Source organism: Macaca mulatta, chromosome 1 (genome assembly GCF_049350105.2).
Source record: "Macaca mulatta isolate MMU2019108-1 chromosome 1, T2T-MMU8v2.0, whole genome shotgun sequence".
Lineage (NCBI taxonomy): Eukaryota > Metazoa > Chordata > Mammalia > Primates > Cercopithecidae > Macaca > Macaca mulatta.
In genome coordinates, this window is record NC_133406.1 from 215,814,892 (window position 1) to 215,957,659 (window position 142,768).

General features: G+C 50.3%; 1 protein-coding gene across 1 annotated transcript; it reads left to right on the forward strand.

The window, feature by feature from the left end:
• Positions 1–28,926: 28,926 nt before the first annotated feature.
• LOC719537 (interferon-induced transmembrane protein 3) lies at positions 28,927–29,328 on the forward strand. Its single transcript, XM_001113914.3, has one exon. The coding sequence runs from the start codon at positions 28,927–28,929 to the stop codon at positions 29,326–29,328; it is 402 nt and encodes a 133-aa protein (XP_001113914.1).
• The last annotated feature ends 113,440 nt before the right edge of the window (positions 29,329–142,768 follow it).

Here is a 142,768-nt window from a genome sequence, read left to right on the forward strand (position 1 = left end):
AATACGATGATCACACTTGGGAACTTTAACAATGGTAAAATACTATGATCTAATATATAATCCAAACTCAAATTTCTCCAGTGTCAGAATAATGAACTTTATAATTGTTTTATCTCTTTTTATCCAGGATTCAATCAAGTGTTGCATATTGCATTCAATTGTCATGTTTCTTTGCTCTCCTTTAATCTACAACAGTTTACCAACCTTTTTTTTTTTTTTTTTAAAGTCTTTTATAACACTGGCATTTTTGAAAGGTTCAGAACAGTTAACAGAATGTCCCTCTATAGGCAGAAAAATGGCCTTGCAAAGATATCCATGCCCTAATCTCAGGAACCTGTGGTTATATTACCTTATATGGCAAAGAGACTTTGGAGATGTGATTCAGGGCCCCTGAGATGGTAAGAGAATTCTAGATTATCAAGGTGGGCTCCATCTAATCACATGGGTCCTTAAAGTAGAGAACCTTTATAGGCTGGGTCAGAGAGATGAGGTGGAAGGAGAAGAGATTCAAAGTGTGAGAGGGACTCAACCTGCTGTTGCTGGCTTTGAAGATGGAAGAGGGGATGTGAGCCAAGAAATGGAGGTGGACTCTTGAGGCTGGAAATGGCCCTAAGCTGACAGCCAGTAAGGAAACGGGGATTTCAGTCTTGCAACCACAAGGAGTTGAATTCTGCCAATAACCAGAATGATGAAGAAAATGGATCTCCCCTGGGGCCTACAGAAAGGCATACAGCCCTGCTGACACCTTGACTTTAGCCTGGTGAGACCCATCTCAGACTATTGACCAACAGAACTTTAAAATAATACATTTGTGTTGTTTTCATCCACTAAATTTGTGGTAATTTGTTAAAGCAGCAATAGAAAATTAACGCATCCTTAAATTCAAATTTGTCTGATTGCTTCTTCATGATTTAGATTCAGGTTTATTGGTTTTTTCAACTGATTGGCTTTTAGATATATTAGTCCTCTAAAATGTATGTTCTCAATGTCATTAATTTCTACTCTATGGTTTCCTTCATTCCACTTTCTTTGGAGTTATTTAAGTAGATCTTTAACTCGGTTTTCATCCTTCATTCTTTGTGATATAACCATGTAAGGTTATACATTTTCTTCTAAGTGTTGCTATAGCTCATTCTACAAGTATTTTGTTTTTGTTTTTTTGTTTTTTTCCCTTTTTGTGGAAAACCAGGTCTCCCTTTATTGCCCAGGCAGGACTCGAACTTCTGGGCTCAAGCTATCTGCTACTTCCCTAAGAGCTGGGATTACTGGTGTGAGCCACTGTGCCTGGCCTGCATCTTACAAGTTTTGATATATTTTCATTCTAAATATCTTTTAATTTCAATTGTGATTTTGTGTTTGGTCCAGGAGTCAATTAGAAATTTTTAAAATTATAAATTAGGAGACATATGGAGCTTCTCCAGTTAGTTTTCTTTTTTTTTCGAGACAGAATCTCACTCTGTCACCTAGGCTGGAGTACAGTGGCATGACCTTGGCTCACTGCAACTTCAGCTTCCCGGGTTCAAGTGATTCTCCTGCCTCAGCCTCCCGAGAAGCTGGGACTACAGGCGCCCACCAGCATGCCCGGCTAATTTTTTGTAGTTTTAGTAGAGATGGGGTTTCATTGTGTTAGCCAGGATGGTCTCGATCTCCTGACCTCGTGATCCACCCACCTTGGCCTCCCAAAGTGCTGGGATTACAGGCGTGAGACACCACGCCCGACCTCCAGTTAGGTTTTTGTCATTGATTTTCTAATTCATTTGTACTGTGCTTAGAGAATCTGATCTGCATGACACCAAATCTTTGAAATATTTATGAAAATTGTTTCATGTATGCTTGAAAGTATGCTGAGTGCAATAGTCTATATACATATTCATCACATCAAGCTTCTTAATTACTTCAGTCAAATTTTTTACATGCTTAACTGATTACTTTTTGTTTGTGTTAATTTTTAGTTTTTAAATTACTGAGAAAAGTGTGTTAAAATCTCTACTATGATGGTGGATTTGTCAATTTCTGTCAAATTTCCCCTAAATGTTTTCAGGTTATACTATCACTTGCATATAGGTTTAGAATTATTATATCTTCCTGGCAAAATGAACCTTTTATTATTACTTGGTGACTTTCTCCATCCTTAAAGACATCTTTTGTGTTAAATTAACTGATCTTAATATAGCTACTGAATTTTTTCTCATCTTGTTAGTATTTGCCTATATTTTTCTATTCTTTCCCTTTTAGCCCCTCTGGGTACTTATGCTTTCATTGTGATTCTCATAAATGGTACTTACCTCGTTTTTTAAAAACCTACCCTGATAACTGAGATTTTAGGTAATCTACAATTTATTTGGATTTTTTTCTTTGTATTTTCCTACTTCTGTTTTTTTTTCTCACTGTCTTTTCTAGCCATTTTGGGGAGAGTGATTATTTTTCTAGTTCCATCCTAATTATCGCCTTGAAAGTTCTATACTTTATTGTAATTAGTTTAGTCATTATTCTATACTCACTTAATCAGATTCTAAAATTAATCACCATTATCCTCTCCCCACAAATACAAGCATCTTCTAAAACTACATCATCCCTCTTCCATTCTATTGTTGTCATGTATTTAAATTCTCCTTTTTAAAAATTTTATTTTAATAGACGGTCTCGCTCTGTCACTCAGGCTAGAGTGCAGGGGTGTGCTCATGGTTCACTGTGGCCTCTATCTCCTGGGCTCAAGCGATCCTCCTGCCTCAGCCTCCTGAGTAACTGGGATTACAGGCATGCCCCACTATGCCTGGCTAATTTTTTAAAAAGTTTTTTTGCAGAGGTGGGCATCTCTCTGTGTTGCTTCTGGTCATGAACTCCTGGGCTCAAGTGATTCTCCCGCCTTGGCCTCCTAAAGTGCTGGGATTATAGGTGTGATCCACTGTGCCTGACCACCACCTGGGGTTTTTAATCCTCATAATATTAATGGTTTGGTCAATCTATTGCTTGGATCTACTTACACAGTCACCATCTTCCTTGCTGTCTGTTCTTTTTGCCTCTTTGACTTCCATCTGGGATCACTTTTCTCCCGCTGAAGGAGTACTTTGGCGTTAAAAAAAATGGTGGGGGAGATCTGTTTATGGCAGACTTGCTCAGTTTTTATTTGTTTGAAAATGTCTTTGTTTCAGTCCCATTTAAAAAGATATTTTCTCTAGCTATAGAATACTAGTTAGGTTTTTTCCAACACATTGAAGACATTATTCCACTGTGTTTTGGCAACTCTTATTGCTGTTGAGAAGTCAGCTGTTAATCTAATTGTCATTGACTTAGAGGCCATCTGTCTCATCTCCTTGGCTGCTTTTATAAATTTCTCTTTTTTCTTCGGTGTTTTGCGGTTTCACTGTGCTACGTCTAGGTGTTACAGTTGCCAGAAAAAATACAGAATGCTCAGCTAAATTTGAATTTCAGACAAACAACAAATACATTTTTAGTACCGCTATGTTCTAATTATTGCATAAGGCATATTTAGACTGAAAAAATTCTTCATTGTTTGTCTGGAATTCAGATTTAATTGGGAGTCTTATATTTTTATTTGCTAAATATCATAACCCTATTAGGTATTGATTTCTGATTATTTATCTGCTTGGGCTTTTTATTAGATTCTTAAATGTGTGGTTATTTACTTTCATTATTTATGCAATATTTATGAAATTCATGAACATTTCTAGAGATGCTGGCTGATTTCATGGCCATTGTCTCTTCAAATTTGCCTCTGCCCCATTCTTTTTCTCCTTTCCTTTTGTAATCATGATTAGGTATCTGTAACAACTTTTCACACTATTCTCTATGTATCTTACTCTCTCTTCTTTATTTTCCACTTCTGTGATTTCTATGTTTCATTCTTCTTCAGCTGTGTCTAATTTACTGTTAAACTAATCTACCAAGTTACAAATTTCAGTCATTACGTTTTTTCATTTCTAGAAGTTCTTTTTGAAAAATCTATGAAGTCACTTTTCTAGATGCTCACTCTTTTTTTATTTTGTATTTTTGAGATGGAGTCACGCTCTCTTACCTAGGCTGGAGTGCAGTGGCACCATCTTGGCTCACTGCAGCCTCAACCTCTTGGGTTCAAGCAATTTTTCTACCTCAGCCTCCAAAGTAGCTGGGATTACAGGTGCCTACCACCATGCCCAGCTAATTTTTGTGTTTTTTAGTAGAGATTGGGTTTTACCACGTTGGCCAGGCTGGTCTCGAACTCCTGACCTCAAGTGATCTGCCTGCCTCAGCCTCCCGAAGTGCTGGGATTACAGGTGTGAGCCACTGTGCCCAGCCAATGCCCACTCTTTACTCATAATTTCGAATACCCTTTTACAACATCATTAAACATGTTGAAATCTTTTAAAATCCTATGTCTAATGATTCTAGTGTTTGAAGTCTTTGTGGGTCTAAATCTACTACCTGTTGTTTCTGCTGACTCCTGGTTACCTTGTGTGTTATGGAATTGTGACAGTGAGTTCATCTATCAGAATGTTACCTCTGGGCAATCTTTGAGACTGTGCTGAAGGTGGATTCCTACAGAGGATATGCATTGACTTCTGCCAGAAGCCTGTGGTCATTACCAATTTGAGACCACTTTAAACTACATTCTTGGCTTGGTATTTTTGGACCACCCAAGTAGAGTGAATTCAGGCTGTAAATCTTCTTATTGGGGTTGGCTTGTAGCTACAAATTCTAAGGGAGGGGTTTCCCCTCTACGTTCATTGCCAAGGCTCAGTATAAGCAATTTGCCTTGTAGTCCCTAGGGAGTAGAGAGTAGGGTGGTTTGGTTCTAGTTCACCTTGACACCAATGTGTAACTTCTTGGGGTCTTGGTTTTATGCAGAGGGGATTTTCTGTTGCAGTCCTCACCTTGGGTGGGCTCTGGGCTTTGTCTCCGATCTCCACTCCATGTAACTTAAGGGCACCATTAACATCTCTGAATTCCAGCCTTCACTTAGTTTTCGGTTCTGAATATGCCTTATGTTTTTGAGAATTAATTGATGCAATTAAAGTTTTTTTTTTTTTTTTTCTTCTAGCTGGCATATTTGGTTGTTTCTTGTGGGAGTGTCTAAAGAATATCTAGTACACCATCCTGCTGGAAATAAGACCTCCTCTTCTCCTGCTAGCAATTCTTTAGTGAAAACCTGTAAGATCAGCTTCTGGGTGTTCTTAATTTGTCTTTGGAATCCAAGCAGAGGGCACTGTAAGATATGTCAATCACAGCATTGAATCTTTAATTTTAGCTAGCAAATTCATTCATTCATCAAATCCTATCGAGCCTCTGTTAAAGGCCAGGCTTGTTGTTGGGTCCTGGGGATTCAGGATTGACAAGGCAGACTCAGCTACTACCTGCCCTCCTGAGGCTCACAGTCCAATGACTTGAATTTACCGTACAGTGCTAAGCACTTTACATCCTTGTTTAACTTAATCCTCATTACAACCCTATGGGTTAGGTACAGTCCATTTATAGGTCAGGAAGAGGAGGCACAGAAAGACTATGTAAATTACCCACCATCTGACAACTTGCAAGAGGCGGATCAGGAACTCAAACTCAGGTCGCTCTGCTCCACAGTCTTTGTCCTTAATGGTTATGCTCTTGGTTGTGCCAAGAGAGGGCAGTGTTGAGTATGCCAGGAGGAGAGGGTGCTTTCTTTTTTCATGTGTGGAGGAATTTCCCCGTAGAAGCCAGTGTTGATTTTCTTAGGATACATTTCGGTGACATGTCAGACCAACCCACCATCAGAATGTAGAGCTCCAAGGTACAGGACTGAGGCAGATGATGGCTCATTTTCCAGACATCAGTAGCTATTTGTGTGACACCATAATACCATTCCTAGATACTTGCCTGAAGACAACCAGGAAGAAGGACTCAGTAGCATCTAGAGCAGTATCGTGGGGTCGTGGTGCTGGTGTTGCTGCTTACTTCTAGAATATGCACCCTGCAGAGCAACAGTGTCAGAAACCAACCCTGTCCTTGAATGTGAGGCTAGCTGGTTTCCTGGATGAAGAATCAGGAGATCTTGGTGGCAAGATCCTTCCCCTCAGTGGAACTCAATTTCCTCATATATATAACAAGGACACTGGACTCTATGGTCTCTAAAGGACCCTTCCATCTCCGACACTCTGTGCTTCTGTGATTTTGTGTGATGCCCAGAGAGGGACCATTTTCTATTCTGTGTCCAGGGAACAGCAGGTGGTAGAAGGTTAGGGAGCAGAAGCCCTAGCTTTTCCTGCCCCCAACCACTGTCCCAGTTTGGTTACCGTGAAGTGAAATAGTGCCACATGTCCCAATCTTGCAATTCCTGGAATTCCTACAACTCCTTCCCAAACCAGCCTCAATGACATCTCTTCTAAGAGGCCCTCCTGGATCCTCCTGTTTTGGGATTCCCAGAATACTTTGGCCAGACTTCTTGTGTAACACCTGTCTTTCCTTTCTTGCTAGACTGTTGAGCTTTTTGAGGGTCAGGCCTGGGTCTCTTGCACCCCCACAACCCCCACAGCATCCAGAGCAATGCCAGGTAAGCGCATGAATGTAAGAAGATCCAGCTTTTTTTTTCCCAAACAAGTCTATAGGTAGGCCCAGATTTAAAAATAGGTAGCTCTTCTATATTCTACATATATATTGTAAACACATTTTATATAGCACATAAACATAAAATAATATTTCTATGGATTATAAATGTTCATGGTGAAAATTTCATAAATGTTAAAAAAAAATGTAATGATGAAAATAACCACCCCCGTGCACCCCCATTCCCATCCTCTGATCACCCAGGGAATGCCATTGCTAATGTTTTGTTGGATTTCATTCTAGTCTTTTTTTCTATATGTAACAGTCCTGGCCGCTTACTACATATAGAGTTTGCTTCTCTGTGCTTATTACTCAGGAGTTGTTGGGAGCCTTTCTTCATAGCATTAAATATTCTTCGAGAACATGATATTTAATGGCTGTCGGTGTTTCAAACCTATTAAGGTGGGAGCTGTGAAGAGCTCAGCTGCCCAGAGGACCTGAGCTCAGTAGTGAAAGGCCTGTGAGGTCCGTGGAGGTTGGAAGTAGACCATGTCCATCACCTCTGCTCTCAGAGCTCCCACTCTGTTCTCAGGCACTGTGCGGTATCTCCTCTAACCCTCCTAAATGATGACAAGGAAGGCTCTGCAGAGACAGCCTCTGGAAGGCTCAGAGAGGTGAAGTGACTCACTGCAAGTGGCCAGCACACACAGTAGAGGAAGATGCCTATTCCCAAGCCTCCTGCAGTTATTATTTATTTATTTATTTTTATTTTTGAGACAGAGTCTCCCTCTGTCACCAGGCTGGAGTGCAATGGCACCATCTCAGCTCACTGCAACCTCTGCCTCCAGGATTCAAGTGATTCTCCTGCCTCAGCCTCCTGAGTAGCTGGGATTACAGATGCCCGCCACCACGCCCAGCTAATTTTTGTATTTTTAGTGAGGACGGGGTTTCACCATGTTGGCCAGGCTGGTCTCGATCTCTTGACCTCGGGATCCGCCCACCTCGGCCTCCCAAAGTGCCGGGATTACAGGCGTGAGCCACCGCGCCCGGCCCTACAATTATTTTTCACGTTGTTGTTGGCAGTCGAGGTTGCTGCTGGACACACCGAAAAAGAGGAAATAGTCACGTCTGGAGCGGGACCCTGTGGTTGGGCTGCTGCTGGGACACAGCCGGCCCTCCTGGGAGGGAGAGTTGGAACCTCGCTCTGTTTGGTGGTGCTTCGGCTTCCCGGACCTCGAACTCCTGGGGCCCGTCCGCCTCCCTGCTCTGGCTCCAGAAGCTGGCTGGAATGCTGCTCGGCACATTAGCTGTGAAGTTAGCTGGCTCCGGATCACAAGTTCACCGCTCTCTGTTCAGAGTGGCAAAGGAAACCTCGTCTGGTGGCCAGAGCCAAGGGAGGGAGAGAGTGGGAGGCTGTGGACCCCTGAGGAGTAAAGCGTCTTCTCTGATGACTCCTCTCCCTTACATAGTCTTCAGTGATTCCTTAGCATGGAGAAGAGGCTAATGAGCTGGCTAATTATGAAGGGGGAAGGAAAAAACACAACAAAACCCCAAGCTACCCTGTAACCTAAAACGCTGCCCTCCTCAAGACCTTTGGCGTATTGTTCTCGCTCCAGAAACTTGGGGTTTCTCACCCGTGTGATATCTGTGCCGGTGCGTGCACCATTTGTCACTCTCAAACACTGGCCCAGGAACACTTGGTGAGGGGTTATTGTGTGGCAGGAACGGCTCTTACATGAATAGGCATTCCTTTCCACCCACATGCTTGAAAACTTCCTGGTTATAATTAGAACCATTTCTAGCTGTTCTGACACTTAACAGGGGGAGTGTCGGTAGGGGGCCTGCCCAGAGCCCTGACCAAGCTGCGGAGGGCAGAGCCAGAAAGTGGGTTCTAATCCCACCCTTGGCCACTGAAGCTATTAGCTATGCTTCACTGAGAGTCTTACGGTTGGAAGTCCTTGGACCGTGAAAGAGAGAGCTGCACCCCCGCCTCGAGCCACCCCCCCCGTCACATCCTGCTTCTCAGGCCTTTCTCTCTCCTTGTGCTGGGCAGCCTGGGAGGGAACAGTTCTAGCCTGAATCCACAAGACGTTCGGATTTTGATATATTTTCACATAAAAATGTCAACTTTTTAGTGGAAGGGACTTTAGAAATAATTTCATTGTGTGGTTTTCAACTCTTGGGGAGATGTCAAAAAAAAAAAAAAAACAAAAAAACAAACCACATATCTCAGCCTCACCCCAGTCTCCCAACTCAGGTGGTATTTTGAAAGGGCCCTCAGGTGGGCTTTCTTAATTAAACTTCTGATTTTGAGATAATTGTAAATTCACCTATAGTTGTAAGAAATAATACAGAGAAATCCTTTGTTCTCTTTGCTTAGTTTCTCCCAATGGTAACATCTTGCAAAACTATGGTAGGGTATTGGCTGGCCACTGTGGCTCACTCCGTAATCCCTGAACTTCGGGAGGCTGAGGTGGGCGGATCCCTTGAGCCTAGGCGTTCCAGACCAGCCTGGGCAACATGGTGAAACCTTGTCTCTATAAAAAATACAAAAATTAGCCAGGCGTGGAGGCACACACCTGTAGTCCCAGCTGCTTGGGAGACTGAGGTGGGAGGATTGCTTGAGCCTAGGAGGCAGAGGTTGCAGTGAGCTGAGATCGCAACACTGCATTCCAGCCTGGGTGACAGAGCCAGACCCTATCTCAAAAAAAATTATATATATCTATGTGTGTGTGTGTGTGTGTATATGTATATATGTATATGTGTATATATGTACATATGTATATGTGTGTATATAGGTTTATGTATGTATATGTATGTGTATACATATATAAATGTGTATATACATGTATATATATGTATATGCTGAATGAAACAACTCAATCCCAAATGGTTGGATACTGCACAATTCCATTTATATAAGATTCTTGAAATGGCAAAACTAGACATAGAAATGGAAAACAGATTAGGGGTTGCCAGGAGTAATATATATATACATATATACATATAATATATATATAGTAAGTATATATATATAGAGAGAGAGAGCGAGCGAGAGAGAGAGAGAGCTCACACCTGTAATCCCAGCACTTTGGGAGGCTGACGTGGGCAGATCACAAGTTCAGGAGATCGAGACCATCCTGGCTAACACGATGAAACCCCATCTCTACTAAAAAAAAATACAAAAAATTAACCGGGCATGGTGGCATGCACCTGAAATCCTAGCTACTTGGGAGGCTGAGGCAGGAGAATTGCTTGAACCTGGGAGGCGGAGGTTGCAGTGAGCCAATATCGTGCCACTGCACTCCAGCCTGGGTGACAGAGCGAGACTCTGTCTCAAAAAAAAAAAAAAAAAAAAAAAAAAATCAATCAGTCTATCTATCTGTCTGTCTGTCTATCTATCTATCTATCTATCTATCTATCTATCTATCTATCTATCTGTCTGTCTATGTTAGGCATCTGAACAAGAATGCTGACGTTGATAGAGTCAAGATACAGAACACTCGCATCTCCATAAAGATCCCTCATGCACTCCCTTCCCTGTGCCCCCACTCCTCCTTTACTCCTGGCAACCCCTAATCTGTTTTCCATTTCTATGTCTAGTTTTGCTATTTCAAGAATCTTATATAAATGGAATTGTGCAGTATCCAACCATTTGGGATTGAGTTGTTTCATTCAGCATAATTCTCCGAAGATTAATCCAGGTTGTTCGTAGCAATGGTTCATTGCTGTCTATGGCTGAGTTGTGCTCTGTGGTGTGGACATACCACAGTTCACCACTTACCTGTTGAAGGACATCTGGATCATTTCCAGTTTTTGGCTGTTATAAATAAAACTGCTATCAACATTCTTTACAGCTTTGTGTGTGGTGAACATGAGTTTTCATTTCTCTAGGATAAAGGCCCAGGATTGCAATTGCCATATGATAGTTGCATGTTTAGTTCTCAAAGAAACTGCCAAACTGTTTCTCTGAGTTTGGCTGTCCAGTTTTACCTTTCCACCAGCAACGTCTGAGCAATCCAGTTCCTCTGCATCTTCACTGGCATTTAATGTTGTCACTATTTTTTATTTCAGCCATTCTGATAGGTATGTAGTAACATTTCATTGCTTTTTTAATTTAAAAAAATGATACATACAATTATACCAATTGATGGTGTACATGTGATTTTTTTGGATACATGCAAAGAATGTGTAATGAAAAAAATCAGGGTCATCAGTATATCTATCACCACAAACATGGATTATTTCTTTGTGTTGGGACCGTGTGGTTTTATTGAAATTTCATTGGACACCTTTTCATGTGCCGATTTGCCATTTATATGTCCTCTTTGGTGAAATCCCAGGCAGTGTTAATGGGCAGTGTTAGTCACACACCAGGTCTGGTCTACCCTACTGGACTTAGTTTGCTGCCCAAGCCCTTTCTGTAGCAAGGAGCAGACTTTCTCCTTCTGGACAGTCCTGCTTGTCAATAGATGCTTCTTGGCCAGGCACGGTGTCTCACACCTGTAATCTCAGAACTTTGGGAGGCTGAGGCAGGCAGATCACCTGAAGTCAGGAGTTCAAGACCAGCCTGGCCAACATGGTGAAACCCTGTCTCTACTAAAAAATAAAAAAATTAGCCGGGCGTGGTGGCAGGCACTGGTAATCCCAGTTACTTGGGAGGCTGAGGCAGGGAGAATTGCTTGAACCCGGGAGGCAGAGATTTCAGTGAGCTGAGATTGTGCCACTGCACTCCAGCCTGAGTGACACAGCAAGAATCCACCTCAAAAAAAAAAAAAATAAATAAAATAAAATAAAAATGCTTCCTGCTGAGCCCTCTGCCCATTAACACAGGCCCTCTTGTTATTTGAAACATCTTTAGTGACTTAAACTGTGCCGTGTAATGTATTGGTCACATCCATCAGGTGCACTTGGCTGGTGCCCATGTCTCTGGGCCCACAGGCCCATGGGACCGGAACCCAGGCCTCTGAGGAGGAGGCACCAGCAGGCTAGTGTGGGGTCTGGGTGGGTGAGAGTAGAGGCAATAAAGCTGTTCTGCAATTGTTGGAAAAACTATAAAGTAGATTCAGCTGCTGCTCCCAGAAAGCCCTGTGGCTGCCAAGGTGAAGGAGACAATTTAATATAAAGAATTGTTAACTAGGTATGAAGTTTTTGTTTGTTTGTTTGTTTGTTTTGTTTTGTTTTGAGATGGAGTCTTACTCTGTCGCTCAGGCTGGAGTGCAGTAGCGCGATCTTGGCTCACTGTAACCTTCGCCTCCCTGGTTCAAGCGATTCTCCTGCCTCAGCCTCTCGAGTAGCTGGGATTACAGGCGCGCATCACCACGCCCAGCTAATTTTTGTATTTTTAGTAGAGACAAGGTTTCATCATGTTGGTCAGACTGGTCTTGAACTCCTGACTTCATGATCCACCCGCTTCGGCCTCCCAGAGTACTGGGATTACACGCGTGAGCCACCGTGCCCGGCCTCTGAGGTTGTTAATTAAGTAACCAAAAGGGTCAAAACAGAATATTGAGGTATCACGGAATTAACAGCCCCTACAGCTGGGAGAACAAAAGGAAGAAGTGGGAATTAGAGAAACTCGGCCTTCTGAGGAGCGGGTACTGCGCAGCTGGGGCTGGTATTCCTAATGTCAGAGGAAAGGCCACGTGGGCCCCGCACCCAAACTTTTAAGGAAGACAGGCAATGAAGCTGGTTCTGCAACTGCTGGAAAAACTGCAAGCAGATTCAGCTGCTGCTTAGGAAGGACTTGCTCCTGCCGGGGTGAAGTAGCATTGCGAGGGTGATCCTTTCAGGAACAGGAAGCGAACGGGGTGAGTCCCTTCCTCCTCCAGGCTTTCCAGCCTCCCATTAGTCCCCTGTAGGCCGAGGTAAACTAGCTGGTTAACAGAAACCTGGTTTATGGGGTCCCTGCCCCAGCATCACAGAGTAGACATGGAAGGGCAGGTTTTGAGGTGAGAAGCAAGAGCTCAAGGACCAGCATAACAGCCAGGAGTTTGGGCTCTGCAATCAGACAGACCTGGGTTGCAATCCTGGCTTTTTCCAGCTCTGTGGTTTGGAGCAGGTCACTTCACCTCCTGGAGGCTCGGTTGTCCCAGAGATGAAATGAAGATAATAATGTTTTCATTTATGAACTGTTTATGAAACTGAAATGAGAGAATGCAGGTAAAGCAGTTGGCACCACGCCTAGTACCTGGAGTATTCAATAAATAAAACTTTGTAATGCGTATACTCACGATTGATATATAAATGAGTGGTTCTGGGGTATTTTGAATAGGAGCCTGTGACAATGGAAAGGGCAGCAGCTAAGAAGCCAGAGACCTGAGCTGTCATCTCTGCTCTGGTTGCTTGCTGTGTGACCTTGTAAAAATCACTTATCCTCTCTGGACCTTAGCTTCTTCAGGTGTAAAGAGGGAAGTTGGAATACATGGTCTCCAAGGATCTTTCTAGTAGAGCAGACATGGCCCCTGCCATCTAGGGGCCGTGTAGAAGTCATGTTTGTAGCCAACGTTTATTTGTACAGGGGATGAAAAGTAAACTGGCCAATGACATTTAGTAGATGGAAAACAAGACTCCGTGTACTCAGGGTTCACATGGTCAGGACAGGGTCCGCTTGGAGTTCTTCTAGCAAAAGAACAGCCGCAGAGAGAAGTTCAAGATGCTGATGAAAAAAGGAAGCAAGGGAGGAAGAAAGGAGAGATGGATGGTAGGAAGGAAGGCACCCCTCTTGGCTCTGGAATGGCAGCAGAGTCCACACCCTCATTTGCTGGGGAAACACCTGGTCTAGCCCAGTGGGCCCCAAACCTGGCTGATTGTTCTAATCACCTGGACAGGTTGTAAGAATATTAATTCTTGGGCTCCATCTCAGACACTTCAAATCATTAGGTCTAGGAGTGGGACCTGGGAGTCTGCCTCTTTAACAAACAGCCCCCTGGAGGCTGCTTCACAGACCAGTTTTTGGGAACCTCAGCTTGATTTTGTAGCAGGTGTTATCCCCTGTCATTACAAGTGATGTCCTTCCCTGGCACATTGTCATAGCCACTTAACATGAATAAGAACAGGTAATGTTTGTTAAGCACTTACTATATGCCAGGAACTGTTCTAAGCATGTGTACATACACACAATCTATACTCATCTATATTGATGAGTGTGTGTGTGTATATGGACACACATCTTCCAATAACCCCGTGAAACAGGTGCTATTAACATCCTCATCTGTTTTTACAGATGAGGCAATCGAGCAATTGAAAGGTTAGGTAAAGGCAGAGCTGCTTATAGCTGGGCGTCGGGGTGCATACAGAGTCAAGATCATAGCATGTGTGCCAGCAGAGTGCTCTGGCAACACGAAGTCACAAGTGTGGAATCAGGAGAGGCTGCATGGAGAAGGCAATCTTGGCTAGTTCTGCTTGTCCCTGGATAGGAGGACACACCACCTGTGATGACAGTCTGCCTGCCGGGCTTCCTTCCCTGTCCCTGTGACTTCTGCTTTGTGGACACGAGGCATGTGGCAGCCAGGGCCAGACGGCACCTTCGGACCCAGGGGACCAAGCCCCCTTCGGGCCGACGGTCACTTCCTCCTGCCCTCTGTCCATGGGGAGTTCCACATTCCCAGGGCTCTGTGGGGCTCTAGCTCTATGACAGGGGATGAGATAAGCGTCACTCAGACCCCATCTGGGCTTAAGATGCGAGAAGAGGAAATGGGCTGAGTTTGCCGCAGGCACGGTTTAGAGTTACACACCAGGGGGTTTCTGAGGTGGTTTCAGGGGAGAGGCTGGTAATCTGGGCTCTGGGATCAGCCAGGCCTGCAGTCAAGTCCAGACTTGTGATCTTGAGCAAGTTACTCAACCTCTCTGATTTTCATTTCCACCCATGAGAAAGGGATAATGATGGCAGCCACCTGCCCATGGGGTGGTGTGCACTTAACTGAGATGGGGAGTGTAGGCACTTGGAACAGCACACAGCACATGAGATGAACTTAATAAATGTCTGTTTTATTACTATTTAAAGATCTTGGTCAGACCCGGGGCCTCATGCCTATAATCCCAACACTCTGGGAGGCTGAGGTGGGACGATCGCTTGAGCCCAGGAGTTCAAGACTAGCCTGGGCAACATAGTGAGACATCGTTTCTACAAAAAATTTAAAAATTAGCTTGGCATGGGTGCATGGCTCTGGTCCTAGCTTCTCAGGAGGCTGAGGTGGGAGGATCGCTTAAGTCCAGGCAGTTGAAGCTGAGGCTGCAGTGAGCTGTGATCACACCACTGGGCAGACAGAGATAGATCTGGGCTGAGTAATGGAGCTAGATCCTGTCTCAAAAAAAAAAAAAAAAAAAAAAGAGAGATCTTTAAGGGCACATTAGATACCCACTGGTCATTATTTTCTGCCTCAAAAATGGAAGCGGTGGACCACACTATGGGAAATTAGCATTCATCTCTTCTTTTTGACATGCTCTGGGCTGGAGTGGGACACAGGGAGCTCCCCAGGCACTGACAGCAGGAGCCTGTGCCTTTTTGCAGAAGAGGGTGGCACATGGTTTCCCAGGATTAAACCTAGGCATGCAGGAAGGGTAGGAGTTAGCAAGAGGACCGGGAATGAGAGGTGGCTGAGGGAATGATGTTCCAGGCAAAGGGAACTGCAGTTGCAAAGGAGGGAAAGTGTGGCACATTCTAAGAACTGAAAGCAGTACTATGTGTTGGCCTTAGAGGAGAGGGAAGCTGGAGAGGAGGAGACGAAGCTGGAGAGGTGGCCCCTGCAGGGCTTCAAGGCCTCTTCCTTCTCCTGTAGTTGGTGAACCTTCGGGGAAGGAAGACACCAGCAGCTTGGCTGAAAATCGGAGGGGCTCAGGCCAAAGCTCTCACCTGGCTGCCTGGGGACGAGTAGCTTCTGCTCCACCATCAGCTCCTGGGGTCTCAACAAGTCCCGACCTGCGTCGCGCTTCCTTTGTGAGCGCATGAGGAATTCTGGTCTTTACCACTATTTTCCCTGGACAGCATTTCTGTTTCAATGATCCTTGGCACCCTTCGCTCTGCCCATTCCCTATTATTTAATTTAAAACCATTCATCTAATTAGCATCTGTCGGGAATAGTTTTGGTGTGGTTTTGCCTGGAAGGACTGGGCTGCATTGGGCGACATGTTGGATTTTTTTTCCAGCTTCAAGACTTCACCATGGGGTTCCCACATTTATTTTGGCCCAAGAATGTTCCGAGGCAGAGATCAGAGGCTAGGAATTTGGGAGCCTCTGTTGTCTCTGGGGCTGGTGGCTTCTGGCAGCAGTGCTTAGTCCTTTGCGTTGATCATCAGCTATTTCTCCATCCACAAAGGGGCCGGTGCTGGGGGTCTACCTAACTTAGGGAGTGTTGAGGGGGACCCATGGATTTGGGATGGGTTTGGGGTTTAATGTTCCAGCTCCCTTCCTCAGTCTCTGAGGTTCCTGTTCTTCTACCCCCTCCCCCATCCAATCTTTTTTTTTTTCTGTTCTTCTACCCCCTCCCCCATCCAATCTTTTTTTTTTTTTTTTCCCTAATGTTTCTTTGTGTTTTTGTGTCAATGAGGAGCTATGGCAGGAATCATTGGAGACCTCCCTCTTCACCTGGCTTCTTTGTGGTGTCCTCTTGTGACTTTATCTTATTTGCCCTTGATCTTTCCTGAGCCTTTGTTTTGTTCAGGGTCTTCATTCCTAAATTCACCCTAAAGGCTGAACTCTGCAGCATCATTGAATAAAAAGGGCCCAGAAGGCAGAATCAGAGAGATATGTTTGCTTCTGGAACTCCTTATGTACTTGTGTGTCTCTTGGGAAACCACTTTCCCTCCGAACCTCAGTTTTCTCATCTGTAAAATGGAAGATAACGATGATGATGATAATGATGGATAATAGTAATGCTTAACATTCATTGTACTCAATCTCCACCGGGCACTGAGATAAGACATTTACATATTGATCTCAGTAAACCCTTAGAGTAAACCTGCTGGCATCATCATTCCCATTGTACAGATACAGAAACTGAGGCTTAGAGATTATATGACTTGTCCAAAGTCATAGAGTAGCAGAGCCAAGACTGGATGGAACCCAGGCCTATGTGATGCCAAGCTCATATGAAATCTGCCCAAGGGTGGTTGCAAGGATAAAGGGGTCACAAGTGATCAAATGTGCTTTGGCAACTCACAGTTAAAGGTAATGGAAGGGATTCAGAAGACTTTGGAAAATGCCTTCTGAGTCTTGAGTCTTTGGTTTTGCAGTATGTGTGTCTCACAGTAGGGTGCAGTGTGTATACATAGTAATTAAGGGTTTGAATGAGAGACCAGAAGAAGGAAGCAGAGTAGTCTGAAAGGCTGCACCCTGTGGTTGTTTTGTTGCAAGCTGCTGTTTGCCAGGCTTTGACATCATCTGGAATGTCACAGCAGGAGTATTCTTTGCAAACTGGTGCAAGGGTTGGATTTAGTCCATGTCAGGGTTAGCCTAGTGATCACTGGTGAAAACATCTTCAGGAATTGGATATTTGGATTTGTTCTTTTTAGGGTCTCGTATTCAAGGGGATGTGTAGGATCAAGAGTCACTGGAAAATCAGTGTTGTTGGTAGCTCATTACACCCCAAGCTGTGGAGTCCCTGCCTGTGTCAGGAAGGGAAGCGGGTGTGACTTGGAGAGAAGCTCTATTGAGCACAAAGGACCCTTGAAACTGAGTCATTTTTCTGACCACAATTCTTTTCAAGAACATGGTGTCCCCTTCTTATGACCCATCACTGCACAGAGCCTGTCCAGGCCACACTCTCTGGGACCAGCCCAGGGGGTTGGAGCTGCCTCTGACTCCACAGCTCCTTCCTCTGCAGGAAGAGGGTGGGGTGGGGGGCACGCGTGGAATCTTCTCAGAGAATCTGTTGGGTGGGAAATAGTTGCTCAGGAGGGAGGAACACCCCGGCATTAATCTGCTTACTCAGAGGGAACAAGAAGCCACCTGGGTGGATGAAGGATGAGGACAAGAGTAGGGACTCTGGTATGTGTGACCTTGGTGGGGGCTCAGGCTCCTCATCTATACAGAGGGAATGATGGGCCCTGGTCCTTGAGCTTCCAGTGCCCCACGGGGATCTCATAAGGGACAATAGATCAGAACTCCGATGAAGACCCTGGCCCAGTCTGGCTTTTATGAAGATCCATTTTGGGTCTCCATTTACTATAGACAGTGCACGCAATAAAATTAAACTATCCCCATAGCCCCAATAATGTGTAGAGATCAGGGAGAGTGAGAAGCCACAGAGAGCCAGGGACGTGGTCAGGTGGTGGCCTGGGGGTCAATACAGAGAATAGGGGTTGTAGGGGCCAGAAAAAGGATAGCAGGCCTGGGGCAGGTATGGGGCTGGGGTAATTTGGCAAAGGGTTTTTTAATTTTTAATTTTTTTTTGAGATGGAGTCTCCCTCTGTCATCCAGGCTAGAGTGCAGTGGTGCAATCTTGGCTCACTGCAATGTCTGCCTCCCGGGTTCAAGCGATTCTCCTGCCTCAGCCTCCCAAGTAGCTGGGACTATAGGCGCCCGCTACCACACCTGGCTAATTTTTGTATTTTTAGTATAGACAGGGTTTCACCATGTGGCTAGGCTGGTCTTGAACTCCTGACCTCCAGTGATCCACCCATCTCAGTCTCCCAAAGTGCTAGGATTACAGGTGTGAGCCACCATACCTGGCCTTTTTTTAAAAATAGGAGGTGAGACTTGAACTAGGTCAAAAAGGATGGGCAGATGTCAGAATCCCAAAAACCACATTTCTTTTAGGACTTTCAGGGCAAATATTACCTCCTGCTTATGTCCTCAATAAAGGGCACAAAAACATGATCACTGAACCAGAGGTGTCTGGAAGCAGGCCAGTATGAGACAGGAGTCCCCAGGGGCTCTCGGGGGACGGTTCTCCTAGACTCCAGGGCAACAAAGACAGCCGCCAAACAGACCCTGCAGCATTTTGCTGGCCCATGGGGTCCTTGAATCCCCTTCTGTAACACGGGGAGTCCTTGAATCCCCTTCTGTAACAGCAGAGAATGCTGTTTTGTCCAGTGGCCCCCTTTGGAGATTTGGGAGCAGTGGATGGGCATCAGAGCTAAGGCACCACAGCAGGGTCCCCAGTCACCCCCAGACCAGTGGGGCCCAAACCTGGCTGCATCTCAGAATTACCCTGGGGGGCTTAAAAAAGCACAGATTCTAGTACCCCTCTGCTGGCCTGAAGAATCAGACTCTCTGGGGGTGGGGCACTGGTACCTGCAGCTAGGAGAGGCTGATGCGGGCCAGGAGGTCTGTATTTGAGCATCTCTTTTTCTGGGTCATTCAGTCCATGTGAAGACTTTGGCCTGGACTTTGTAAAGTTCCCCACCAGCCTCCATGTCCTGGTATAGCTTTCTGATGTGGGCCATGGCTGGGATGTTGAAGGAAACCTAAGCAGCCCGTCCCCCTCATGTATGTGGGGCTCCCACCACTAGTACCTCAGCAGCTCCAGCCCGCAGGGGAGCAGATCCCCCGGACCCTCCCCAAGCTCTTCTCCAAAGCAGGAACCACTTGGCATCGACAGCTGTCCTTTGTCCCAGTGGAGAGAGAACAGGACATGCATAAATGCAATTGTGAAAGCAATTTTTCTCAGACAGGAACATATAAGACAATTCCTTGGCATTCAAATTATTATAATGAGCCGAGTTCCACTTCAAAGGGGGCTAATGTAATAAGAGGAAGAGCTGGGGCTCTAAGGAATTCTAATTAGATTTCTTTCCATACCCGCCTTGTGTATTTTTCTGAAGAGCAGCCAGGGCCGCTAGACTGTGTTGTGTTTGGGTCCAGTGTGAAGAAACTGGGAGGCCAAGCCTAGCCAGGGAAGGCCATCCATCTGCCTTGAGGCTGACAGCCCAGCGGGAGCGGGGCCTGGCCACTATGAAAGTCAGCAGGATTCAGGGCAGCGGGGATGGGGAGGGGTTGGGGAGGGGGCTTGGGGTTGCAGAGGGTTTCCTGTGCCAGTCTGGGGACATGGTGGGTGGGGTGGGCTAGGAGAGGGAGGTCTGCAGCCAAAATGCCTGCATTTGAATCCCAGCCCTTCCCTTTCCTAGCTGTGTACCTGGCATTACCTCTCCGCACCGCCTCAGTTTCTTAATCTGTGAAATGGGGCTAAGGATAGGACCCATTCCATCAGGGACTTGGGAACATTATGTGTGCTGGGCACACACAGTGGCTAGAATAACACCTGGCACAGAGAACTGTTGTTATTACTCTCTAAAATAAGGAAACCAAAAGATGGGAAGGGCTTCCCAAGGTCAGGACTGATTTAATTTTGCAGGGACCCCTTGGACTCAGAAGTCAGGTTGGAGGAAATACCTGGGAAAGGATCCATCTCTTCCATGGTGACAAGGCCAAAGAGACTTCAGCTCCAATCCTGGCTTTGTCACTTATTAGCTGTGTGACGTTGGACAAATTGCTTTACCTCTCTGAGCTTCTGTGTCTTCATCTATAAAGGAATGATAATGATAATAAACTCAAACAAACGAAATGTTGCATGGGGCCTGGCTCATAGTGGGGACTTAACAAATGTTATCAAAATCAGTCATTCTATAAAGCAAATATTTCCACGTATTTACACCTCTGGAGTTTGCATGTGTCTTGTGATTAGTGGTGTCTTACAGTTGTTGTTGCCTGGGCAAACATGAAAAGCTTTCATATGAACACTTGCAGAATAGGAGGGAGTGGCTTGGTAGAAAATCCGAGGGGAAATTAGTAACAAAATGGTTGGGGGAGGGATGTGGGAAAATGATGACTCTGACATGTTTAGCCGTGTTGCCCACACAGGAGTCAAAAGTGAGCCAATGGATCGCTTAAGCCCTGGAGTTCAAGACCAGCCTGGGCAACTTGGCAAGATCCCATCTCTATTATTAAAAAATAAACAAACAAACAAACAAAAATCCCCACAAACAAAAAACAAACCCCTCAAACCAAAAAAACACAAAAGTGAGCCAGTGCCACACGATGACAAAGCTGGAGTAAGAGCCCAGCATTCCTTGCTTTAACTTCTTTCATGGAATCATTTAGAAAATGCCACGTCACCAGGGCTCTTGAAGGTAAGAGGACACTATTGTGTGGGAAAACATGAACTCTAATGACTCTAAGTTGAAAGGAATTCAGAAGAGCCTGGCTTTGAATATGAAGCAATTTTAGGGAGATGGTAACAAATCTGGGTGCTTTATTTCATTTTGTGTATATGCAAGAGGGATAGATGAAAACCCACGTCTAAGTTGAAAAAGCTTTCTCTAAGCATGTAATCAAAATTCTAAGTGGTGAGAAAGCATTGAGTCATAGTTTATTTTGCAATGTTTTCCATTCTGAGTGGTGCATAAATTCATTGTGTGTTTTATGATCAATGTTGTCTTAGATCTGATGACTTTTGATCCTATTTTTCATCTTCTCACACAAACCTCTCTACATTGGGACCAGGAGGATGTTGGCCCCACCTATTCTGAGCATGTCCTGAGCCTGGCACTGCACTCTACATTTTACATGGTATTTCACTTATTCCTCCTGTCTTAGTCCATTTGGGTTGCTATAAAGAAATACCTGAGACTGGGTAATTTACAAAGAAAAGAGGTTTATTTGGCTCACAATTCTGCAGGCTGTACAAGAAGCATGGCTCCAGCGTTTGCTTCTGGTGAGGACCTCAGGAGCTTCTAATCATGGCAGAAGGGGAAGGGGAGATAGAGTGTCCCATAATGAGAGAGGAAGGGAGCAAAAGAGAAAGGGGAGAAAGGTGCCAGGCTCTTTCTAACAATCAGTTTTCCTGTGAACTAGTAGAGCAAAAATTCACTCATTCTGCAGGATAGCACGAAGCCATTCATGAGGGATCCATCCCCATGACCCAAACCCCTCCTACTAGGTCCCATCTCCAACATGGGGGGTCAAATTTCAACATGAGATGTGGAGGACAAACATCCAAACTATATCACCTCTCAGTGAGCCCATAAATAATTTTCCTCTTCATTTTGCAGATGAACTGGGGGCTCACACAGGAAATGACTAGCCTAAGAGGGCGGAGCTAGAACTGGATCCTGGATTGGAATACAGTGAGCATGTGGCTCCATCCTGAGCGTGGAGGTAAGAGGTATGGTCTTCCTCCAGAAGTTTCCCTTCTGCTTTGTGCAGTGCTACCACCCGAGAATCCCCTGTGTTCTGTGTAAGACCTCTCGGATTCAGAGTCAAGGCCAACATCACCAAGACGCAAAGTCTGGAGTCATCATTTATCATGTAATACATAATTACCATTTATTGGGTGCTCAGGAAGCAGGTCAGTGAGAGAAGCAGAATTGAATTAGGTGCCAAGAGATATGGGTTCTAATTCCAGTGACATCATTCACTAGCTGTGTGGCCTTGGCCAAGTCACTTAACTTCTCTGGGCCTTTGGTCATCTGTAAAGTGAATAGATCACAATGGGATGTTGGTAGGGTCCCTTCCAATTGTAACAAATCGGTCTTTTATGTAGGTCTTAGGGGCTGGGAAAACTTGATAATGGATTTAGTCCATTTGGAATCAGGCAGGAGCTCTGGAAGCCTCTGATGGACACGGGGAAGCAACTGGCCTTCAGATGTAGGGTCAATGCAGGATGGATGGAGAACACAAACACACACTTTTTGCACGCGGGGACACCAGGATCTAGAGCCTCCTAAAAATCTACTCCTGTCCTGGGAGGGATGTTGGGCCCCCTGGTGATGTTTGTACAGAAAAAGTTCTGTGGGCAGCCTGGGCCTAGGAACATTTTCGATAAAACAGCACTTGAACCACGTTCTTTATGTTTCACCTCATGCCAATCCTGTGCAGGATTGGAGGTGCATTAGGGCTGGAAGGGGTTCAGGCGGCTCCTATCGGCTCTCATTGGTTTGCGGAGGAGGAAGCAGTTATGTAACTGCAGCAGCTGTGTCTTTCTTCACTTCCCAAGTCAACTGTAGAATTTTTGGGAGAAGGGACCTGGAGCCCTCACTGGGCTGAACAAAAAGTCGAAGAAGTCTCGGCTGCTGCAGGTAGCCTTGCCATGCCTGAGACAACTAGAACCATTAATACACACAGTTATTGGGGGCTTCCAACGTGCCAGGCGCTGGGCCAGGTGCAAATGCATTTTCTCTGTCCACACTGTGGCCCTGCAATGACAGCTGTTTTACTTGACGTGAGTCCTTGGCAAGCATCATTTCATCTGATGCAGAGGTGGCACATATGGCAGATGGGCTGAGCCTAGGACTTGTGCCCTTAGAGAACATGGGTTCACATCTTGGCTTTGCTGCTTTCTCATAACCTTCTGAAGTACTTAACCTATTTAAGCCTCAGTTTTCTCATCTGTAAAGTGGAGATAATCATAGTGTCCTAGGGTATTAAAAAGGTTAAATAACACACGTGATGTGCTATGCACAGCTTCTGGCATATGTAGCAGGTGTTCAATCAATACTAGTAATTTTCCGTGTTGAAAGTAACCTGCCTGCAATCTGAAAAGTTAGGCATTACATGTCTGTTGCAGAGATGAGAAAACAGAGCCCCAGAGAGGTAAAATGAATTGTCTAAGGTCACACAGCGAGTAGGTGTCTAGGCTAGAATTCAAAGCCAGGACTGCCTGACACCAATTGCCTGTTACCCTTTACTCCGTGTTCTGCTGCCTCCTCGGGGACCAGAGCTGCTCTCCTCCTCATGTGTCCAGTCCTCGGGGGAGAGCCTTCTACGGCGCTGTCCCCAGAGATCTCAGACAGATAATGGGAGACAGTGTTGCCAAGTGGTTATGGTGTGGGATCTGGAGTCCACCTTCCAGCCTGATAATCCCTTTGGGCAAGTGACTTGACCTCTCTGGGTCTCTGTTTCCATATAGGTAAAAGGAGGATGATAATGATAATACTGAGGATCGAATGAATGAATGAAGAAATGTCAAGTGTTTGGTGTCAGGCCTCCCTGTGTGTCAAGAACTCAGAGCTGGATTTCCCCAAGTGTAACACTTGTTGGGGTTACCGTGATCACTGTGGGGTAGACATTCCTGTCTCCCCTCTGGGTACCCCAGAGCCAGAGAGCAGCCCAGCAGGGACTTCAGGGGCACCGGGATTTGCAGACAGTTGCATAGCCGTTGTCCTCCATTTCCCTGGCCGGGGCAGGGGTCCAGTGGGGCTGGCCGGCAGCCCCTGCTGCCAGGATCTGGTTGGAGTTTCATGAGTAGGAAAGGCTGGACCCTGGTACCTACACACCTCCAGGAGGGAGTGTGGCTCCCAATGCCCATCTGGGCACATTGCATTACAGGGTTCCTTTCCACAGGCTCAATCCTCAGATGCCTCAGCCCTCCCCGAGCCCTGACCACAAGCCAAACAGTGCTGGGCCACAGTATGAGGGTTGTCCAGTGACTCCATCCTCCAGGGACCAAGAGGCGGTGAATTTCCGAGCTGGGACAGAACCCAGAGTGACTGGAGCAGGCCAGCCCCTCACCTCATATACTTGGAGCCTGGAGACATCAGGCAGCAAATGAGAAGCATTTTGAGGCTCTCTATTTTCTTTTTAAATTAATTAATTAGTTAATCAATTTTTTTAATTAAAATTTTTTTCTTACCTCTGGTTCACGTTCTCCTGACTGATTCCTGCAACATATGAACATGCCTCTCCTCCAAGAAAATTCAGAGAATCCAGGTTAGCAAAAAGAATAAAGTAAAAGTCTTCCATAAACTTACAATCTGACGATAATGTCTTTTAATGTTTTTTCCTTCCCGTCTTTTTTCTATGAGCAGATATGCATATAGGCTTTAAAAACATACCTTGAAAATAGAAGCATTCTCTGTGTGAAGTGCTTAGAATATTACCTAGTACATAGTGAGTACTCAATAAGCCTTTACTGTTAGTACTATTATTTCTATTTTACAGCCTGATTTTTCTCTCTTAAATGGAATTTCAGCTCCATGAGAATTAGAACCTCGTATGCCTCATTAACCTCTGTTATTCTAGCGCTTAGCACATAATAGGTGCTCAATAAACATTTTTAAATAGATGAAAGAATAGACATTTTTCTCTCTCATTAGATTTGCATCTGTAATATTTAATGACAACATAATAATGCATTGCTGAATTTGTTTTTAAACTTGGCTGATAATTGTTTGAAAAAACCACGCCCAAGCTCCTAACTCTTGATGTCAGTCAATCCCCTCATCCCAGGCCTCATCCCCACCTTAACGAGATGAAGGCTGCTGGGTTCCCCAGAGCTTTGGGGACCCAGCATCGCTTCAGAGAAGCCAGAAACCAGCCTGTGGGCTGCCAGCGCCCTCTTTGGCTCACAGAAACCACTAATCATCGACTTAAACCGTCTAGGTAGCGCGCAGACGAGTAAAACCCCAACTCCTGCATTTTTGATGAAGTTGACATTAGACAAACGCTCACAGCTTGCTTGGTCAGACCCAGCAGCGAGGGTCTGAATCAATAATGAAACACTGGGAGGAATAAAGCATTAAACAGGGCATTCTGCAAGGCAAGCAGCTTGGGGGTCAAGTCAGGGAACCCAGGATGGTCCCCGGCCAGTAGTCCCTTCTGCCTGGCTGCCAGGCAGGGAGATGGCTGGGCATACAGCTTGTCCTCCATTCCTACAAGTCTGGTAGGTAGTGTGACTTCTTGGGAAAACCTCTAGGCCTAGGCTAGAAGCCCAGAAACATGGAAATAGTATTAACTTTGTGGCCTTAGGTTATTTTGTGTCTGTCTGTTTCAATTGGGAAAATATATCCTTGAACCAGGACACCACGGTTCTTCCCAGCTGAGAGATTCGGTGCATTCATCTTGAACTTGGGAATACATACGGTCCGGACATAAAGTCTGTTAAATGTCGCAAATGAAGAGGACCCAGGACAGCCGCCATAGTTCCTTTCTTTATGCTGGAGAGAACAACCTCCTTCTGCCTGTTCTGAGGTTCTTGGCCTTGGGGACATTGAGAAAAGACTTCATTAGGTCTCTATTCCATCCAGAGGATGTCTGAAGATAATTCTCTGTAGACAAAAGGACTCTGAGCTCCAGATTTCACCTTTCACCTTAGATCACATCTTTGGGTGCTCTAAGACCCTCAAGTTCGGAACAGAAATCTGTCCAGTCCCCAAAGACAAGAGGCTGGAAATAGGGAGGAAAGGGGACCCAATGGGAACGAGTAAACTGTGGATTCAGCTGCCAGGTAGGAGTCTCTGCATTTGCTCTTAGACATCTTACCTTTGCCTGCTCATTTGCGTTCTACAACTTCAGTACTCAAAGCCTGGTCTATGGACCAGTGACACTGGCCATGTCTGGGAGTTTGTTAGAAGTGCAGCATCTCAGTGCCCACCCCCACATCTACTGACGCAGGATCTGCAATTTCACATTCAAGCTGGGGGAGCTCTGCTCCAGAGAGTCCCACCCACTGGGGACGGGGTAGAGGTACGTTGCGGCGCACAGAGCTGTTGCAGAGAGTGGTGCTACAGTTTCGCATCTTTCAGCTCGTTCAGGAGTCCCTGGCCTCACGGTGATGGTTTCACTTCATGGGAGGGGACACTTTTGAAATGCCTTTTCTCTGAGATGGTTTATTTGTGCTTATTTTTGAAACCAGATTGCGTCAAGGGACATACAGAGTTTCTGTCTGTTAGTTTAATGGCATTTCAGAGGACTTCCCCACTCTTTTGGTTGTGAGAGTAAAAATAATACATTCAACAATGACTCAGAGCCTGCTAAGGGCCAGATCTGGGCTTGGGGAGGGGATCCCCGGCCGGGATATGATACAATCTCAGGAACACCATGAGGACACAAACCATAGCCAGGCAAATCCCCACACAAGGCCTCTAACTACAGAAAGGGACTCCTTAGACATTGGATTTACCTCTCTTACTCTAATAAACAGAAGCTCTTAATCATAGAGGAATTGCCTAGAGAATTTATTCAAAATGTATTTGCCGGCCAGGCGTGGTGGCTCACGCCTTGTAATTCTAGCACTTTGGGAGGCCGAGGTGGGTGGATCACTTGAGATCAGGAGTTCGAAACCAGCCTGGCCAACATGGTGAAACCCCGTCTCTACTAAAAGTACAAAAAAATTAGCCAGGTGTGGTGGCAGGTGACTGTAATCCCAGCTATTCAGGAGACTGAGGCAGAATTGCTTGAACCCAGGAGGCAGAGGTTGCAGCAAGCTGAGATCTCGCCACTGCACTCCAACCTGGGCAATATAGCAAGACTCTGTCTCAAAAAAAAAAAAAATGTATTTGCCTGGGTCATCTCCCAGAGCATCTGATTCAGTCAAACTAAATAAGAAGGAGCTTCCACGGTGATTTTGATTCTCAACTTTGACCCATTAAGAATTAGTGCTTTCCATTTATTTATGATTTTAAATTAAATTAAATTAGTAATTATTATTTTTTTGAGATGGAGTCTCACTCTGTCACCAGGCTGGAGTGCAATGGTGCAATCTTGGCTCACTGCAACCTCTGTCTCCTTCCTGGGTTCAAGAGATTCTCCTGCCTCAGCCTCCAAGTAGCTGGGATTACAGGCATGCACCACTATGCCTGGCTAATTTTCTATTTTTAGTAGAGACACGGTTTCACCATGTTGGTCAGGTTGGTCTTGAACTCCCGACCTCAGGTGACCCATCCACCTCAGCCTCCCAAAGTGCTGGGATTATAAGCATGAGCCACTGCGCCTGGGCTTATTTTTTATTTTTTTGAGACAGAGTCTTGCTCTGTCGCCCAGGCTGGAGTGCAGTGGCATGATCTCGGCTCACTGTAACCTCTGCTTCCTGATTTCAAGCAATTCTCTTGTCTCAGCCTCCCAAACAGATGGGATTACAGGCATGCACCACCACATCCATCTAATTTTTTTGGATTTTTAGTAGAGATGGGGTTTTACCATGTTGGCCGGGCTAGTCTTAAACTCCTGGCCTCAAGTGATCTGCCTGCATTGGCCTCCCAAAATGCTGGGACTACAGGCACGAGCTAGCGCACCCGGCCAGAGTTCCTGCTTTGTAATGTAGTCCAGTTATTTCTTGCCTTTAGGAGCTGAAATAGACTTGTCTGCCATGATCAAAGGATCATGTCATTCCCTGTGGCAGAGACTGCTTGCTGTGCACCAAAGTTCATTCTCCTCCCCTTCATGGGCATATAGCCTGACCACAAGTCCCAGCCTCCCTTGGGGCTGAGAGTGGTCATGTGACCTTGTTCTTACTAATAGAACGTGACTCATATCTCTTTGGGCTAAGCCTTGAGAAAGTGGCGGGGTCTTCTCTGTGAGCTCTGCCCATTCCCCCAAGCTGAGACCTCAACCATGAGGGTGATAACACGTTCCCAAGGGATGTCGGAGCCACCAGATGGAAGAAACCTGAATCTCTGAATCTCCACATGGAGTCGAGATGCCTGCCAACTGTAAACATTCACCTTGGATATGAACGAGAGCAGGAATATGCTTGCTTTTTTTGCTCTTAAAGGCACTGCATTTTAGGGTCTTCTCATATTATAGCAGCTTATTTTACCCCAACTAATATGGCACCAACAGTTCCACTCACTTTCTCCTAATACATTTTACCTCAAAGTTCAGAATTCAAGACTTAGCTTTATGCCACTGCACTAAGGCTCTTATATGAGAGTAGAGCTTTTGCTTAGTGTATCCTAATTCTCAGGATGGAATCAGGGTTCTAGTTTAGTTTTTTTATTAAGCAGTTCTGTTGTAAGGACTGACATTTCATGGCTTTTATTCTTCCTTAAAGATCTTTCAAAGAAAAAAGTGAAATCATAGGTTATTTTTAAATAGAAAAATATTACTTTATCTTGCAATTACCACATGGGCCCATTGGATACCTTCTTTAAGATATATTATGGGATTGTATGATCTCGTTTTTCCTATCTCTTGAAAATTTTTGCCATTTCCTCAGCCTAGAAATTATTTCATCATCACTTATTAACTATTCTAAGCTATGCTGAAAAGACTAAAATAATAATAAAATGGAATGATGATGGAATTGCCTAGGAGGATGATGGAAAAATAATATAAATCGCCACTGTAGTATCACCCTACAGTTTTCTTTCTTCTTCTTTTTTTTTTTTGTCTTTTTGAGACAAGGTCTCATTCTGTCACCCAGGCTGGAGTGTGGTGGCATGATCACAGCTTGCTGCCGCCTCGACCTCCTGGGCTCAGGCGATCCTCCTGCTTCAGCCTTTTGGGTAGCTTGGCCTACAGGCACATACCACCATGGCCAGCTAATTTTTTTATTATTTGTATAGATGGGGTCTCACTGTGTTGTCCAGGCTGGTCTTGAACTCCTGAGCTCAAGTAATCTGCCCACCTTGGCCTTTCAAAGTTCTGGAATTACAGATGTGAGCCACCATGCCCAACCCAGTCTACAGTTTTCTTATTGTGCTGTCTTCAACAAAATTATAAGCCATTAACAATTTCAAAAAGTTCTTCAAGTGACCATGAACCACACCACCCAAACCTGCTTCACTCCCGCCAACACCAGCTGCCCCCCAAACTATCAGATGCTCAAGGAGGAGCATGAGGTGGCTGTGCTGGGGGCACCCCACAACCCTGCTCCCCTGAGGTCCACCATGATCCACATCCACAGCGAGACCTCCGTGCCCGACCATGTCCTCTGGTCCCTGTTCAACACCCTCTTCATGAACTATTGCTGCCTGGGCTTCATAGCAGTTACCTACTCCATGAAGTCTAGGGACGGGAAGATGGTTGGCAACCCAACTGGGGACCAGGCCTATGCCTCGACTGCCAAGCGCCTGAACGTCTGGGCCCTGGTTCTGGGCATCCTCCTGAGCATTCTGCTCATCGTCAACCCAGTGTTGATCTTCCAAGTCTATAGATAGAACAGGAGGTGGCATCCAGGCCAGGAGCTCTGCCCACAACCTGTTGCCCACACATTCCACCTTCCATTCCTCGACCTGCCCCCCTGAGCCGAGTCCTGTATCAGCCCTTTATCCTCACACACTTTTCTACAATGGCATTCGATAAAGTGCACATGTTTCTGCTTAAAAAAATTCTTTAAGTATTGCACTTTGAGTTTGCAAGTGCAAGAAGGAAAATCAGAAATGATGAGAAGATAGAATCCAGTAGAGATGCACTTTGAATCTGAAATCTGTATTTCTGGTCCATGCATAGCATTTGATGAGAATTTAGGTATATTCAGAGACTGTTGTCCATTTAAAGTATGTACCTTCCAAACCAGGAAAATAGGAAATAAAAATTTAGGTTTGTTATGTTTAAGTTCCTTTAAAAATATATAATAAAGTTGTTCTTCACTCCCCCTTTATTTGTATTTTTGTAAGTTTTTTTTTAAAAAAAGATTTAAAATATTTAAGTGTGTTCCATATCATGAGGTCAGGATATCGAGACCATCCTGGCTAACACGGTGAAACCCCATCTCTACTAAAAATACAAAAATTAGCCAGGTATGGTGGCAGACACCTGTAGTCCCAGCTACTTGGGAGGCTAAGGCAGGAGAATGGCGTGAACCTGGGAGGCAGAGCTTGCATTGAGCCGAGATTGCACCACTGCACTCCAGCCTGGGCGACAGAGCGAGATTCTGTCTCAAAAAAAAAAAAAAAAAAAAAAAAAAAAAAAAAAAAAAAAAGAGTGTTCCATTAGTCCTAGATGGTAAATGATAGCGGGTCTTTTCCCTTATATACTGAAGATTAAAACAATCTGGCCAGGTGCAGTGGCTCATGCTTGTAATCCCAGCACTTTGGGAGGCCAAGGCAGGGGGATCACCTTAACTCAAGAGTTCGAGACCAGCCTGGCCAACATGGTGAAACCCTGTCTCTACTAAAAGTATGAAAATTAGCCAGGTGTGGTGGCATGCACCTGTAGTCCCAGCTACTTGGGAGGCTGAGGCAGGAGAAATTGCTTGAACCCAGGAGTCAGAGGCTGCAGTAAGTACCTTAAGTACCCTGGAAAGACATATAAGCCCTACAAAGATTTGCAAACCTGCCACATTGGTGAAGTTTGTGGGGATATAGTGGTCTGGGGAGTGCTAGTACATTTCCTCTAAAGTAAAGGACAAGTTCTTGTACCTTACACATCTTACTGCTAAGAAATAGACACAATGCCTGGTGGGTCCCTTTGGAGTGTGGAGGCAGCTTTTAGCACACTTGCTAATACTGCTCTGACTCATTCCTTAGATGATTTAGAAGGCTGCCAGTTCTGAGTGGGCAGAGAGCAAGAGAGGGTTCTGCAGTGTGTCCAGACTGCAGTGCGAGTGGGGCCTGCTTATCCACAGGGATGAGGGCTCCTGATATTTTAATGGGCCCTCAAAAAGATTTTAATGTATTTTAAAATCAAAAGATAAATGAATAATAATGAGTCCATCCTAGATTATGTTCATTTTTATACCACCAATGGAGTCACAAAATAGAATTTTAATTTTTTTTTTTTCTTTGAGATGGAGTCTCACTATGTCATCCAGGCTGGAGTGCAGTGGTGCCATCTCAGCTCACTGCAACCTCCGACTCCTGGGTTCAAGCCATTCTCCTGTTCAGCCTTCCGAGTAGCTGGGATTACAAGTGTGCACCACCACACCTGGCTAATTTTTGTATTTTTAGTAGAGATGGGGTTTCACCATGTTGGCCAGGCTGGTCTCGAACTCCTGACCTCAGGTGATCCACCTACCTTGGCCTCCCAAAGTGCTGGGATTACAGGCGTGAGCTACTGCACCTGGCCTTAAATTTTTTTTTTAGATGAAAGATGAGGCCTGCCAAGGCAGGAATGCCTAGTGTCCATGAAAGTCATAATGCAGCCCTAGGTACAAGCTGCTGTGCCCCTTCAACCATATGATCCAGCCGATCTGAAAGTGTCAGAAGTGTCACAGCTATATCAGCACACCATGTAGAGCATCTTGTGAGAGCCACAGGGAGGGTCAGAGTGCAGCTCCCTAGAGTTCTGTACCAAGGCCAGGCCCTCTCTGGCAGAGAGGACTCTCCATTGGAAAAGCAGCTCCTGGCATGACACTGAACCACAGTAGATACGGAGTACACCATGGGATGCAGGTGACCACGTGGCAGAGCTGCCTGTCCGTTGTGAGCTGTGTATTGTCAGAGCTTCCAGATAAAAATGCTAGTTATAATGCTTCGAGTTATATGATGGAAATGGTTTATTTGAGGTTGGGTCCAAGCAGGTTCAGGAGGCACAAATAAATTTCATGAACAGAGAGCAGGGCAGAACCCATGTAGCTACTTTTTCCAAACTGACACCTCTCTCTTTTTTTTTTTTTCAATAGAGATGGGTCTCACTATGTTGTTTGTTGTTGTTGTTGTTTGTTTGTTTTGTTTTTCCGAGACAGAGTCTCGCTCTGTCACCCAGGCTGGAGTGCAGTGGCATGATCTCGGGTCATTGCAACCTCCGTCTCCTGGGTTCAAGCGATTCTCCTGCCTCAGCCTCCAGAGTAGCTGGGATTACAGGTGTGCACCACCATGCTAATTTTTGTATTTTTAGTTGAGACAGGGTTTTGCCATGTTGGCCAGGCTGGTCTCAAACTCCTCACCTCAGGTGATCTGCCCACCTAAGCCTCCCAAAGTGCTGGGATTACAAGTGTGACCCGCCGTGCCCAGCCAGGGTCTCACTATGTTGCCCAGGCTGGTCTCAAACTCCTGGGCTCAAGAGATCCTCCCGCCTCAGCCTCTTGAGTAGCTGGGACCACAGGTGTGTGCCACCACGCCCAGCTAATTATTAGTATTATTAGTTTTTGTAGAGACGAGGTATTGTTATGTTGCCCAGGCTGGTCTCGAACTTCTGGCTGAAGCAATCCTCCTGCCTTGGCCTCCCAAAGTGCTGGGATTACAGGCATGAGCCACTGCACCTGGCCAAACTGATAGCTCTGACTCAGCTCACAAGTGTGGCCTCAGAGGGTTATTTAGGATCAACTGAAGAAAAGAACTTGGCTGGTTCACAGGTAGGCTGGAGCTGTATACACCTCTGGCAAAACATGGACTGTTACCACACCCCCTGGGGTGGCCCTGGAAGACAATGGTGAAGGAAAATCCTAGAGGAATGGAGCTGTGGTAACGATACTCCACGGTCCCCACTGCACAGAGAGAAAAGCGACTCCCTATGTGGGAACGCATGACTCCTGGGCGTGGCTAATGGCTTGGCTCTGCTTTCTGGGGAAATCAGAGCTAGGACCTCAGGCTTACTCTCTTCCAGGCACTCATTAAATCCTCACTCAGTCTTATCAGGTGGGTTTTTTTGTAATCCACACTTGATAGATAAGGAAACTGAGATACAGAAGGGTTTGATAAAAGTTGCTCAAAGTCTCACAGTTAATTAAGTGGCACTCTGGCCGGGCGCGGTGGCTTGTGCCTATAATCCCAGCACTTTGGGAGGCCGAGGTGGGTGGATCACGAGGTCAGGAGTTCGAGACCAGCCTGGCCAACATAGTAAAACCCCATCTCTATTAAAAATACAAAAAATTAGCCGGGCCTGGTGGCAGGCGCCTGTAATCCCAGCTAGTCGGGAGGCTGAGGCAGGAGAATCGCTTGAACCCAGGAGGCAGAGGTTGCAGTGAGCCGAGATCACACCACCGCACCACTCCAGCCTGGATGACAGTATGAGACTCTGTCTCAAAAAAAAAAAAAAAAAAAAAAAAAAATTGCTGGGTGTGGTGGCACGCCTGTAATCCCAGCTACTTGGGAGACTGAGGCAGGATAATTGCTTGAACCTGGGAGGCGGAGGTTGCAGTGAGCTGAGATCACACCACTGCACTCCAGCCTGGGAAACAGCAAGACTCCTTCTTAAAAAAAAAAAAAATGGCACTCTGAGGTTCAAACTCAGGCAGCCCAGCTTTCCACTAATTTTCATGGTAGAGTAGAATGACTAGCACCAAACTGGAAGTTGAGATATCTCTGGGTTCGAATCCCAGTAATGACAGCAACATCTTGTAGGGGCCTTGGGACAAGTTTTGTCTGTACTCTAGGGCTGTTTCCTCTTATAAAATGCTCGAACTCTATTATCATGAATGCTTCTAAGTTACTTGATTCTTCTGGGCATTCCAGGGGTTCAGGGTGAGTGAGGTACAGGGTGGTACATGTATGAATAAGCCACAGTTCCCCACTAACACTGCAGCCCTCTCTGCAAGCGACAGCCATAAAGGCTGCATTCTTCACCTACCTGAGCAATTATGGGTTTGGAGGTTTTTAAATAATGATTCCAGCATGTGCTTTGTATAAATAAAGGTTGGGGCAGGGGGAGATGAGGGGAATGTGGGCCTGTCTCGTTTGCGCAGCTAAAAATAGAAACGTGAAAGTCCTATAATGATGAGGCAGAAACTTAAAACAAATTTCTTGGAAAATTTCCTTCCCACCCCACATTGCCCAGGTATTTCCCCCTTTTTGCCGTGTGCAGAAGGAGCAGGGGAAATTGGGGTGAGGGGTGGGTATCACAGCACACACTTCCTTCCTGGCGCTGAGAAGGAGGGGCCGAGGAGACCAAACTGGGAACAGAACGTCTGTTCAGGAGCCTGATGCAGGCTGACACGGGCCTTTGAGCTCCCTGAGTGGCATTTACAGCCACAGATATGGAAAAGAAAATAAATCTCCCAGACTTAGCATCTTGCTTTAATTAATACCATAATCAAGTTTCTGGCCTTGTGGAATGGAAGGATTTCAACACTTAAGGCCCCTCTGGCAGCCGAGCAAGAAGTGGGCCCCCTGGCCAGGCAGCCCCCAGGGCAATAGACTGGCCAGGCAGGACCAGGAGATCAGGGAGGGTGTGCTCAGGGATCCTGCACAGGACAGCAAGAGATAGGCTCCAGGTGTGAGGCAGGGGGCTCAGGAGGGAAGAAGGAGGGAAGAGGGAAGCCTCTGTGGAAGCTCCTAATCCCTGGTGTTTATTGTGCATTTATTATGTACTGAGCTTTCACCTTTATTTTTCCATTCAATCCCTACAGAAGAATTGAGGAAGTTGTACTCCTCATTTTCCAGATCAGGAAACAGACCCAGAGAAATGGTGTGATTTGCCCAGAATCACACAGCTAGAAGGTGGAGGAGCTGCGATCTGAACCCAGGCTCTGTGATTTGAGAGAGGCAGAGGATGGGGAACCAGCTCACTGAAGGATGGAGGACTGGTGCCTTCCTTTTCTCCCCATGGCCTGGGTGGGAGGTAGGGATGGCGTCCCTGTCAATCAGGACTTTAGCTGATAGAAGTCTTCCAAGGAGGAGCTGGGTGCAGTGACTCACGCCTGTAATCCCAGCACTTTGGGAGGCTGAGGCGGGTGGATCACTTGAGGTCAGGAGTTCAAGACCAATATGGCCAACATGGTGAAACCCTGTATCTACTAAAAGTACAAAAATTAGCGAGGCTATGTATTTTGGTGGGCGCCTATAATCCCAGCTACTCAGGAGGCTAAGGCAGGAGAATCGCTTGAACCCAGGAGGTGGAGGTTGCATTGAGCTGAGATTGCACCACTGCACTCCAGCCAGAGCTACAGAGCAAGGCTCTGTATTAAAAAAAAAAAAAAACCGAAAGAGGTCTTCCAAGGAGGATTTAGGGGGTTGAGAGGCGATGGCTATAATTTTCAAAATGGCCTCAAAAGGAGAGACGTGGTAGGTGCTGAGGAAGGTGGAGGATGAGTGTGTGGAGCCCGGGTTGGTTCTCCAGCAAGTTCCCAGCCTTCCTAGGGGCTGGATGGAATGGATACCCAGGAGTGCCTCCACTACGCAGTCTCCACAGCACCATGAACCAGGAGCACAAAGAAGGAACCACGGTCCTGGCTGGCGGGCCTCTGATCCCCTGGGTGCTGAGCCAGGGTTGGGGCCAGGGCCTGATTTCTGCCATTCCCTCTCCCGCAGGAAGGCCCTTTTTGGACAGCCTCCCTGGTCTACATGCATGGCTCTGTTTGGAGACTCCACCGAGTAGATAAACACAGGAAGTCGTCAAATCATGATCTGGCCCCATACCTCTGTCTCTCCTCTCCCCTCCCACACTCAGTGCTCCAACTAAGCCAGTGCGCACGTGGGCTCCTGAGGGCCTGGGTTTGCATGCTCATGCTCTTCCACACCCACTGCCCAGAAGGGTGGTTTCCCTATCACAGATGCTAAAGTCCTCTCCACCCCTCACCGGCTGGCCCAAAAGCTACCTCCTCCAGGAGGCCTCCCACGAGCATCTCAGCCAGAGGTAATTCTCCTAGCTTTGAGCACCCACAACATCCTACCTTTCAGCACCCATCTCCCCCTTTCTCATGACCAGGGTACTTTTCATCTTGTACAGAGTCACTCATTCATTTGAAACACTCATGGGTGCTTGCTTCATTTCTGGCATATTATTTTGTCTGTGACCTGTCTTTAAGTTCCTCGAAAGCAGAAGCTGGTTGCAGTTAGGATAATATTTCCCTTTGTTGAGTGCTTACTCTGTGACCAGCACGTAAGCATTTTATGTGGATCTTTTAATCTTCACAAAACCCTATGAGGTTCATTATCATCCTCCATATTTTATAGATGAAGGAACTGAGGCAAAAGAGGTTAAGCAAATTGTCCAAAGTCTAATAAGTGGTAAAGCCAGAACTCAACCCAGTCAGTCTGATACCAGAGTCTAAATTTGTAACAACTAGTTTGTTGTAAAACTTGTGGAAGTGCCTTTCATAGTGCCTGGCCAGTAGAAACAGATTTATTTATTATTATTTTTTTGAGATGGAGTCTTGTTCTGTTGCCCAGGCTGGAGTGCAGTGGCACAATCTTGGCTTACTGCAACCTCCACTTCTTGGGTTCAAGTGATTCTCCTGTCTCAGCCTCCTGAGTAGCTGGGATTACAGACATGTACCACTACATACAGCTAAATTTTGTATTTTTAGTAGAGATGAGGTTTCGCCATGTTGGTCTCGAACTCCTGACCTCAAGTGATCTGCCCACCTTGGCCTCCCAGAGTGCTGGGATTACAGGCATGAGCCACCACGCCCAGACTAGAAACAGATTCTTAATGTTGCTTGAATGCAAACTCCCCACAGGGCCCCATATTGGACTTTGTATTTGCTTGTTTCAAAATTTGTTGGTTGAACCAATGAAAAAAATGGCTAAGGGAACGAACTCATGGCTAAGTTTTGGAAGTTTTTCCAGTTATGTACTGCTGCATAACAAACCACTCTAAAACCAAGTGGCTTCAAATAATGGTTTCATCTCATGACAATGAAATTGGTTCTGTAGATTGACATGGCTCAGCTGGGTGGTTCTGGCCTGAGGCCTCTCCTGGGGTTATAGTCAGGTGGCAACTAGAGCTGGAGCCACTTGATGGCTTACCTGGACATGATGTCCAAGACAGTTTCTTCACTCCTGTGTCTGGCACCTCAGCTGGGTGGCTAGAACAGCTGGAGACTGGTTGGCATCTCTCTTGCCACATAGACTCTCCATGTGGCTAGCTGAGATTCCTTATAGCATGGTGGACTCAAGCTAGTTGGAATTCTTCCATGGTGTCTGGCTTTACCCAAGGCAAGCATTCCAAGAGGCCCTGGCCAAAACCTTGGAAGTCATATGACCTAGTCTCAAAAGTCACATGCCATCCTTTTGTTGCATTGAGTACTGGAAGGTGTGGTTCATTGGTTTGGGGACAGGACATCTTTAGAGACTAGTTACTATGGGAGTAGCATTGAATCGTGAGGGTCCCAAGGTTTCTGTTACCCTGGTGTGACTGTGAATCAGGATCTCCCAAAGAACAGAAGTTTGCCTAAATTGGGGTGCTGGAAATTTTGCTTCCTCTTCCTTCCAGACTCAAATCCTCTAAATCCAAGTCAAATGGAAAAGCCTTTCTTGAGCACCTACTATGTGCCCTGCCCTGAGATTATTGTTTTTAAACAATCCCTAATGCTTTGGAGTATTTGTGCCTGACATTCTTCTAAGTGCTTACCCATATTGTATGTAATTCTCATAACCACACTATTTGTTAGGCACTTTCATTATTCCCATTTTACAGGTGAGAAAAACAAGTCACAGAGAGGTTAAGTAACTTGCCTAAGCTCCACCTAAGCCAGTCTGCATGTGGGTTCCTGGAGGGCCTGGGTTTGCATGCCAACCCCTTCCTCAGCACCTACCACTTCTTCCCTTCTAGGTCCACTTTTCAAATCTGGTCATCAACTCTCAATACCCCTAAATCCTCCTTGGACGACTTCTGTCGGCTAAAACAGAGAAGGTGGGTGATCCCGATTGGATCACCATTTCCTACCTTCCACTCAGGCCTTCGGGAGAGGTTAAGTAACTTGCCTAAGCTCCTCTATCTGATTACTTAAGTTTATTTAATTAACAAATAAAGTTCAAATACCTGAGGATTTGAACTCAGGTATTTCTGACTCCAGAGCCCATGTTCTTTACCCCTTGCCATCCTGAGTTCCTGCTCTGTGAGAGACCTGAGCCAAAAGACATTGTTTCTGCCTTCCAGGAAATTGAGTCTAGTAAAGAAAATAGAACTCTTGTCTAAGAGTCTTAGACATTTGTTTAGGAAGCAATTCTGTTATTTTTAAATGGTCAGTGGAACGGTATCTACCTCTCTGTAATAATGGTACGGTGTAAATTTCATTTCACCAGAAATTCATTTCATTTCATTTGAATTTCTCCTGAATTACTCATCAGAATCAAGAGGAAATGTTTGACATGAGATCATAATGGAAAAACCTCTATCTAATTGGACAAAAGAGGGTTCCTAGTTGTATCAGTTAGCATTTGCTGCACAATCAACCACACAAAAATATAGTGGCTTGAAACAGGAAGGTATTTACTCAGGATTCTATGGTGTGGCAATTTGGGATGGGATCAGCTGGGCTGTTCTCTTAGTCTCGGCTGAGCTTTCTCATGTGTCCACAGTTAGCGAACAGACAACGGTCTCACATTTAGTACGTGGTTGGCTGTTTCCTGGCGGTGACTGAGCTATGTCTCTTACCTTCAGTAGGTTACCAAGGGCTGTTCCACACGGGTATGGTCACAGGGCTCCCGGGAGTAGCAAAACGAGGCAATGCCCTAATGCCTTGGCTTGCGCCATATTTGCTTATGTCCCATTGGTCAAAGAAAGTCATGTGGCCAAGCCCAGTTTCTAAAAGTAAAGAAATAGACTCCACCTCTTGATGGAAGGGGTTGCAAAGTCATGCTGAGAAGGGGCATGACTACAGGGATGGGAGGAATCTGGCTTACTTCTGCACTCTATCACATTAATTTCCCTGAAGTCAAAAGACACCTGTGGCAAGCAGAATACTGGCACCCCAAAGATGTCAGCATTCTAGTCCTGTAACTTGTGAACACATTACCTTACACAGCAAAAGGGACTTTGCAGATATAATGAAGTCAAGGATCTTTTGATGGGGAGATTCTCCTGGACTATCTGGGTGAATTCGATGTAATCGCGGGGGTTATTAAAGGGAAAGAGGCAGCAGGAGGGTCCCAATCAACGGGGAGAGGTGGTGATGGAAGCAGAAGTCAAAGCGATGCCATTGCTGGCTTTGAAGAGAGAAAACAGCCATGAGCCACGGAATGCAGGCAGCCTCTGGAAGCTGGAAGAGGCGAGGAATAAGTTCTTCCCTGGAGCCTCCAGAAGGAGCACAGCCCTGTTCACACCTTGATTTTAGTTCAGTGACACTTCTGACCTCCAGAACGGTAAGGTAACAAATTGGTGTTGTTTATGCCGCTATGTTTGTGGTAATTTGTTACAGCATCAATAGGATGTAAATACAACATCTTCAGCCATGTGACCTTTTTCTCAAGACCAGTAATAACCTGCTTTGTGATTACTCAAAAGCAGGCAATCACAGGTCTTTTATTAGAAGGAACAAAGATAAGGGCTTTTAAATACCCACTCCTGAAAGTCCTCAAACCCTGGAACATCAACGTTCACTGGGAAGGCCCGCTGGGAATACTTTCTTCTTAAAATCAATCTGAGAGGAAATTAGAAGAAGTATTTTGACAACACTGCAGACAAAACCATGGTTAGAATGAGCAGAGTTGAATGAGCGTTGTAAGAAAGCTATCGTGTTATGTTCATGAGCTGCTTTCCTTAAAGATCTTGATCTTTTAAGGCTACTTAACTTTTAAATATTTATTTAACTATTTTAAGAGCAATCTTAATTTTTTTTCAAAAGAATATAATGGTGTATAAAAGGTTCAGACCATTACCAAGTTTCCATTGGTCCCCTGCTGCCAGCATATCTTGATTGCCGTCAAAATCCCTAAGAGGAAATAAGAAGCTTCTCTCTCAATAATGGTGAATCAATAGTGACAGCCATGTCACACTCAATAACAGGGAACAAAGTACGATGGCCCATGATCTTGGAGCAGAGTGCACGGAAGGGCTCCTGTCACCCGTGAGGAGGCACTGGTAAATTCAGAGTGAGACACTGAGGGGGTCTCTCTCCAGTGAGAATGAATACCAGCCTGTCCCCTCTGGTCTGACTTCTTACTGACGTACCCCAATTTCTCTGGTTAAGACTTCAGACAGCTGGCCAGGCGTGGTGGCTCACGCCTGTAATCCCAGCACTTTGGGAGGCCGAGGTGGGCGGATCACTTGAGGCCAGGAGTTCGAGACCACCTGGCCAGCATGGTGAAACCCTGTCTCTATTAAAAATACAAAAATTAGCTGGGCATGGTGGCGGGCACCTGTAATCCCAGCTACTTGGGAGGCTGAGGCAGGAGAATCCCTTGAACCCAGGAGGCAGAGGTTGCAGTGAGCTGAGATCACACCACTGTATTCCAGCCTGGGCGACAGAGCAAAACTCCATCTAAAAAAAAAAAAAAAAAAAGACTTCAGCCAGCAGATCAGAAAGCAGAAAATGCATTTGCCTTAGTAGTGAGTCAACAGAATTCCAAAGACTTGTAGCCGTATCAGGCTCTCCAAGCTGGAAGCAATTTCAAAGCAAAGGCGCAACCTCTCATTTACAGATGGGGAAACTGAAGCCCAGAGAGAAGTAATTTGTCTGAGGTCACCCAGCAAGGTGGTGACAACACAGTAACTGGAACTCATATTTCTTCACTCTCAAGACAGACTCTGGGCTGCTCCTTAAGGAAAAAAGTAGAGAAGGGAGGGGAGAAAAAGGTAGACATGAAGGAGAAAGAAAAGGATAAGGGAGAAAAAAGAAAGGACAGAGAGAAAAAAATGAACAATCAGAGTAAAGGAAGCAAGCGTTCTCTAACCCCTGACCTCGAGTGATCCACCTGCCTCAGCCTCCCAAAGGGCTGGGACTACAGGTGTGAGCCACTGCGCCAGGCCTCAACCAGCATTCTCTAGAGTGGTGGATCCCAAATGCCATCTGAGTACCAGCAACAGCAGCAGCATCCGGTAAGATCCAAGAAAAGAACGTATTTCCTAAAATAGAATGCCGAGGAAAACAAGAGGCAAGTTTAAAAATAATGGAAAGTAATTTTATAATAAAATACAATGATGGGGTACTAATACCCAGCTCATGTTTATTGTAAGGACTGGGCAAGAGTAAGTATGTAAATATGCCAATTTGTAAACTATAAATCCTGATGGAAGGCACCTAGCTGTGTGACCTCAGGCAAGTTACTTCTCCTCTCTGGGCCTCTGTTTCCTCAGCTGCAAATTGAGAGGATTGAATCAAAGGAGGAACAGCATTCTTTGAGTAGCTGGTGTTGGGCAAGAACTGAAATTCTTGGGCCCAAAGAGAAAGAAAACTGTGTTTCTGTTCAAGAAACTTGGCCGGGTGCGGCAGCTCACACCTATAATTCCAGCACTTTGGGAGCCTGAGGTGGGCGGATCACCTGAGATCAGGAGTTCGAGACCAGCCTGGCCAACATGGCAAAATCCCGTCTCTACTAAAAATACAAAAATTTGATGGGCATGGTGGTTCGTGCCTGTAATCCCAGCTACTCGGGAGGCTGAGGCAGGAGAATCACTTGAATCTGGGAGTTGGAGGTTGCAATGAGCCAATGAGCCAAGATCGTGCCACTACTCTCCAGCCTGGGCGACAGAACGAGGCTCCATCTCAAAAACAAAAAACTCCTTCAGTCCATTTTCCCCATCACATCTGCCGCCATCTACTCAAGCTAACTGCCGTGGAAGATTGATCCAGACAACTAGAGCAACAAACCGCTTTTGCCTTGATGGTATAGATGCCGTCGAGTGTGACACAGCCGGGTCATCCCAGTTCCGCCCTGCCTGTGGTGCCCTGCCTGCTGGGACAGGCCAAGGCCCCTGACTCATAAGACAGCACCTTCTGCCCAGCCGCTCACCAGCTTTGGGCTAGTAGGACCAGACTGGGAAGGCAAACTCGCAAATTCCATTTCTGGCTCATCAGCAACTCATTTTCAGAACTCACCCTCTGGGGAGCTTGTTAAAAGGCCCTTGGCATCCCCAGGAGGGGGGCTCAATTGGCCTTTATGAATGAACCGCTCCAGAGAAATCAATAAACATGTCATTCAGGTCAAGTAAACAAACGCGTTTTCTCCTTGGGGCCTACAGCAGGGCAGTGAGCCTCCCCGTGGGCAGGGGGCTTCCGGGAAGCTGCTTTGTCTGAACCCAGCCCTGGCTGCAGGTCAGCACCCCTGGTAGGGCCCTGGCTCCCTCTGAACTCCTGGCAGACCCACCCCTACCTCCTGGTCCCCAGCCCTTTTCTTGAGAGGCCAGTTCCCAAAGTAGAAGCAGCTTCTCTGATATTTTATGATTGGGAAAGATCCTACAGAAAATCCTTTCTTGACTTCTGCACTGCCACCTTTTCTCTTCCTCATTCATTGATTCAGGGGACATTGATTAAACACCTACTATGTGCCAGTCACATATGTCCTAGGGGCGGAGACTCAATGATGCATAAGACCTGGCTCTTGTCCTCAAGGGACTCACGCTGTACAGTGGGTCCTCCTGCCCCAGGATCACTAGAGAAGCTTTGAAAACACACAGATCCCCAAACCATCCACACATGTGTGACATTTTCGTCCACTCATGCCCATTCACCTGCTCTCTTATACTTCACCTTTGATTGTGCTATTACCAAATTTTTATATTCAAAATTTGATCTTTTTTTTTGAGACGGAGTCTTGCTCTGTCGCCCAGGCTGGAGTGCAATGGTGCGATCTTGGCTCACTGCAACCTCGGCATCCTGAGTTCAAGCTGTTCTCCTGCCTCAGCCTCCAGAGTAGCTGGGATTACGGGCGTGCACCAACACACCCGGCTAATTTTTGTATTTTTAGTAGAGATGGGGTTTGGCCATGTTGACCAGGCTGGTCTCGAACTCCTGACCTCAGGTCATCCTCCTGTCTCGGCCTCCCAAAGTGCTGGAATTAAGGGTGTGAGCCACTGCACCCGGCCTCAAAAGTTGATCTTAAAAAAAAAATGTTAAAGGTAGACTTAAAAAAAAACCTCACAAACTTTACTTCTTACAGACACAACATACTCAAAATGTTGCGTTTATAGGTTAATGGAGTTACAGTGACACTGAAAATTCTTCCTGTGTTGGCATCTGACAGAGGATTTGAAACCGAATGTTGAACTCATGTTAGGAAAGTGAAGCAGCAGGTTCTCTGGAGAGAGATGGTCTCCATGTAGCAGAAATGGAGTTCCCCCAAGGGAAGCGAGTCTGGCCGCTGGGGCGCTGGCTTCCTCACACAGACCCCGAGAGGGAGCTTTCTTCCACATTGTCATCTGAAGATTTCTCATCATTAGCCTCTCTCAGCGCACCCAGAATGGGACATGGTGGGGCTGCAGAAAGGGAAACAGTGTTTCCAGATCCTCAAGGCCTTCTAGACACACACTTGGTGCGTTAAAGGAAAATTACTCACAGTCTGAATGGGTTAAAAGTACTTCTGCAGTATAAATGCAGTTTTAAAGCTAAGAAATACGTTCATTTTTCTTCTCAAGGCATATTAAAATTAAATTTAAAAAGTCATTTCTGGACAACCAGACTTATTGTAATAAAAAAACTTTCGAGAATTTATTACCTCACACAGTGAGACACAACATAAGAGTCAGAGAGAAAATCTCGACAGTCTTTGGTCCCTGGTTCCAAATGTTCTGAGGCCCAGTCATATTTCCGCTGAGTTTCGTAAGACACCCATATATATTAATGTTTGAAATTGCCCTTTTTGGCTGAGCAAGTTTAAATTGGTTTGCTGTGGCTACTTGCAACTAAAAAGAGCCCTAACAACCGCAGACCTGAAAGAATTCTGAAACATTTTCTAAGAGTCAGTTGGGCTGCTTTTGGCTGCAAGTAAGTGAATTAAAATTTAATTCACTTAAGAGGTTTCCCACTCCTTCTCTCATTTAACAGGAGGTCTGCAGGTTGAATATACAAGGCACAATTATATCCTCAGAGAACCAGGGGCTTTCCAATGATGAGCTTTTGTTCTCAGGCTTGTTCTCTTGTGGTCACAAGATGGCTGCCACAGCAACAGTCCTTACACATCCTCTGTGAGCAGGAGGGATGTCTTCTCCTCACTTCACACATCCTCTATGAGCAGGAAGGGTGTCTCCTCCTCACCTACCTTTCCTTTTTTTAAAACCAGAGAGAAAAACTTTTCCCAGAAGTCATTTCAGCCAACTTCCTCCCAGCTCCCATTGGCCAGAATTGGGTCACGTGACCATCTCTAGTTGCAAGAGAGGCTGGGAAAGTGACCAGCTGCCATTTTCAGCCTCTGCAGTAGAGGCAGGTTGGCTGCACATAGGCAACAGATGGTGCCTGCCACACCGTTACTTCTCAATCACCTCTGCAGAGTAAGAGGAAGATAGATACTGCCCAAATGACAGTCTTCATGAATAACACGTTTATCCAAGGAAAACATTCCACCTAACATGGTTGCCTAGGCATACCTAGTGGTGGTGTAGTTGGGGCTACACATGGGCTGCCTCTACTGTGTAATGAGATACTGGTTTTGAACTGTTGACTGGGAGGTTTTGGTTTCTGGTATTTTCTTCCTCTCCTTGACCCTTCCCTTCAGTTGGCTGGGCTTTTCAGTTCATTGACTCAGGGAAGGGGAAATGCAGAGAGAAAAGGAACAAATTCTTGGCTTTGAGTTTCAAAAACTTAGACTAGAAATGACTCCCAGTGATGGGGGAAAAGGAGAGAGACAGAGGGAGAGTGGCTGGCGGGGAAGAGGACAAGGAGTTGGCCCTGGAGAGACCAAGTGGATGTGAGAGGAGTCAGGTCCACCTCATGGCAGTCTCCACTCCTGAAGGAACTGTCTGCAGCAGACCCCTGAATGCCGAGTGGAGCTGAGCTTGTGCCTGTCGATGGCCCAGTCTCCGTGAGCGCACACGTGGGTCTTCCCATTCATGGCAGCAGAAGCATTGCCCACTGACCAGCCACCTGGCATGGTGCTTTCTGTGTATTTGGGGACAGTTCCCTCCCTCCCTCCCTCCCTCCCTCCCTCCCTCCCTCCCTTCCTTCCTTCCTCTTTCTTCTCTTTCTTTGTCCCATTCCCTTCCCTTCCCTTCCCTTCCCTTCCCTTCCTTCTCTCTTTCTTTCTTCTTTCTTTTCATCTGGCTCTGTTGCCCAGGCTACAGTGCAGTGGTGCAATCTCTGCTCACTGCAACCTTCACCTCCCAGGCCCAAGCAATCCTCCCATCTCAGCCTCCCTAATAACTGGGACTACAGGCATGTGCCACCATGCCTGGCTAATTTTTTAATTTTTTGGAGAGATGGGTTTTCACCATATTGCCTAGGCTGGTCTTGAACCCCTGGGCTCAAGTAATCTGCCTGCCTCGACCTATCAAAGTCCTGGCATTACAGGCGTGGGCCACCTTGACTGGTAGAGACAGTCTCTTTTTACATCCCTGGACGCTCAAATCCCCAGGCATGGGGTAGAGCTGGGGCTTAGTGGAGGCAGGAGCAAGGTGAAAGGCAAGCTCCAGCCACCGTCCCTGTCCCCAAACTTGGTTGGAACTGAACAGAACCAGCTTCTGATGAGCCGCTAAGCTGGGAACATGGAAACTCCTGATCTGATGACAGGGCAGGAGGAGTGCTGGTGGCACCCACTGGCATGGCTCCAGAAAGGGGATCATACACTTCAGTTGGCTGAAGTGATGTCTGACGTGGTTCAGTTTAGCATAGACCCAGAGACGGGTGAACCAAAGACAAGTCCCATCACCTGAACCTGCTTCACACCTTATCAGTCCATGCCCCAATCATAGCCCTGCAGCTGGACCCTACACCAGGATGCCTGGGGCAACCCTCCCACACCGTGGGTGTGTCGGCACACTTCTCTCTGAGGACCACTGCTCCGATGGGCTAATCCATGCATGCCTGTAGGGTGGGCTTTTGTTAGGAGCTGAAAGCACTTATTCTTCTGTTGTAGCATAGGAGCCCTGTTCTAGTTTGACGAGAGGAAAACTGAGGTCCACTGTGGTTACTTACTGAGTTCTTGTGGTGTCTCAGCTCTGCACTAACGTCATTCTCGTAGTACTTTGTTTAACTCTTTCAGGAATCCAATGGGTCTCTGCCTGACTCCATTTTATACATGAAGCAACACAGGCTCAGAGAGTTTCACAAACTCTCCCAAGGCCACACAGCTGTGTGGCACAGCTGGTTTCAAACTCAGGCCCTCTGACTCCTGCCTGTTTTGCCAGTCTCCCAGTTAAATGACTTGTCCAAGGTCACACTGCCATTGAGGAGTGAGCTGAGACCTAATCCCGTGACTCCAAACCCATCCCTAGCACTCCACATGGCCTTTGCTATCACTTGCAAAGATGCCAAACGGGAGTGGAGCAGGGAGCAGAGAGGAGCGAAGACGGCTGCGTGGAGGGCTCCCTCTGTCCTCTCCCTCAGACTGCAGCCTTGGTGGCAGAGGCCGTACGTGGCCCTCTCCCCGCCCCCTCATTCCTGCTCAGCTGACCCGGGAGAAGGGCTCCCACCGCAAACACCCCACTGTTTACTTGCCCCTGTAGAGGGTGAAAGGCGTCAGGGTGGAGGGGAACAGCCGTACCAGCCATCACCTGGAATACATTACGGCAGCTGTGACTAATTAAACTTTGATTTCCTCAAATTTCGATCTTCTTGGAAATTCCTTCTGAGCCTGATGGTATTCCAGGCTGTGGCAGAAAGTAAATATCAGGCGAGCCATGCCACGGGGCCTCCAGGTGGCCCATTCCCCACCTCACTCTCCTGCTTTCCCTCTGCCTCCCTCTGTGTTGTTCCCTGAGGTCTCAGAAGAGCGTCCCCTTAGAGGATCTCCAAACCACAGCCCCCAGAAGCCGATTTGGTGTTTCCACCTGGGTGAATGGTGGGGATGTGGTAGTGGGGGAGTCATAGCCTCCACGCACCATGGGATGTTTGGAGGCATGGAAACAGCTGTCTGGGTGGCCTGTATCCTGGGGTTCCCACCATAGCTTGCCGTGGGGTCATCTCAGGCTGTCCAGTGTCCTAAGCCAGCCAGCCAAGCAGTGAAACTCAGAGAGAAGATAGCTGGAGCCAGAGGGCAGGAGTGTGGCTCACAAGAGGCCCAGCCAAGGGGCCAGATGGCATGTGGGAACCTGGGTTCTGTGAGGTGCCCATGCTGCCTCTTGTCTATTCACGAGGGCAGGCTGAAGCTGATGGCCACCATTAACTGAGCATCTATTATGTGCCATGTCCCATGCTGAGTTATTTATGTACTTTCCCTCTAGTCTTCATGGCAGTCCTGGAGGAGAGACAGTAGGACCTTACTTTACAGAGGAGGTCCCTGAGGTCAGAGGAGGGGTTAAGTCACTGGCTGAAAGCCACACAGTGAAGCTGAGAGTCAGATCCGGGTCTGTTTGAAGCCAGCGCCTATATTCTTACTGCCACCTCACCAGGACTTTACATCTGGAAAGTGCTTTGCATCATCTACCAAGGTGGGGCTTTGGGTGGAATGGAAGGAATGGCATACCATTTCTTTGGACATCTTGATTTTGTTCCATTCTTTTTTCTTTCTCAAAGTCAAAGAGATTCTAAGTTTTTCTTTCTCAATTTAAAGGCATCAACAAATACTTGTTTAGTATAGAAAAATTGGAACACACAGTAAGTGAAAGATGAAAACAAACATCCATAATCCTACCAACCAGAAACCACATCTGTTCTCATTCTGGTGCATGTTCTTCCAGACTGCACGCGTGTGTGTGTGTGTGTGTGTGTTTCTGTCCATTTGAAAATGTTCGTGCAGCGTGTGCCATGGAGAGACTGCAATGCTATGGGAGAAATGAGAGGTACAGTGCAGCCTGTGGACTCTCATCTGACACTGACCCTGCCTTGGTTGGGTCCCACCCTGCCACTTATTAAATGTGATCTTGGGCCAGACACGGTGGCTCATGCCTGTAATCCCAGCACTTTGAGAGGCCAAGGTGGGTGGATCACTTGAGATCAGGAGTTCGAGACCAGCTTGGCCAACATGGTGAAACCCCATCTCTACAAAATACAAAAAAAAAAAAAAGCCAGGTTTGGTGGTGCATGCCTATAATCCTAGCTATTTGGGAGGCTGAGGTGGGAGGATTGCTTGAACCTGGGAGGTGGAGATTGCAGTGAGCCGAGATCATGCCGCTGTACTCCAGCCTGGGTGACAGAGCAAGACTCCATCCCAAAAAAAAAAAAAAAAAAAAAAAAAAGTGACCTTGGTCAACGTCTTCATCCCATGTGGCTCAGTTTCTCCATCTGCCAAATGGAGATGATAGCAGTGTCTACCTCATAGGGTTGTCAAGAAGATTCAACAAAATAATGCTTGGAAAATATTTAGCACAATGCCTGACATGGTAAGCACTCAGCAAATGTCAGCTGTTAATATTTGCACCAGATGCAATGCAAAAATAGACTGGTCTCTGATTGCATGGAACCCTTAGGCAGAGGGAGAAAGCCATGAATCAAATAATCACACAAGCAAGTGTCGAGTCGTCTCCCAAGCGCCACAGTGGTGAGTGAGGGAAATGGAGCTATGAGAATCTGTACTGGGGAGAGAGATCACTCTAGGCAGAAAAATCCTGGGAGGCTTCCATGTGGAGGTAACACTGGAACCAAGACCTGCAGGTTGTGAAGGAGTGTGCTAGGCCAGGTGGACAGGGAAGAGCATTCCAGGCAGAGGGAACAGCATGTGTAAAGGTCTGTGGGTGGGCACCATGGACAGCACAGGAGCCCGAAGGAAGGCCCATGTGGCTGGAGTGGAGAGAGAGGGGAAGCAGGACTAGAACTAAGAATGGAGAGGTTGGCAGGGGCTGGACCCTGAGGGTTTCATAGGTGCTGCTTGAGAAACTTTGTAGTTATCCTAAGAGCAATGGAGAGCCATTGAGGGAATAAAGCAGGGGAGTGTAACACGATCCTCCTGGATTTTAAAAAGATCCCTTTGGTTGCCTCTAATAGGGAAGAAATTGGCAGGGGAGGTCCGAGCAGAGGTGAGGACATTCCCATCCTTGAACCCTTCCCTGGGCTTTGCACGTTAGAGGGCCCCGCTCTGGCTCTCCTTGGCTCATGCCTCTCCCAATGGAAAGAAGAGTCTATGGGCTAAGGGCATTTGCCTCTTGGGGCCTCTACCCACAACCCCTCTTCCTCCAGGAGCGTCTTCCTCATTCCAATTCCCCTAGGGGAGGACCCGGCGCTGGGGCGTACACCGCGGGGTCTGAGGGCGGTGAAGAAGTAGTCATTTGCAAGAATGCGGCTGGAGCTTGAAAGTGCAGGCTGTGGTGTCCACACCCTACCCTTAAGAGGGATGGAGCAGGAAGAGCAAGAGAAAGAGGAGGGCGGGGGCTGCCGTGGCAGGGCCCACGAATGTTGGGGGCAGGTCTGTACGGGGAAAGCCACAGTTGCCACGATTCAGGAGAGAGGTGGTCAACTCGAGAGGCGTTCAGGAGGGGCGCTGGGAACCAGCAAAGGATGGGAGGGGGAGATGGGGCTGAGGCGTGGGCTTCTGCCTGCCGACGTGGGGGTGCTGAGGGGCCCCGCAGAGGGGACTGGCTTGGGTGGAGGGTAGATTCTGAGTTGGTTTTGCACTTGTTGAGACTGAGGATCTCTTGGGATATTTAAAATATGTCAGACAATTCTGTCTCAATTTACACAGACACAGACACACACACACACACATGCACAGAACTTACACAAAATCAAAAGTCATTCCATTTTCTGCTGGGTTTTCCTAGGATAATGTATTGGAGGGTTCTCAACCCCAGAAGCTTCACACCTAGAGCTCTTCTGATCTACCCTTGGCCATTGATGTCCCAGCATGAATCAGTGACTCAGTCCTCCCAGGTTGGTTGCCTGCCTGAAAGCAGTTTCTATTGGGTTGAGCTGGGAACCTGGTATCTAACATGCCCCATCATTGAGAAGCCCCTCAGGCAGGGAGGCGCACCACCCTGGCTCATCTCGACCGTTCCCCGTGGGCAGAGAGCAGCTGGCTGTTGCTCTGGCTCCCAGGCCTAATGGCCAAGCCCCACCTGAACCCCCTAGAGTCCCCTCCAGGGTCTGGCCCTGGCTCCCGTCCTTGCCTTTCGGCCTCAGGGCATGTGGGCCCGCGTCTGTCAGCAGCTCGCTCCCAGCTTGCAGCACGGCTTTACGCTGTGCAGGGATCTGCCGACAACAGCCCACTGTGGCTCTGACCTGAGGCCTGTGGCCTTTTGCTCCCCTCAGCCTGGGAGGGAAGTCGCTGCGCCCCAGCACTTCAGCGTTCCTGGCCCTGCCTGTACACATGGGTTCTCAAGCAAGGCTGTCAGGCAGGGCTGGCCCCAGCTGGCACCATGGCCCAGCAGTAGATCTGCCAACTCCCTCTCCCACTCCCTGTTCAAACAACCACATGTGGGCAGCTGCTGAGCTTCTCCAACTTCCAGCGAGCAGGGAGCTGGGGTGGTGGTTAGAGGCAGCCCAGCTGGCTATAATTATCCTAGAGGCCTCGTGTGGGCTGCCTGGCCTTGGGGAGTGGGGCTGTCCATTTGTCTTGGCTTCCTCCATCCCTTCCCTGAGGGGTTTGGACCTGGGACTAGTGGAGGGGACCATAGAAAAGGGAGGAAGGAGGAGCCCACCATCCCCCATCACTAGGTCTGAGGGGCCTGCATTCTGGGGTAGGCTCTGAAGTCTCCCTGATCAGAGAGTCTCAGGCTATCCAGGCATGAAAGGACCATGGAATTAGAAAATTTGAGGCTCAGAGAGGTTGTGACTTGCCTGGGTTCACCCAGCAGTGGAGGTGGCCTTCAACCCACATCTTTCACCCCTGACTCCCTTTCTAGGACTCTCCTTATATCTCCCTTTCAAGCCCCTGATTTGCTCATTTAATCAACAACTATTCGTTGAGCACCTCCTGAGTGCCTATGCAAGTGCTGGGGGCTAGGACACAGACAAAACCTCCGTGGGGGTGGGAGGGAGGGCTGCCTTCGGGTGGGGGAGGAAGGCTTCTCAGCGGAGATGACATTTGAGGAAAAACAGGATGGACTCGGTCATGCGAAGATCTGGGGACAGGAGGTTCCACAAAAGGCCACAGCAAGTGTGAAGGCCCTGAGGTTGGAACGAGGCCGTTATGGCTGGAGCAGAGTGAATGGGGGGCAAGGGTGGGGAGATGAGATCAGAGAGATGGGTAGAGGCCAAATGAGGCAGATCTTGGTAAGGAGATGGTGAGAAGATTCCAGAGAGTTTGAACTGGGGCCCTCTAACTCCTCAGCTCCAGGCAGAACTTTCCCCTGGTCCCTTACCCCATGGCAAATGGATTAAGCCCTTGGAGAACCCAAGGCCTCCAAGCCCAGGGCAGCTTCTTTTCTATCTAATTTTTTTTGGGCGACAGAGTGCAACAGCATGATCTCAGGCCGCTGCAATCTCCACCTCCCAGGTTCAAGCAATTCTCCTGCCTCAGCCTCCTGAGCAGTTGAAATTACAGGTGCGTGCCACCTGTAATTTTAGTAGAGACGGGGTTTCACTATGTTGGTCAGGCTGGTCTTGAACTCCTGACCTCATGATCCACCCACCTCGGCCTCCCATAGTGTTGGGATTACAGGCGTGAGCCACCGCGCCTGTCCTGTCCCACCTTTTAGAGAAGAGGAAGGCAGCCTGGTGTGTCAATGAGCCCAGAACTGGGAGTATGGGAACCCGAGTTCTGGTTTGAGTGGTGTGTGACCTTGAACTGGTCCCCTCTCCTCACTTGGCCTCGATCTTATCAGCTGTGGAGTGAGAGAATTGGAACAGAGGGCCCTCAGTTCTGTGGATGACACAGGAAGGAGAGGGGAGGAGGATAAAACAAAGTCCAAAGAGACTAAATGATACCCACGTGCATGGTGTCTGGCTGGGCTTGCAGCCGACTGCATCCAAAGGTACCCCAGGAGGTCATGATGATGAGGAAGTTTGGGCCTGTTTACTACGAGGGCCATGGCTGGCATCGTTCGCTGCTCGATTTTCACAGTTCCTTAGGGCTGAGAATGGAAGGTCCTTTGCAGTACCAGCTAGTGGACAGCAGAGGGCGCCAACTCAATGGTCAGGGATCCTGGAAGGAGGAAGTAGTCGGTCTGGAGTTTGCACAGGATGGTCGGTGGCTACCAAAGATTTCCCTTTCATAATAACCGGTGACAGCTGATGTATATCCACGTGGATTCATTGAACAAAGACTGACTATGGCTACTCTGACGAGCATTGTTCTAGGTTTCAGGGAAACGGAATAATATAGGTCAGCAGTGGCAAATGGCTTTTATATTTTAAAAAAATCAATTAATTTTAATAACTTTTATCTTGAATGTTTGCTTGCATTGGAGCACTATGCTTGGAAAGTAGCGTTAAGAAAATTCTGAGGCTACTTCCTGGCTCAGGGAGATAGGATAATGTGATTGATTAATCATGTCTGTCAGGGTGAGCTTGAGGAGGGGGCAGTGTGAGTGTCAGGGATTTGCTGTCTCTTCTCTAATGCAACCTCGTTATGGGACAAGTGGGTAAATAAAGATGCAGAGATAGGAAGTTTATTTATATATGGTCATGCTACTGGTAAGTGTTGGAGTTAGGACAATTGTGCAGTTGTCTAGTCATGTCTTTGGGCCTGAAGAAATGCATCTCCAGGCCTGCAGGTACTCTCTGGACAATGGTGCCATCACCGGTGACCATTTTGGTACCAGAATACTTCGTGGTGGGGGAGGGCCTTTGATGCGGAGCCAGCTGGGGTGGTGCTATGGTTTTGGGTGCTATGAAGGCCAAGCTGGTGGCCAGTGGGGGCAGGCTAAGATCATTCCAGAACCCAGAACCCATAGTTGGGACCAAAGAGCTCAAAGCCAAGCAGTGGCAGAATTCAGGCTTGACCCAGGCCGCTGGACTGGGGAGCCCACGTTCGTTCTATGACCCCCACCCCACCTTCCGAGTTCCCACTGGCTTTGGATGGAGGAAGATGCGCTATGCCGGGCCCTGGGTGGGGACAGGGCAGTGCCTGAGCTAGAGTTTCTGCGTAAGGCATTTCCTGCCTATTGATGGGGACAGGCGTGGGGACAGCTTAACCCACACAAGGCAGAAGGGAGAGCTCCGCAGGGCACCAGAAGAAAGGGGAAGACAGGAGGGGCAGTTACTTCTCTCTGGGGATGCCTGGGGAGGTGTCACGAAGGAAGTGCCTAAGTATTTTTCTCTGATTACAAAAATAACTGTTTATTGCAGACAATTTTTTTTCAGAAGAAAACAGAATGATAAAAAGCCTCAGATCAATGTCATTAAACGGAGACAGTGACTGTCAGTATCTTTTTTTTTTTTTTTTTGAGACATTGTTTCACTCTGCCGCCCAGGCTGGAGTGCAGTGGTGTGACCTCAGCTCACTGCCACCTCCACCTCCCTGGTTCAAGCGATTCTCCTGCCTCAGCCTCCAGCGTAACTGGGACTACAGGTGTGTGCCACCACACCCAGCTAATTTTTGTATTTTTAGTAGAGAGAGAGGGTTTCACCATGTTGACCAGGCTGGTCTTGAACTCCTGATCTCAGGTGAACCACCTGCCTCAGCTTCCCAAAGTACTGGGATTACAGATGTGAGTCAGTGTGCCCCGCCAGTATCTTAATCATTTACACATAACCACAATGATATCAGGCTGTATATATTTTTGAATTTTCTTTATGACTTAATGTAGTGGCTCTCAAAGTGTGACCCTTGACAGCAACATCTGTATCACCTGGGAGCTTGTTAGAAGTGCAAATTCTTGCTTTCCCTCTCAACCCCAAACCTCAGAGACTCTGGGGGTGGGGTCCAGTGGTCTGTGTTTTAACAAACCCTCCAGATTGTTCTGCTGCTCTGCAAGTTCGTAACCACTGACTTAGTGTATTATGAACAACTTTCCACTCTCTGACTATCTTATGTTTAATGTGTGATCTTTTGTTGTATTGATCTGATGAATTCTGCTAAAGGAATGCCGTGGTGAACATCCTGGGTGCACGTATGTCCCTGTACACACCAGGGCTTGTTTTGTGAGGTGCCCTTTGAGCTGAGCCAGTGACAGGAGGCAGAGAGAGGAGGGGAAGAGGCTGTGACCTCAGCTGTCTCTGACTTGGGACTGCGTGCAGACAGGAGGGACCAGAGCTCTCCTTCCCCATCACGCCCTCCCTGGAGTGGCTCTGGCAGAGCAGGAAGCAGCTGGTGAATGTGTCAACAGCAACTGGAAGGGACTTGGGCTAAAGGAGTCCAGATCTCTTGAGGCCGATGGTCAGTGCTGTCTGGTCAGCAAAGCGGAAGCTGCACTCTGCCAGGAGAAGACAGAGAAGAAAGAAGCAGCCAAAAATGCGCTGCGGTGCCTGGTCCCTGCTGGCCTCACCTTTGGTTTGTGATAGTTGTGTTTCTCCCCCCTTACCCTCGCCGTGCGTATGGAGAAAAGATGGACTCGTTGGTCTGAGAATGCTCAACTCTGTGAGTCTTGATGCGAAATGCCGTCATTAATCCACCAGCTATTGTCCTGTTTCCAGACATAGGCACCAGATTTCAAATTTGGGTCTCCATAGGTCCTCCCTGGACCCATCAATTTCAATGGCTCTGCCCCCAAACACCCCAGCCCATCCCCTTCAGAGAATTCTCAAGACCTTGCTATCACTTTTTCTCTTGGCTCAGCTCCTGGGATTAGGCAGGTGCAGATAGATGATTGTGGCTATGAGGGGGCAGCTCCCACCAGCTCACTAATTGGGATGATGAGTGAATAGGCAAGGAGTGATCATGAGCTGATGCCAACCGCTCTGCCTACCCAACCCCAATGGAGAGGAAGGGGCCAATGTTCTTATAGTCAGGAGCCAGGCTTAGTTGAGCCCAGGGCACTGCAGAGGGGCTGCACTTTTGGGTGGCAGCTGCCCTGAAGCCCAAGGTGAAGGCAGCCCCTGCCTGTGACTGGGAAGGCCTTGCTGGGGCCCCGCTCAGGTGCAGCCCAGGCTTGGGCACTGCTCCTGCCAGTCCATGGCTCAGGAACTTGCTGGGGCTCCACAGGCCCATTAAAGCGCTTGCCTGGGGTGGAAGCCCCCCTTTCTATGGCCCCGGATCTGTCCAGCTGTATCGCTTAGAAGAGTGCCTGATAAATATTGGTACAATGAATGAATGAATGAATGAATGAATGAATGAAGACCTCCTCCTCCAGCCAGGCAGCTACATCTTGTATTACCCTTGAAATGCAGGTTATGTGTTTCTGCCACCCTCTTCTCTACTTACCCAAATTCTGCCAGTGCCTCAGCGCCTGGTCTACAGTAGGAGCTCAGTGTACGTGTGTTGATGTCCTCCTGTGGCTATGTGGCTTCGTGTCCACCTGTGCCCTAAGCTCTGTGTGTGTGTGTGTGTGTGTGCGCGCGTGTTAGAGTTGGGGTTTCTCTGTACTCCCCACAGAGCCCTGAGTTGTGCCTAACCAGGTCCAGACAAGGCAGCAGGAGAGTGGCAGTCCTGCCACAGCCCACTCCCGATAGGGCTGAAGCAGTGTGAAATCCCAGATTCCTCCCCATTTGAGTCCAGAAGAGAATGTTCTTTCTTGAGTTGTCCACATTTATCACCAAATTTTACTCACCCTGATTCCGGAAAGGATGATGATGTGCTGATGCTAGAAACAGTGATTCAAGGCTAAAAGAACAAGAGCAGGGAATGGAAGCAGGATGATGGTACCAGAAAATCTGGCTGTGCCCAAATAGGTTTCAACTGCTCCTTCACTAAGAGACGGGATCACTGACTTTTGGGTTTGGACAGGTACCTTCATGGTCCCCTGTGGAGCAACTGACAGAGGACATAGCCTATCCTTGAACCACAGGAACTAGATTCCAAGCCCAGCTCTTCTCTTTGTAGAACCTTGGACATATTTCCTCAAATTTGGGAAAAATCTCAAGCCATTATGTCTTAACATTTCTTTCCTGTCCCACTCTCACTCACCTCTCCTTCTGAGACTCCAGTCACACATACGTTAGACATTGTGATCTTGTCCCAAAGGTTCCTGAGGCTCTGTTTACCTTTCTTCAATCTTTTATTGTCTCTTGGTTCTTCACACTGGGTAATTTCCATTGATTTGCCTTCAGGTTCACTGACCCTTTCTTCTGCCATCTCCAATCTGCTTGTTAAGCCCATCTAGTGATTTATTTATTTATTTATTGAGACAGGGTTTCACTCCCATTGCCCAGGCTGGAGTGCAGTGGTGCGATCTCAGCTCACTGCAACCTCTGCTTCCTGGGCTCAAGCTATTCTCCTGCCTTGGCCTCCTGAGTAGCTGGGACTACAGGTGCACACCACTGTGCCCAGTTAATTTTTGTGTGTGTTTTTTGTAGAAATGAGGTTTCACCATGTTGCCTAGGCTGATCTTGAGCTCCTGAGCTCAAGTGATCCGCCTGCCTCAGCCTCCCAAAGTGCTGGGATTATAGGCGTGAGCCTCTGTGCCCGGCCTAGTGAATTGTTAAATTTTGCTTATTGCATTTTTCAGTTCCAGGATGCTCATGTGGTTCTTTTAAAAATAGTTTCCATTTCTCTGCTGAGATGGGGTTGCATTTTCCTATTTTTGCACATGTGTTAATTTTTGCCTGTAAATCACGCATGACTCATTGTGAAGATTCTGGATTCTCTTATCTTTCTTTGAAGGTTGTTGATTTGTGTTCAGTTAGATAATTAATCACTGGCCGATCACCTTAAGTGTGTGTGTGTGGGTTTGGTTTTACACTTTGTTAGGGCAGACCTGTGGGAAGCCCAAGATTTCTTCCAAGCCCTTTTAACTTGGCGGGACTCAGTCTCCACATTCTTTCTTCCCTGTGGTCATCACTAAGGCTTGGCTTTCAGCTTTGGAAGAGAGGGTCTAGAGTAGCCTCATTCAAGGCCAGGGTTTCTCAACCTTGGAATGATTGGCATTTGGGCCAGGGCCATTCTTTGTAGTGGGGGCTGTCCTGTTGCGTTGTAGAATGTTTAGCAGCATCCCTGGCCTCTACCCAATAGATGCCAATAGCAACCCTTACAGTCATGACAATCAAAAATGTCTCCAGACTTTGCCAAATGTCCTCAGAGGGGCAGAATCATTCCTTATTAAGAATCATTGTTCTAGTGTATGGTCCTTCCTTGGAGATATTTGGGAAGAGCCTCTCATTAACTTTTGATAATCTGAAATGAGGTTACACACCCATCACACAGGGTCTTCAATTCAGCTGAGAGAAGAATCTGTTCCATTACTTCCCCTCACTGTGGAGGACAGTACAAATTCACATGCATTAACATCAGTCCTGGAGCAGTCTTGAGAATATCACAACTAAATTGCACTGTGATCTTTAGGGTATTAAATCTTTAGGCTACATGTGAATATTTGAAATAGACCTTGATATTCGCACTTTGTGTCAGTATTTCCTCCCCCTTTTTAATATGATCAGCCTCCCAAGATGGAAGAGATGGGGGCTCCGCTTGCCCTCTGTGAGGCTCAGTGCACACGCTCTCCATGATCTCCCTGATCCATTTCCCCCCATGTTCCACGCAGCTGTTTCTTGCTGCCTTTCTGAGGAGGCCTCTTGATTCCTCCCTTCGTCCTTAAAGTCTCTATGGTCAGTGCTTGGCCAGTTTCCCACGGGAAGAACCCACGCCCCAGTGTCAGGGAGTGGTTCCAGGTTAGGGCTGGGGCTGGGCTCTCTGGAAAGCTTGGGGGAGCTGGTGCAGTAGAAGGTTGCAGAGAGAGCTTTCTTCAGGTCTGCTCTGGGCTGAGACGGCAGAAGAAGTCTTAGAGGAAGAAGGAAATAGTTTGGCTGCTGTCTGCACCCTGTTGGGGCTTAACCCAAACCACACTGGTTTTCTCTACATGGTTTCTTGGCAACTTACAGACCAAATATGGTTAAAAAGAAATGGCAGCCCAAGATAGGTGAGAACACCACAGGAGAATACTAGGGTCCTTTACATGACTTCAGATCTTCAAGCCCTGCAGGAACCTCCGAAGTGACCCCATAATGTCCATCCCTGAGGAATAATAACCAGTGTGGCATTAGAAGGCTGGCGAGGGTGGGGAGGTGGGGGAGGGGGCTGGGCTTTGTATCATTTTCAAAAAAGAGGAATAGTCAGATTGTGAGAAATTACTGACCAACCATGAGGCGTAGCCTTGCACTGCTGGAACATTCTAGAACAGTGAAAAACAACTGAAAGTCATGACTCCTGAGAATAAAGTCTTGCCGAACTAACTCCATCATCTTTTTGATACAATGCCCAGGCTAGGTGTTGGTAAGAACAGGTGGAGCGTTGCTGATTGAACAACCTTCCCAAAGATTATGCCCAGTGGGTAGGTCCTCTCCTCAAGCTCCTCTCTTCCTAGGTTCTGAAGCTCGGCCATACCCCCATTTGTTTTAGTTCCCTGAGTACCCTCTTCTTCCTTTCACTTCGGGTGACTCTGGGCCTTCCTTCCTGTTGTTCCTCTGCCTGGAATGCTCTTCCCCACACTCGTTTCCTAGTTGACTCCTCACGCCTCCAGACTCAGCTGAAGCATCACTCCTCCAAGGAGGCTCCCACTGCCTGCACGTCCTCCTTCTTCCCGTGTTCAGATTCAGCACCCTGCCAAGGGTTTGTTCCATGGCCATCCAACTGTGAGCTTGAGTGTCTGTTTTGTGTGTCTCTGTGTGTTGAGGACAGGTGGGGGCACACTGAGAGTATCAGTGAAATGATATAAGGAAAGCTTTACAGCTTATCTTAGCCTGTGTCCTAAAAAGTGGTTAAGGGCCTGAAATAGCCAGAAAAGATAATGTTCAGAGGAAGGCTGTCATTTAGAAGAGAGACTAGAAATTATAAATACTTTTCCAAAAGGCAGAACCAGGACCCACAGGTAGAAGTCAGAGGGCAACAGATTTTTCTTACTCTCGGTGAAACCCGTCTCTGCCAGAGACTGGTGGTGCCTACTCCTTCTTAGTACCAGAACCTCAGTTTTACTCAGGGCAGCCCTATGTCTGTTAAAAGAACACATTTTCCAGTCTATCTTGTAGCTAGATGTAACCATATGACTAGATTTGTGGCCCAGTGAAATTTGTTGGGGGTTTGGGGGAACTATTTGGAAAGCTCTGAAAGGGGATTCAGACAGCTGGCACATGACCTTTTTGCTCTTCCTGTGCCTCTTTCTTCATACCTGGAATGCATACCTGATGGCTGAGGCATCAGCAACCATTTTGGAACATGAGACAACCATGAGGATGGAAGCTGTGTGCAAAGGATGGTGAGGGAGAAAGATATAAGGGGCTGAGGATATTGAGGACATTGCAGAACGACCATACATGGACTCCTACTTCCTGACTTATGTGAAAAATAAACCTTTACCTTGTTTAAGTCACTGTTACTGTTTTTTTCAGTATGCAATCATTCTTAACTGATACACCAAGTATTTCCCTCCTCCCTTTTTGAGGGTCTCCATCCTCTGGTGCATTTAGGCAAAGGGCCATTTGCCCTTACTCATCCTGCAGAATGATTTCTGTGCCATGGACTTAGACATTCCTACTGCCACTTACTCTGGACACACCTTAGATTTCCTAGATGGCTTCCTCTCTTGCCACCCTCTTTGCTCCGTACTGGACAACCCCCCTCTGCCTCTATACTCCCAAAGCTTCCCCAACACAAGATACTGTATGCAGCAGGCATTTTCTGAAAATTGGAGAGTAGCAGCCGGTAATTTCAGCACAGGGCAGTGACCAATTTCAAAGTTGATGCCAGACATCGTGCTTCTGGAAATGTCTCAGCCACGACCCATAAGCAGAGATTCTTTCCTTTTCTTTGAGATAAGACAACCACACATTTGGGTAGTGTTTCTATATTCACCATCCTTTTTTTTTTTTTTTTTGAGACGGAGTCTCGCTCTGTTGCCCAGGCTGAAGTGCCACGGCGCGATCTCAGCCCACTGCATCCTTTGCCTCCTGGGCTCAAGAGATTCTCCCACCTCAGCCTCCGAGTAGCAGAGACTACAGGCATGTGCCAGCACACCCAGTTAATTTTTGTATTTTTAGTAAAGAGAGGGTCTTCCCATGTGGCCTGGGTTGGCAGCAGAGATTATTGTTGGCACTGTCCCTCCTTTGACTCTTTGTCAAAGACGCTGTTTCTCCCGTTTCTCTCGCTCTGCTGCAGCCAATGGTCCCCCAGTTCCAGTTCCTTTCCCGTGCAGAGCAGGTGGGCCCTGGGCCTCCTTTGTACAGAGCCACTCGCTCCCAGTCTTCATTCACGTGTAGCTTTACATGAAATTATACTTTTTCTTAATTTATCTTGGATCGAGTTCTTAGGTAGGGCCTATTCCCCCTGATCAAAGCAAACTCCGGGGCTGGTGGGTTGGGGGCTCTTTTCAGACCTACAGAATCAGAATCCCCCAGGTGAGGTCCAGCGATCTCTTTTGTTAATGGGTTTCCCAGGTGAGGCCCGGGGTGGCCTTGGGGAGCAGACCTTGGATCTGCTGATGCCTCTTCCAACACGCTTAAACGAATCAAGGCCACAGTCTGGACTCTGTGTCTTCCCTGTGACATCCCAGTCACCCAGATCCCAGGCTCCCTCATCTGCTTCTGCAAGAGTCAAGGCTTGCTGGCTTGTCCCCACAGAAGGGACACATCCCTTTGAATTTTAGACTGGGAACATCGAAGAGAAACCCAGGAGCCCCTCTGGATGTCCTCACCGTTCTGGAAGCCTCCCTGCCACAGGCCCTGTGGAGATGTAGGGTGTGTGGAAATCACCCTTGGCCCAGAGGGAAAACTGAGGCCCAAAGAGAGACAGACAAGCTTTTGCTATTAGCCAGTGTGCTTCATCTGGAAATGGCAGTGCTGCAGCTGCCAGAAGCTGTACAAACCAGAGGGAGGGTACGTTCTGTTACTGTTTCTGTTCACATGAGAAAAAAAAATAATAATAGGGAAGGTTTAGGCTAAGTGCACAGAAGAAAATAATGGAAGTGCACTTAAAATGGAACCTGGGGCCAGGCGCGGTGGCTCACGCCTGTAATCCTAGCACTTTGGGAGGCCAAGGTGGGGAGATCACAAGGTCAGGAGTTTGAGACCAGCCTGGCCAGCATGGTGAAACCCGGACTCTACTAAAGATACAAAAAAATTAGCCGGGCGTGCTGGCACAAGCCTGTAATCCCAGCTATTCAGGAAGCTGACGCAAGAGAATCGCTTGAACCCAGGAGGCGGAGGTTGCAGTGAGCCAAGATCACGCCATTGCACTTCAGCCTGGGCGACAGAGCAAGACTCCTCAAAAAAAAAAAAAAAAAAAAGGAACCTAACAAAATGGTTAGGGCTTATCTCTGCTGGTGGAATAAGAGTAGTTTTTGCTTTTTTCCCTAAATTGTCTGTATTACTTATAACAAGATATATTTGAATTTAGGACCAAAGGGAGGAAACCTGTAAGCTCCAGGGATAACTGGGAACTTGGGGAACTCAGGCTTCAGGGATTGTGTGCCCCTTTCCTGGCTTTGTGGCTGGCTCTGTGGGCCACCCTTCTGCCTCCGGGGCAGGTGGGCCAGAGAGTCACATCCCCGCCTGTCTCCTGGAGCAACGAGGACTCCCACTCCCCTGGGGACACTGGCACCTCCTGGCCCCTCAGTTCAATGTGTTGACACCTGGACTGGGGCTACAGGGGTTTGGCTTGTCGGATCTGTGCACAGACCATCTGGCCCTTTGAATCCGAGCACACCCGGCTGTGGATACACAGATTTTTGATTATAGACAGATGCACAGAGAGCTGGATCTGGCTTGGGAGACACACGCAAATGGTGGCCACCTCTGGCTGGAGCCCTGATGTATGTGGCCTTATGGTCACTCCTGCTGATAGTCTTGGGGCTAATTCTCCTCACCCCACCATGCCACAGGCAGAGTCAACATAGAGATCCGTAGGTTAAGGGGTTGGGGACTGTGGTTCTGTTTGTCTGTGTTTGTGTCCGTGTCTGTGTCTGTGTCTGTGTTTGTGTCTGTGTGTGTCTGCGTCTGTGTCTGTATCTGTGTCTGTGTCTGTGTCTGTCTGTGTCCGTGTCTGTGTCTGTGTCTGTCTGTGTTTGTGTTTGTGTCTGTGTCTGTGTTTGTGTCTGTGTGTCTGTGTTTGTGTCTGTGTCTGTGTTTGTGTCTGTGTGTCTGTGTTTGTGTCTGTCTGTATTTGTGTTTGTGTCTGTGTCTGTGTTTGTGTCTGTGTGTCTGTGTTTGTGTCTGTCTGTGTTTGTGTTTGTGTCTGTGTCTGTGTTTGTGTCTGTGTGTCTGTGTTTGTGTCTGTCTGTGTTTGTTCCCATGTCTGTGTCTGTCTGTGTTTGTGTCTGTGTTCGTGTCCGTGTCTGTGTGTGTGTCTGTGTGTGCCTGTGTCCGTGTCCTTGTCTGTGTATGTCTGTGTCTGTGTCTGTGTCTGTGTCTGTGTCTGTGTGTGTGTCTGTGTGTGCCTGTGTCCGTGTCCTTGTCTGTGTATGTCTGTGTCTGTGTCTGTGTCTATGTCTGTGTCTGTGTCTGTGTCTGTGTCTGTGTGTGTGTCTGTGTCTGTCTGTGTCTGTGTCTGTCTGTGTTTGTGTCTGTGTCTGTCTGTGTCTGTGTCTGTGTCCGTGTCCGTGTCTGTGTATGTCTGTGTCTGTGTCTATATGTCTGTGTCCGTGTCCGTGTCTGTGTCTGTGTCTGTGTCTGTGTCTGTCTGTGTTTGTGTCTGTGTCTGTCTGTGTCTGTGTCCGTGTCTGTGTCTGTGTCTGTGTATGTCTGTGTCTGTGTCTGTGTCTATATGTCTGTGTCCGTGTCTGTGTCTGTGTCTGTGTCTGTCTGTGTTTGTGTCTGTGTCTGTCTGTGTCTGTGTCCGTGTCCGTGTCCGTGTCTGTGTCTGTGTGTGTCTGTGTCTGTCTGTGTCCATGTCTGTGTCTGTCTGTGTCTGTGTCCATGTCCATGTCTGTGTCTGTGTCTGTCTGGGTCTGTGTCTGCCTGTGTCTGTGTCTGTCTGGGTCTGTGTCTGCCTGTGTCTGTGTCTGTGTCCATGGCCGTGTCCGTGTCTGTATGTGTGTGTCTGTGTCTGTCTGTGTCCATGTCTGTGTCTGTCTGTGTCTGTGTCCATGTCCATGTCGGTGTCTGTGTCTGTGTGTGTGTCTGTGTCTGTCTGGGTCTGTGTCTGCCTGTGTCTGTGTCTGTGTCCGTGTCCATGTCCGTGTCTGTGTGTGTGTCTGTGTCTGTCTGTGTCCATGTCTGTGTCTGTGTCCGTGTCCATGTCTGTGTTTGTGTCTGTGTCTGTGTCTTTGTGTGTGTCTGTGTCTGTATCCATGTCCATGTCCATGTCTGTGTCCATGCCCGTGTCAATGTCCATGTCTGTGTGTGTCTGTGTCCGTGTCCGTGTCCATGTCTGTGTCTGTGTGTGTGTGTCTGTGTCTGTCTGTGTCTGTGTTTGTGTCTGTGTCCGTGTCCATGTCGTGTCCGTGTCTGTTTGTGTCTGTGTCTGTGTCCGTGTCTGTCTGTGTTTGTGTCCGTGTCTATCCGTGTCCGTGTCCATGTCTGTGTCTGTGTCTGTGTCTGTCTGTGTCTGTGTCTGTGTCCGTGTTTGTGTCCGTGTCTGTGTTTGTGTCTGTGTCTGTGTTTGTGTCTTTGTTTGTGTTTGTGCCTGTGACTGTGTCTGTGTCTGTTTGTGTATGTGTTTGTGTCAATGTTTGGCAAATCATTTAACTCCTCTGGGCCTCAGTTTCCTCACCCATAAAGCCATGGAGCAGGGCAGCTGACTGCTGAGGTCACTTCCTGGGCTGACATTCTGGGATTCTATTAACATTTAGCCTCTGCTGGGCTGCACCAGTAGCCAGGGCCCCAGGGAACTGTGGGAGTGTTCCTGCGTGGAATTGCGTCTACCCTGGTGGACGGACCCTGATAGGAGGTGGGGGAGGGACAGGACCCCAGCTGCAACGGCAGCCAGGCCTTTTAATAGCTCTTTTGGGGTGACGTGGGATGTGGTTGGGCAGGCTTCATGGATGAACTCAGGCAATCGTGCTCCTCAGAACGTTGACTGTTTTTAAAGAATCTGAATTACAGAGCTCAGGTTGAAGAGGGCATGGAATCTTGTTCACAAGGTAATAAAGGCAGGACCATGAGTGAGTCACTTTCCCTCTCTGGGCCTTGTTCCTCATCTGTTCAAAGAAGGGGCTAAACGTCTAGGTCTCTTAAAATCTCTCCAAACATACAACACCGATGCAACACTACTGCAGCTGTCGAGGCTGCCATCGGCCGAGCAGAGCCAGTTTTCCAGAGGAGAACTGAGGCTCAGAGAGGTGAAGCCGCTTGCCAAGGTCACACAGCGAGTAGAGCCTGGTCATTTCTCGTCAGAGCCTGGGCTCTTTGTGGCTCTGCTCTGCTGTTCCCTGCCCTGAGCTGTCACGATGCTCTCCCACCATCTGGGCAGCTTTTTTCCTCCCACCTCATCCCCCTTTTCCTCCTCCACCCTGCCTCTGCCTTCCCTAGCTCTCCGATGTCCACTGAGCAGGAAAGATGCTCAGTCCTGAAGTGCTCACTCTGCCTGCCCAGCAGCAGCCTTGCCTGCTCCTGGGCCTTTCTGGCTTGTGACCAGTTGCTGCAGAGAAACCCTGAGCTCGATTTTTCTGACCACCCAATGGCCACCGTTACCTCCACTTAATAAATTGCACGGGAGCAATGGGTGGTCGACGGCAGAGGCCTGCACGGGCTGAGTTGGAAATTAAAAGCAGCGGCTGAGAGTGGGTTTGAATGCAGCAACAGGAACCATGAATATTTTACAAGAAACCAGAATTATTAATGTTTCAATAAAAAACAAAACCCCAATGTCCATGCGAAGATTACATGTGACTTAAAGCCTTCAGAAAACCACTGTGGTCCTCCTCCGCTCTGCCTTAAACCACTCAGCATGGTTTCGCTTAAACCATCCCCATCTCGCCAACCCTCAACCCACCCATCTAAATGGCGGTGGGGCGCGCTGCATCCGCCCGACCGCCCCGATAATTAGCACAGCCCCCCCTCCTTCCTTCGGAGCTACGGACGATCAGAGAAATATTTCTGGAAGACTATTTACGAACTTCCCCATAATCATCAATCATACAGTTAAGAAGGAATGGAGCAAGATTTCTTACCTCAAGGAGCCTCTAATGTAAAAAAGCTATTTACTGGGCACGGACGGGGGCTGAGATTTCTGATGCCATTACTATAGAATACATAATAGCATCAATAATTAAGTATAAATTGGATTTAATATTTTATGCTGGCGACATGTAATTTACACTCTACCCGAGAAATCAAAGGTCATGTCTGAAATAAATGAGCATGGGGTCGAGCCTCCAGTGGAATGAGCAGAGGCCCCTCCTGCAGCTGGAGCCGGTGACAGAAGGGCAGGGGAGGAGCGCTGGGCATCGTGGTGGGAGGGGTACTGGGTTCCAGGAGCCTTAGGGAGATGCAGGTCTCTGGAGTGTGGCTCTTTAACAGAGGCCTCAAGCCTCCCTGGAGTGAGTGGCCCAAATGGAGTGGATGCTTCTAGAGGCTCTGGGAGGGCAGCCCTGGAGCGCTGTCTTGGGAAGGTCAAACCCAGAAGCAAGTCCGCTATGGAGACAGAAGGACAAGGTGGGGTTGTGGCATTGAAGACCTGGAGGTGTCCTCATGGGGAAACTGATATCCAGGGAGGGGACGGGGCTCCCCCAGGCTCATGGGGACTTGGGGGCAGGGTCAGAACAGAACCCAAGGTTCCCAGTTCCTTCCCTTTGTCAGGTCTGCTCTGACCTGTGAGTGGAGGCATCGTCAGCCCAGACCTCGGAGTGTGTCCCTCAAACATACTGGCCCCAGTGTGGTCTGGCACCTGCCTCTGTCCTGTGTGGATCTGAGAGCCATTGGGCCACGGCTCAGGGTGGGTGGGGATGCTTGGTCTTCCCAGGTGGAGGTCTGAGCCCAACCAGTGTGTGGTGGTATTGGGGGATGGGTAGGCAGGGACGACCACGTTTACCCCACGCCTCCCTGCCATGCAGGACAGGAGATCTGGGTCGCTGTTTGGCATGAACAAGAGAAGCACAAGTGCTCACTAAACGCTTCCAAAGCCTCCACTGCCCCCAGGAGAAAACCCAGTCTTCTTACCTTCCAAAGCCCCTCTCCAACCTGCTCCTACTCAGCCCTTCCTCCCCTTTTCCCCTCCCCACTTGCTCTGGTACACACGCCGACCCCAGCTATGCCACACACCCTGCACTGCCTCCTGTGGGCCATGCTTGCACACTCCCAGGCCTGTGCCCTGGCTGTTCCCTCTGCCTAAGACACCCTGCCCTTAGATGCCGCGTGGTGCTCCCTCGCTCCCTCAGGCCTCTGCCCAGCGCTCTTTCCCACAGAGGCCTTCCATGATCACTTGATCCCAAACAGCTCCTGCCTGTCCTCCCTCCTCCCTCCCATCCATCTGTTCCTGCTTCATCTTCCTTCTTGAGCCCATCAACACCTGCCGTTTCATCTACTTGTGGGTTTATTGACTGTCTCCAGGAACCTCATCCATTTTGTTCACTGCCATTTCGACATCATCCAGAGTAGTGCTAGGTTCATAACATGTCCTCAGTTAGTATTTGTTGACTAAAAGAATGAAGAAATCTGATTAGCTCGAAGACATCTTTTATGTCTTTGCACCAAATACCAGCCCCAGCCCAGGGGAGGCTGACCAGCCCCCTCTAACCCCTGCCCCCCCGAGCTGAGCCCGTGGCTTCCTCAGCACCCGCGGGCCATATCCTGGCACCGACCACGGGGGTTACATCTGTCTGTTTTCTTGTCTGTCTCCTTGACCCATGTTCTAGTCTCTGAGGCCTCCTCAATGCAGGATCTGCATACAGTAGGTGCTCAGTAAATGAATGCTGGGTAGATGCAGGCATGTCCTGGGTCACAGACTTGTGGCATGATGGTGGGCCTCTTGGCTCAGGAAGTGGACAGGAACAGAGAGCGATCTGGCTCCAGCCCCAAATCTAGGCTGTGGGGACTTCTAGGAGCCGCTAAGGCTGACTCTGGAGGTGGCCCCAGTGAAGAGGCAGAGGTAGGGGGCAGGAAGTAGAGCCCCCCCTTTCCCACCCTCCCCACCAGCACACCTCAAGTGCACAGGGTTGGGCAGGGAGCTGGGAGGGGCCTAGCCAAGGGGCTCTGTTTCAGCACCTGTGCTCTGGCAGGTTGGACTGGCCCACCCCAAGCCCCTTCCAGCTTGGCTCTGACCTAGGGGTGAGAGTGGGTCCTGGGAGTAATGGGTGTTTGCTGAGGACCAGACACAGCTTTGGAATTTTATAAGTCTCAACTCATGTCATCCTTACAGCCCCATGAGGCAGGCACTGTTGTTATCCCACTTTACAGAAGAGGAAACTGAGGCACCAAAGGCTAAGTCACTTGCCCGAGCTCACACACAGCGGGTCTGCAGTAGAGTCAGGAATTGAACTAGCTCTAGAGTTAGACACCCAACACCATTGTCCTGCCTGGTGGCTGAGGTTTATCCACAGATACCAGCTTGGGGTTGGGGTAGGGGTGAGTGTTTGGTCTGAATCTTTGTTGAGGAGTATCCATCCCAAATGCAGGGGCTGGGGAGGGTGACTTCAAAGGCTGAGAGAGCTGGAATAAGTGCCCTTCAGCCTGCTCCTCTCTCCTGGAGCTCCAGCTCCTTGGGGGCCCAGGGTGGCATCTTTCTTGCTGCCTCTCCATCCTCCCCACCCACAAATGTTGACTCGACTGAGAATTAGCCAGCCACCTGCTCCCTGTGTGACCCTGGGCAGGGCCCCCTTCCCTCTCTGGGCCCGGCCCCCTTCCCTCTCTGGGCCCCAGAAGCCTCGTTGGTGGGGGTGGACACAAGCTCTCAAGTGCCCTTCCAGCTCTCCCAGTCTGGGATGTTGGGTCGTCTCTGTGAGCTCCAATCTCTCTGCCTTCCTCTCCAGTCTCCCGCCTGTGACTCCAGCAGCCGAACCCAACGGGAACTGCAGGGTGTAGAGTATATTGATGTCGCCCTTTCAGGTCAGCCTCCCAGGCTCAGAGAGGGGTGGAGAAAGGTAGAAACTGGACCCTGAGGTGCAAGTGGGAGGGACAGCACATCCTGGTGGTAGATGTGGAAGTGAATTGAAAAGGAGGAAGGGAAGGAGTTTTCCTCTAGAATCCTCCATCAGGTGCCTTCAGTGGAGGCAGCTTAGCCAGGCTGGAAACTTCTGTCTGGTGGAGGCTTTGTGTGCCTGGGGAGAGGTCTCCATCCGGAGGGAGTGGGGACAGTTTGCTCAGGGGACCCAGAGGCTGAGTTTGGCCAACCTCTGGTCCTTGGCCTTGTCTGGACTCCAGACCCCTGGCTGAGCATTGAACAATTACAGAGACAGATTCACAGCATCCCAGGCTATGAAGCTGGAAGGATGTCAGACTGGTCACTGATCCACTCTGGGTATCCTCTTGGCAAAGCAGGCATGGATCATCTCATGATGGAAACACAGTACCTGTATATTCTTTACTCCCCATAAAAACCCTGCATCTGCATCCCATTTCTCAGATGAGGAAACTGAGGCTCAGAGAGGTAAAGAAAGCTGCCCATAGAAACACAGCCGGTGAAGGACAGAATCCAGATGAGGCCTAGGCCTGGGTGCTCTCCATGGGTGACTCTCTTCCCTGCTTCAGCCTCCCCAGAGAGAGAGGTGGCCTGGGGAGGCGAAGTCAGTGAGCTCTGCCTCCAGTCATGGCCCTTCCCATCCCATGCCAGCTGTGCAGCCTTGGGCAAGGCACTCAACCTCTCTGAGCCTTCATTTCCTCATTTGTGGAGTAGGGCTCATGATCTCCAACCGGCAGGATGTTTTGGACATCACAGGGATGTATGTCAAATACTGGTATGAGGCTGACATGTCCTCAATATGGGGAGTTACTCTAATAAGCCAGAAATCGATGATTTTTCTAAACTTCTTGTTTTAGAACAGTTTTAGATTTCCAGAATTCTTTTGAAGATTGTTCAGAATTCCTGTATATCTCCCATCCTGTTTCCTTTATTATTAATATATCTTAGTATGGTACATTTGTCATGATTACTGAATCAGCATGGATGTATTAGTATTACCTGAAGTCCATACTTTATTCAGATGTCCTGTTTTCAGGAAATGAGTTTTAACAGGAGTTGTAGGGGCTGAGGCCAACAGCACTCCTCAGAGCCCAGACCTCATAGGGGCATGGGCTTTCCAGCGTTTCAGCCAGTTGGTGTGGACTGTTATCATGTAACAGACAGCTGCGTGCATCCTTTGGTTCAGCAAAGGATAGAATAGAGGGAGGGACAGTCCAGGGTGTGGCAGGCCGTCCTCAGTCCTGCAAAGGTGATTTGCAAGAAGCTTCTTGCCACATATTCCTAGTGTCTACTACTCACAAAATATCATTCCCCCATTCAGTCAAATTAAGACAATGATAATCATTGTATTATTCTCTCTCTTTTCTGGGTGTTGACTGGACTCAGCTGGTCAGTTCTTGCTCGGGTTTCTCATGCAGTTGTGGTCAGGTTACAGCTGGGGCTGGAGTCATTTTGAAGTCTTTCTCAAATTTATGTCTGAGGCTGGCATCTGCTGTACCTCAGCTCAGCCTGTTACATGCGGTCTCTCCAGGTGGCCTGGGCTTCCTAATATCATGGTGTCTGGGTTCTAAAATGGAGCATCCCAACAGGGCCAAGGGGAAGCTGTGTCGCTTTTTATGACCTAGCCTCCAAAGTCGCATAGCGTGTCTTCCACCATTGTCTCAGGCCCAACCAGGATCCAGGGAGGGAACAGAGGTCATGTCACAGTGTGAGAAGAGCGTGTGGGATGGAAACCGTGTGGCCATCTTTGGAAATACAATCTGTCACACTGCATGAGTTCTGTGGCCCTGGAAAATGTACCTAAAAGGAACTTTGACGTCCCATTTGCTTTCTCCTCTCACAGGAGATCCACGTTTACCAAATTACTTATCTTCATTGAAGACCGCAGCAACTGGAGCTACAGACTGGCCTTCAGTAAGACAATCATGGCTTTGCAGAAGGGGGTAAACTGAGGTTCTAGCACCTTGCACAGGGCTGACACAGAGGAGGTATTTCATAAACCTTGGCTAGTGGGAGCTCAGGACACCTCACACATCAGCCCAATATTCCTGGGAGAGCAGCAGAAGATGTGTGTCTGTGCAGTGGGTTCCCTGGGGTTCGGAGCTCCGGGCACCAGCACAGACAGATCGAAGGCCTTCCCTGGGTCACGTAGCAGGCCACTAGGAAAAGCAGGAGCAGAATCCAGGCCTCCATTGTCTTGCTCGGGGCTTCTGCAAGAAAACTAGGCAGCCTGTGAATTTGCAGAAGAAATCTTCAGGGAGCAGAAGTTTCAGTGTTCGGGCTTCTGAGAGTCAGCTCTAACAAGAGCGTAAGAACTTTCTTCCATGGCTAAATCCCTGCTCTACCAGAGTTGGGTGGGGTGGGGACTAGAGGGCACCCCATATGCTCTTCTCACCATGTGGCATGAGGCCCTCCTCGCATCTAGGTGTGGATGGATCTATGTTCCCTTCCTCAATTCTGGGTGAGCCTGTGACGGTGACCCTTACATTCACCTGTCACTGAAGGCTGAAGTCACCCTTCCTCTCTTCACTGGCTTTGACCAGCCTCATAATTGGAGCTTCTGACCACAGTTGGGGCTTAGGGGAAGGAGAGGGACTCAAACCCCTAAAATGTCATTTCCTGAAGGGTTTTCCCTGGTGTACTAGGCTTTCAGCATATTAATGGATGCTCTGCCAAGATAAGGGGAGGATTCTGTAATGAGCAAGTCTGGGGAGTGGGTTAAAGAAAATCCAACTCGACTGCAGGATTCCTCAGAGCATTTACTAGACTTGTAACTCTCCAAAAGGGGAGTCGCATTTGCAGTGCTTCCTAAACTTGCTTGACTGTGGAGCCCTCCCTCCTCTTTTTGTTTTCTATGCATCTTGAGAGATTAATGTTTCCTGGAACACATTTTAGAAGATTGTGTCTAGAGCAACTTGGATGTTAACAATGGCAATTTTTAAATAGTAAAAGGAAGTAGCAACAATAGTGGCACATCATGCATGAGCCAGGGCACCATTTGAGGGACAGACACTGATGCTCTCTCGACTTCTGCAACAGAGGGAGCCTCAGGCCTTAGACACATACCCAGGGTGTATCTAGGAGTGGAGCCCTGAGACCAGAAGTGGTAGATTTAACCAATGAGAGCTGCTGCCTTGCCGCCTGTTGAGTGGCACCAAGAATCCCTGGGGCCCTGGGCCTTGAGGATGGAGAGGCAAGTGCCCCAGGCCAAAAACCCTGGTGGCTCCTCCCCTGCCTGGCCTGCAGGCTGATGTCGCCTTAATGCTGTGGTCTGGTGGCCATGTGGCTGGGCTCCCTAGGCGGGCAGGGCCACATAATGGACGATTCAGACCCGCCCGCTGACGGCTCCATTAAATGTGGTCGATTTTTTTTTTTTTTTGGTTCCTGGTGTTTTAAGCTGAGTATCTCTGGGCAGGCATTCAAAGCCCCGGTCCAGAGCTAATCTCAGAGGCAGGGACGGAGCAGGTCTGGTTGCATTAAATGGCTAAATCTGGCACAGGGTGGGCAGAGCTCACTCGAGGAAGGAATAGCATCACTGCGGTCTTGGACATCGGTCAGCGGGGCTGGCTGCTCTCCCTGTCCTTCAGGCTGTTGGAGGAAGTTCCTGGGCAGGGGTAGCAGGGCTGAGGAATGGTCTCAGATGAAGACATTGAATTTTGGAGCTTCATGCGTTTGCTGTGTGATCTCCAGGCAATTGCCGACCCTCTCGGTGCATTGATTTTTGTAGTAGGACTCACTTCTTTGTAGGCCTCTCTACAGGGATGAGATTTGAGAGGTTTAGGGAGCTGGACAGTCTCTGTGGTTGAAGGATACCAAGATGTTGGGGTTGGGAGGAACTTGAAGGCTTCTGAGGCCTTAGGAGACAGCCTAGGCCAGGCTGTAGGGGACAGAGCCAAAGGCTGGGGCCCAGGTGGGCGATGATCATAGAGGGCCTGAGAGGGGGGCAAGGATGGCCCAGTGATGGGGAGTTGGGGGCAGGAGAGACTCAGGCATCGCGGCCAGATCCTACTTGACATTGAGTAATGTGAGCCCACCCACTACCCTCTGGGTTTAGAATCCCAGTTTTTGGGGCTCAAGCCCCAGGAAGCTAGGCTGGAAGCTTGACTGTGCTGGTAGGTAAAAGGGAGGAGTGGGGCAAAGTCAGGACAGGGTGGGAAACACCTGTCTCTCAGCCCTGGGTTGAGGATGGGGCCACTGTAGCCCCGCTGGTGCAGGCCAGAGCCTGGAGAGGAGCTGAGCTGGCTGAGAAACTGCAGGGGCCTAGCGGGTTGTCAGGGACAGGGGCTGAGAGCAAGGCCAGCCTGATGGCAGAGCGTGCCACACAAGAGCCAGGAAAGGCCCTGCAGATCAAGTCCAATCTGTTGATGGGGAAACTGAGGCTCAGAGAGAGGAGCTTGCTGCAAGTCACACCTCAGCAGGTCTGGCGCTGGAGCCGGGGCTCTACTCCCTGTCTCATCACATTCCCTGCTCCGGGGTGCTCTGGGGTGAGGCACTTGCTTGGATTCTCAACAACCCCCCAACCCCCACCTGCTCCTGGCCCCCAGCCCCGCTTACCTCAACAGGGGAGGTCTTCACCACCTAAGGTGGGGCAGGGCTGGCCGCAGGCATGGGAACAAGATGGGCCAGGAGTCACGTGATGGAATTTTGAATCCCATCTTGGCCACCGGCTTGCTGAGTGACCTTGGTGGAGCCATTTGCTCTCTCTGGGGCTCAGCGTTTGTGCGTGTAAAACGGGAGCCATTGGCTGAGCTTGCGGGCTCCTTCCAGCCGTGGGTTTGGGTTCTCTGCAGAAGCGCAGGGGCAAGCACTGGGGGGCCTCTCCAGCCAGCTTCCTGCTCCCTCCACCTTGTCTGGTTTCACCCACATGTCCTCTCAAGCTCCCTCGCCTTGGATTCACTGAATCCCTCTCACCACTGCCGTTGAACCGCAGCCCCTGAGTCATTATTAAATGCCTGTGTGTGCCACGTCGCCATTTGCTGGGTGCCTGTGATCAGGGAACCCACGGTTCAATTGCGGATACTAGGGAGACAGGATATATCCCCAGTACAACGAGGGGTTTGTATACTCTCCTACTGCTGCCGTAACAAAACAAGTCACCACTGGCTTACTGGCTTTGAACAGCGCAAATCTCTTATTGTCTAGGTCGGTAGGTCAGAGGTGTCACTGAACTAAAATCCAGGGACCAGCAGGGCCATATTCCCTCTGCAGGCGCTGGGGAGAATCCGTGTCCTTGCTTTCTCCAGCTTCTGGAGGCCACCCATCTTTCTTGGCTGATGACCTCATTCCTCTGTACCTAAGGCCACCAGCCTAGTGTCTCCTGTTCTCGCTGACTCTGTACACTTGCCTCCCTCATCCAGGCGGGTTCCATGTATCACAAGGAATAACCCAGGATTCTCTTTCTATCTTGGGCCTTCATCACATCCGTGAAGTCCTTTTGCCATGGAAGTAATGTATTCACAGGTTTTGGGGATCAAGACATGGGGCTCTTTGGAGGCCATTATTCTGTGTCCCGCAGCTATGCAGACAGTCCCTGCTTCCAAAACTGTCAGGTGGCACAGAAGACCCACCCAGGCATTGCTTGGAACCAGTCTCAGGTTCAAAAATTCCAGTTTTTCTGGCTGTGACCCTCACAGCCAGGGCAGGCAAATCTGCCAACTGCTCTGAACCTTTTTCCCTGTCTGTAAATCAGGATACCTCACAGGCTTCCAGGCACTGTGATTAGGGTGCAGACCATAGCACCCAGTCCAGAGTGGCCACCTGATAAAATGATCACATCTGCTTGTAGTTTTTTAAACAGCACATAATGTACCTTCTGGTTGTGAGTGGAGTGACGTGGGTGGGCGAGGACAGGGAGGTTTGGGCTCTACCCTGCACACCCTGCAATGCCACCCTAGGTGCGGGAAGGGTTCGTGATGCTGAAATGCACTGGGCTCTCGGGACCAGGCTTGGCTCCTCCTGTCCCAACCCAATTATTTCATTTGTGCCACCAACATTTGCTGAGCTCCTACTGAGACAGCGGTACCGTGGCGAACAGGACAGATACATGCACTCCTAAGAAGCTTGTGTTCTCGTGTGTGAGTGTAACACATAATACGTAATAAAGCTGTTACAGAAACAAGCGAATTCCAGCTTGATTAGTGTTAGAAAGGGCATAAACAGAGTAATATGGGAAAGAATAATGGGATGGTCAAGGAAGCCTCTCTTCTGTGACATTTAAGCTGAACTCTAAACTATGGGAAAAGGCAGGCCTGAGGAGAGTTGGGTTAAAGCATTGACCTGGGCCTGGGGAGCAGCCTGTGCAAAGGCCCTGTGGTGGGAATGAGTTTGCATATTTGGCAGGCTGCTGGAGCAAGTGGGAAGCAGGAGAGGAACTGAGAATGAGGAGTGCAGGAGGCAGGGCCAGGCCTGGCAGGAGCTGGGGTTTTATCCTAAGTGTGAGGAAAAGTGGAGGTTTGAAGCAGGGGACATGATGATTTCGTTTGTCCTCAACTATTTGCTTCTCTTTCCTGTGGGAGGATCCTGCTTTCTTACCTCATTGACATCAGGTTTAGTCACATGACTTGCTGGGGCCAATGAAGTGTGAGTAGAAGTGCCATGTGCTACTTTTAGGCAGAAGCTTTAGGGCATTGTATGATTTTGCAACATCTCGTTCCCCTCCTCCAAAACAACTTGTAGTGTTCTCGAAGGAGGCTCCATCCACCCTGGTTTCAGAGTGAGGATGACATGGATCAGAGCTGCACCTGACCAGCAACGGACAGAAAGAAATCTTTGTTCCTTCAAGCCAGCCACTGAGTCAGCAAGCCCAGCCTGGCCTGACTCATACAGGGGCTAAAAGTGAAACTGGAAAGACCGGCGAGAAGACAGTCTCTCTGGTCGAGGTGAGAGTTAAAGTGGCCTATGACCGAAGAGGTGGAGGAGTGAGGACCTTCCACCCATTATTAAGTCTTTGTGAAGAGTGTTCACTTGCCAGGGAGGAAACGGCTGAGTGTTCTTCTCTCTGCCTGTGAGTCCACAGGAACAACAGAGCCTATTTCCTGGGATTCATAGGCCTTGCCCTTGGCCTTGGCCTTCTGGCTCCTCTGGGCTCTCTCTGCCACCCAGAGATGCAGGCTGCTTGACTCCACTCCCAAAGGGCCTGCCCTGCTTAAAGAGAAAGATATCTCCCTCTGATATGAAGGCCAGCTTGTATGTGACATTAAGACTTAAGTTACTTTTTCTTTTCTTTTTTTTTTTTTTGGCTTGATGCCCAAGAGCCTAGATAGAGCCACCACATTTTGGTGACCTTTGTATCCTGGAGGGGCAGGTTGGGACTTCAGGAAAAAATGCTCCATTGAGAAAGTCAGGGGAGAGGGTAGCACAGAACATGGTGGAGGAAGGGTCTCTGTGCCTTTTGCATTAGCCAGGGAACCCCTGAATGTCTCTAAAAAGTCACCTGCTGGGCCAGGCGTGGTGGCTCATGCCTGTAATCCCAGCACTTTGGGAGGCCGAGACGGGCAGATCATGAGGTCAGGAGATCGAGACCATCGTGGCCAACATAGTGAAACCTTGTCTCTACTAAAAATACAAAAAATAAGCCGGGCGTGGTGACACACCTGTAGTCCCAGCTACTTGGGAGGCTGAGGCAGGAGAATCACTTGAACCCGGGAGGTGGTTTCCTACAACCACAGAATCTTTGCAAATGCTCTGTTTTAAATTCAGATCTCAGGTCTATCATCATTTCATCAAGGAAGCATTACTAATCCTATGACAAAGTCAAAGGACACTCATTAGATGCCCTTATGTCACTTATGACTGTGCAGTGGGTGAAAACCTCAGTCACAAACAGGTGTATAATATGTGCAATATATTCCATTGGTCTATTTTTCTTTCCTTACATTAATACCTTAATACCACACTGCCTTGATTACTTTATAATAAGTCTTGATTTATTCTGGGTTAAGTTCTTTAACTTTGCTCTTCTTCAAGATCATCCTGTCTATTCTTGAACCTTGCATTTTTTATAAAAACTTTTAAAATTAACTTGTCTATTTCCAACAACAAAAAAAGCCTGCTGAGATTTGGATTTAGATTGCAGACTAATTTATGGAGAATAGATGGTTTTTAAAACATTGAGTCTCCTAATCCATGAATATGGTATATTCTTCCATTGATGTAGGTCCTTTCTTTGAATACTGTTTTATAGTTTTCTGTTTATAGGTCTTATAAATCTCCTTTGAAATTTATTTTGAATACTTTTGGTTCTGTTATAAATTATATATTTTTACATTTTATGTTCTAATTATTGTTATGGATATATAGAAATAACAATTGTTTGCTAAATCTTCCAATTAATTTTAATTACTTATAAATTACCTCAGAATTTTTTTTTTTTTTTTTTTTTTTTTTTTTTTTTTTGAGACAGAGTTTCACTCTTGTTGCCCAGGCTAGAGTGCAATGTTGCGATCTCAGCTCACCGCAACCTCCGCCTCCCTGGTTCAAGCGATTCTCCTGCCTCAGCCTCCTGAGTAGCTGGCGTTACAGACATGCACCACCACACCTGGCTAATTTTGTATTTTTAGTAGAGACAGGGTTTCTCCATGTTGGTCAGGCTGGTCTCAAACTCCTGAACTCAAGGAATCCACCAACCTCAGCCTCCCAAAATGCATTACAGGCGTTAGCCACTGTGCCTGGCCTACTTTAGAATTTTTATGGACACAACCACAATGTCTCCTTCTTCCTTTATAATCCTTAGATCTTTTTATTTCTTTTTCTTTTTTAATTTAAAAAAATTGTTAATTTTTTTTTTTTAAAGAGATAGAGGTCTTACTATGTTGCGAAGATTAGTCTTGAACTCCTTGGCTCAAGTGATTCTCCTGTCCCAGCCTCCCAAGTAGTTGGGATTACAGGCACAAGCCACCATAACCAGCCTATTTATTTTACTTACCTTAGTGTTGTGACTAGAATTTTCAGTATAATGTTGAATAGAAGTGATAGCAGGCACGACTGCCTCATTAGAAATCTCAGGGGAAGATTCTCAGTATTTTACCCTTTAGGTATAATGTATGCTGGGGTTTCATGTAGATCAGTTTCATCAGGTTAAGAAAATTTCCTTCTTTTTTACATTTTTAAAAGTTTAAAAATCATGAATGGGTGTTGAGTCATCAGATGATTTTTAAAAAACTACTGAGATGATTGTATGATTTTATCTTTTATTTTTCTTATTCTAGTAATATGATCAATTACAATAATTGATCTTAAAATGTTAAACCAAACCTCTCATTATTGGGGGAAATATCCAGTATAGTTGTGACTATAACAATCTTTGTACATATGAATTTTTTCAGTTCATCTAAATTATCAAATTTATTATTGTAAAACTTTGCACAATAACTTATTAATTTTAAAATATTTTATTTATTTATTTATTATTATTTTTTATTTATTTGAGACAGAGTCTTGCTCTGTTGCCCAGGCTAGAGTGCAGTGGCACAATCTTGACTCACTGCAACCTCTGCCTCCTGGGTTCAAGCAATTCTCATGCCTCAGCCTCCCAAGAAGCTGGGATTACAAGCGCCCACCACCACATCCTGCTAATTTTTGTATTTTCAATAGAGATGGGGTATCACCATGTTGGCCAGACTGGTCTCGAACTCCTGACCTCAAGTGATCCTGCCTCAGCCTCCCAAAGTGCTGGGATTACAGGTGTGAGCCACCATGCTGGCCTAAAATATTTTTAATATCTGTAAGCTCTGTAGTGATGTCTCCTTTTCACTTCATATTTTGGTTATTTGTGCCTTCCACACAAAACCAGCTTTGGGAACCTTGATGAAGCTATCCATGGTCCTACCAGCCCACAAACCATCCACCATTTACACTCTGGGATTTTACTGCTTCCCTGGATTCTCCCTGGGAATGAGAATTCTAGATTTTTTTCAGATCCCACGAAACTATCTGCATTCTATTGTCCTCCCCAGTACTTGGCCTGGGGGAAATATAACATAGGGTCCACCTTTCTAGGGAGCTACAATCTCTACACCACTCCACTGCTTCTGACTCCCCGCAAGCCTTGTATGCCCACTGCACACATCTCTACTTACATCAGTCCAGGGATCAGTACATAATCTGAGGGATAGGGGAGTTTGCTCTCACTCTTTATACAATCGCCAACATTCCTCCATGACCTGAGGTTTTGACTACCTTTTTTGAAATTCAAAACCAGGATGAAATTCCTATTTTCTCTCTTGGCTGTCTCATTGCTTCCTTGAACTGAGTCAGGTCAGAGCACAGAGAAATGGGGTGAGTGGGTAGAGATGAGGCTTGGGAAGTAGGCAGGTGGGCTTCAGTACATCATTTAACCCCTCAGAGCCTCAATTTCCCCAGTTATAAAATGAAGGTAAAGGACCTTATACTGTCTTTCTCACAGTGTAATGACAGAGGAAATAAATGCTCAAAAGCAAGGACACTTAAATAATGTTTATTTTATTATAAACTATACAAACCACTCAAAAGGATGTGTAAATATACATGTACAGTTTAAGCTATAATGGTACATAATTAATGTAAGACATCTCTATAATAATAATAATAATGATAAAACAGACACCTGCGCTCACATCACTCAGTTTAAGAAATCACTGTACTTTAGAGGCTCCATGTGTGTCTCGATCCCTTATTATGTTTCTCCCGAGAGATGGCCAGCATATTCAATTTTGTATTAATCATCTCTTTTTTCTGCTTACAGTTTTACTTTTTAAAAAGCCCGTAGCAATATGCTTTTCAAGTTTTGCCTATTTTTGAGCTTTATATAACTCAATTTCACTCTATGTGTTTTTATGTGATTTGCTTCTTTCATTTGACATTGTGTATAGTTATAATACATTCGTTTTCACTGCTGTATAATATTCTGTTGTAGGAATATAACAGGATGGAGTATCATCCTGTTGATGGACCTTTGAATTGTTTCTAGTTGAATCACTTCAAAAAATGCTACAATACATATTCTTGTATGTGTCTCCACACCACAGCTGTAGCCTAATGCAGACTAAAGATTTTCTTTAGGAGTGAAATTGCTGAGTCTTAGGGTGCATATTTAACTAAAAAATATTATTTACTAGATGCATTAGTTTCCTATTCCTGCTCTAATAAATTACTACAAACTTAGTGGTTTTTAAAGAACACACTTATTATCTTACAGTTTCAGAGACAGAAGTCCAAATTAGATCTCACTGGGCCAATCCAGGAGTCAGCAGGGCTGAGTTCCTCTGGAGGCTCTAGAGCAGAAAGTTTCTCAGCCCTTTTAAATGTCTAGAGGCTGCCTGCATGCCTTGGCTTATGACCCCTTTCTCCATCTTCAAAGCTATCAGTGTAGCATCTTCAAATCTCTCTCTGACTCTTCTTTCTCCCTCTTCCCCTTACAAAACCCTCATGAATACATGAGGCCCACCAGATAATCCAATCTCCCCATCTCAAGGTCAACTGTTAAGCCACCTTAATTTCATGTGCAACATTGATTCCCTTTGGCCGTGTAACCTAAGGTAGTCATAGGTTCTGGGGATTCGAATATGCACACCTTTGGGGGTGGGGTGGAGTTTCATTTTGCCTACTATACCAGGCAATGCAAAATTTTTTCCTAAAGCTGTTGAGCCTTTTTATGCTTCTGCCAGGGGAGGCCCAGGACTTTGCCCCTGCAAAAACAGCTTTTCAAATTTTAAATTTACTTATACTTTTAATTATTATTATATAATTATTAATTAATAATTAATTAATTATTAATTATTATTATTATTATTGAGACAGCACATGGCTCTGTTGACCAGGCTGAAGTGCAGTGGCACAATCTTGGCTCACTGCAACCTCCACCTCCTGGATTCAAGCGATTCTCCTTCTTCAGCCTCCTGAGTGACAGGGACTATAGGCATGCATCACCATGTCCTAATTTTTGTATTTTCAGTAGAGACGGGGTTTCTCCATATTGGCCAGTCTGGTCTTGAACTCCCGACCTCAGGTGATCCACCCGCCTTGGCCTCCCAAAGTGCTGGGATTACAGGCGTGAGCCACCACGCCCGGCCTAATATTTTTTATTATAATGTCTTTATTTTGAAATAGTATGATTCACACAAAGTTGCAGAAATAGTACAGAAATGTCCCCTTCACCCAGCTTTTACATGCACTTTATTTTTTGGAGAGTGTAGTTTTATGATATTTTATCACATGCACGCTAGAGTAACCATCACCACAGTCAGGATAAAGACCCTTCAAACCCTAATCATGGTACAAATCTTAGTGATTGTCATGACAAGGCCAGCCCCTGAGGCCTCGTGTGTGTAAGAGGAATGGCTCAGAGCCAGAGGATGTTCTGGGGTGAGACCGCAGGGGAGGTAAAGAGAGGGTCAAAGCATCTGAGGTGTTGACCCACTGGGAGGTTAGCCTGCCTCCAGGGGTCCTGGTGAAGGTCACCTTGACCAAGTCCTTCTCTATGCACCTGAGCACGCAGGCAGCAAGGAGACGCAACGCCTTTAACTCTTCCAGATTAATCCTCCTAAGTTGCAACAATATTGATATGCTATTATTTTCCATCTTTATTCATCCCCCGGCGAAGAAAGAACGACTCCCCCCAGGCCATTCATAATTGAAAAATGCTTTTAAGGCCTTTATGAGTTGAATACTAAATTTCGCGAGGTGCCTGCTTTATTGGGCCTCCAGTCACCGATGATACATTTGCTCCCTAATGTTCTTTAAGGAAAGGAGCTTGAGCGGTATGATGGATGTGTCCGATTGGAATCAATGCTCATTAGTGACTCCAGTGGCCAGGTGGGCCTGGGCTGCTTGCTGGGTAAGGGACGGGCTCTCAGCAAGAGACAAGGGCGAGGCATGATGGCCGCCATTGGCCTTGGACTAGAGCTTTGCTTCCTTCCTTCCTTCCTTCCTTCCTTCCTTCCTTCCTTCCTTCCTTCCTTCCTTCTTTCCTTCTTTCCTTCTTTCCTTCTTTCCTTCTTTCCTTCCTTCCTTCCTTCCTTCCTTCCTTCCTTCCTTCCTTCCTTCCTTCCTTCCTTCCTTCCTTCCTTCCTTCCCTCCTTCCTTCCTCAATAGATTCTTACTCTGCCAACTGTGCTCCAGGCCTAATGCTGGATATAGGCCTGGATCAGGCCCAGACACTGTCCTCAAGAAGCTCCCAGGACACACATGCAAACATATAAAGACAATAGAGTGCTCTGTGTTTGACACTGAGTGTGCTTGGGGCCTGGGAGGCATGAAGAAGAGAGAGGTGAATTTTACCTGGGGGCTAGAGGTCAGAAAACACTTCCTATCAGAGGTGACAGTGGTGTGCAATCAATATGTGTGGTGTGAACGAAGGGACCCGCCAGTGGAGGAGGAGAGAGTCACGTGGGCACAGGCAGGGAGGTGTGACCCGGCCCGGGACGAGGTGAGCCATCAGCTGACTTCTTAGATAAGTCACCCAGGTGGCCAGAGCTGCAGCCCTGCCAATCCAACTCATAGAATCCCTTACCTGACAAACAACAGAATAAGAGGGGCCCTCGGAAAATACCTGACCCCACCCCTCATGATTCTGATGGGCAACCGAGGCCCAAAGAGGGGACAGGACTTGTTCAAGGTCTCATAGTGGGGTGCTGGAGAGAGCCAGGACCCGGGGAAGGGTCTCTGGCTGGATCACCTCAAGACTAAAGCTCTGCTTTGGTGCTGACCTTGGAAGTCTTAGTTTGTCATTGCATGAGAATGTGGGCTCAAGACTTGAAACTTCAAGTTCCCTCAACTTCCAAATGCTATGAAGACCAGAGAGAGAAAGGTCTGATATGAGGTCACCACAGCGAGTTAGTGACATAGGTGGTGGTTGCGGTGGTACAAATAAATTTAAGCCGAGTAAAAATAAGTGGAGAGAGGAGGCCAGCGTTCACTGTGCGCCTGGGGCAGTCTGCTCCTTACCTGCGTGCTCCGTTGAATCTCTAGCTAGCATTGGTGGTGCACAGCGTAGCTCCGGTTTTGCAAATGAGGAAACTGAGGATAGAGGCAGGATGACTTGCCCGAGGTCATACAACTGGAATCAGGATTTTAACCCGGTTTTTAAAAAATTATTATTATTATTATTATTATTATTATTATTATTATTTTGAGACGGAGTCTCGCTCTGTCGTCCAGGCTGGAGTGCAGTGGTGCGATCTTGGCTCACTGCAAGCTCCACCTCTGGGTTCACGCCATTCTTCTGCCTCAGCCTCCCAAGTAGCTGGGACTACAGGCGCCCGCCACCATACCTGGCTAATTTTTTTTTTTTTTATTTTTAGTAGAGATGGGGTTTCACCGTGTTAACCAGGATGGTCTTGATCTCCTGACCTCATGATCCACCCGCCTCGGCCTCCCAAAGTCCTGGGATTACAGGCGTGAGCCACTGTGCCCAGCAAAAAATTATTTTTTACTATTATTTTTTAAAAGTCAGGCCCTCTCTCTGTTGCCCAGGCTGGAGTGCAGTGGCATGATTTTGGCTCACTGCAGCCTCAACCTCCTGGTCTCAAGCAGTCCTCCCACTTCAGCCTCCCAAGTAGTTGGGACTACATGTGTGCACCACCATGCCAAGCTAATTTTTAAAAAAATGTTTATTTTTTATAGAGATGAGATTTTGCCCTGTTGCACAGGCTGCTCAAACTCCTGGCCTTAAGCAGCATTCCTGCCTTGGCCTCCCAAAGTGCTGGGATTACAGGTGTGAGCCACTGTACCTGGCCTGAACCCAGTTTTTTGAAAATGTCAAAGCCCCTGTGCTTTCTCCTGTCCTGGGCTGTCCCCTTATGTGTCTCAAAGAGAAGCTGAGGCTCAGACACGGGAGAGCTGCCCCCTCTAGAGTTCCTAAAGGGCCTCAGTCCAGGGTCTCTGACCATCCTCCATGAGGCATTAAAACCTGTCCGATAGTAAAGTGACCAGACAGACCTGGTCCTTTGCCCTCCCCTGAGGAGGCTGATGCTCAGTCTCCACCCAAAGCTCTGGGGTTGGGGGGGGGGGGTGCCGCAGGGAGACAGCTGCCAGGATGGGCAGAGGGGCAGGGCCAGTGCCCAAGCTCTGCCTCTCCAGGGGCCTCCCTGGGCAGGCCTCTCTCCTCACGGCCTGCTAAGGATCCCGGAGGTCTCGGTCTAGCACAGACCTGGCATGCAGGTGCTAGGGGGGCAGTCAGGCCCCTGACCCCTGCAGCTGGCTGTGAGCCTCACACCTGAGCTGTGGGCTTGGGATCTAGTCTCTTTTCCCCGAGTGGCACCACCCCAGTGGTCCATGTGGGCCATGTGTCTGCAGTCACTTGCCCCTCCTTAGGCCCAGGGAGCCAGCCACAAGTTGAACAGGCCCCTGGCAGTCATAGAGTCCAGCTGGTCTCATTCACAGGCTGCCTTAACTCAGCAAACCTCAGGCCTGGGGGCCTCATCCAGCACACCTTCTCAATGCGTCCAGCCGCTATATCGAGGCCCCTCCAGCATGGACCCGGACATGGCCAGGCCAGCCGCCCAGAAGGAGCAGTGGTTTCTTGGGGTCCCCCAACCCAAGAGACAGGCAGCCTGGTCTCCTTCCTTCCTTGATCCATCTCTGCCCCTCCAAGATACTCTTTCTCTTCCTCAAGATGCTGCAATTCTCACTTTGGGGTCTTTCCCCAAATCTTTGAGTGGCCCTCGGCTTATAGCTCAAACATCACATCCCTAGCTAGGATCTCCGGGCTAAAGCAGTGTCCCTTGCCCCGGTCACTTTCTGCCACATCACCCTGTGTTGTTCTCTTTAAGGCATCGTGTCTCTGAAATCACTTTGTTGATGTGTGTGTTGATGTGTGTGTTTACCTGTGTGTTATCCATCTCCCCCGTAGGGAAGTTGTATTTAGCACGGGTTAAATGAGTGAAGGAAGAAAGAGTGAACAAGTGAGTGGATCATGGCCTGACTCTTGCTCAGAGCTTAGAAGGGGCACTCTGACTCAGTGGGCTTAAATCCCTGCCCTGCCACTAACTAGCTGAGCAAATAGTAAAGAAGCGACCTCACGTCTCTGGGCCTCTGTTTTCCCTTCTGCAAAGTGGGACCAGTGACAGCTTCCTCCCAAGGAATGGGAGAGTGAACACAGAGGTCAGGTGAGGGTCTCAGGACGCAGTGAGAGCTCACTGCCAGGGGCGATGAATTGCTGGGCAAAGAACATTTCCTCAGGGTGTGTGGGGCTGGGGTCGGGGCAGGCTGAGTGTAGTGAGTGAATTCGGGAGCAGCGAGAATCTTGGATTCTGGTCCCAGCAGCTCCTCGCTGGCCATGTGACTTTGGTCTAATGACTGTTCCAGGCCTCAGTTTCTCCATCAGAGTCATGGGAAGACTCATTTTTCATGAAGACACACAAGAGAAGGTTTGGGAGCACACATGAGACATGTATCTGTGGGGCAGAGGGAGAAGGAGCACACACTTGGGTGTCTGATGGGCCTGGGCTCGTGCCTTGGCTTGGAGAACCACCAGCTGTGTGGCCTTAACTACAGTGAAGGTGGGCCCCATTGGGAGTGGGACCTGCCTTGAGGGTGCCAGCTCCAGGCCTGCCCTTGGGTGCTCTCAGGAGGCGCTAAGTAGAGACAGATGGTAAAGGAACAATGTTGGCCCAGCAGGGAGAGTACACTCACACAGGAGGCCCAGGGACTGTGAGAACCAGCCCTAACCCTGTGTGTCCCTAACCCAGATGCTGGGTCAAGGAAGCCAAGACCCAAAGGGCGAGGAGGAGCTGGCCAGTGATAGAGTGAGGAATGGGGAAGGGGAGTGCCAGGCAGGAGAAACAGCTGTGCAAAGGCCTGGAGGTGAGCAAGAGCTTGTTCTCCATAGGCCCTATCTGATAGGTCTCCACTCCCTCCCAGGAGACTCCTGTTGTGGAACACCCCAGCCTAAAGTGGAAGCTGTGGATCTCTGAACTCAGGCAATTGGCCATCAGTATTTGCCTCAGTCTGCTCAGTCTGCTCAGTCTGCTCTGGTTGCTGTAAAAAAAAAAACACCACAGATGGGATGCTTAAACAACACATAGTTACTTCTCACAGCTCTAGAGTCTGAGAAGTTCAAGATTAAGGTGCTGGCCAATTTGGTTCCCGGTGAGGGCTCCCTTCCTGTCTTGCAGATGGCCACCTTCTCGCTGTGTCTGCATGTGGTGGAGAAAGAGTGATTTCTCCCTCTTCCTCTTCTCATAAGGGCACTAATCCCATCAGGAGGGGCCAGCCTCAAGACTGCATTTAACCCTAATTACCTCCCAAAGCTCCCATTCCAAGTATCATTATGTTGTGGGGGTTGGACTCCAACCAATGAATGTTTGCAGGGACACAATTCAGTCCATAGCTGCATTTGTTGGAGGCCTGAGGGCCGAGTAGGAGTACATGGGATCTGGAAGGACCCTCAGTGGTTTTATTCTAGAGGGTCAGCGTCATGAGGGCAGGTGCTGTGTCTGTCTGGGGCCCAAAACACAGTGTGGCACATGACAGGTGCTTGGGACATACTTGTTAAATGGAAGGAGGAATCCAGCACCCTCCTATTAGATGGAGAAACTGAGGCTGAGCTAGCTAGGGCAAAGGGCATGTCCAGCATCATACTGAAGGCTGACGGTCACACTGGGAAAAGGGCTGCCCCTCAGACCAGCTCAGCTCCACTTACATCCTTTTATTTGACAATTATTTATTAATACCTACTGTATCCCAGGTAGGATTTCAGTGCAGGGGGTACAGCAGTGAGCAAAACCGACAGTGTCTGATTTCATGGAGCCTACTCTATGGGGGAGAGGTGGGCAATAAACAAGATTAAGAATTAAAATAGATAGGATATCAGGTGCTGATAGATGCCGTGGAGAAAAGGAGTAGATCCAGAGGGGAGAGACAATGAAGAGAGGGCTGGGGTCCTTAAAACAGACACGTCAGGGAAGGCATCTCTGGGAAGGTGACATTTGAGCAAGGCCTAAAGAAGAATGGTGGTTTAAAACTATGCCCCCAAATTCCTTGATATTCTTCCCTTCAAGAGACGAGTTTAGGCCAGGCACTGTGGCTCATGCCTGTAATTCCAGCACTTGGGGAGGCCGAGGTGGGTGGATCACCTGAGGTCAAGAGTTCAAGACCAGCCTGGCCAATATGGCGAAACCCTGTCTCTACTAAAAATACAAAAAATTACCTGGATGTGGTGGCAGATGCCTGTAGTCCCAGCTACTTGGGAGGCTGAAGCAGGAGAATCGCTTGAACCCAGGAGGTGGAGGTTGCAGTGAACAGAGATTGTGCCACTGCACTTTAGCCTGGGTGACAGAGCAAGACTTCATCTCATTTAAAAAAAAAAAAAAAAAAAGAGACGAGCTCAATTTTCTTCCGTTGGAGTATGGACTGAACTTGGAGACTCACTTCAAACTAGTAGAATGTGCCACAAACCATGGCCTATGACTTCCGAGGGTAGGTCATGAAATACGTTGCCGTTTCTGGTTTGCTCTTTCTCTTGGATGACCTGCTCTGGGCCAAACCAGCTGCCATGCCATGGAGAGGCCCACCTAGAGAGGAACTAACCCCTTCTTCCAGCAGCCAGGGAGGAACCGAGGCTTCCTGCCAGCAGCCTTATGAATACACCATCTGGGAGGAGGAACCTTCCGCCCCAGTCAAGCTTTCAGATGGCTGCAGCCGCTGCCAACATTCCCACAGCAGTGTCATCTGAGGGCCTGAGCCTGAATCAGCCACTCCTGGCTTTCTGGCCCACAGAGACGATGTGATAATAAATGCTTGTTGCTTTAAGCTACTAAATTTTGGGATAACTTGTTATGCAGCAGTAGACAAATACAGAAAGTGAAGAGTCAACCGTAGGGAAATGGGGGGTGACAGTGACCAGCAGAGGGAGTAGCAGGAGCAAAGGCCCTGAGCCTCCATGTAGGGAAGGTGGAGACAGCACCTGTGGCCCAGCCCCCATCTGGTTGGGCCTCAGTGTCTTCGTTTGCCACCAGTGCTCTCTTGACCCCTTGAGGGATGTTATTGGATGAGAAATTTGGTGACAGACCCAGGAAGGCTCAGAGAAGTTAGCGACTTGCTCAGCCACACGGCCAGTTGTGGTGAACCTGAGATGCGGGCTCACTCCAAGCAGGCATCTTCCGTGTTATGGCCACTGACACTGATTTCTGACCCCTTCCCCCACCTCCTGGATCAGACTTCCCAGGGGAGGGGCCTGGAATCCCCACTTTTATCACTTCCTGGGTGATTTGGATCCATGTTCCTGATGGCGAGTGCCTGCCCTGCAGACCTCGGTTTCCTTGGGTTCTCTGCAACTCCTGATCTCCTTCACCCCTCCCAGCCAAGACAATCTCATCCTTCAGAACCTACCCCAGCATTACCTCCTCTAGGGAGCCTTCCCCCTACCCTTCCCCGATCCCCAGGGTCAGAACTCCCAGCCACAGGTGGGTCCTAAGCCCTGCTCTGGCCTCTCTTCCACAGAGGTATTGATGATTGTCCATGTCATTGCTCTAAAACACTGGCTCGCCATTATTCATTTAGATGTCTGAGTCCCTGAGGCTGGAGAACATGTATGCCGTACCCCGCATAAGCCCAAAAGCCAGCGTAGGGCCTGGAGCCTCGTAGACTCTGAGGACAGTGTTCTGGATGGGAGAAAAATCAAAGGATGGAAAAAAACTGGAAGAAAGGAAGAAAAAGATGGGAGGAAGATGGAGAGAAGATGAAGGAGGGATAAGAGGAGAGATAGGAAAATTGGGAGGAGGGATGAGAGGAAGAATGGGGGAAGGGTTGAGAGGCGGGATAGGAGGAGGGACGGGAAGAACCAGGAGGAGGGTGGGAGGAGGAATAGGGAGAGTCCAAAAGAAGGTTTAGAGGAGGGATGACAAGGGGCTGGAGAGTGAGAGGGTGGATAGGAGGAAGGTTGGGAGGAGAGGGACGGGGAAATGAATGAATGAATGTGTATCCGAGTGGGTAAACACAGTCTCTCCAACCACCGTGGCTCCCGTCTACCCAGGCAGGAGTTGCAACTTGCCATAACTCCAGGCGGGCTCGGCTAAGTTAACCAGGCCTCTGTTTTACTAACGCCCTCTTTTGCAGCAGAGGCAATTAGAGCTAACTGGCTATCAGCTTCTCCCCAGGCAGCCCCACCTGCCCTGTCCTGTCCCATTAACTTCCAATTCAACAGCCATCCCCGACCTGCAATGTATAATGAAAGACATTCAAAATATATCCAAATGGCATGAGTATTGATTTATTAATGCTGGGGAATGTTGCTCTAATTGAATTGAGATCCAGGAAGTAAGTTAATGTAGCTGACGGTGCTACAGGAATTGAATTACCCCAGGGCCCAGAATTATTACCTTTTCACTCTCTTTGTTGTCAGTGGGATAAATAACAAATCAATTGACAATTCACCCCGGTGGCAAGAAAAAAAGGCCCATGGAGCCCTGGGCACAGGGCTGGGGAACAGGCATGGGTGTGGGGTGAGGAGCCTCCTGGAGGAGGTGGAGCGGGAAGGGGAGAAGAGGAGGGTTTGCCCCTAAGCTTAGAACCCTCCCTGGACTTCCTCCTCTTGTCAGCTTCTCTACTCTAGTAGCCAGACTTCCATAACCCACAAGCTTCCCAGGCTAGAATGGCCATTTCTGCCCACTGAGGGCATCCCTCATTGCCTCTCTGGGGTCCAGAGAGTGGGATGAAGTTGCCCCAAGTCACCCAGAGAGTCTCCCATAATTCTCGCCACATCCCTGGCCTGGCCTCTGTTTGCTCATCCTCAGGTGTCTGCACCTGGTCCCTCTCCTTCTCCCTCCCGCCCTGGGCTTTCCATCCCTAAGGGTCCTCTGTGGCTGGAGGCCTCCACTGGGCAAGGGTTCCTGTCCCTCTGTGGAAGACCCGATGTTCCGTTCACCTTGCCGCGGAGAGATTCGGTGCAAGAATTCTGGAAATGACTGAGAGGAAGAAAGATTCTGGTTTGCTCTATTGTAAGGAAGAACCCCAGGAGTGAGGCCAAGAGGTTACAGCTTCAACTAGCATCTTCCTTAAAATCCCCGGCACCCCTCTTCCCCATTGTATCTTCCAGCTTTCTCTCTGCCTCACCTCCAGTGCCACACCTTGTGGGGGCGTGGCAGTCTCTTCAAAATAGAGGTTTGTGGACAAAGGTATGTCTGGTTTGCAAACCCAGGAATGCGCGTTGCTAGTTTTGCAAGCTTATTGAATTCTCACCTCGGAGCCTCAGTTTGCCCACCCATCAAATAAGAGCAACCCCCCCTTGAACCTCACACACTGATGGCTCAGAAGTGCTGCAGAAAACAGCCAGCTGTCAACGACGGCGGGGCTGGCGAGTGGCTGCCAGGGACCACATGCTCCTCCTGCCAGACGCCTCCAGCCCTCGGCTGTCCAAATGGGTGTCTGCAGCCCGGCTGGCCGTGTTCTGGTCAAGGAAGAGAAAGGCTGAGTTAATTAAATCAACAGCTAACAGTGCAGGTTACCCACAAAAGTGAACTTTAGTGCCCCTAAAACCACTGACCAAAGGAGGGCTGGGAAAAAAAAAAGAAACCACAGTTGGAGTAAAATGGAAAAAGAAATCATCAGCTCTCCATCACTTCAGCTGGCCACAGGTATCAGCATATTAATTGGTCTTTGACTCGATTTGGCTGTGGGAGTCAGGGCAGGCTGTGGCTTCGGGGAGCCCGACAGCGCCATGGGGCCAGCGCAGGGCAGGCTGGGAGCTCACTGGCCGCAGGGGAGGGGAGAGGGGCGGGAGCCTGGGGCCCAGAAGGACGCACTTGTGAGCAGGGGAGTGGGCGGGCGTGAGTGTGGAAGTGGGTGTGGGTGCCCTGCGGGTGTGAGGTGTGGGAGGCACATGTGACTGTGGTGAGCAGGCCGTGCCACACGCAGCGTCACTTGAAAAGAGCCCAAACTGTGCTGGGCGCAGAAAAGCTCTCCAGGCACGCTGGCTGTTGTTCTCATCTGGTTCTCACAACAGCTCCAGCAAGAAGGCAATTCCGTGAAGGAGGCGTGCAGGCTCGCAGACAGGGCTTGCCAGGTCTCTCCGGAGAGTTCCCGCAGCAGCTGCAGCAGTCACGACACAGATCATGATATGGTTAGTTCATATTTAGGAAGTGACCGGTGGGACTTGAGCCCAGTGCCAGGCACAGAGGAGGCACTGGAAGCATTTGGGTTGAATTTGCTCAGACTCTCAATGTGTGCTCTGGACAGGCACCGGTGCCTGGCCCAGGCCCTGCATGCTTTTCCGGTGGCTTCTCAGGAGTCGGCCTGCAGCAGCCAGCGGTGGGTATCCACACCACGGCGGAGAGATCAGAGTTGCACTGTGGGGAGTGGCTTTTTTTCCGGCTGCAGCTGCTGCTTGGTGTTCTCTTCAGCTCATGGCCCATGGGCACAGAGACTGTATCCTGCCCTTCCACCTGCTGCCCACCCATTACATGTGCCCATGGAACATAAGAAGAGCAAGTCACCTATCCAAGGGGCATCCCCACTGCTGGGAACAGGGTCAGTGGAACCCATGAGTGGTGTGGAGAGGCAGCAAGCGCCCAGCAGACTCTCAGGAGCACCTGGATGCACTTTGAATTTGGGGGAGTCAGGAGGATGCAGTCTCTTTGCAGAGGTGCCCCCTGTGCCTGGACAGAGGCCTTTACCAAGGAAGGTCTGCTCAACTCCCCAGCCCTCTTTATTGATCCTGGGACACTGTGGGCAAGAAGGGCTCTTAGATCACTTGTCTGGCCCTTCAGTTCATGAAGGAAGTGATGAAGCACAGAGAGGGGAAGGGACTTGCTTGAGGTCACACAGCAAGTCAGAACACAGGGCTCCATGTTTCCAGCGCCAGGCCTCTCAGACTTCCATGCTTCCAGGGGCCGTGTCGGTGTCATTAAAATCATAGTGCAAGTGACAAAGTGGCAATGACATTGGCTTTAGTGTCAGGAAGGCAAGAGGGTGTGCCGGAGACTGTGGCAGACTGGACAGTCCATGTCTGATCCCAGGGAGAGGGGCTGCCACCCGCAGGCAGGTGGGCTTTCTTCTGCCAGAGCTTCTGCTACTGCCAGCAACGTTGAAAATCTGGATTTTCATGTGATGTGAAGGTTTACAATTGTTAAATGTTGACAAAGCTAAAAAAAACTCAAAAGCATGGTGACGTGCAAAGCAAAATGACTTGTTTGCCACCTGTGGGCTGCAAGTTTGCCACCTTGGGGCTGTCTTTCTGTGGGGCTTGGTGGGTGGAGTTGTGGGAGGAGGTGAAAGGCCTAGATGCTGCCAAGAGGATCTGAGCTTTGAGACACTGGTGTCTGATTATATTCATTCATTCATTCACCCTCTTGGTCTGGACTTGGCTGTCTCTCTTCCTTGTTTCAGGGGGCCTGCCTTCCCTTTGGCAAGATAACCTTGTCTGAGATTCCCAACATCCCAGCAGCCAGCCTACGGGCAGTGAAGGATTTCCGGGGAACATGGGAACCTGCTGGTACCTCTCCTTGCATCTTTCTGGATAAGGGTCAAGGGCTTTCTTGGTGCGGTGGAGAGTGAAGCTGAGCTATAGGGCCCACTCTAGACAGACCTAACCCCTAGTCCTGGTCCCATTCCTATCCTGGAGATTAAAATTTGGGATTGGCAGGTCAGGTTTGAATCCAGGCTCTGCCACTAACAAGCTGTGTGACCTTAAACCAGTGACTACCCCTCTCTGAGCCTCGGAAAGAAGACCCTGCAGATGCCTGGCCTGTGTCCCCTTGGCATTCACTTTTTCCCATTTGGTGCTGCTTACTGCACACGCCATGCCTCTGTGCCTGAGGGCATTTCCTCTCTGTATGAGTGAAATCGATGCTCAAGGGCTTTGAGCCCTGGAACAAACACGCCCCCTGAAGCAGCCCTCGGGCAGTATGGCATTAAGGTGTCAGTGGACAAATATCCCAGCCCCCTGGCCCCTCACTTGGGATGATCCTGGGGTACATTCCATGCTGTCTCCCAACAAGCCCCAACCACTTCAGTTGCCCGCAGCGGTCATTTGTTTAATGACTCAGCCTTTTATGACTTTCTTCCTTCCCTGTCTCGTTTCTCCTCTTCCTTACCAGCATTTCCTGGTATCATCTCTGAAATGCACTACTCACAGGGAAGCGAGCCCTCGCCTAAGGGCTGCTTCTGGGGGAAACCATACTAAGAACCTCAGTTTATGCAGCTGTCAAATGGGTCCACTTACCATCGCTTCAGAATTGCTGTGAGGGCAAACAACTTACTGCATATGTAAAATGCCTGGGAGATGCCTGGCACACTGCTAGCCTTTCTCCTGGGTTCAAACGATTCTCCTGCCTCAACCTCCTGAGTAACTAGGATTACAGGTGCCCACTACCACGTACGGCTAATTTTTTGTATTTTTAGTAGAGATGGGGTTTCACCATGTTGAGCAGGCTGGTCTCGAACTCCTGACCTCAGGTGATCTGCCCACCTCGGCCTCCCAAAGTGCTGGGATTACAGGCGTGAGCCACCGGGACTGGCCAGGTGGTAGGTTTTATTGTTGTTGATGAAGTCGTTGTGACATTGGGCTAACCCCCAGGTCCCAAGGTCAGGTCCACTAGGGCAGTTCAATGCCGGGGCCTGGCTGCTGCAGGAGGGCCTCAGGGGCTGACTTGTGCGCTGAGGGTGAAAGGGGCAGGAAAGATGGTGGCCTCTGTGGTGGGGACAGTGGGGACAGTGGGGTCTGGGTAGCAAGAGGGTTGGGCCCCCAGGGAAGCCCACTGGCACCACCCCTGCCCCCAGACCTCAGAGTTATTATTGAAAATGGTGCTAATGGGGCCGAGCCCAGCTGTCACCATCAAGGAGGTGGGCACCGCAATGGGAGGGGCAGAGGATGAAGGGGACCCTGTAGCCTGGTGTGCCCCGTGGCCACCTCATGCTTTAGGAGTTGCCTGAGCTGAGTCTCCAGCAGGGGCAAGGTTTAAGAGACACAGAGTCTGCTGAACTCAGCACAGGAGACTTCTGGGGCGGTGGTGCAAAGGACAGTACCCCGGCTGTCTCCCTGGAAGAGCACATACAAGATCTTCGACTTGCCCAGATTCTGGGGAGGCCACAGAGGTCAAGATCCCAGTAGGTTCTTGAACCAGAACCTTGGTCAAGACACTCCCCACCGCCCGCCCCCTAATCAGTTTCCTCATCTTTAAAATGGAACTAAAAAGAATCCCACGGACTTCCTAGGGTTGTTTTGAAGTGTTCATAAAATAAAATTGAGCCAGAGCAGCGTGGGCAACTCCTTCCCTAGGAAAGAGCATGGCCTCCCCTCTCTGCCCAGGCCCTCAGCTTGTCCCTTTCTCTGCCTCTGACCTTCTGCCTGCCCGTGCCATGGCCTGGAGGGTGGGGGTGCCGCACCAACATCTTCTTCTGACTTACCTGCCTTAGGCTGCAAACCTCACACAAACTCAGGGGGCCTGTGGCTGCAGCAGAATCTTTATGTCTGAAGGGATGTAGCTCCCTTTGGGATAAAGGGTTTAGGGTGACCCCAAAGCCTTTAAGGAATGAGGTTCCAGGTGAATCTCTTGTCCTCAATCAGTAGTATCCACCCCTGCCACTAACAGACCCCCCCGCTCCCCCCACCACACGTGTCCTCTCTCCGAATCCTGCATGAACCTCCTGGGAGAGCCGTCCTGGACTTGGTCTCTGAGTTCCCACAGCCAGAATCACCCTCTCCTGCTTCACAGCCACCTTGCTCAAGAATCCTAAATCTAGCACCTGAGAGTGCGCAAATCCCCGTCGTGTACTCAACTCTCTTACTTGCTTGACAGAATCGCCCCTTGAGGGTTGCAGTTCACAGTTAAGATTCCCATTTTGCAGATAAGAAAACTGAGCCAGTGGCCAGGACTAGGGTGAGGCAGGCAAGATGCCCGGGGTGTAAAATCTAAGGAAGTGCTTGCGGTGTGGCACCTACCTGGTGTATCACACTCGCTTCTTCAAATGATAAAAGGTTTTGTAGCTACCATGGTTCATCAGAAAACTTAGCCTTTTTATAAACGTAACACCAGCACTCGTGGGAGCCTGGGGGTGAGCCGCCTTGTGCCCCTTGCTTGATTCATCCTCGCCCTGGGCCACCGAGTCCTGGCTCTGAAGCTGAGGCTGGAGGGGCTCCAGGACCTGCCCAAGTGTCTCAGTGAGGAGGTGGCAGAGCTGTCACCAAGGTCCCTTTTCCCTGACCCTGGGCTGGGGCTCTTTCCTTTACACCGCAGTGCGATAATATTTTTGGATGGAGGGATTTTTAGTGGGGAAAACGACCCTGGTAGAAGGAAGATGGGTTTGTGTGGGGTTTGGGTTTCTGGTTAAATATAAGACCTGGAAGTGCACAAGGAGTCTGTCCAGGAACGGCTGGGAACGCCCTTTGTGCGCACGGCATGGGGCCCGTGTGGGTGTTTGCAATTCTGATGATTCTTATTAGTCTTCCAGAAGGAGGGAACAGCTCAGCATTGGGAGGTACTAGTGTCCTCAGGGCTGTGGGAACAGGACTATTTGGCAGAATCTGGTAACACTAACAAGTGCACAAACCCTGAGGCGCAGCCATCCCACCTCTAGAAGTAACTGGAATGGCTGCTGAGGCTCCCGACACGGCAGGTGCTGTTCTTAGTGCTACAGACGTGATAACTCATTGCATGCTCACAGGGGCCTCTGAGGTAGGTGCAGTTATTGTCCCCATTTTCCAGATGGGGAAACTGAACTCCAGAGAGACTGACCTGTCCGAGGTCACTCAGCCCATAAGTGGCACAGCCGACTCCTGTAACTGTGCTCTGAGCAGCCGTCTTTGGAAGCGTTTGCCTGAGGGTGGTCACACTCTCAGGACTACAGAATGTTCACAAAGAGGGGAACCGAATCAGTGCCTCGGACGGGGGGCCAGACCCTCCAGAACATCCCACAGTCCTCCCGGACTGTGGAACAGAACGAACGCAAACTGCACACTGTTCCCCGTGCTTTCTACTGACACTATATATGACTATATTTTAATGGGAAAAAAGGAATGTGCTACTCTGTACCTGAGCCCGTTTGTTTAAGAGAAAAAGCAAAAGCACACACAGCTCTCTAAGCGTTGAACGGGCCGGGGGTATCCGGACCAGGTGAGTGCCGGTGCCGAGGCTGCCTCTAGGGATTGGTGGGTATGGAGAACCAGCCCTGGGAATGTGGGCAGTGGGCAGTGATCTGTAACAAGGAGCCAGTGTCACTTTTCTAATTAATCAGGAAACATGTATTTTTTAAAAGAAAAGGTATAAAAGAATCTTCCAAATGTGTCCTGAGGGGCCACCCTTAAGTTTTGGCTTTCAGACTCCGTGTGGGAGCCTCTGCCTCAATAACTCAGGTCTGTCCTCATGAAGAGGGGAGGGACCAACATGTCACAAGGAAAGATTTCTGCTTTTTGACTTTCTCAGCTCACCCTTTAGCCTGGGGCAGCTGAGGGGCTGGGGGCGTGGTGACCCATCTTCTGCTGATGGCCTCAGTGGCAGAGGGCAGTGGGCCAGGACCCTGGACTCTTCCTGGGAGCCCTTACCCTTCCTAGATCCTGACGTCCCTCCTCTCTCCTTCCTGCCCAACCCCGACCACTTGTGTACACTTGGGGGTATTGCTTTCCTCTGGCCTCAGTTTTCTCACCTGCAGAATGGGAATAATTTCTCTCCTAACCTTGCTCTAAGGATGAAATAAAATGCACTTGAGAACTGTCGAGAAGGGAAAGATTGGAGGAATAATTACAGTTTTTATTTAGTAGTAACCTTTTGGATCAGAGAGATCTGGATTTGAATTCTAGCTCTCCCACTGACTAGCTGTGAACAAGGGAGTGAACCTCTGGCCTGTTTCTTCATCTGCGAAATAGAAATAAAAGTAAGTAATTTGCAGAGTTGAAATAGAAATTCAATGAACTAATCGAGGGAAGCATTCAGCCTGGCTCCTGGCATACAGTAAGTGCTCAATAGTTGGTTGTTGTGATAAGGAGGAAGGGGCAAGGAGCTGCCCAGGTGGGGTGCCTGCGGGCGTTAGTGGCTGTGCTGCTGGGAGAGAGGACGGCCAGTGCGAAGGGCGGACACTCGGGAAGCTGGGCCTTCTTTCTGCCGTGACTTTGAGAAGGGGAACCAGGGCTGGGGTTTGGCAGGAGGAGTGTGGCCACTATGGCGAGTCCCACAGTCTGAACCTGGGGGCTGCTCTCCCACCACACGCTGGTGGGCCGTCGGGGAATGGAGAAGTTAAGAGCCGTCTCCTGGGCAGGGCCAGACAGGCCTGGCCAAGGGTGGAAAATCCCTCTGGTCAGAAGACCTGAGGAGTGGGAAATGCTGGCCCCAGGCCTGGCCACCTGCGCCCCCCACAATCCTCAGTCTCACACCCGATGCCCGGGCCCCAGGCTTCCCCAGCTCCACCCCACCAGGTCAACTGAGGCTAGGTTAACCTTCCTGAGGCCCAGCCGGGACCGGCGACTCTGCTGGTCAGGCCTCTCAGTGGCTCCCCAGTGTTCACAGACTCACCTCCTCACCCTGGCCTTCTGAGCCTGCCTCAGTGCACCCTCAACTTACCTTCAGCCTTCCCAGTGTGGCTGCAGGGGCAGCCTGAGGCTCGACCACCCCGGAGTCTCCCGGGCTGACGGGGGACAGCCCTCCCTTCCCCAGCTTTGCCCCAATCCGGCATCCTAGACGTCTCCCCTGCATGGAGTACGCGCTGGCGCCTGTGGGGACAGCACTTCCCAGCTTATGCAGCGGATCATCCATAGTCCCCCTGCACAGCAAGGCGGGGACTGGGACCTCCAGGTAGCAGCCATGGAGATGGCCCTGCAGCTCCCTTTCAGGAGATGCTGCCCAGAGCACAGCGACTGAGTTGCCAGCTCTCTGGACCCACCACATTTCCCTGGAGGCCACACGCCCTGCCCCAGTTTCTCCCTACCCTCCCTTCCCGAGCACAGTGGAGGTGTCACACCTACACCCTGGCCTGGAGCCCTCTCTGCCTGCTCCTGTTCCCTCTCCTGGTTAATCTGCCCAGGGTCTCCCCCAAGAGGCCTCTCACCATCTCACCCCATCCTGGTGCCTGTTTATCAGAGGCCCAAACCCATGCACCCATTCAATAGCGGGGAAAACAGAAACAGAAGTGAGAAGTGGCTTCCCAAAGCCACACAACTAATTATGGCCAGATCCAGGTCCAGAACCCAGGTTTCTTCCTTCCGGCACTTTTCCCCATGGCCTCACCCCCTTGATCAAATACTGGGATCCAGTGCTGGGACAGCCTCCCTCACAGGGACCAAGGCTGCCCTGGAGGCGCTGAACTCAGGCAAGAGATCCTTACCTGAACCTACGTCTCCAGAGATCTGGCCTCCTGCCCCCAGGAGCCAACACCCTCTCCCCAGTGGCTGTCGGGGCTCAGGTCCTGTTGCCTGTGGGGGTCCTGCTGGGATGGGGAGGACTGTCTACGGGGAGCCTGGGCGCCTGAGCCACTGGCTTTTAAAGCTGCACAACATTATTAAGTCCAGGCCGCAGCAGGAGGGGCGGGTGGGCGCTGGGGCAGGGAAGACAGGCCCTAATGGCTTCTGAACGACTCTCTGTCGCCATTTCCCACTTCTGGGCAGGGCAGGGCAGGGGCTGAGGGCTCCGCCTGCGGGGAGGGGCCACCGTCGGGTGGGAGCTCTGGGGAGTCTGATCTTGCACTTGGGAGGCTTCTCTTTGTGAAAGAGGCCGTCTGACCAGCTCCACCTTTCATTATCAAGGGCCTCATTCTCCAGGGAGGGAAGGCAAGGCCCTGGGTGCAGGGACTCACTCAAGGCCACAAGCTGAACCAGCACAAGAGGCTTCCTGACCGCCTTTGCCCCTTGCAGTGATGTGCCCCTCGCCCCAGCCTGCCCTGCATCAGATTCTATCCCCCTCTTCCCAGACCCAGGCCAACCATCTCCATCATCTCCCTGGAGGAGGCAGGGCTGCGGCTTCTCCCAGGGAGAAAATAATCCAGCGCAGCCAGCGCTTCTGCCTGCTTGACTCCCTCGTTTCAGTGGGGGTTTATCTTCATCACAAGACACACTCCTGTTACACATAAGTAATGCTATGTTAGCCTCTGCTCTCCAGGTGAATCACGAACCCAGGAGTTCCCACTTCTGCATCTACCTTCTTGCAGTCATTCTCCCCGGCCCCCTCCTCTCCGTCCCTCCAGCACGACAAGCCTGTCCCTCCACTGGGCTTCGCTGGGCCCTGCTCCGCCTGCTCCCCATGCCCCACCACGGAGTTCTGCTCATCCCCCACACCCCAGCTCCAGGGCCACGCCTTTGGAAAGGCACCCCGCCCCGAACCCTTGATGCAGTGAGGCCCCCCACATGTCTGTTCCTGACACCCATTCCTGTTTGTAGTAATTATACTCATTGTCAGTACATTTGGGATTCTTGGGTTCATGTGTTTCTCTCTGGGCTCTACAGTAGGCTCCAAGAGCACACAGGGTCAGCTCTTGTTGTGTTTACAGTAGCATATGATAATAATGAAAGGAAGGAAGGGAGGGAGGGAGGAGAAAAAAGGGGAGGGGGAGGGGAGAGGAGGAAAGGGAAGGGAGGAAGGGAGGGAGGGAGGAAGGAAGGAAAGATGGATGGATGGGTGGAAGGAAGGAGAAAGGAGGGGAGGTGAAGGAAAGGGAAGGAAAGGGAAAGGAGGGAGGAAGGGAGGGAGGAAAGAAGGAGGGAAGGAAGGAAGGAAGGAGAAAGGAGGGGAGGGGGAGCAAAGGGGAAGAAAGGGAAGGGAGGAAGGGAGGGAGGAAGGAGGGAAAGAAAAAAGGAGAAGTGAGGAGAGGGGGAGGGGAGGGAAGGGGAGGGAAAGAAAGGGAAGGGAGGAAGGAAGGGAGGAAAGAAGGAAGGAAGGAAGAAGGGAAGGAAGGATAGAAATTGAGATTCGGGATATAGACTATCAAGCACACACAGAAAGGCAAGATGATTGCTTGAGTTGAGTTCCAAATTTGTCTTTGAGCTTCCCAGCAGCCAAAGCAAAAAGGAAGATATGGTCAGTGACATGAGTGTTGGTGTCAGAAAGGGGGAACCCACCAGTTCCTCAAGGAAGTCCAGCTGTTTGTGGGAGAGTGCTTGGTGGCAGGGTGGCTGGGGTCCTCAGCACCCCTGTGTGTGTGCACTCATGGATTTCTCGAGGCAGTCTGTGGGTGAAAGCTGAGACTCTGCTGAGCAACGGTGTGGGCCACGGCTTGCCCAGGGGAATGGGTGTGTGGTGCGCTCACTCCCCTACCCCGTGCGCTCCCAAATGCTCATGGTCAAGGGTGATCATCCCAGCCTGGGGGCCCAGCTCCATGTCTGGCTCTTGGCAAAGCCTGGCTCTCAGAAGATCCTAGGCTGTGCCCCAAGGAGTCACCTCTGGCCTGGGAGAAGGGCCACCTGTAGCTGCAGGGTGTGGAGTGTGGTGGTGGAGGGTGGGCCCTGGAGTCAGCCTCATTTACAGGCCAATTCCAGCTCTGCCATTTCCCACAGGTTCCCTCCCCTTGCCCTGCTTCCTTCCTCCTTTGTGGAATGAGATTGTCACAGCACTGCCCTCGGGAGGATGCTGGAAGGATTGAATGAGACAAAGAACATCCAGGGATCAACATCATAGGAGCCCAAGACATGTCAGCACTTGTTAGGGTCATCATAACTACAGGTGCCCAGTGCCAAAGCCAGAAGGTTCTCACCAAAGAGGCAGAGACTTGGTGAGAGGAATGTTTGCTTCTGAAACGAAAAAACCCTGGGGGGACATTTCTTCTGGTGGAATTGTAGACACTGTTGCCTTCGACATCTCCCATGGACTTGCCCTGAACTTGGTTTCTCTAGAAGGAAGTAAACTGAGGCTCAGAGCTGCAGCCTTGGGCATGCCTAGAATGTATGTGCGGGGATGGGGGTGGATGGAAATGGGATGGACCATTTAGGAAGATAAAAAATACCAGGTATCAGGCAAACACCCAGGCTCAGATATACCTAGGAGGGGCTCTAGGAGTTCTGGAGAGAAGGGGACCATGCAGGAGGCCAAGAAGGGTTCCCAGGGGTGAACTAGGAAGAAGGGTAGGATTCAGGTGCCAGGAGGGAGGAGAAGGGCATTGAGGGTGCAGAATTTGTCCAGGGACAGCCATGGGAGCAGCTGCCACCTGGTGCGGGACTCGACCCTGACTGAGCTTTGTCATGTGTACTTACGGTCGTCACAGCACACGTATGAGGAAACTGAGGCACGGGGAGACTAAGAAATCTGCCTGAGGTCACATAGCTTGTGTCTGGTCTGCGCAGGCTGCCATAACAAAATGCCATGGACTGGGTGGCTTAAATAACAGAAATTTATTTCTCACAGTTCGGGATGTTGGGAGGTCCAAGATCAAGGTGCTGGCAAGGTAGGCTTCATTACGAGAGAGGTTTCACCCTTCTCTTGGCTGTGGGCTGCTGCCATCTCACTTTGTATGTGCATGGAGAGAGGGAATGGGTCCTCTGGTGTCCCTTCTTAAGAGGACACTAATCCCAATGGAATAGGGCCCCACCCTTAGGACCTCGTTTAACCTTAATTACTCCCTTAGGGGCCCCACCCCCAAATATAGCCACAGTGGGGGAGATGGCCTGTGAATTTGGGGGTCACAAATGTTCAGTCCATAACTTGCTATCGAATCCCTTGGTCCTAGCATTGGTTTAACCAGGTGCCAAGTCGAGATCTGAATCCAGAGCGTCTGTCCACAGCCCTGGCCTTGAGCACACATGTCCTGGGGGGATGAGTGGTTGGGGCTCCCAGGCTCAGGGGTGCCTGGACAGAGTGAGGTCTTGCCAGCGCCAAGGAGAGTCTGGGGTGAGCAGCGGCAGCAGCAGCCATGTAGAGGCAGAAGTGGAGGAGAGAGCTTCCCCAGGAAGGTCAAGGATCGATGGAGAGTAAGGAGAGCTGGTCTGGGCAGGGTGAGACACTCATTAGTGGGAGGCCCAGCTGGCCGGCTGCTCCAGACCGTGAACTTGGCAAAGGGCAGCCACCCAGGGGCAGAGGGTGGCCTGTCCATGCAGACGGGGCTCCCGAGGGGGTCCTGGCCAGATCAATGCGGGCAGCCTGGTCGATGACAGCTTAGCAGGCCCTGGGGACAAGACTCTGGCTCCCCACACAGGGGGATCATAACAGCACTCATGTGGTCTCAGAGCATGTGCTAAGCACTTCCCAGGCCACGGGTATTATTGCAGAAGCCCTCAATCAAGTCCACCGCCTTAGGTGCTCCACAAAACCAGCCTGCAAAGCTGCTCTTGCAATCCCTGTGTTACAGATGAAGAAATTGAGGCTTAGCGAAATCAAAGGAATTTGCCCAATGTTGGGCAGTGACTCAGACCCAGACAGCCTGACTCCAAACCCCAGACTCTTGATGATGAAGTGTTCCAGGACCCTCTCTCCTTGGTTAGGGCCTGGGCACCTGTTTCTCCTGTGGGCTTGGTGGACAGACTGGTGGGCGGTCTTATCCCCTCTCCTTTGACTGTCTCTGGTTTGGTTTCTTCAGTGAATGGCAGGTAGAGGTGGAGTGCAGAGGGGCAGGAAAGCAGAACTGAACTCCCCCGGGGCAGCTGAGCAAACAGACTGGCCTGAGACCCAGGGAGGAAGCCGGGGAGGAGGAGCTGGGGCAACTGCTATGCAGGCGTGTACACCCGCTGCCGTCTCTCGACCCTCACGCCCCAGCCGTGGACTGGCATGGCCCCTTAAGGCTTCTCTCCCAGACTGACCCGTACGACTTTGCCCCTTCAGGTCACTGAAACCTGGAGCCCCATGTTGGTGGGGCGGGGTACTACCCCAGTGTAGATTGTTGTGTACCTACTGTGTGCCAGGCACAGTGGTAGGTGCAAGGGATTCTATAGCAGGTTAAACCAGGACAGTCTCTACTTATATGTGGCTTACCGTCAATCAGGGAAGTCCTGCATTCATCACCTAATCCCATACAGCAAGGTGAGATTGCGGCTGGGACCAGCACTGGGGAGGGGCCACAAGACAGAATAATGGTGGTGGTGGTGGCAGGGGGTGTGATCTAGCAAAGATGATGAGGGACGGCCTTCCTGAGGAAGCGGCAGTTGAGTCGCGCTCTCAAAGATGAGTAGGTTAAGAAGGAAAGGAAAGGAAAGAACGTATGGCCTATGCGAAGTCCCTGTTTGGAGAGGAAACGAGGATACCGAGGTCTGAAAGAAGGCAGCCAGAGGGCGGGAGCGCAGAGGAGGGGAGAATGGTTTGGGGAGGTGGCTGGAGAGGTAGGCAGGGGCTGGACACACAGAGCCTTGGGGTCACGTGGAGGAGGTGAGGCTCACTCTAAGAGCTGTGGGACATCACTGAAGGAGGGGACCGCATACACTATTTTGTGGATTCTGGAACACACATTTCACCTTTGCCACCTATGAGACTGATGTGCATCTTATAATCCATGGCACCTGGCAGTGTCTTTGTGAGCGGCACATACCACCGTGGTGTGTCTCACAATCCATGGAAGATGCAGTCTATGGAATGGATGAGAGTCAGGTGCTTCCACTCTCAAGAGGTTCAAGAGGTGAGGAGCCTGGGGTCCCACATGCTCAGCTGCCCTCACCATGCAGGAGCCAGGGGTCCCTCTGCCGTTCCCAAGACTCCAGAGAACACAATTCGCTTGGAAATTAAGGGTCCTGAGGTTGGACATGCTTTCACAATACATATACTCAGCTGCCACCCCACACGTGCTGAATCAGACACCCTCGGGGGTGACCTGGGAGTCTGCGCCTGTCAGAGCTGCTGATGACTCTCATGTGCGCCAGACTTGGGAGCTGCGGGTCTATTTACTCTCCAAGGCCTCAGTTCTGACTTTCTAGGAGGCTGTTTCTGGAACGTGAGTTTTTAACTTACACAGGACATCATGTACTTTAAAGAGCACCCCACATGCTGCACACAGTAGGCTGGGTGCAGGACTGCAGACACAGTGCAGCAGAAGTGGCCTGAGGTTGCTTCCCTGACACCTGTGGGGAGGGAGGTCCCAGGAGCCCCCAGAGCTGCCCTGCTCCAAGAGCTTTTTCTATGCCAGCAAATCTTTTTCCTGAAAACCTTTCTGCAGGCAATGGAAGGGTTGCTTGTCCCCATCCTGGTTCCCACCCTTTCCTCTGTCTTTATCTTCACCCTTTTTTTTTTTTTGCACCGTCTGGGGCAAGGGCAGCCGAGTTGGGGGACGCCAGGCTCCTCCCATCTACAACTGAACAGAATCAAATAACCACACACACTCTTTGTTTTCAGGGAAGTTGCTTTTGGCTGGGTTGTGGCTAATACGGGTCACAGGAGTCACTCAAGTGATGAGGATCAATAGTAGATCCAATTTTTCCTGCTTCAATTTTAGAGCATTTCAGGTTCACATTAGTTTGATGCAATTGAACAGAAAAGCAGCTGGGCGGCTGCCCAGATCCCAGAGGTCGTGCTGGGTGCTCCCCATTTTGTGGAAATGAACCTTCAAAGTCCTCTTCTCCCAGATGGGCCTCTGAGGCCTACCAGGGCCATATAGGGGTCCTCCGTCCCCTTTCCTGCCCCAGGTAATCCCTCTGCTGAAGGAAGGAAGAAAGCAGTGGAGGGTGGGGTGTACAACACAGCCAAGGCAAGGGGGTGCTGGGAAGATGGCCTAGAAGCTGCTTCTCTTCTCACCCCCAAACCAGGGTGTGGGGTCGCCCTGGGCGATATAATTCTGCAATCTGCTTGTTAAATGCAGACAAAGGAGCTCATCTGTTTATTTTTAGTGCCTGGCAGCTGCCGGAGTCTTAACAGGCAGGCTTAACAGGTTTAACAGTTCTGCTGCTTGGAGGAGGCTGTGTTGTGAGCATGCGTGGCGTGGAGGGTGATTTTGGGGTCCCCAGATTTATCTTCCTTTCACCGGGCAGACATGCTCACCATCACGACACCACACAATTGTCCCCAGTTCCTCAGACTTCAGACCTGAGATGAGGAGTGCAGAGATATATAAGGAAGGGTGTTCATTTCAGTAATAGCAAAAGCCTGGAACTAACTGAAATGTCCATTAAGAAGGGAACAGAGGTTCATGCAGACAATGGAATCATAGTGGATAAACAGAATCTAGTGACATCAAAATGCACCAATCTGGAAAAATCTCCAAGACAGACTGCTAAGTAGAAAAATTAATAATAAAGCAACATGACTGGCATGATTCCACTCTGTAAGAAAATGCATGACTATGTTTGAATCAGTGTGCATCCACACAGCTCTGCCTCCGTGATCTTAGGAAAAGGATAGGAAAGATTCATATGCTATGTTTGGAGGATTTTACTTCTTCATTCATGTACGTGACAAAAAAGCTAGGGGAGTATGGATATTTAGCCTTAGCCTTTCTGTTTTCTTTTCAGTATAAAATCTGCAATAGCTAAGAATTATGGTAGATGTGTATACACAAATATGGAAAGATTTCCACACTACTAAAAGAAAGGCAAGTCAGAGAAAAATGTATATGGCTTGGCGCTATTTCTGTAAAGTAAATCCTACATATGTAGATCTCTGTAATGTCCATATGGAGTTTTTTTAATGCACATAAAAGGGTCTGTAGAATAGACACCAACCTGTTAACGGGGCTCACCTGCTTGGAGGGGCAGGGGATTGTAGGAAGGAGGAGAAGGTGAAGGGAACTCTCACTTTTTAACTCCTAGGGCTTGTGACACCATCAGAACATAGGGACCCTGAGAAATGGGGACACACGGGCAGTGAGGAGGGTTGTGGGGCCCAGAGGCCCTGGTGATGGCGACGGTGATGGGAGGCAGGTGGCTGGGGTGACTGTCTGTCTTTGAACTTCACATCCTGGGACCTTCTGCTGCTCCTCCTGCTGCCTGGGAGACTCGGGGGCCAGGAAGGGAGGGGGACACTGTAGGGAGACTGCGTGTGTATGGTGGGGTGGGGAGCAGGTAGGGGGGTTTCTCCAGGGGCTGGCCCCTGCCTGTCCCTGAGGTTGGTGGGTAGCTAGGGGAGCTCTGAAGTCCTTACCTGCTCCCAGTTCCTCCTCCTCTCCCACCCTTTCTGGTGACCAGGGCGGGCAAGCATGGCCTTGGACACTGGCTCTCGCCCCAGGACTGACCATGGCAGACACATCCACAGTCCCTTTTCAGAGCCCTGATAAGTCATTAGTGTCTACCCACAGAGGCTGGACATAGCCTTTGGCTGATACCAGCCACTCCCAAGTCCCCAGGGCCTCCTGACTGCCCCTAAACCCCACTGAATAAATGAATAAGTGAAATGAGAGGAATAACAGATCTGCTGGTCACCTGGGAAATCGGAAGCAAAGAGAATCCTAGGTGGCCCTTGGGCTGATGGTCCAGCTCTGAACAGAAGGGTGGATGCTGAGATGAGAGGGCAAGGAGAGGGCCCAGGTATCCCAGCCCTGGGGTGGGGAGCATGGTCCCAGCAGAGCCAGAGGAGTAAGGAAGGGTTCGCAGGGCTGGGTCAGGGGGCCGCAGCACAGGGTTCCTGCTGTGTGCTCAGCCCAGGGCTGCTAGTTTGCTGTGAGGACAGTGTCCCGATGGGCTAGGTCCAGGGAAACCTCAAAGAGGCTGTCGGGAAGGACTATGTCTGGAGGGACCAGTCTCTTGTAGCAAGTGGGTGCTACTCATGGCCTCTCTGCTTTCTAGTTGTATGACCTTTGGTAAAGGACTTCATCTTCTGAGCCCTAGCTTTCATCATCTGTAAAAGAGGGGGTAATCGTGGCCCCTCCCTCACAGGCCTGTTTGGGATTAAAATGAGAGGCCATATTTATTTAAAATGCTTTGTACAGCACCCAGCATTTATTAAGGGTTGAATAAATGGCAGCGATTCTCCCTGCCGTCCACCTCATTCATATGAATATTACGGATTTGGGGTCTCGGAAATGCACAGCTACGCAAGGGGCTAGGCTGGATGATGCAAGGACAGGATTTCATGAGGGGAGAGGCTGGATGGGGACTTCTGAAGGCATCCTCTGAAGAGCTGGTGCCCAGGAAATGCTGCCTCCCTGGGAGCCGCAGGCTGGTGTGGGCTTGGGTCTAGGCACCGCCAGCCTTGCCCAGGAGGAGGTCAGAGCTGGTCAGCGGCACATGGATTTTCGTGCAAGAGTGGGTCCGCAGAGCAGCTGGGTGAGGGGGAGGGCTTTTGTGCTCTGGGGCTGAGGCTGGGGTGTCTGATCCTCCTGCTCCAGCCCTGGGGTTGGGGGCTCAAAAGCCACTTCCTCAAAGAGTCTTCAAGGGGCCATGACCTTGACACGATGCCGTCCAACCTGAGCAGGGATTCCTGTGAATGCCTCCTTGAAACCATGTGCAGTGGGATGGACAGATCAGGGCAAAACCTTGGCCCGGGAGTGGAGGTGGGTGGTGTGGGAGCCAGCATTCCCCAGAGGAGGTCCTGCATGGCCCCTTTGGTATCAGTCTTGAAAAATAGAAAGTAGAAAAAAATAGCCCCCACATTGACTTCCAGGTGAGCAAATGGGCCTGGGAAGGAAAGCGTTTCTTCCTAAACCTGGGACCTGGCCTCCCTCAGGGACCTGACCTCCCTGACAGCTCTAGTCCATGCTGGCCACTTCCCTGAGTCTCAGTGTCCCCGTTTGTGACATGAACTTCACAGCTGCCCTAATCTCCCCAAAGAGAAAGCTCTTTGGAACATGTAAGCCTCAGTTTCCACATCTGTAAAATGGAGAAAATCATAGAATGCACCTCAGGGGCTGTATCGAGGGTTAACGAGTTGATGTAAAGCACCAAGGCACCAGGCCCAGCCCGAAATACCAGACAGTGTCCAAAGCAAAGGGGGTGGGGATTGCCACTATCCCCTCCATTTTACAGAGGAGCAAATGAGGCTCAGAGAAAAGTGATTTGACAAAGTTCACCAGCAAGGCATGGGTGCAGCTGAGACTGGTCACCGGCCCACTGCCCTGCACCTCCCGGGCCCCACCCAGAGCCCTTCTTTGTCTCCCAGGTCTGGTGTCAGCAGAGTGAAGGCCCCTGTGGGAAACCCAGGTGCCAGCTCACACCCACCCCACCCGCTATCACCTCCTCAATTCCCAGCTCCAGTCCCAGGTGGACCTGTGGTCTGGACCAGCTGGACTCCTGTGGCTGGTGGTTGAGACCCCAAAGCCACAATCAGCCAGGCTATTGATTGAAGGCCCCCTGCATGGTGGGACTCTGAAATGGGTGGCAGGGCCGGGCCCAGCCCTCCAAGAAAGCAGTTTGTCTCTGCTCAGCCCTGTGGTCGTGGGCAGGGTGCTGGGCTTTGGAAACCCAAGGGGAAGCGGACCAGGGGCTCTTTGCCAGTGGTCAGTGATGACAATAGCCAACAGTCACTGGGCCCACACTCCACTGTGAGCGTTTTCCCAGATGAGCTTATCTAATCCTCCTGGTTCTTGGAGGCAGGTAATACCATTCAACTCACTTTACAGGAGGGGAGACAGGAATGGATTGAATACCCTGCCCCGGGTCATACCACAAGGCAAACGGCAGAACCAGGGTTTGAACCCGGGCCATCTGGCTCCAGGCCCTGAGCTATTTGTGCCTACTCTAAAGGGAAACCAGGGCCCATTAGAGGCCCGTCCTTGAGCGGGGCAGAGGCAGCTCCTTGATCGGAGAGAATCACACAGAAGAGATAAAATGCTATTCCTACCTCACACCAAACATAATGTACATTTCAGATGACCCAAAGCCCTGAATGGGAAAGAGCAAAATATAAAATTTTTAGAAGAAAGTAGTTCTTCATGACATTGGGGTAGAGAAGTCTTAAAGAAAGAGACCAAAAAAAAAAAAAAAAAAAAAACCTAGATACAACATTCAAATCATAAGATAAAAAATTAATAATTAAGACTAGAGGCTGAGGCAGGAGAATGGTGTGAACCCAGGAGGCAGAGCTTGCAGTGAGCTGAGATCGTGCCACTGCACTCCAGCCTGGGCAACAGAGCGAGACTCCGTCTCAAAAAAAAAAAGACTATATCTGTGTTGAGCATATACTATGTATCAAGCACGATCCGCTCCACACTGCCACCAGAGCCATCCGTCTGACCACATCTGCACCTGATTGAAGCCTCCTGAGCAGGGTGGTGTCCAGCCTGCTAGGGGCAATGCAGGCCCACTCCTAGAGCAAAGGTTCCCACCCTCTCCTGAATGCATCACACCCCACACACCTTCATTGCTTTCCGGCATTCCTTAAACACAACACCCTCTTTCGTGTCTCTAAGCCTTTGCACCTGCTCTTCCGTCTGCCTGAAGTGCATTCTCTTATTCACCACCTGGACAACTCCAGTGCATCCTTCAACACCCAGCTCAGGCCTCATGTCCCCAGGAAAGCATGCTCGCTTGCTGCGGGACCACTGCCTGCAGGACAACAGGCAACATTGCAGTGCTCTCATCTCCACAAGCACTTACCTGGTGCTGTTCATTAGGAAGCCTTTGCTGCTGCTTCCATTATAAGGGAGGTCCCTGGGGGTGAGGTGGGATGACGCATAACATGATAGTTGAGTGTTGGCTCTGGAGATAGACAGTCCTAGGGAGAAATTCCAGATCTGCTATTTTCTTGACAATGACCTTAAGCTTTCTGAGCATTTGTTTCTGTAGACTGGGGCAGCAGGCCCACCTCCCGGGAGTGCTGTGAAGGTAAAATGAGATGACATGTGTGATGTGTTCATACCTGAGTTTGGGCTGATCTGAAAGCAGACCCTACAACTCACACTAGGATGTGAGTTGCAGGTAGTTCATCTGTCATCCCAAGGAGTACCTGTAAGGGGGTGAGGAAGAAGCCAGGGAGGAATGCATTAGCCAGCAAGTTACTGCTGTGGGCAACCGGGGCTCCATCCCACTGGGGAGCCTGGGAAGACAGCGTGGAACACACCTGCGTTAGCCCAGCCGAGCTGGGAGGGAGCTGAGTGTGTCTTCCTTGGCTCCGTTCCATCATTGCTCGAGAGTCGCTCCCAGGGGAATGCTAACTCCCAGGACTCTGGCTTGCCCCCACCACTGACCACAGAACACTGTCGTGGGGTGGGGGGAGTTGCAGGTGCTGCGGTTGGAAGCTGTCCCGTGGGCATGAGCCACAGGAGTAGCCGAGGCACGCGGGCGGCACTGCTACCTGCTGCAACCACGCACGCACCTGTGCTCAGTCACCGGAAGTTGCCCACCTGTTTTCTCATTTGTTTCTACAACCATCTTGGGAAAGGCATTCTGCCCATTTTACAGATCAGGAGACTGAGGTTCAGAGAGGTTACCTAAGAAGGCATTTGTTGAATAAATGAATCAATGAACAAGCCAATGCACAGACCTCTCTGAAATGGTGAACTAAATCAATCTGTAAAGACCAGAATCCAAGAGTTCCCGATTCCCAGCTGAGCCTTGCGTTCTCTCCCCTCATGCCTGGCTATCTCTGCACAGTGCTCTGCCCTCTCAAATCCCTTTCCCCTCAGTAATCACTGAGCCAGTGGTGACTCCATGTTCAGGCTCGGGGGGAAAGCCCACGGGTGTAGGAGATTTGGTTCTGGTCCTGGCTGTGTCTTTATCTGCGCTATGACATTGGGCAGGTCCTGGCCCCACTCAGTTTTCCCATCTGTTAAATGGGAATGGGTGGATGTTAGATCAGCTAAGTCCCCCAAGCTGTTGGAACAGTGGGAAGGCTTTGGGTTGGGTTGCCCAGACTTGCCAGGTCTGGCATGGGAGATGGAGGGAACTGATGTGTCCCTCTACCAGCATCCTGCTTGATAGGGCTGGCAGCTTGGTAGTTACAGCATCTCCTGATTTGGCCTCACCTGGCTCTGAGGTCAGACTTTGGCCCAGTGCAACACCGGTGGCAGTCTTCATTCCGCAGACACACACTTCTGACGCTGGCCATGTTTGAGCCCTGACTTGGGCCCATTTGCTCTTTGACCCTGGTGATGGATGAAGTCCTGATTTGAACATAAACCGACTGCTGTCCCTTGTCACAGACTGGTCCCTCGGCCAAACCATATACTGACTCCTGCCTGGGTACCCACTGACCCCTGATCCAACCACAAGCCTCTGGCCCAGGCTGACTGCTGACCTTGGCCTCAGGCTGACCACTGGGCTGCGGCTGGGCAGCCTGAGATTAGTCACTGGTGTCCCTCAGCCACTCTCCCCTGCTGGTGGACTTTCGATACAGCCCTTATAAGTAGGAGGGTCCCCTTACTCCAAAGGGGGTACACTGGACGAGGCAGCAGGAGACACCATTGGCTGGGCCTCACTGTCCCACCATGGCTGAGCACAGCCACCCAGGCTGGCTCTGCCTCCCCCAGGCTGGAATTCATCGCCTGTGCTTGGTCCAGTAGCCTTTCTGGAGCCTGCACCCTGCCCCCGTCCTTTAGGGTCCCTGAACTTTGGGGGTGCCAGAAGTGATACATTCCATTAGAAACTAAAGAACCTTAAGTCACTCTCGGAAGAGCTCTGGTATGGAAGGCAGAAGACCGAGGCATGAATTCCAGCTGTGCCACAGACGCACTGTGTGACTCTGAGCATGACCTTTTTGGGCCTCAGTTTCTCTATCTGCCCAGCCTCTTCCCTGCCAGATGTAGAAAGTCCTCCTTGACTAGGGGCATATATGAAATGGGAACGACAGTGGTTTCTAACTCAAGGTTGAGTGAGATGAATCAAGGAGACAGTTGCCTCAGGGCCTTTGCACGGCAGTTCTCTCTGCCTAGAATGCTCTTCCCCCAGACACCCACGTGGTTCTTTCTGCTTTCAGCTTAAATGTCATCTCAGGGAGCCTCCTCTGACCACACAGCTTAAAGTACTATCACCTTCCCCAAATGCCTTCTCTCCTCCTCCTAATTTATTTTTCTCCAGAAGTTACCACATGATTACTGGCACACACTGTATGTTTTTATTTTGCTTATTATCTTTCTCCCAAGTCCAGAATATAAGTCTCATGAGGTCAGGAATTTTTGTCTGATTTGTTCACTGTTGTGACCCAGCACCTAGCACACAGCTACATAGGAGATGCTCAGGAAATATATAAGTGAATGATACATAATCCATGTGAAGTAAACTGCAGCACCCAGCACTAAGTACTTAATGCACGGTACTTGTTGTTGTGATGATTGTTGTCACCAGTGGGTGATGGCGAGGAATTGGGTCTTGTCTTTGAGATAGTGGAGCCCCACCTCCTCCTAGGAGCCTTCCAAGACTGCTACAGTCCAAGCCTACCACACCCACTCAGAGCTACAGGAGTTACTGCATGGGGCAGCTGAACCAGCCCTGGACCTGAAATCAGCCAGTGTGGACTCCAATGGCAAAGTTACATCCCCTTGCTAAGCCTCAGTTTCCTCAGCTGTCAATGAGAGCGAATACAAGTACCTACCCCATAGGATGGTGTGGCCTAAAAGAGGTGGAGCATCCACAGTGCTGAGTGCAGTGCTGGGTGCATGGGGTGGCCGCTGGCTGTAATTCCTGGAACTCAGGCACACAAGCTCTGTGTTCTGTTCTGGGGCCATCTTGCCTCATCCTTTGGCCTGTGAGTCCCTGGAGGGACTCAAGCCTGGTGCTCTTGGTCCCTTGCTACCCCAACAGCCTGTGGTCAGCCCTGGGCCTATAAGGTGGACATGCATCCTCATGGCAGATGGATTGACAAAATCAAGTCTGTGCATCTGCGTACTGCCAGTCACAGACACCAGGGGGCGGCCTGGCTATGTGTGTGGGGTGGGGAGGGGATGGTGGGGAATGGGGCTAGGGCATGGGGTGGGGTGGGGTGGTGTGGGGTGGGAGGGATGGGAAGCAGGGTTAGGGGCTTGCCCTGGCTGGTAACTTTCAACATCCCTCTTCCAGAGCCCACCTTGCCTTGTTTTGACAGACAGGGAGACGTCTGGTCTATCTTCCAATCTGTCAGCTGTTTCTTGAGTTCTGGTTGGGAAAGAGGCCAGGAGACCTAGGTTTTTCAGCCTGGCTCTGACACTCACTTGCTGCATGACCTTGGGCAATGACCTTTCCTCTTTCTGAACCTCAGTTTCCTCAGCTGTCAAATAGAAAATACCGGCCATGGTGTCCCATCATGTGGTAGGTCCCAAGGTTTGTCTCAATTTTGTTTTTAATCAATAATTGCATTCATGCCTGCCACAAAGTATTGCCTCCTATTCCTCCTAATTCCTTCTTCCTGGCTGCTGGCAGGTCTCACCCTATTATACACGTTGCCATCTGTTGGCTAGCAGTAGAACTACAGCTTCAGTGACTGCCCTCAAGTGTGGCTCAGGGGAGGAAGGAACAGGTGCTGGGGGAAGGGTTTGAAGCCCAGTGTTACCAATCAATTCACTTACTCAGCCAACATTTATTGAGCCCTTACTGTATACCAGGCCTGGTGGTAGACCCTGAGAACACAGCAGTGCAAATGGTATGGCCCATGCCTTCAAGAAGCTCATAGTCACTTGCAGGTTTGCACACCTGGGATTTTCTTTGGCGTGTCCCATGCTCCTTCCATCTGACAGTGAGTGTAGTGATTAGGAGTGTGGCCTCTGCGTGTTGGGATTGCCTGGGTTCAAACCTTGGCCTCGCCATTTACTAAGTGCCTGGCCTTGGACAAGCTATTTCACTTCTGTGCCTTTGTTTCCCCAACTGCAAAATAGCGATAATAATACTATTCACCTCATAGGGTTACTACAAGGGCTGATTAGTTCCTATATGTAAAGTACTTAAAACAGTGCCCGATCAGTGCTGCATAGGTGTCAGCTAAAATAATATACAGTAAATATTTGCGGAGAGATGGAGGGACCAACATGTACATTTCTCCTACTATCCTCAATTTTCACCCACCCTTGGCTGGTCGGTCCCACAGGGTTCTGAGTGAAGCCTGAGCTGGGTATCCTAATTACTACCAGTAGGGTAATGGTGGAAGCAAGATGACTAGCTCAGTCTCTAAGGCAGACCATGTGTCAGTGGTGGTGCTGGTGGTGCTTGTGGTTATGGTGTTGATGGTGGTGGTGGTGATGATGGTGTTGATGATGGTGCTGGTAATCTGATAGTAGTGTTGGTGTCAATAGTGTGGTGGTGGTGGTGGTGTTGATAGTGATGGTAGTGACTGTAGTGGTGATGGCGTTGATGGTGCTGGTAATCTGATAGTGCTGGTGTCAATAGTGATGGTGGTGATGGTGGTGATGATAGTGATGGTAGTGACTGTAGTGGTGATGATGGTGTTGATTACGGTGCTGGTAATCTGATAGTAGTGCTGGTGTCAATACTGATGGTGGTGGTGGTGGTGGTGTTGATAGTGATGGTAGTGACTGTAGTGATGGTGTTGATGATGATGCTGGTAATCTGATAGTGCTGGTGTCAATAGTGATGGTGGTGATAGTGGTAGTGAGAGTGCTGTCAATAGTGATGGTAGTGATGGTAGTGGTGATGGTGATGATGGTAGTGGTGATGGTGATGATGGTAGTGGTGATGGTGCTGATGCTTGTGGTAATTGTGTTGATTGTGGTGGTGCTGGTGGTGCTGGTGGTTGTGATGTGGTATTGATGTGATGACGATGCTGGTGGTGCTAATGGTAGTGCTGGTGATGGTGGTAGTGGTGATGATGTTGGTGATGGTGTAGTGCTGGTGATGGTAGTGATGGTGGTGGTGATGCTGGTGTTGATGGTGGTGGTATTGATGCGGATGGTGGGGATGGTGTTGATAGTAGTGATGGTGGTGGTGGTGGTGATACTAGTGGTATTAGTGATGCTGGTTGCTAGTGGTGATGGTAGTGATGTTCATGGTGATGATGGTAGTGTTGCTGGTGATGGTGATGGTGGTGATTATGGTAGTGCTGGTGATAATGGTGGTGTTGGTGTTGATGGTGGTGCTGGTAGTGATGGTGGTGTTGATGGTAGTGGTGGTGGTGTTGATGGTGGTAATGGTGATGCTAGTGGTGACTGTGGGAGTGTTGATAGTGGCAGTGCTGGTGATGGTAGTGGTGCTGGTGGTGATGATGGTGGTGGTGATGGTGGTAGTGCTGGTGGGAGCTCTGGGGTTTGGTTTAGGAGACCTAACCTCCTCTCCTGGGTGAGCTCACTCTTCCAGCCACAGCTACCATCAATGTTCTGGGACAGGAGGAAGGGACAGAGGCTCCCTCTGAACTCTCCAGAGACCTTTTTTGAACCAGAAAAAGGAAGTCATAATTGGAACATCAAGTACCCTTCCTTATCCTGCCTGTAAGAACTGTGAGATAATTTTTTCGCTGTGCCTCAACTTCCTCATCTGGGAATGGGAAAAGGGAAAAAGGATCCTGGTCCTGAACGTGTTATTTTTGTCTTTGAGAATCTGATGAAATCTGACTCTCCTCCCCAGGAAATCCAGATAAGGTGAGTGTATGAACACACACACACACACACACACACACACACACACACACACACACACTCATCCCATAATTCCACATGGGATTTGCAGTTCCCAGCTCTTCTTTAGGTCCATGGACTCTCATCTGCCCCCACGATGGGCTAGCCTCTATCTCCTCTGCCAGCTCTGCCATCCTAAGGCCCTCTCTCCAGAAGCCCGAGTTGGGACTGGGCAGTGGTACCAATGGCATCAGGAAGCCTGGTGCAGGAGGGCTGCTCCGGGTCCCGCCCAGCCTCCCCTTTACCCCTTGGCTGCACCACAAAGGCTGTTTGGGCTCCGGGGTCTGTGGAGGGCTCTGCCAGCCTGCAGGAGACGGGGGTTTGGGTGCCACAGTGTCCGTGGCAATGAGGTCTCTGGGTGCTGATGTGGGAGAGGTGACTTCACACATGGCTCCTCCAAGAGCACAGCCTCCAGTGACTCAGTAGAATCAAGGAAAGAGATTTGCCACCTCTCACCCAATGGCGGGAGGCAGGGGGAGAGGCAAGCAAGAGGAGTCCTCCCCTCGGGAGGTGCCAAACCCCACTCCTTGCACATGGAGTTCAGGGTAGGGGGCAGCAAAGAACAGGAACCCTCGAGATCTGAGTTCCAGTCCACCTCCAGCCAGAAGCCGTTCCTGTTCGCCACACGGTACAGAGCGTCTGCATGCCCCAGGAGCCCTGGGACACGAGGCTTGCTCTCTTGTTGTAGCAAAAGGCCCAGGGTCCTTGGTTGACTTGGCCAAGGTCCCATGGCTAGGAAGGAGTTGAGTGAGCCTTGGGCCAAATCCTACCTCCCAATGTAGTGCTCTTTCCAGAACCTCATGGCCCTGCTACCCACTGGCTGTGGGACTGGGGACAATCTCCCTCCTTTCCCACCTTCCTCCTCTGTAAGGACCCTTCGGGGACTTTCCAGCTCTGGCCTTTCAGGACTCCCCATTTTCATTGTCCCTCTGAGGTGGCAGGTGGTGGGTGATCACCCCGTTTGGCACATGAGGAACAGGTCCAGACGGGGAAGCAACTTGGCTGAGGCTTCAAGGCGAGGAAGTGGCAAAGCGGGGCTGAGAACCCAGGTCTGTAGACCCCTAGCCACAGTGTCAGGGGCCCCGGCAGGAGCTAGGCTTCTAAGAATGCAGTGCTGGTCCCAGAACAGACCTGACAACAGGGACTTTCAGGCTGGCTGGTTCCCAAGTGTGAGCGCAGGAGGGCCTGGCTCGGCAGGGGGTGGGAAGGGGCCGGCCACTTCCTGTTGGGGCTGGCGTGGTCCCCATGTGGTGGCCATCAGAAGCTGGCCACTTCCTGGTCTGGGCTGCCTTCCCCTTTCTGAGCCTGGGAGGGAACGAAGGCGTGGAGTGAGGTGCCCCTTGCGTGCTGCGGCCTGGACGACGTCTGGCCTCTTTTCATTTCCCCTGCATACCGCTTCACTCTCCACAGCCACCAACGGTCGGAAGCTTCTGGGAGCTGACTGCCGGGTCCCCTGTCCACAGCCAAGCCCCTCCTGCCTACCGGCCTCCTCCTCCCTGGGGCTCGGGGACGCATTCCCTTCTTAGCCCTGCTGGGGCTCTGCCCACCCAGGGCCTGGAATGAGGCATTGTTGTTTGCATCGAGGCTGAGAGGTGGCCGTCGGTCCAAGGTCACACACACAGCCAGTAAGTGGCAGAGCTGGAATTGGAGCTCAGATGTGTCTGACTCCAAAATCCACATCCTTTGCATAGTTAACAACCCCCTGTCCCCTCAGAGGAAGTCTGACCAGAGGAGGCTTGGACAAGGGGACATGGAATGACCCTGCTAGACACTGAGCTCTGAGGCCAGTGATGGGATTAGCTTCTCCCTGTTAGACCCTGGAACCCCGCCTGGCGCGTGCCCCAGAGCAGGTGCTCACGACACTGGCAGAAACACAAAAGGCATCCTGACTGCTCCTGTCCAGCTTCACAGACACTCAAGCACCTGCTGCATACCAGGCCTGGGCGTGGAGACACAGGCCCAAGGGAGAAGACCCTGCCCCGAGATCGGTGGCCATCATCCACACCAGCCTTAGTGTGGACAGTGTTTAAACGCACCTCAAACTCCACATGCAGGAGAGCTCCTTTAAGTCCTTCCAGCAGGAAAGCCGGAGGCTCGCTGGGATCCCCTCGGTTACAAGGAGGCAGCAGGGTGTGAGATGAAGAACATGGAGCCAGACAGGCCTGGGTGAAGATCCCAGCTAGACGAGCCTGGGGAAGTGACTTCATGTACCTCAGTTTCCTCGCCTGTAGAGTGAGAATCAAATCATAGAAACTGCCTTAAAGACCTCCCTTCAACCCACTCTGGCTTAACAAACACTCTCCCTGGCCTTTGAGAGACAGGCCAGTGGATGCCACAGCTTCCTGCATGTTCCAGGCAGGCCGGCCGCTGCTCTTCCCACCTGGGTGGCTCCTCCGACTCAGTGAGGGCTCTTCCCAGACCCGCCGCTGCTGGCTGTAGTGGCCGAACCGATGAGACCAGAATGTGAATGGGAAAGAGAGTCGTGTCGCAGAAAACCAAGAAAGGACTTTGCAAAGGCCCAGTTACAGGCGAGTTGTCAACGGAAGGAAAACAAAAGCGCTGCCAAATGAGGTGTGGGCAAGACAGCTATAGTTAAAACCCATCACAAACTTTCATTGAATTAGGTGTAGACTAAAAACAGGAGGGAGGGGTGATTACTAAAAATCTAGAGGGAGTCTGTGCTCAGATGGCTTCACAAGCATCTCTAAGGTCCAACTCCACTTTAAAGGACTCCTAATGGGAGCCATAAACACTGCTGCACAGGTTGGTTTTATGCAAGAAAAACAAGGTAGGAACCCAGCTTGGGGCCTCAGTCTCAAAGACAGCCTTGGCCCTGCATCAGAAGATCATCTCATAAAAGTACATGCGCACGTGTTACGTTCAATAAAATGCCTACTTTATGTATCATAAGATTTCCTGCATTAATTTTTTTTTTCTATTAACCAACCACTGGTTTTGCTCTCATTGGATAAGAGGCTTCTGCTATTAATAGCACTTACCTCACTGGGCGGATGTGAAGGCTGAACGAGGTACCGATGCAAAGCGTCTGGCGTGATGCCTGGCACACAGTAAATGTTCAGCAAATATTAGCTGTAATAATCATCTCCAAATCCAGACCTCTCACTTGGCAGATGAGAAAACTGAGTCTCAGCGGCGTGAAGTGAGTGGGCTGCAGATCAAGGCTTAGAAGTGGAGCTGTGAGAATCGCCCACATCGGAAACCCAAGCCTGCGTCTCCATAGGGCCTCTCTCGTTGCATATTTTGGAGGGGGGTGTCTCTTCCCTGAGGAATGTCAGGTGGCGGTCACGGGAGCAGTGGTGGGTCCCTCAGCATCCTTCAGGGTCATAGCACCCCAGCCTCCCACCGCCCATCCTATCGGTGAAGATCTGAGTTTTCCCTCTGGTTCAAGCTTAGGGTCAACCCTAAGCTTGTCTCAGTGACTCCTCTGTGTTCACTGATATTGTGTATTTTTATCTCAGAGGCTTTCATTCGTGTCTTTAATTACCTGTTTCAGTGTCTGTCTCTCTTCTGAACGACTGGGAGTCCCCCAGGGAGCAGGCCTGATTCATCTGGAAACCCTGAACCCAGCCCAGTGCCTGGCTCCAAGCTGGGGCTTCATGCATGTTTGTTGAACAAGTGAGCAACGGAACAAATGTGAACAAATGGGGGTCCTCAGTGTCTCACCCTCTCTGCACCAGACTTTCTGGCTAGGGTTGTAGCAGAGAGAAGTTCACACTTTGTCTGACTCTGGAACCAGCCAAAAATGTCTCCAGGATTCACAGATTCTCTGCCATGGTACAGGCCCAGCAGCTGAGGCCCTAGCCTAGTGCCCAGACCCCTCCTGCTCTTTGTTTTCCTCATTTATCCCTCTATCCTCCATCCTTGTGTTGCTCCAGGCTCCATCTTTCCGTTCCTCCAGCCTCCATTCCTCCCATCCCTCCATCCTGCCAGCCTCTATCCTTCCAACCTCTATCCTTCCATCCCTCCAGCCTCCATTCGTCCCATCCCGCTATCCTTCCATCCCTCCAGCCTCCACCCTCCAGCCCCTATTCCTCCAGCGTTCATCCCTCCCATCCCTCCATCCTTTCAGCCTCCATCCCTCTAGTCTCCATCCCTCCAGCCTCCATCCTTTCATCTCTCCAGCCTGCATTCCTCCAGCCTCTATCCCTCCAACCTCCATTCCTCCATCTCCCATCCCTTCATCCTCCATCCCTCCATCCCTCCATCTCTCCAGCCTCCATCCTCTTCTTCCTAGGGAGCTTGAGAGCGTCTGGCAGGGCAGAGCAGACCCTGGGAAACCCAGCCCTGGAGTGAGGCTCCCCTCCACACTGTGAATGGGGTGTGGCTAGGGCTTTGTCTCCTCTGAGTCACCTCCATGCTGTGGTGGGCTTGACTCAGACAGAGAGTGAGAAGGAGAACTTGGTTGGCCCTCCTGGTTTCCATGGGTCCTGAGCCTGGCCTGGGTGGGACTGGGTGGGGCGGGAGGACAGGGAGAGGCCCACACTGAGGAAGATGTTAGAACTACACATTGGGAGGACTGACATGGATCTCAGGTCCCCGGGAGCATCTAAACCTCACGGTTTCTGCTCTGGGACAGTAAGGGCTGGAAGCTGCTGGGTGTGGCAGGGGGAGGAGTCTGACTCTGTTCTTACCTCCTCCCCTCCCTGAATTTCAGACTCTTCACCTTACACCAAGGGGGTGAGGTCCAAATCCCCTCCAGCCAACTTCCAGCCTGAGTGCCAAGGCCAGACTTTACCTAATGACCATGGGAACTGGAAGAGAAGAAAAAGAGCCAGGCGCGGTGGCTCATGCCTGTAATCCTAGCACTTTGGGAGGCCGAGGCGGGTGAATCACTTGAGGCCAGGAGTTCAAGATCAGCCTGGCCAACATGGTAAAACCCTCTCTCTAGTAAAAATACCAAAAATTAGCCAGGTGTGGTGGCATGCACCTGTAACCTCAGCTACTCAGGAAGCTGAGGCAGGAGAATCACTTGAACCCAGGAGGTGGAGGCTGCAGTGAGCTGAGATCATTCCACTGCACTCTTACCTGGGTGACAGAGCAAGACTCTGTCTCAGAAAAAAAAGAAGAAGAAGAACGAGCAAGAGCTACCCTTATTTGCATGCTAGGGACTGGCTGATTGTTCCATATGCATGATCTCATTTAGTCCTCATGATTGCCTTCCAGAAACCCATTTTGCAGATGGGAAAACTGAGGCTCAGAAGAACAATGACTTGCCACAGGGCACACTCTGGGCTAGCTTGTGAGCTGGGGGTCCCAGGTCTCTTGACCCCCAAATCCTCATCCTTGACCGCTTGCTCCCAAAGTTACTCTGTTTCCCCTCATCACCTGCACCCCAAGATGCTCAATGTGGTGTCTTCTGACTCTGAGAGGGTCAACCAGGGAAGCCAGCCAGGGCCACTGGTCTCTGACCCCTCTTGCTTGTTGACAGCCCCTGGGGGCTGTACTGTGACTACAGCCACCCCAGACCATCTCTCCTCAAAACCCTGTCAGACAGCTCTGGAGGAGGCATTTGGCTTTCCTTTTATGGTTTTTCTTTTCTTTTAACTTCTCTGCAACAAATATAGAAAATACAGATAAGCACAGGAAAAAGCAAGAGAATCACATTCCTTATCGTCTTCATTAGAATAGTAATATTTGGGTGCATTTCATTCCAGTATTTTTCTTTTATGCACATGCATTGCCAGTTTTGTTTTTATGAAAACAGGATTGTTTGTCAACAGACATTTCCTGAGTACCCACTGCGGGTGGGGAGTTGTGCTCCGTCCGTCAGCGACAGCTCCTCCTCTCCCCTTGCAACAGGTTCTTCCCTGAGAAGGGCTCCCGTTGCTGGGGTGGGCAAGATGGGCACCAGGAGAATGGGGCTTTGCAGCCTCGCAATTCAGAGCCAAGCTTTGGAGAAGGGAGATCTGGGCTGCTGGCTGTGGGGCCGTGGGGGTGCCGCTTGACACCTCGGAGCTGTGGCTTCCTTTTCCGCGGAGTGAGAGTCACAGCACTTGTCACACAACAGGTTTTGAAAATTAAATGGCCAAGTGAACGGGAAGGGTTTGGCGCCAAGTCAGCGCTCGGTGAGTGTCTCGTGGGCTCTCTGCGGGCCTCAGGAGACCTCTGTGTCGAGGGCGTTTTGCTTTCCGGTGCTCTCAGGGAGCAACGCTGGACCCAGGACTTGGGAGACACCTCATGACAGTTCAGTGATTCAAAGCTTGACTGTTGGCTGGAGGCAGGGCCTGGAAAACCTCTCATCGCCCTGCGGTGTTTCCAGAAAACACAGGCTCTGGCGCAGTCATCTTCCTTCCCGTGGGTTCCTAATATGGGTGTGATTTGCAACCGAAAAACCAAAGCCAGCTTCACAGCTGAGGACCACGAGCTCATCTCTCTTTGGGTTGTGTCCCAGCTCCCTGAGCCCTGGGGCTGATAATGGCGGCGGAGGAGAGTCAGGAGAGAAGGGGACCTGCAGAGGACAGAGGTGGGGCGTGGACTCGGATGAGGACTCAGGCGAGCTGCGGGGCCCCGTGGCACTCGGCCCTCCACAGGTGCTCAGTACAAGTTTGCTGAGTGAACAAATGCGTGAATGAGGAAGCCAGCTGAGGCGTGTGCATTGGGAGAATGGGAGGAAAGAAGCCTTCATCTTTTCTGCCCATATTTCAAACCCCTGTGCCTGCCACAGAGCCTAGGGGCACTCAAAGGGCCCAGCAGAGAGGAGAGGAACAAACCCCCTTGCTGGTGGCTGCCCTCAGTCTCAGATGCCACTCTGTGACCCTGCCCTGGGCTCTGACCACCTCATTCCCCTGCAGCACCCCCCATGCCCTCTTAGGTCTCCCAGCTCCCATCTTTCCCAGGCAGCTGAGCAGGTACCACACTGCGTGCTTGACTCTGGAGGATGGCGCGCTCCTGGTGGACTTCCCAGCATGCAGGGAAGACATTCTAGAAGCCATCTTGCAGGCAAGCAACTGCTCCACCCAGGGATGAAGCCGCCACAGGCATGTGTCGAAGCCAGGAGCCTAGCCAACCATCCCCAGTGGCTCAGCTGCCTGGTGGCAGGAGGCGGCTGGCTCTGGGAAGGACCCAGAAAGCAGAGGAAGAAGGGGCTGGGGGGCTGCATGTACTGGAGCCACTGTGGGGTCCTGGGAAGTGGCCTCTCCCCTGACTCTGAAATGAGGGGGCTGAGCCACAGGCCTTCGGAAGGGCCCCCAGACCTCTGCCCCACTGAGGCACAGCCATGGGTTTTGGAGGGCAGAGAGTGCAGAGGAGGCTCCCAGCTGGAAGCGGTGGGAACCCCGTGGGGAGCAGTGGGCAGAAGCTGGACTTAAGAGGCAGGGCTGACCCTCACTAGGGAAAGGAGAAAAGTGAGTAACGGTGACAATAATATGACAACTTCCATGACTGAGCACAGTGAGCTGGAAACTTCTCTCAAATGATCTCCTTTCATCTGCAAGACCGCCTTTCCCATGGCAGGCAGCAAAGGCCAGGGCATCTGGAGTCGGGTGGGCAGGGTTCATGCTAAGCCTCACACCCTCGCCTCCCACTAGGGATCCTCAGAGCCTCTACCCTAGAGGGTGATTGGGACGTGTCAGAGAGGAGGCACTTGAAAGAGTGTCTCGCAGAAAAATGGGGCTCACATCATGTGATTATTATTAGTATTATCAATGCAGAGATGGAACCTCAGAGAGGTGAAGTCACTTGCCCAGGGCCACACAGCAAGTAAGTGGTGGGGCCAGCATTTGATTTCAGAATGTCCCATTCAAAACAAACAAAAAAGGACCAAACAAAAAGGGGTATTGGTCCTTCCCCAATACCCCTGGCTTGGCCTCTATCTTATATCCCTTCTGGTCCCTCAGAAGGACAAAGCAGTTAAAACCACAGATGGCAGAGAATTGCCCTTAGGTCACATCCATTTCAGAAGAGAGGGACTTGCCAGAAGTCACACAGATAGGCCCGGCCAGGACGGAGCTCTCAATGGGCAGACTCTCACGCCAGAGCCCCACAAGTGTATCTGTGGAACCTGACAACAAGGTCACCCCCTTTCTGGCCCCCTGTTCCGCTACCACCTCCCATGGGGCACGGGAAGTGATGGCTGAGATCCATTTCAAACCACAGGGGAAATTTTTTGTCTGGGCTATACTGGAATCCAGCCAGGGCTTCAGGTCAGAGGATCTCAGTCATATGCAAAAGGCAGGGGATGTAGAATGGGCTGGGGAGGGGGCATTGCATTCCCACAACTACTTGGCCTTGGGATTCCCCTCGCCTGATCGGGCAGCTCTGAGCTAGGCAGGCTTCCGAGCCTCCATCCCAGACCTGACTGCCCAGATCTTCCTGAGGTCATGGTTGAGTCAGGCCCTGGGTCATCTCAGCTCCACCTCTGATCAGAGCTGAGTGCTGGGTGAGGCACGGCAGACCAGCCTCCCCTGCTGGCTCTGCACACTTGCTGTGGGACCCTGGACAGGTCTCTCATCCTCAAAATCATCCACTCCCCACTATCTCAGAATCTTCCCAAACTTCCCTTCTGGGATTTCCAGGGAAGCTCATCACAAGCACTTCTGCTTCTTCAGGACCAGCCTCCTGAACCCCAGCACCAAAAGAAAAGCCAAAGACCATTTTTAAAATGTTTTATTTTAAGCAGAGCGGGTGCCTGTGGCTTCTTTCTTGTCCACCCTCCTAGCGGGCATGAGGATGCAATGAGCTTAGAGGAGAAATCTTTGCTCTGTAAACTGTAAAGGGCTGGAAAAGAACTGCAGACCATTCCTGCTTAGGCTGAAAGCTTCTGGAGGACAGCTGTTGGCCCCCTGCGGAGGCCTAACAGAGCACTGACACTCAGGGCTTTCCTGGGGGCAGCTTGGCTGGCAATGGGCAGTGTCCAAGTCTACAGCACACAGTGTGCCCCTGTCCCTGAGGCTGACAAGACTGAACCATAAGGCAAGGGTTAGATCAAAGCAGGAATCAAATCTGGCTGGCACAGGTATGAATAGTCCCAGACAGACCAGAGCTGATTTCCAGGGCCCTCGATAAATTTATTATTATTTTTTTGAGACAGGGTCTGAGCTCTGTTGCCCAGGCTGGAGTGCGGTGGTGCAATCATGGCTCACTGCAGCCTCGACCTCCTGGGCTCAAACCACCCACCCGCCTCAGCCTCCCAAAGTGCTGGAATCCCAGGTGTGAGCCACTGTGCCTGGCCTGTTATTATTATGATGATTATGAATATTATTTGGTGACCATGGTGGGGGCTACTGGGCGGAGAACCACGAGTCAGGATGTTAGCCCCTGCTTTAGCGTGGCCTCCCTGGGAGGCCTTGGACAAGTCCCATGCCCTTGGTGGGCCTCAGCTTTCCACTCTGTACAATGGGGGGATGCCTATGATTCTGGGGCCAGGGCAGAAATTTGGAAATGGGCAGAGCAGGACCTCAAGTTTTCAGTGAATTTCTGACTTTCAGCTTGGAGACAGACAGCTCTGGCCTTGGTGGAGATGGTTCTCCCCGCATCTGTGTTTCAGAAGATGGGCTGGGAGTGAGGGCGCTCAGCCGCAGTCTCCCATCCTTCCCAACATGCCTGAGCCTTCAGGTTCTGCCCCACCCAGTCAAGCAGAGTTCCCCTCCCCAATCCCCCACTGAGTTGCTGTGTGACCTTGGCTAAGTCATTCTACTCTCTGGCTTCCATTTGGGGTAACAGAGTCACAAAGGCCTCAGCAAAGGGCAGCCTGTCCTGGCCACCCGCTCCCCTCCCTTTGGCCACCTATCATCACTCCTCTTGTAGAACCACTGAACTGGGAGAACCTTGGGGGATGGTGGAGGCCAAGTGTCCAGTTTCACAGGTGAGGAAACTGAGGCCCTGAAAGGTCTGCTCAGGACCAGCCATCTCCAATCCTCATGTCCTGTTTCTCTGCAGCATCGCTCTGTAGTAATAAAGAACGCACCCAAATGGTGGCAGCCTGCAGCTGGAGCTCCAGCCGACTTCCAAATCCCCAGGCTTCCACATTCCCAGCCTTCTTTGAGCCCCGGTGTCCTTGTCTGTGGAACCGGGATAGCAGCAGACTCTGCTCACAGGCAGGATAAGACCTGGAGGGAGGAGGAGGGCCTGAGAAGCATTCTGAGGACACCAGTGTCCAGGGTGGCTCTCATTCTCCCCACTCCCCCGAGGCCCCGTGCAGCAGCCCAGCCTCTCTCCTGCCATCCTCTGGCTTCCTGACCTCGGTTTCCCCCTGGCGCCTCCCTGGCCCGTGCTGCCTCTTGCTAGGCCTCTGAGGCAACCAGGAGAGCCCCACGGAGGAGGTGGCAGTGATGTCAGGTGGTGGGCACTGAAGCCCAAGCCCCTCAGCGGTCCTCAGAGCATTTGATGTCAGAAGGGAGTATTTGTTTCCAAGGCCAGCTACACTACTGCTTGGTGTGCCCCTGCTCCTCTGCACGATTCCTACCTGGCGTGGTTGCTGCTGTGGCCTCTTCCGTGCTCATCTATCCTTTCCCCGCTTGCTGGCCTGGCTGCACCCCAACCACCGCATTGCCCCTGTTGGTGTGGCTGCTGCAGTTACTATAGCCCTTATGCAGGCAGAAAGGGCAGCGCCTTTGCTGGCATGGCTGCTCTGTGGTCAGATAAGCTGCTCCCCACCCACCCTGGCATGGCCACTGGGAAGCACACTGTGGTCCACTGATGGCCTCTGCTGCCAGGATCCAGGTCCGAGGCCACAGCTGTCTGCATCAATGGCAGTGCTCGAGGCACTCACTGGACATCTCTAGACAGCGGTTACTGTTCGTTCAATGGGGGCAGCCCAGCTTCACTCTGAAGTCCATCACTCAAGGGACCCCATCTCCTCCAAGGCCCTGGACCCCCGTGACTCTCTGTGTCCACCTCTTCCCAGAATCTCTCTCTGGCCCTGCTGATCTTTCGATTCCCAAGGATGGAGCTGAGTGGTCCTTTCTCATGGGACTTCAGGGTAGCAGAGAGTGGCAGCAGGACAGGGGACTCTCCTCCCTGCTCCCATAATGCTCCGAGGCCATCACAAATAGCCCAGGATCTCCAATAGCCCATGGCCCTGCTGCCCTGGGAGAGTAAGCTCCTCTGAGAGCCTCCTGTCTCCCCTAAAGCCTCATCAGGCAGCAGGTTCAAGGCCTGTGTTCTTCAGGGGTCATCAAAGGGATTTCTGTATAATGACAGAGAAACTTCTGGAAAATTTTCATCGTCACTGCTGCTCCAGCCTTCTCCCAGCTTCTGACCACCTTCATGGTGCTTATTCACAAACCTTGGGGGCCTACCGTGTGCCAGGGTCTGTGCTTGCCGTGGGGATGGGGCAATGGGAGGCCAGACCCATCTCTACCCTGGGGACACCCACAGTCTGGGTGAGGACACAGGCGGAAACAGTGATTTAGCTGCCGTGGTAGTGAGTACCCAGAGACTCCGTGTGTCACCAGGGTACCTGACAGACACAATCCTGGAGAGCTCCTGGAGGAAGTGACCGTCAAGTCCATCTCTGAGCCTTGGGGAGGATATAGTCAGGCACGTGGGGAAGGGTCAGTGCTTCAGGCAGGGGAACAGCATGTGCAAAGTGTCACATGGCCTAGGTTTGAATCTCACTTTGCTACTTACTAACTATGAGACAATGTATAAATTACTTGACCCCCTCCCCATCCCTCAGTTTTTTCATCTGTAAAATGGGAATATTACGTTACATGAATGGGCCTGCTGAATCCCAGCAACACTTCGCAAAGCTGTTGGGATTCAATGCGACCATTCATGGAAAGCACTTAGCACACAATAATACTCAATAAATCTTAGCACAGTCTCACCTACTGAGCATCTGCTATGTGTTCCGCAGTTCGTCTTCACACAGATCTGTAAAGCTTGGGCCCACTACTCCATTTCATAGATAAGAAGACTGAGGGTTAGAGGACTGAGTCGCTAAGGTGGAGATCGATTGAGGTTTTGGAGGAATCAGGGAGGCTTCTTGGAGGAGGCGGTGGCTGAGCTGGGTGTTGAGAATGGGCACCCCCGCCCCCCACCACTCAAGCAGCCTCACCCTAAGCAGAGTATTTCAGCCTCAGGGGCTCCATTGGCCCCAGGCTCCCTGGGTCTGGGGATGGAACAAAAGGGCTGCCCTGGGCACTCCCAAGGCCTCCCAGGAGTCCCAGCAGGGAAGGCCCCATCAGGCCAGGTTCTCAGGCTACAGAGCCTCCAGCGAGCATCAAACAACAAAAAGGCTTTTCTCACTCTGGATGAGTCACCAGAGCGAGCAGACACCCCGTCCCTGTGCTGAAGGAGATGAAACCACACATCTGAAGAAGTTTCCCACGGCCACCACTTGCTTTAAATAGCTGCAGAGAGAAGTGGAGGAGGGAGGGAAGGGTAGAGGGGGTAGGGAAGCAGGGCTGTCCAGACCAGGCCCTGGCTGGGGTCTCCCCCATACCCCAGGACCCTGACACGCACCCCTTGAAGCAGGTTGTTGATGAGAACTCAGGCCCCATGGGTGCCAGGGGAGCCCAGCAGAGGCCCAGAGCCCACGGTGGGCCAGGGCCCAGCAGACAGATAGGCGGACAGCGGGAGACACATCCAGCTTGGCCATGGGGTGCACACCCCTGTGTCAGGGTGCAGGCCCGGGAAGGGGGAAGTTGACCTCACTGTGCACCCCGGTACAGCCTCTAGGCCCCCAGCCAAGCTTCCTCGCAGGTCACCTGACACCCCTGAGTGCTCCGACTGCGCCCCCCTGCCTGGCTAGGTTCGTGACTGAGCCCTGGGCGGCATTTCCGGAGGCAGGCCGGGAGCTGGGGCTGCTGACGCACTTGCCGTCCCCCTCAAGCAGGGCTGGGTGAGAAGAGAGCCCCCCATCCCCCCTTCCCGTAAATGAGCTCACCCCTACCCCAGGGATTCTAAGAAATGGAAGCCAGGCACCTGCTCCTCGCCACAGCAGGGGGTGGGGTGGGCTAGGAGGGGGAGGGGCAAGGGAGAGGCTGGGGTCCTCATAACCCCTCAGCTCAACCCTCAGGCCTAGGCCAGGGTTCGGGGCGGCCCCAGGGGCTGGCAAACTTCTTTCCCTTAGGTGTGGAAGAATGCCCTCTCCGTTCTCCATGTGAGACCAGTGCGGTTCACGACGCCTCCGTGGCCTGGGCCCATTTTTCAGAAGGCAAACTGAGGGAATCCCAGAGACGCCTTGGAGGCCAGTCTGGTTCCCTCCCAGGCTGGGAGTAAGATCACCTCCTGGCTGTTCAGACAGCCCTTGGTGACCATCAGTGGCTCACTAAATATCTGCCTTTAGAGACCCTCCAAGCCAAGGCCCAGAGAGGGCAGTGATTTGTCCAAGGTCACACAGCAGGCCAGGGGAGGTCCAGGCGTACCTCTAGGTGGGTCCGTACCCTGGCCAACCCACCAGTACTGCCAGCAAACATTCATTTGGCATCTACTGGATCCTTTGCAGGGACATGGGATTAAATAAGACAGCATCCCGCTGAGAGGGTCCAAAAAATAATCATGAGCAGTCGCCAGAGCCTGGGCCAGGGGCTCTCAGTTCTGCCTTCTCATCTAGGTCTCCCGGCTTTGAAAAAATACAGATTCCAGGGCTCCAGCCCTGAGATTAGGATTCAGCAGACTGGAAAGGAGCCCAGGAACCTGCATTTTATAAAGTTCCTCAAGTTGATCTGATGGATTGAGAAGCTCGGAACAGACTGTAAGCAACTTGAGGGCAGGGGCTGTCCCAAAGGAGGGGGGAGGAGGTTTCCTAGGGCTTCCAGCGGGAGGCGCACACCACAGCCTTCCCCTCCCGCACCAACCTCTGCCTATACACAGGGCCCAGCCCAAAGAGGCCTCCAGGAACGAGGCACAGCTGAGAATAGTTCCAAGAGGCTGAATGATGGCTTCCACCTCTCTCTGCTGTCCCCATCCCCGAGTTCACATGCAGGACGGGGTGGCCATGCTCCAGGCAGCCAAGGAGGTGGGCGATCCCGCTGTGGATGGCTCTGCCTGTTGTTAGGGGCCTGGCCTGTGCCCTCTGTCCCCCTCTGCCCCCTCCCTGAGGTCCCTGCAGCCCAGGCTAGGTGATTCCAGGCCTCTGTAGGCTGCAGGTCCTGGGGTAAGGGTGTCTCTTGTCTGTCCAGAGACTACGAGCCTGGGAAAGGCGGGGGTGCTAGGGCCTGCAGCTAAGGTGTATGCTGGCTCTTTTCCTGGCACTCAAGGAGTTTGGTGCTCCCGGGCCTGGTAGCATGGGAAGCAACGTGGAGGCCCTGGGCTGGACTGTCCCTGTGTGCCTGGCACAGCCTCCAGCCAGGACCAGGCTCAGTGAGGACTCATGGACCGACTGATCTGGGGATGTGGGTGGCAGGAGCTGCCCCCTCCCTATCTCTAACCCTTGTGGCTGAGAGGGCCTGGTCCTGCACGCAGTGCCCAGCTTGGCCACCTCACAAGGCCACTGTCCTCTCAGTCTCTGCGTCTGCTTCTGTGCAATGGGCAGCAGGGGTGGGAAGAGATAGTCTTGTCCAGGGCCACAGTGGGGCAACAGGGAGTAGCCAGGCCACTCAGTAGGGCTGCTCCTGGCCCCAGGGGCCACATCCCCACAGTCTCCACTTGTGCAGAGGGCGGGGGAGACAGAAGTCACCGAGAGGAAGCAGAGAGCCCTCCCCAGACCCATCTGAGTGGGGCTGCCGCTCGCCGGCTCTGGGACTTCGAGCAGGGCATGGTGCCACGCCTCTCAGAACCCCATTTTCTCATCTGTGCAGCAGAGAACCCCCAACTCCAGAGGGCTGGTTTGAGGGTTAAATGAGCGAAAGCTCGTGAATGTATGAGGAATCATCATTATTGCAATAGGCATGATTGACATTTTTCTCACTAGAGCGTGCGTTACAGGGGTGGGGGTTGTGCCTGACACTGGTAGGTGCTCATTTGGTTTATGGAGTGAATAAATGAGTGTAGAGGGAGCCGTTCTCTCAGCCTGTGCTGGAGGCTTCTTGGGGCTTTGTTCAGCATGTGTGTGTGCTCACGTATGTGTGTATGCGCCCATGTGTGTAGGCATGTATGTGCATGTGTTTGTAGGCATGTATGTGTGTGTGCGTATGTGTGTAGGCATGTATGTGAATGTGTGCGTGCAGCCATGTATTATGTGTGTGCAGATGTGTGTGTAGGCATGTGCGTGTGTGCAGGCATGTATATGTGTGTGCGGGCATGTATGTATGTGTGCAGGCGCGTGTGTGTGTGCAGGCATGTATGTGTGTGCAGGTGTGTGTCTGTGTGTGTGCAGGTGTGTGTGCACAGGTGTGTGTGCACAGGTGTGTGTGTGCAGGTGTGTGTCTGTGTGTGCGCAGGTGTGTGTGCACAGGTGTGTGTGTGTGCAGGTGTGTGTCTGTGTGTGTGCAGGCATGTATGTGTGTGCGCAGGTGTGTGTGTGCAGGTGTGTGTGTGCAGGCATGTATGTGTATGTGTGGGCATGTATGTATGTATGCAGGCATGTGTGTGTGTGCAGGCATGTATGTGTGTGCACAGGTGTGTGTGTGCAGGCATGTATGTGTGTGTGCAGGTGTGTGTGTGTATGTGTGTGCACGCAGGTGTGTGTGTGTGTAGGCATGTAAGTGTAGGAGTGTGTGTGCATGCATCCACATGCCTGCACACTCCTGAATGCAGGTCTGGCCCCAGTGTGGAAATGTGGGTCTGTGCATGGCCTCTCTGGGTCTGTGTTTTGCATACGAGTCTGGCATGTGGCCATTTGCATGTACGTCTCAGTCTGTGGGCCTATAGCTATGAGTGTGCTCACCCCACAGGTGTCCAGGCCGGGTCTGGAGTGAGGGTGTCTGATTATTTGTGTATGGGGGTTATGGGAGGTTGCCTCCTGCTCTCCTGACTCCCTCTCCCCAACCAGGACTCCAAGTTGTGAGCCCACCTGGGAGTGCCAGACTATGCAAAACAGAGGCCAGGCCCAGGGAAGCCCCTGCAGAGTGGCCCCTGGGGACTTCCAGGTCCCTTCTCCTTGGGTGCCCCTCCCCTCGGTAAAGCCTTCTGCCCCTTCCAAAGTCCCATGACTCTCCACTCAGGGGCTTCCTCTCACATTGGGGGCTGCACGCAGTGCTCAGATTTCCCTGCCTGCCCTCCCTGCCACCACGGCTTTCAGCCCCTCTCGCAACGCCGGGTCTGGCGTCTCCCTCCTTCGTTTCTGAGGTCCCCCGCTTCACTTCTGCACAGTTCCCCGAGCTGCTTTTGTGAGCTCCACTGTGTGCCAGGTGCTGGGCCCTGGCCACTCCCCTGCATCGTGGTTACCACTGAGAGAGCTGCTGGCAGGAGCCCCATTTTACCAATGAGGAAACTGAAGCTCAGAGAAGTTAAGGAACTTGTCCAAGGTCACACAGCAAGTGAGTGAGAATCAGACACAAACAAGACTCCAAATCCAGGTCTCTTTCCCATACAGCCACACCACTACCCTGCTTCAAGTCACATCAATGGCCGAGCCTCCCTGGGAGAACAGTGTAAACCCCTTCCCCAGGTGGACCCCAGGGGTTCAGGCACCTCCCATATCCATGGCTCATAGGATGAAGGCTCCTGGCTCTGGAAAAGGCCTCCTGGCCTCCTCATGGAGGAACTCAGGCTCACCCTCTGCTCCTGGGCTGAGCCATATTTGGGCCTGGAAACCTCCAAGCCTACCCCAGTTGGGCCAACTTGAAGCCCCCAGGTCTTCCCAATGCCACATAACATTTGCCTGGTGGGCCCCATGGAGAGATCAGAATCCCCTTCCGCAGGGTCATTACTGTTTCCCCAGAACACGCTTCCATTTGGCAAGGACATGTGTGTTGGGGGAGCCATGTGGCTTTGATTTAAATTTCACCCTGGAAAAACAATGGTTTGGATTAAGGGAAGAAACAGTTGGTGAAATGTCATGGAAAGAAAGGAGGGGAGAACGGGGAATCTTTGTGGCCAAAGCAGGCCCCAAACTTTCAAACCCACATTCCAGAGGTTTCTCAAGGCCTGCCATGCAGACCTGACCTCCTACCCCAGCGCACTCCTGTCCTCTTCAGTAGCAGTGAGGTTTCCTCAGGAGATATCCCACTGGCTGTGCTCCCTCCTCTTACAGAAGCTGAAACAGAGGCTCAGGGAAGGCTGGCGACCTGCCCAGGATTATGATGAGTTCTGGTGGCTCATGGAGCTCAAAGGAGGCTAGGGGTGGGGTGAGAAGAGAGACATGAGGCTCTGCTTCCCCCCACTCTGTTGGCACGGGGCTTGACCTCTCTAGGCCTCAGTTTCCCCAATGAGAAAGGAAAGAAAAGGGAATTACAGTATTTCCAATCTCCACTGGAACTGAGCGAAGCCCAGGAGCCCTGTGGCAGGCTGGTGTGCTCGGCTCTGACTTCCTGACCCTTTACTTATGCTGGGCTTGGCGCCGAGAGCGTCCCACACATGGCCTGCGCTGAGTTCCCAACACCCACAGTCCCCACCCCATAGACAGCTGACTGAGGCTCCGAGAGGCTAGGAACTTACGAGGCCCCTTGGCTAGGATGCGGCCCCAGGGGCTGTTTCTAACCACTGGGCGGTGAGGCTGAGGCTGGGATAAGAGTGGAGAGGATTTCGCCCAGGGCAGTGAGAGCCAGGAACAACCTGAAGTCCACACCCCCAGGAGCACCTCACAGTTTCTAGGTCACCAGCTCTGAGCCAGGAAGGCTGTCAGTGTCATCCATTCATTCAGAGGCGGGAGCTGAGGCCAAGGCGGGGGGATGTACCCAGGGGCACACAGTGGGGTGGTGCCACATCTCCGGACAGCCAGTGGGAGCTCTGTGGTGTGGATCCTGGAACCAGTGCGGGATGACACTCTGATCTGCCAGGCTGGCCTCAGGGACTGTGCAGCCCTGCATCTCCATCTCTGTAGTGGCTGCTTGGGGTCAGGACTCCAGCTGTGGTTATGGGTCCATGTGAGACCAGGGTCAGGGCTCAGTGTGTGGCCGGAGCTATGTGTCAGCAGTGAGGGCTTGGTCTGTGACCAGGGTCAAGGCCGAGGAGTTTAATGCAATGAATTGGCTGTAGAAGATCAAATGGACTCGAAACCCAAAGGACAGAATCGCTGATGAGGGTTGAGGGTGCTGTGATGGGCCAGGGAAGAGCTGGGCACAGGGGCTCTGGAGTCTACAGAGGCAGGAGCTGGGGCACTTCGACCCCACGAAGTCCTCTTCACACCCACCACTGCCTGGTGCAGCCCTCCCCCTTCACCCCTGTGCCCCCAGGACAACCCCATGTCTTTCCTCTGGGGAGAAGCCACTGGAAGTCATCCCCTCTCCTGACTTGACGCCTAAAGGGGCCAGAAGAGCCATCTGCGCCCCAGTGCTGGGTTCCACCTGTGCTCAGAGCCCAATCTCACCCCACAGGAAGGGAAGGGAAGGGAAGGGAAGGGAAGGGAAGGGAAGGGAAGGGAAGGGAAGGGAAAGGAAGGGAAGGGAAGCGTCTGGACGCCAGGAGAAAGGCCGCTCTGCACAGGTGGGCGGGGGTGCCGACGGCGCGCTGTCCAGAGCCGGGACTTCACCTGGACAGGTTGGTTCTTGAGTTCATGCTTTTAACCAACCACCACAGATTCCCAGAAGCACTGATAAAAGGTAGTCTTAGTATTATTTTAGCCAAGTCTGGCAGTGTGTGGCAAAACGCACAGACTCAGGGGCCACCCTGAGAGAGTCCTGAGCAAGTCACAGCACACCCTGGATCCTGGCACACAGTAGGGGGTTAACAAATGGCAGCCAGAGATGATGGGACAGAAGTGGCTTTCAGGCCCCAGGGCCCCCAGGTCAGGAGACACCACGGTGGGGGAACGAGACGCCAGCTGCAGACCGCTTCTGTGCCTGTCTGGCATGGGAACCCAGCTGGCACTGCTTGATTGATGCCTGAGCACCAGGGTCGGATAACTGGGTGCTGCTTTTCTTTTTTTTTTTTTTTGAGATGGAGTCTTACTCTCTTGCCCAGGCTGGAGTGCAGTGGCATGATTTTGGTTCACTGCAACCTCCACCTCCTGGGTTCAAGCAATTCTCCTGTCTCAGCCTCCCCAGTAGCTAGGATTACAGGTGTGAGCCCCCATGCCTGGCTAATTTTTGTATTATTAGTAGAGACAGAGTTTCACCATGTTGGCCAGGGTGGTCTTGAACTCCTGACCTCAAGTGATCCACTCGCCTTGGCCTCCCAAAGTGTTGGGATTACAGGTGTGAGCCACTGCGCCCAGCCGGTGCTGCCTTTCTTGACCCTGTCTCCCCCAACCTTGTGACATCGCACTCTCTAAAAACGGACAGAAAATAACCCCAAACAACTGGGTGAGAAGAGACCCTAGAAATCACCACCCCTCATTTTATTGAGAAGAAAATTGAGGCTTAGGGAGAGGAAGGGACTTGGCCACAGTCATACAGTGCTGTGGGAACAGTCCGGAACAGGGGCCTTGCAAGCGCACGGCTGCCCCAGGGACAGTGCCTGGTGATGATAGCCAGCATTTACACGGGCCTGTGGGAAGCTCCCTCAGGCCTCTTCTCATCTAATCCTCCCAGAGCCAGGTGACCATCAGGGTGGGCGCTTAGGGCTGCACTCACCTAACAGGCAAATGGAAGTGGTGAGGTCTGAGCCCGGCCACTGAGCGCCAAGCCACGTGCACCCATGCTGTGCCACTGGCCTCACTCACACAGCCCAGGCTAGGGGGCCCTAGCAGGCCTCAGCCTCCGCACCAGCACCCTCACCCCAGTCTTTGCAGAAGTGCAGTCTCTCCTCCTTCAACCAGGAACGCTGTTCTCTTCCCCCACTAGGCCATCTCATGAGAGGTAAGAGGAAGAAAAACCCACACAGACAGAGGCAAAGCCATCCCACACCTGCCACCATTTCCCCTGGTGGATTTTCCCTCTGTCTCTGAACGCATAGGCACCAGTTAACTTGGAGGAGAAGTCAGACTGGGGGCTGGGGAGCTGTGGCCTGGGGCGACCACAGGTCAGGTCTAAAGGTGGGCAGCATGTTGACCAACTAGATGCATTTAATTCATTCAGCACTGACCTTGAAAAGTGTCAGAGGGACTGCAAGAGCCAGGTCTAGTATCACCGGCTTGAACACATCACTTGCCTTCTCTGGGCCTTTGTCATCCCACCCGTAAAATGAGAGACTTGCCTCCATCAGTGATTCTCAGTCCCAGCTACACTGGGGATCTTTTATTTTTATTTTTGTTTTTGTTATTTTTGAGAAGGAGTCTCGCTCTGTCACCCAGGCTGGAGTGCAGTGGAGCGATCTCGGCTCACTGCAACCTCCGCCTCCTGGGTTCACGCAATTCTCCTGCCTCAGCCTCCTGAGTAGCTGGGACTATAGGCGCAGGCCACCACGCCCGGCTAATTTTTGTATTTTTAATAGAGACAGAGTTTCACCATGTTGGCCAGGCTGGTCTTGAATTCCTGGCTTCAAGTGATCTGCCCACCTCGGCCTCCCAAACTGCTGGGATTACAGGCGTGAGCCACGATGCCCAGCTTGGGGATCTTTTGAAACACATATTTAATTGATTCTGGGATGGACACCATTTAAACTCTTCCCAGTGATTCAACTGAGCAGCCGGGGTGAGGGGCCCTGGGCCAGACTCTATGTCAGGGCGACTCTGGCGCTGAAGTTTCACCACAGTATGGGGGTTACACGTGTGGCTGCAGGTGTCAGACAGACTGAGGTTGGTGGCTGTGTGCTACTTGCTGCTGCATGTGCCTGGGCAGGCCGTGTCACTGCTCTGTACCTCAGTTTCTCCATCCGTGGCTAATCATAGCCTTCCCTGCACGGCATTTTTGGGAGGATTAATTGTCCTGGTTGTGTAAAGTTCTGGCACATGCAGAGGTAGGACTTGATAAGCCTGTGTGGAAATAGTAGGGATGACAGTTCTGGGAACGGGGCCTCCGCTGGTCACCTGCCCCCAGGAAAATGGGGAGGCTGCAGTGGGCTTTGCTCCTGGACTTTCCTGGACCAGATTCTCTCCCAGCAGCCAGCCTAAGCCCCTGCTGCCCTGTCCCTGTGGGATCCTGTGAGCAGTGCTGACCTGTGGTGCAGCAGGGGCTGCAGGTCAGAGGCTGAGGCTCCGCTTAGCGGAAACTGGGTGGGCCGGCTTGGGCACCTGCGGAGAGGGCTGGATGGACGGGAGCTCTGGAGCCATGATCTCTGAGAATGCCTGCTGCTGCCTCTCCCAGATCTGGGGTGCCTAGAGTCCCTTTGGTCAGTTCTAGGTCTCTCCCTCTTGGCATCTGTGGCCTCTCCCTCCCCAAGCCCTCCCAACTGGCCCAGTGTCTCTGTGGAGGGGGGTGCTAAGCCGTGGCGGGATGGGGAGGAAGCTGGGAGGTGTAAGGGGAGGAAGGGGTCTGGGGGTGGCTACCTCAGAGCCAGCAGCCGGCCTGAGTTCATCAAATGTCAGAAATAAGACTCTGGACCAGTCGCTGCCTTCGGTAAGCCTCAGTGTCTTCACCTGTAAACCATGGCTGATAGGTCCCAACTTGGGAAACCGTGGTGAGGAGAAAATGAGATCGTGCTCACAGCCAACATCTCGTAGACACGTGCTGCAGATGGGCCTCATGCCAACGTCATCTCAGTTTGTCCTCTCAATCCTGTGAGGCTTATCAGCACCAGCACCAAGCCTCCCCATTTCTCAGGTCAGAAACTGAGGTCTGTTCTGTTCACTGAGCACCTGCTCTGCACTCAACCCTGAGAATGGGAAGGAAACTGTGCAAGGCACCGCAGCAGCAAGAGCCACAGCCCGGATTTGAGCTAAGGATCATCAGACACCAAAGCTCTAAACCCTCAGAGCCCTGGGTGGACTGTGATGGGCAGACAGGCCCTGGCAGGGTTCCTGGAGTGAGGCAGCTGCTGTGAAGGTGGCAGTGGGAGGTGACACCTGTCAGAATCCAGAAAGCCTGGGCACAGGCCCTGGGCTGTCGGTAAAGAGGAGGTGAGGTGTCACCACTTGTGCCGGACACAGGCTGGTGGCAGGACAGCAGGAAGTGTGGGTTTTCAGGTCCAGAGAACGCCTCAGGCCTGGTGTGGGTAGCAATGGTGACTGTGACGTGTCACCTGACACACAACTCTAGGTGACTGAGCATTTACTGCCTCCCCACCTCTGTTCCAGGCACTTCCTGTCCACTAACTCACAACTATCCAGAAAGCAGGACTACCACATCCCCATTTTACAGATGAAGACGCCAAGGAACAGAGAGGTCTAGTCAATTGCCCAAGGTCACAAAGCTAGGAAGGAGCAGAGTCACCGTCAAAGTCCAGACCCCACCCTTGAACAGCTGTGCCATCGACCTCAAGTGTAGACACCTGCATGAAACCAAGAGGATCTGACATCTAGACTCTTTTGCTGCCTGGGTTCAAATCCCAGCTCTGCCACTTACTGGCTGTAGGACCTTGGGCAACCGACTCAACCTCTCTGTGTATTCCAGTTTCCCCATCCATGAAATGGGGATAAAAATCAAGTACCTCCCTTAGGGGCTATTTTGATGCTGAATGTATCAAGTAGCCCGGCCCACAGCAGGCCCCAGGGAAGAGTGGGCTGTGGAAATTCATGCGGGGGATTTTTCATGTGAAGATAGTATACGCGGGATGGTCAGCAGTGGTTGCTGTGGGAGTGGAATGGCAGGAGGCTTCCGCTTTTAATCACCACACTTCAGCGCATTTTCTGTTTTTACCTATGTTGTGATCTATATTTTTTAAATGAAGAAAACTGTCTGAGCTGGGTGTGAGTGGGTGGCAAGCGGTCTCTTGTGGCTAGTAAGTTGCTGTCTTTAGAGAAAAAAAAGAGTGGCCATTTTGATTGTACTTCACATAATCTGAGACACAGCTCATGGGGGTGCACAGAGGCCATGGCATTCCCATTCAGAGCGACAGGAAACAATCTGGCCCTCGCTGGGCGCTCCATGCACAGGGCTGCGGGAGGAACGCCGGCCCTGGAGCCCGGGACGTAGGTATGAGCCTCCTGTTCTGCCCCAACTTGTGATGAAATCTGTATTTGTTTGCTCAGCAAACTCCACCTGGTGCTTCGTTGGTGCCAGGCCCTGGACCCCAGGGGTTCTGAGTGTCCACTTCTCACTGCGCCTACTGTGAATCCTGGAGACAAAAGGTGGGACAAGGCGGAAGCAGTCCCTGTCCTTCTGTGACCTGCAGTCCAGCAGGAGAAACCAGCACTATCAAATCATCCCACAACCAAGAGTCAAATTACCACCTAAGGAGTGTGGGAGTTGGGGGCAAGAGGGGTGGAGCACAGGCGCTTGGAGAACCTCCCTGGGGACGGAGAATGATCAAGGCGAGAAGGAAGTGCTCCTGGAGAGGAAGGGTGCTTTGCACCGGGAGCCAGACCAGCATAAGCAAAGGGCAGGCAGTGCAAGGGATCGTCGTGAACCTGAGGGAGTGACAGTGCCCCTGGAATGAAGAGGCTGAGGGGGAGCTTGGCGTGAGGCAAGAAGGAGGGGGGCAGGGCCAGGCCACAGAAGACGTTGTAGCGGGGATCTGATCTTTATCCCAAGAGCCAGAGGCCTTGAAGGAGACTAGGGACGGGGGCTAAAGATTTCACCCGAGATCCCCCTAGAGCATGGGGAGAAGGGCATGGGTGGAGGGTCAGAGTAGACCCCTGCCAATCTCCAGTTCTTCGAACTGCACAGGCCTGGACACAGCAGCATCAATAAATGACTTTTTCCTCGAATCCATTCTTCTTCAACTCATGGAAGTAACAGTTAGATCTCAATTTTTATTATTTATTTAATAACTTCTTTTTCTGAACACAAAATATGAAGTCTAGAGTGCAAAGCGATAGGGAATTATCAAATTTGATGAGCTGCTGTGGGAATTAGGGGTTCGGCTCACTTCCTGAGGTTTTCTCAAAGGGAGAACGAGGGACAGAGGGTGCAGCTATGAGAATAAGGAAGAAGCCCTAAACCTGTTGTAGGAGCTGTTTTAAGATTCCCAAGTTCCTTGATAGGTAGTGAGTTCCCTATTCCTGAGGGACATGTAAGCAGTCGAAGTATAATTTCAAAAAAAAAATAGAGGAAAAGCACAACTCTCATTCAAATATAGGTTGAACACATGTCAAAATCTGTTTAACTCCTGAATGAGGGAACCAGTAAGAAGATAAAGCTGATTCAAAGGAGACATAGAAGAATAGCACTACAGAATACTGGGGAAAGAATACTGGAACACAACAGCTCCGTGAGATACAAAACTGGTTAATGTCCTGATGGGCCAGAAGTCCGTAACTTTTGGGGATTTTCTACCGGACAGAAATCTATATATTAACGTATAACTTCTAAAGTCTGGTCTTTTAATGGCTCATACTAAGTCAAAGGTACCTTCCTCTACATAATTAAATACTGTCTTAGTCTGTCTGGGGAGCTATAACAAAATACCATAAACTGGGTAATGCATAAACTGCAGACATTTATTTCTCATAGTTCTGGAGGCTGGGAAGTCCAAGATCAAGGCATCTGGTGAGGGCCCATGTTCTCATAGATGGTGCCTTCCTGCTGTGTCTTCACTTGGTGGAAGGGGCAACGAAGCTTTCTGGGGTCTCTCTTATAAAGACACTAATTCTATTCCTAAGGACTCCACACTCACGATTCAATGACCTCCTAAAGGCCCTTCCTCCTAACCCCATCCCATTGGTGATTAAGTTTCAACATATGAATTTTGCAAAGACAAAACATTCAGACCATAGCAGATACCCTCAGTGGGCCTGTTAAACAACGCCCCAATATGACATTGAAAAGACCTGCTACCCTCTCTTTGGCTATTCCAAGTTTTGGATACTTTTTCTTAACAAAGTGGGAGCGAATGGCTGCAGTGAGATGCTGCAGGAGAGTTCTGGTGGGAGAGGGGCTGGCTGGCATGTTATCTTTTGCTGTATAAGAGATTACCCCAACACCTACTGGCTTAAAACAATAAGCATTTATTATGTTGCAATTTCTGCAGGCCAAGAATTCAAGAGCAGCTCAGCTGGGCATTTCTTGCTCAGGGTCTCTCAGGAGGCTGCAATCATGTGTCAGCTTGGACTACACTCATCTGAAGTCTTGACTGGGGCTGGCAGACCTGCTCCCAAGGTGGTACACTCACACAGCTGGCAAGGTGGTACAAACTGTTGGCTGGCCTTGCCATGTGGGCCTCTCCATGGGTTGCTTGAATGTCCTCATAGCATGGCAGTTGGCTTCTCTCAGAGCAAGTGATCGATCCCAGAGAGAAGTAAAGCAGAAGAGTAGCAATGCTTTTAATGACCCAGCCTCAGAAGCCACACTCATTCATTTCTGCAATAGCCTATTGCCTACAGAAGTCGGCCCTGCCCAGTGTGGGTGGGGACTTCGTAAGGGAGGTGATTGGGAGCCTTGTCAGTTTTGGAGACTGGCTCATGTGCTGGGCACCTTCAGGATCCCTCAAGCCAGAGGCAGTAGCAAGCAAGAATTGCCTTCAGCTGTGTCACTGCCCAGACTCCTTCCTATTCACCTGCTTGCAGTTGCTACACAGTATAGGGCCTGGGACAGATGGCTCTGCTTTGGAGTCTCTCGTTGTAGCACCTGGTTGTGTCTTCCAAGTAGTTTTCTCACCCCAGAACAAAGTCTCTCTGGGAGAGCGCAGACGGTCAGTCATTCACACCTTAGTATGAATGAGTTCATCAACCTTCACCTCTGGCAGTAGAAAAAATGTGGGATTTGGGATGGGAGCTGGGGCAGAGGGGTGTCAAGGTTGTAGGGAGGGTGGGCTGAGCAGTAGCCTTTCTGGGGAGTGGTAGAGGGGACTGTCTTGGAGGGAGCATTAAAAGGGGGACACCTCAGGCAGTGCATGAGGGACTCCCTGAAAGTCAGTGGTGAGAGGAGGACCCAGGAGACTGCCCATTGCCGAGGGTCACAGGAATCACCAAGTACCCAGGTGAGGGCATCAGGAGAGGGCAGAGCATGGCAAAGAGAAGCTTCTGTTCCTGGTGGTTTGACCCTGGCTGCCCGTCAGGACATGCCTGGCTGCCTGCCTGTGTGTCTGATTGAGGGGTAGTCTGCAGGCCCACCAGTGACCAGCAGAGCCAGACACAGCAGCTGGGCCACCCGGGCTCCCAGGGAAGTGAGGAAGGAAGGAGGATCCCACTTTGCCCATGTGGGCTGGCAACAGCTGGGGTTGGGAGTGTGACCAACCAAGAGACACATTTCCCAGAGGCCTCCCAAGGCTTCAGGCCCAAGGCTGACCCAAAACTTCCAGGCGAGGCAGCTGGAAAGAAGAACCGGCGGTCCAGAGTGCAGACCTGGCCCTGTCCTCCACTGCACTGTACTGAGCCATCAGACGGCCTCCTTCCCCGCCCTGCTTCCCAGCTCCCATCTGTGGAGCAGCTCAGGGCACTGCGATGGCCAGCTCAGGGAACATTCCCTCCTCCCTCCTCTCCTCTTGGCCAATCCTCATTGGAGGAGGAGGTGGGCAACTGGCAGAGAGGGTAATGGCCCCAGGGGACCCCATGCCCAGCGGATGCCCAGGGTCTGATCTGAGGTAGGTAGCCTCAGGGAGAGCCCAGGGGCACATCTGGCTGGGATTTAAAGCCTATGGAAATGTCCCAGAGACGTTCATTTGAGGAGAAAGGGGGAGGAAGTCTGCCAGTTTGGGGGGTAATTATTTTGCAAAACTTTATGAAGTTTCGGAAAATCTTGTTTCCCCCTTCATTGAAACCATTGTTTTTCAAGGGAAATTGAATTAGAAGGTGGTGGCGGCTGGAGGGGGCAGGAGAGGGAAGAGTAAGCCACATGTTTTTCTAACTAACTGGGCGTCTGTCTTGTGCCAACAATTCCCACAGCTCCTCGTGCTCTGCATCTGGGACCACCAGGGCCGTGGCTGGGGCCAGGAGAGAGCCCAGCAGCTCTGGGGACAGTGGCAAGGCTGAAGTGCACGCCCCAGCATCGGCCACCTTCATCAGGGCTGGGCAGACATTTGGAGTTTAGCTGATAAGTGGGGTCAGGCCCTTGGTTTCTAAACCTAGGAGAAACTTTTGCAGAAAGCCAAGTGACCTTGGGTAAGCCTAGCAACCTCTCTGTGTCTCAGTTTTCCTCCTTGGAAGACAGTAGTCAGTAATGGGTGCCCTGAGTGGCGAGTCAGACAGAAGGCAACATGAAAAGTGAAGAGTGCTGCAGGCTTCATTACAGTTAGCACCACTGCCATCATCATCTAGTTGAGAGACAGCCAGTTACCACCATCTTTAAGGCCAATTCCGTGTGATTGGTAGAGACTGGCTGGGGCACTTTGGAGCTGAATTGGAGCTTGATGTGAGAGAAAGTGCAAGGATCAACTAGTGATGCCTGCTACAGGTACAGACTGGGAAGTAATGCACCTGTAATCCCAGCACTTTAGAAGGCCGAGGAGGGCGGATCACGAGGTCGAGAGATCGAGACCAGCCTGGCCAACATGGTGAAACCCTGTCTCTACTAAAAATACAAGAATTAGCTGGGTGTGGTGGCATGTGCCTGTAGTCCCAGCTACTTGCGGGGCTGAGGCAGGAGAATAGATTGAACCTGGGAGGTGGAGGTTGCAGTGCAAGATGGCACCACTGCACTCCAGCCTGGCAGCAGAGCAAGACTCCATCTCAAAAGAAAAAAGAAAGAAAGAAAGAAATAGAGGGGCTGCCGGGTGCAGAGGCTCTCCCCTGGAATCCTAACACTTTGGGAGGCAGAGGCAAGTGGATCCCTTGAGCCCAGGAGCTCAAGACAGGCCTGGGCAACATGGTGAAAACGCATCTCTAAAAAAATAGCTGGGTGCGGTGGCACGTGCCTGTGGTCCTAGCTACTTAGGAAGCTGAAACCTGAAGCTTGCCTCAGCCCAGGAGGTCAAGGCTGCAGCGAGCTGTGATTGTGTCACTGCACTCCAGCCTGGGAGACAGAGAGAGACCCTGTCTCAAAAAAAAGAAAAAGAAAGAAAGGGGCATTAAACTTTCAAAATGTGCCTCTTCCTGCTTCACACACTTATTGGCATGTCTGTACTCAAAAACCTTCCGTGGCTCCTGCCACCTGCAGAATGAAGTCCAAAATCTTTAGCTGGTCATTCAAGACCCACTCTGATCTGGTACCAAGCACACACTCCAGATGTTTCTTCCTTCCCTAGGACTGGGTTCCAGCTGAGTAAGGCCATACGCCCACCCGCTCTTCCCCACCTTCCCTCCTGCAGTGTCTGTGCCTGGAATGCCTTTCCCACATCTCACCTGATGGGCTTCCTCTCCCACCACCCCCATCCTAAAGCCCTGCAGCCCTCCCTCTCTGTTTTCCCTTGCAGTCCTGATCAAATTTTATGTCTCAACAAGATTCCCATGTGTTCTCTCGCCTGATGAATAGTGAGCTTCTGTAACTGACCGGGTCGGCTTGTTTTTTCCCTCTCCCTTTCCTGGCACGGGGTCAGGCCTGTAGTTCCTTAGCCGGTATTCACTGCGTCAATGAAACAAACGCTGAAGCACACAGAAGGCGGCAGGGAGCTCCTCACGCTGGACCCTGGGTCTCTGACTCCCTGGCTAGTGCTCCTCCCAGAGCCCCAGCTCTTCCTCTGAAACTCTGACTTTCATTCACATCAGCTCTTTCATGGCTTCCCAGGGCCAGCTAAACCTCCCTTCTCGCCCTCTCTCCTTCTCTCCCATCCCCTTCCTAGAATGCTCTGGCTACTGCCTGGCTGTGGGACCAAGAATAAGGAAAGTAAGCCTGGAAGGAAAGCCGTGACTGAAACCCTGCCACTGTCATCTCCCCAACCCCTTGGCCCCCGGCATTTGTCAACTCACATGTCAATCCTTCCAGTGGGGTAGACGGGGGACACAAGGACACCTCAGAGCTCTGACTAATCCTTCATCTCTAGGCGTGAATGAGCCCAGTACCGGGGAAAGCGCCCTGGATTG

Bases quoted from the DNA above. Each gene is read 5' to 3' on its own strand.
- LOC719537 (XM_001113914.3), top strand. From the start codon at position 28,927: ATGAACCACACCACCCAAACCTGCTTCACTCCCGCCAACACCAGCTGC.